At 39.8% G+C, this 144,179-nt stretch overlaps 1 protein-coding gene across 1 annotated transcript; it reads right to left on the minus strand.

Moving 5' to 3' along the window:
* Positions 1–46,144: 46,144 nt before the first annotated feature.
* Positions 46,145–98,730, minus strand: HIF1A (hypoxia inducible factor 1 subunit alpha). The gene is made up of 15 exons (XM_053697293.1): positions 98,576–98,730; positions 71,509–71,699; positions 71,076–71,221; positions 70,914–70,998; positions 69,964–70,076; positions 68,305–68,504; positions 66,752–66,858; positions 63,462–63,609; positions 63,153–63,376; positions 54,855–55,120; positions 54,643–54,765; positions 53,035–53,423; positions 51,437–51,545; positions 48,939–49,065; positions 46,145–47,590 (listed from the first exon to the last, which is right to left on the minus strand). Exons 1-15 carry the CDS (start codon positions 98,599–98,601, stop codon positions 47,439–47,441), a joined length of 2,406 nt encoding a protein of 801 aa, XP_053553268.1. The 5' UTR covers positions 98,602–98,730; the 3' UTR covers positions 46,145–47,438.
* Positions 98,731–144,179: the final 45,449 nt, after the last annotated feature.

The following is a 144,179-nucleotide window of genomic DNA, read 5'->3' on the forward strand; positions in this document are numbered from 1 at the left end:
TGGAAGCGATCGAAATCGCTTCCAGCTGCTCTAACAGTATTGCAGGCTTGCCTTGAGGTCTAGGCATCCTGCAATACTGTTCCCGAGTGCCGGGACCGGATTGATCACTCCCGGTTTTGCTCCACGTGGAGCCCGGCAGTGTTTCAGAGCATTGGAAGCGATCGGACACGCTTCCGATGCTCTGCTTGTGTGCTAAGTGCCTCGGTGGGTCGAGGCACTTAGTTAGTTATAAAATAAAAGTAAAAATGTTTTAAAAAAAAAACGTATAAAATAAAAAAAAAGCCTAAAATAGCCCCCCCCCTCCCCCTTCACTAGGCATCCAAGATGGCGATGCCCAGTGCATCATGGGGCCTCTGGGGGTGTCCCTAGCCTGCCTCATCATAGGGGCAAGCTAGGGTCACCCAATCTGAGCCTCCCACCCAAAAAAAAATAAAATAATAAAATACCCCATTTGTCTGATCATGTCAATATTTGTAAATATTGACACTGATCAGTGTGGATCTCCCTCCCTCTCCTCACTTGCGATTTTGTTGGAGAGAGAGAGAGACCTGTTTTTTTGCAGGGAGAGATTTAATTATTTTATTTGTTAAAAAAAATATAGAACCAAAGGCTCTTTTCAGAGCCATTAACCCCTAGCTTGCCAGTGATCACTATAAATCACTGGCATTAGCATAGCTGCACTTTTTTTTGCTGTCTGTGCATTTTTTTAGGGGTTAATTTTTGTTGTTGTAATTTTTTAAAAATCCAGAGGCTCTTTTCAGAACCATTTAGTTAATTTAATTTAATTTTCAGAGCCATTAACCCCTAGCTTGCCAGTGATCGCTATAAATCACTGGCAGTAGCATAGCTGTACTTTTTTGCTGTCTGTGCATTTTTTTAGGGGTTAATTTTGTTGTTGTAATTTTTTAAAAATCCAGAGGCTCTTTTCAGAACCATTTAGTTAATTTAAATTAAATTTTCAGAGCCATTAACCCCTAGCTTGCCAGTGATCGCTATAAATCACTGGCAGTAGCATAGTTGTACTTTTTTGCTGTCTGTGCATTTTTTTAGGGGTTAATTTTGTTGTTGTAATTTTTTAAAAATCCAGAGGCTCTTTTCAGAACCATTTAGTTAATTTAATTTAATTTTCAGAGCCATTAACCCCTAGCTTGCCAGTGATCGCTATAAATCACTGGCAGTAGCATAGCAGTACTTTTTTGCTAGTTTATTTAGTTAATTAATTTAGTTAATTTAATTTAAAAAAATTTAGTACATTTTTTTCTGTGACAGATACAAAAATGTCACAGAAAATATATAGTGCTGAGGAGGCGTATGCCATCCTTGCGTCAGAGCCAGATGCCTCTATGTCTGACTCAGACCCCAATTTTGACCCTGCCATATGCTCAGATACATCACTAGATGCAGTCTCAACTGATAGTGATGTATCTGTGGCTGCTAGACCCCCCTACCAGCCCCCCTGCTAGCCCCCCTGCCAGAAGGAGGCGTGTTGCTGCCATTGCTGCTGAAGAGTGGGTAACACCTCATCTCCAGAGGCCAGATATCCCACCCTTCACAGCAAATGCTGGCATAAATATAGATGTGGCAGGTTTTAGCCCCCAGCAGTTTCTGGAAGTGTTTCTGGGCGATGATGTATTGGGGAACATTGTCGCCCAAACTAATTTATATGCCCATCAGTTCCATGCTGCAAAGCCTGGAACATATTTGGCAAAGCAGCAATGGGCCCCCATCAATGTGCCAGAATTCAAAAAATTCTGGGCATTGACCATGCTGATGGGCATCATAAAGAAACCCTCCATTCGCTCCTACTGGAGTACTAGCCCCATCTGCTCTACCCCCATTTTCTCCCAGATTATGTCGAGGAAGAGGTATGAAATGATTCTGCATTTCATGCACTTCAGCGACAACAGCCTGTGCCCCCCTAGGGAGCATCCCCAATTTGACAGGCTGTATAAAATCCGCCCCCTGATAACCCACTTTTCTGCCAGGTTTGCAGAGGCTTATACACCTGGAAGGAATATATGCGTTGATGAATCCCTAATGAAGTATAAGGGAAGGCTGGGATTCAAGCAGTTTATTTCCTTCCAAGCGCTCCAGATATGGGGTAAAGGTGTATAAGCTCTGTGACAGCGAGAATGGGTATACTCAGGCCTTCCGGGTGTATGAGGGAAAGGATAGCCAACTTGACCCTCCAGGTTGCCCAGAACATATGGGAACCACTGGCAAGATTGTCTGGGACCTGATATTACCCCTAATGAACAAAGGGTATCACTTGTACTTAGACAATTTTTATACAAGTGTCCTTTAGTTCAAGCTACTGTATTGCTTTGATACAGTAGCTTGCGGTACAATTAAAAAGAACCGCGCAGGTTTCCCAGGACAGCTTGTACGCACCCGGCTACGAAGGGGGGAGACCTCAGCTCTGCGCCAAGAGGAGCTGTTGGCACTTAAGTACAGAGACAAGAAGGATGTATACCTTCTTACCACCATCCACACAGAGAGGACGGTGGCGGTTTCTGTACGTGGCAGAGCTGAGATCATAAGGAAGCCAGTGTGCATCAAGTCTTATAACCGGCATATGGGTGGGGTTGATCTGGCTGATCAGCTGCTGCAGCCCTACCTAATTATGCGGAAGACAAGGGCCTGGTACAAAAAGGTTGCAATTTACCTAATGCAGATTGCAACCCAAAACGCAAAGCAAACCCCAGAGTTAAAAAGACTTTTTTACAGTTTCAGCTCCAGATTATTACGGGGATTTTGTACCATGATGCACCTGCTCCCCGGGCGGGTGATGGGAGAGAGCAGAGTTGGGGCTACCCATTTTATTTTTAAAATCCCCCCTACTGCCGCAAAGCAGAAACCACAAAAAAAATGCAGAGTCTGTACCAAGAGGGGGAAGAGAAGGGACACCATATATCACTGTCCTGATTGCCCTGGACAGCCTGCACTCTGCATTGGGGACTGCTTCAAGCGGTACCATACAATGGTCAATTTTTTAAAAAATAAATACATTTGCTGTTATATATAAATATATTTTTTTTTTGGTTATGTTTACAGTTAGATGTTTTTTTGTTTTTTTTTTACTTTTACTGTGCCAGATTTTTACATTTCACTACTCTATTTTTTTCTAAAATTGGGCCTGTTTTTTTTTTAACCAAAACCCCTGTCAAACCTATGCATGGGGGACATAGGTGTTCTCAGGGTGCCTTGCAGAAAACAACCTGAAGTATGTTTTTGTAATAACTTACAACAGTCTCTCCTAAATCATAGTCAAAAAGCAATGTGTCTGTAAAAATGAAAATTGAAAAATTACCACCATACACTTTCTCCATTTTTTTGGGCTAAAACGGTTGCTTCAAAGGCATCAAAGCACACCATATACAATACCTTGGGGTGTCAACATTTAAAAAATATACACTTTGAATGCAATAAATAAAAGTGGGGTATGCGATAGGCCCCAAACTAAAGATAGGCCTATCAGAAGAAATACTCATTTTTAATAACTAAAATCACAAGTCATAAAATTGTAACATAACCTTCCCAAAATCCTGGCAAACCTATGCATGGGGGGCATAGGTGTACTCAGGGTGCCTTGCAGAAAACAACCTGAAGTATTCTTTTGCAATAACTTACAACAATCTCTCCTAAATCATAGTCAAAAAGCAATGTGTCTGTAAAAATGAAAATTGAAAAATTACCACCATATACTTTCTCCAATTTTTTGGGCTAAAACGGTTGCTTCAAAGGCATCAAAGCACACCATATACAATACCTTGGGGTGTCAACATTTAAAAAATATACACTTTGAATGCAATAAATAAAAGTGGGGTATGCGATAGGCCCCAAACTAAAGATAGGCCTATCAGAAGAAATACTCTCATTTTTAATAACTAAAATCATGTAACATAACCTTCCCAAAATCCTGGCAAACCTATGCATGGGGGGCATAGGTGTACTCAGGGTGCCTTGCAGAAAACAACCTGAAGTATTCTTTTGCAATAACTTACAACAGTCTCTCAAAAATCATAGTAAAAAAGCAATGTGTCTGTAACAATGAAAATTGAAAAATTACCACCATATACTTTCTCCAATTTTTTGGGCTAAAACGGTTGCATCAAAGTCATCAAACCACTCCATGTATAATACCTTGGGGTGTCAACTTTTGAAATATAATCACATTTATGGAAAACAAATAAATTGGGGTATGTTAAAAGACCCCCAAAAAAGACGATAGGCAAAGAAAATATGTTAAATGTGAAAAAAATCACAAACACATGTCAGACATTTGGCATTGCACCGCCCAAACAAGCCACCAAACTTATGCATAGGTGGTATCACTGAACTCAGGAGATGTTGGTGACCACATATTGGTGTCTTCTTTGGTAGTAACACATAACAGGAGCTGTGAATCCATGTCTAAAGTACAATGTATGTGAAAAATAACACAAAAAAATGAATGCCCAATAGTTTGACAAAGACTAGTGGTTGAATTAGTGTATGGAAAGTGTTAAAATACCTGCATTTGAAATACCCTAGGATGTCTACTTTTCAAAAATATATGGTTTTATGGGGGTAAATTACATTGGCCGGCTTCAGAAATGTCCCAAATAGGACATGGGTGCATGATGACCAATGTGAAAATTCCAAGTTGAAAAACTGGAATGCGCTTCCTAAAAATAAGGCCTTCTAGCCCCCAGAGAACCCAACACACCTATACATGGGTGGTATCACTGTACTCAGGAGATGTTGTTGAACACATATTGAGGTGTTTTTTGGCAGTAACACATAACAGGAACTGAGAATCCATGCCTAAAGTATTGCATGTTAACAATAAATAACAGGAACAGTTTTGAGGCAGCCCTTATAGATTAAACTGGCTATACAAATGATAGAAGCTTCAGACTGAATTGGTGAGGGTTGAGTGCAATTGCAAATTGAGCAAACTTTAGTTCACTTACTGCATCTTGATAAGTGTATTAGAGGACAATTTCCAAAAGTCATTGGCTATTATTCACTGTGCTTAAATTCAATGAAGTGTAAGATATTAAAGGATTTACTTGCAAATTCTGGAAGACAATGGGGGAGTGAGGGTAAAGTTGAGGGATTCACGCTATCTGCTGCTGCGTAGTTGGATTTGCCGGGCTTTTGCTGGTCTGATGCTTCTTTGAAATGGAAGTTTGTTCTTCGTAACATTGATGCTAAAAGTAAGCCACATCTATACTGCATTCCAAGACCGGAAAGATGCAGCGTTAAAGTAGTGTGCTTCACGTTGTTTGGCAAGTGCGATTGGGAGGATACATGCATAGATATGTAAAGTACGAGCATCTATCGGGAAAGGCTGTTTCTTCATGGCTGCAGCCATTATTTTTATTTTTCCTTGTCGCTGCAATTCTGACATTTTTTTGTATTATGTCCCTTGGAGGTGCAAATTGTGGTGGCTTTGGTCTGAGAGCCCTATGAGCTCTGTCTAGAGGGACTGTGTGGTCAGTGGTGGCATCTAAACGGCTAACAGTTTTTCTGGGGATTCTTGAATTTGGTTGGGAAGGATTATCATCTTCCCCTGTTATCAAGGTCTTCTACTTGATGTTTTGTTATTAGGACACCTTGGTGTTGCAGTTGGGTTGTTAAAGCATCTTGATCATTAACTAGGGTTTCAGTGTGTTCCTCCAGGTTTAATACCCTTTGTCCCAGAGCATTGAGGGCTTAAAGGGACAGTCTACAACAGAATTATTATTTTTTTATTGTTTTAAAAGATAGATAATCCCTTTATTACCCATTCCCTAGTTTTGCCTAACCAACAATTATATTAATATACTTTTTACCTCTGATTATCTAGTATCTAAGTCTCTGTAAACTGCCCCTTATTTCAGTTCTTTCTACAGACTTGCATTTTAGCCAATCAGTGCTGGCTCCTAAGAACTCCACATGCGTGAGCAGTGTTATCTGTATGAAACACAAACTAACACCCTCTAGTGGTGAAAAACTTTCAAAATACCCTGAGATTAGAGGTGGCCTTCAAGGGCTTAGAAATTAGCCAATAAACCTCCTAGGTTTAGCTTTCAACTAAGAATACCAGAGAACAAAGCAAAATCTTAAATTATGCTTATCTGATCATTTTCTTTTCCTCTGACAGGTAGAGTCCACAGCTGCATTCATTACTTTTAGGAAATAAGAATACGGCCACCAGGAAGAGGCAAAGACACCCCAGCCAAAGGCTTAAATACCTCCCCCACTTCCCTCATCTCCCAGTCATTCTGCCAAGGGAACAAAGGAACAGTAGGTGAAATATCAAGGTGAAAAACTGCCAGAAGAAAAAAAACAAAAAACTAAATACCGCCGCCTCAAGGATAAAAACACAGGCAGGGAGCTGTGGACTCTTCCCGTCAGAAGAAAAGAAAATGATCAGGTAAGCATAATTGAAGTTTTTCTTCTTAAAAAGGAAAAGTCCAAAGCTGCATTCATTACTTTTGGGGGAAAAAAACCCAAGCTATAGAGGACCCTGAAAGCATCAAAATGGCGGGCACAGAAGGCGGGCGCTTCGAAGGGCACCAAAGCCTGAAAAAAAAACAGAACCCTACAAGAAAAAAAAACTGTAACACTTAGAGCAAGGGGTTAAAAATATGAAAGGACCCAGAAACTGGCCATCAGTTAAATAATCTACAAGGCCGGGCTAGAGATCACTCAGATGCCTAGATCTATTGAGCCAAGTCCCGCAGGTGTCCTGACCAACAGAACTAACACCCGACCCGAAGGAAAAGCCTTCATCTACCCCCGAGGGGGGAAAAAACATAATTTATGTAAGAACTTACCTGATAAATTCATTTCTTTCATATTAGCAAGAGTCCATGAGCTAGTGACGTATGGAATATACATTCCTACCAGGAGGGGCAAAGTTTGACAAACCTTAAAATGCCTATAAATACACCCCTCACCACACCCACAATTCAGTTTAACGAATAGCCAAGAAGTGGGGTGATAAAAAAGGAGTAAAAGCATTAAAAAAACAATTTATGCTTACCTGATTATTTCTCTTGTAGTGTATCTTGTCCACAGATCATCCATTACTTGTGGGATATTCTCCTTCCCAACAGGAAGTTGCAAGAGGATCACCCACAGCAGAGCTGCTATATAGCTCCTCCCCTCACTGCCATATCCAGTCATTCGACCGAAACAAGACGAGAAAGGAGAAACCATAGGGTGCAGTGGTGACTGTAGTTTAATTAAAATTTAGACCTGCCTTAAAAGGACAGGGCGGGCCGTGGACTGGATACACTACAAGAGAAATAAATTTATCAGGTAAGCATAAATTATGTTTTCTCTTGTTAAGTGTATCCAGTCCACGGATCATCCATTACTTGTGGGATACCAATACCAAAGCTAAAGTACACGGATGATGGGAGGGACAAGGCAGGAACTTAAACGGAAGGAACCACTGCCTGTAGAACCTTTCTCCCAAAAACAGCCTCCGAAGAAGCAAAAGTGTCAAATTTGTAAAATTTTGAAAAGATGTGAAGCGAAGACCAAGTCGCAGCCTTGCAAATCTGTTCAACAGAGGCCTCATTTTTAAAGGCCCAGGTGGAAGCCACAGCTCTAGTAGAATGAGCTGTAATCCTTTCAGGGGGCTGCTGTCCAGCAGTCTCATAGGCTAAGCGTATTATGCTCCGAAGCCAAAAGGAGAGAGGTTGCCGAAGCTTTTTGACCTCTCCTCTGTCCAGAGTAAACAACAAACAGGGCAGATGTTTGACGAAAATCTTTAGTAGCCTGTAAGTAAAACTTCAAGGCACGGACTACGTCCAGATTATGCAAAAGACGTTCCTTCTTTGAAGGAGGATTAGGACACAATGATGGAACAACAATCTCTTGATAGATATTCCTGTTAGAAACCACCTTAGGTAAAAACCCAGGTTTGGTACGCAGAACTACCTTGTCTGAATGAAAAATCAGATAAGGAGAATCACAATGTAAGGCAGATAACTCAGAGACTCTTCGAGCCGAGGAAATAGCCATCAAAAACAGAACTTTCCAAGATAAAAGTTTAATATCAATGGAATGAAGGGGTTCAAACGGAACTCCCTGAAGAACTTTAAGAACCAAGTTTAAGCTCCACGGGGGAGCAACAGTTTTAAACACAAGCTTAATCCTAACCAAAGCCTGACAAAATGCCTGGACATCTGGAACTTCTGCCAGACGCTTGTGCAAAAGAATAGACAGAGCAGAGATCTGTCCTTTTAAAGAACTAGCTAATAAGCCTTTGTCCAAACCCTCTTGGAGAAAGGACAATATCCTAGGAATCCTAACCTTACTCCATGAGTAACTCTTGGATTCACACCAATAAAGATATTTACGCCATATCTTATGGTAGATTTTCCTGGTGACAGGCTTCCGAGCCTGTATTAAGGTATCAATGACTGACTCGGAGAAGCCACGCCTTGATAGAATCAAGCGTTCAATCTCCATGCAGTCAGTCTCAGAGAAAGTAGATTTGTATGATTGAAAGGACCTTGTATTAGAAGGTCCTGCCTCAGAGGCAGAGTCCATGGTGGAAGAGATGACATGTCCACTAGGTCTGCATACCAGGTCCTGCGTGGCCACGCAGGCGCTATCAGAATCACTGATGCTCTCTCCTGTTTGATTCTGGCAATCAGTCAAGGGAGCAGAGGAAACGGTGGAAACACATAGGCCAGGTTGAAGAACCAAGGAGCTGCTAGAGCATCTATCAGCGTTGCTCCCGGGTCCCTGGACCTGGATCCATAACAAGGAAGCTTGGCGTTCTGGCGAGACGCCATGAGATCCAGTTCTGGTTTGCCCCAACGATGGACCAGTTGAGCAAACACCTCCGGATGGAGTTCCCACTCCCCCGGATGAAAAGTCTGACGACTTAGAAAATCCGCCTCCCAGTTCTCTACGCCTGGGATGTGGATCGCTGACAGGTGGCAAGAGTGAGACTCTGCCCAGCGAATTATCTTTGAGACTTCTAACATCGCTAGGGAACTCCTGGTTCCCCCTTGATGGTTGATGTAAGCCACAGTCGTGATGTTGTCCGACTGAAATCTGATGAACCTCAGGGTTGCTAACTGAGGCCAAGCTAGAAGAGCATTGAATATTGCTCTTAACTCCAGAATATTTATTGGGAGGAGTTTCTCCTCCTGAGTCCACGATCCCTGAGTCTTCAGGGAGTTCCAGACTGCGCCCCAACCTAGAAGGCTGGCATCTGTTGTTACAATCGTCCAATCTGGCCTGCGAAAGGTCATACCCTTGGACAGATGGACCCGAGAAAGCCACCAGAGAAGAGAATCTCTGGTCTCTTGATCCAGATTTAGAAGAGGGGACAAATCTGAGTAATCCCCATTCCACTGACTTAGCATGCATAATTGCAGCGGTCTGAGATGCAGGCGCGCAAATGGCACTATGTCCATTGCCGCTACCATTAAGCCGATTACTTCCATGCACTGAGCCACTGACGGGCGTGGAATGGAATGAAGGACACGGCAAGCATTTAGAAGTTTTGATAACCTGGACTCCGTCAGGTAAATTTTCATCTCTACAGAATCTATAAGAGTCCCTAGGAAGGAGACTCTTGTGAGTGGTGATAGAGAACTCTTTTCCACGTTCACTTTCCACCCATGCGACCTCAGAAATGCCAGAACTATCTCTGTATGAGACTTGGCAATTTGAAAGCTTGACGCCTGTATCAGGATGTCGTCTAGATACGGAGCCACCGCTATGCCTCGCGGTCTTAGAACCGCCAGAAGTGAGCCCAGAACCTTTGTAAAAATTCTCGGGGCAGTGGCCAACCCGAAGGGAAGAGCTACAAATTGATAATGCCTGTCTAGAAAGGCAAACCTTAGGAACCGATGATGATCTTTGTGAATCGGTATGTGATGGTAGGCATCCTTTAAGTCCACTGTGGTCATGTACTGACCCTCTTGGATCATGGGTAGGATGGTCCGAATAGTTTCAATTTTGAATGATGGAACACTGAGGAATTTGTTTAAGATCTTTAGATCCAAGATTGGTCTGAAGGTTCCCTCTTTCTTGGGAACCACAAACAGATTTGAATAAAATCCCTGTCCTTGTTCCGTCCGCGGAACTGGATGGATCACTCCCATTACTAGGAGGTCTTGCACACAGCTTAGGAATGCCTCTTTCTTTATCTGGTTTGATGATAACCTTGAAAGATGAAATCTCCCTTGTGGAGGAGAAGCTTTGAAGTCCAGAAGATATCCCTGAGATATGATCTCCAACGCCCAGGGATCCTGAACATCTCTTGCCCACGCCTGTGTGAAGAGAGAAAATCTGCCCCCCACTAGATCCGTTTCCGGATAGGGCGCCGTTCCTTCATGCTGTCTTGGGGGCAGCAGCAGGCTTCCTGGCCTGCTTGCCCTTGTTCCAGGACTGGTTAGGTTTCCAGGCCTGTCTGGAATGAGCAACAGTTCCCTCTTGTTTTGAAGCGGAGGAAGTTGATGCTGCTCCTGCCTTGAAATTTCAAAAGGCACGAAAATTAGACTGTTTGGCCTTTGATTTGGCCCTGTCCTGAGGAAGGGTATGACCCTTGCCTCCAGTAATGCCAGCAATAATTTCCTTCAAGCCAGGCCCGAATAAGGTCTGCCCCTTGAAAGGAATGTTGAGTAATTTAGACTTTGAAGTCACGTAAGCTGACCAGGATTTAAGCCATAGCGCCCTACGCGCCTGGATGGCGAATCCGGAATTCTTAGCCGTTAGTTTAGTCAAATAAACAATGGCATCAGAAACAAATGAGTTAGCTAGCTTAAGCGTTCTAAGCTTGTCAATAATTTCATTCAATGGAGCTGTCTGGATGGCCTCTTCCAGGGCCTCAAACCAGAATGCCGCCGCAGCAGTGACAGGCGCAATGCATGCAAAGGGCTGTAAAATAAAACCTTGTTGAATAAACATTTTCTTAAGGTAACCCTACAATTTTTTATCCATTGGATCTGAAAAAGCACAACTGTCCTCATCCGGGATAGTGGTACGCTTTGCTAAAGTAGAAACTGCTCCCTCCACCTTAGGGACCGTCTGCCATAAGTCCCGTGTAGTGGCGTCTATTGAAAACATTTTTCTAAATATAGGAGGTGGGGAAAAGGGCACACCGGGTCTATCCCACTCCTTGCTAATAATTTCTGTAAGCCTTTTAGGTATAGGAAAAACGTCAGTACACACCGGCACCGCATAGTATCTATCCAGCCTACACAATTTCTCTGGAATTGCAACTGTGTTATAGTCATTCAGAGCAGCTAATACCTCCCCAAGCAATACACGGAGGTTCTCAAGCTTAAATTTAAAATTAGAAATCTCTGAATCAGGTTTCCCCGAGTCAGAGATGTCACCCACAGACTGAAGCTCTCCGTCCTCATGTTCTGCATACTGTGACGCAGTATCAGACATGGCTCTAACAGCATTTGCGCGCTCTGTATCTCTCCTAACCCCAGAGCTATCGCGCTTGCCTCTTAATTCAGGAAATCTAGATAATACCTCTGACAGGGTATTATTCATGATTGCAGCCATGTCCTGCAAGGCAATCGCTATGGGCGTCCCTGATGTAATTTGCGCCATATTAGCGTGCGTCCCCTGAGCAGGAGGCGAAGGGTCTGACACGTGGGGAGAGTTAGTTGGCATAACTTCCCCCTCGACAGAACCCTCTGGTGATAATTCTTTTATAGATAAAGACTGATCTTTACTGTTTAAGGTGAAATCAATACATTTAGTACACATTCTCCTATGGGGCTCCACCATGGCTTTCAAACATAATGAACAAGTAGGTTCCTCTGTGTCAGACATGTTTAAACAGACTAGCAAGCTTGGAAAACACTTTAAAACAAGTTTACAAGCAATATAAAAAACGTTACTGCGCCTTTAAGAAACACAAATTTTTCCAAATTGTGAAATAACAGTGAAAAAATGCAGTTACACTAACGAAATTTTTACAGTGTATGTAATAAGTTAGCAGAGCATTGCACCCACTTGCAAATGGATGATTAACCCCTTAATACCAAAAACGGAATAACAAATTACAAAAACGTTTTTTAACCCCTTAACGACCGACGACGTATGACATACGACCTCAAAAAAAAAACACTTAACGACCGAGGACGTATGGCATACGTCGTCGGTTAAACAGAGCACTGGAAGCGATCGAAATCGCTTCCAGCTGCTCTAACAGTATTGCAGGCTTGCCTTGAGGTCTAGGCATCCTGCAATACTGTTCCCGAGTGCCGGGACCGGATTGATCACTCCCGGTTTTGCTCCACGTGGAGCCCGGCAGTGTTTCAGAGCATTGGAAGCGATCGGACACGCTTCCGATGCTCTGCTTGTGTGCTAAGTGCCTCGGTGGGTCGAGGCACTTAGTTAGTTATAAAATAAAAGTAAAAATGTTTTAAAAAAAAAAAACGTATAAAATAAAAAAAAAGCCTAAAATAGCCCCCCCCCTCCCCCTTCACTAGGCATCCAAGATGGCGATGCCCAGTGCATCATGGGGCCTCTGGGGGTGTCCCTAGCCTGCCTCATCATAGGGGCAAGCTAGGGTCACCCAATCTGAGCCTCCCACCCAAAAAAAAATAAAATAATAAAATACCCCATTTGTCTGATCATGTCAATATTTGTAAATATTGACACTGATCAGTGTGGATCTCCCTCCCTCTCCTCACTTGCGATTTTGTTGGAGAGAGAGAGAGACCTGTTTTTTTGCAGGGAGAGATTTAATTCTTTTATTTGTTAAAAAAAATATAGAACCAAAGGCTCTTTTCAGAGCCATTAACCCCTAGCTTGCCAGTGATCACTATAAATCACTGGCATTAGCATAGCTGCACTTTTTTTTGCTGTCTGTGCATTTTTTTAGGGGTTAATTTTTGTTGTTGTAATTTTTTAAAAATCCAGAGGCTCTTTTCAGAACCATTTAGTTAATTTAATTTAATTTTCAGAGCCATTAACCCCTAGCTTGCCAGTGATCGCTATAAATCACTGGCAGTAGCATAGCTGTACTTTTTTGCTGTCTGTGCATTTTTTTAGGGGTTAATTTTGTTGTTGTAATTTTTTAAAAATCCAGAGGCTCTTTTCAGAACCATTTAGTTAATTTAAATTAAATTTTCAGAGCCATTAACCCCTAGCTTGCCAGTGATCGCTATAAATCACTGGCAGTAGCATAGTTGTACTTTTTTGCTGTCTGTGCATTTTTTTAGGGGTTAATTTTGTTGTTGTAATTTTTTAAAAATCCAGAGGCTCTTTTCAGAACCATTTAGTTAATTTAATTTAATTTTCAGAGCCATTAACCCCTAGCTTGCCAGTGATCGCTATAAATCACTGGCAGTAGCATAGCAGTACTTTTTTGCTAGTTTATTTAGTTAATTAATTTAGTTAATTTAATTTAAAAAAATTTAGTACATTTTTTCTGTGACAGATACAAAAATGTCACAGAAAATATATAGTGCTGAGGAGGCGTATGCCATCCTTGCGTCAGAGCCAGATGCCTCTATGTCTGACTCAGACCCCAATTTTGACCCTGCCATATGCTCAGATACATCACTAGATGCAGTCTCAACTGATAGTGATGTATCTGTGGCTGCTAGACCCCCTACCAGCCCCCCTGCTAGCCCCCCTGCCAGAAGGAGGCGTGTTGCTGCCATTGCTGCTGAAGAGTGGGTAACACCTCATCTCCAGAGGCCAGATATCCCACCCTTCACAGCAAATGCTGGCATAAATATAGATGTGGCAGGTTTTAGCCCCCAGCAGTTTCTGGAAGTGTTTCTGGGCGATGATGTATTGGGGAACATTGTCGCCCAAACTAATTTATATGCCCATCAGTTCCATGCTGCAAAGCCTGGAACATATTTGGCAAAGCAGCAATGGGCCCCCATCAATGTGCCAGAATTCAAAAAATTCTGGGCATTGACCATGCTGATGGGCATCATAAAGAAACCCTCCATTCGCTCCTACTGGAGTACTAGCCCCATCTGCTCTACCCCCATTTTCTCCCAGATTATGTCGAGGAAGAGGTATGAAATGATTCTGCATTTCATGCACTTCAGCGACAACAGCCTGTGCCCCCCTAGGGAGCATCCCCAATTTGACAGGCTGTATAAAATCCGCCCCCTGATAACCCACTTTTCTGCCAGGTTTGCAGAGGCTTATACACCTGGAAGGAATATATGCGTTGATGAATCCCTAATGAAGTATAAGGGAAGGCTGGGATTCAAGCAGTTTATTCCTTCCAAGCGCTCCAGATATGGGGTAAAGGTGTATAAGCTCTGTGACAGCGAGAATGGGTATACTCAGGCCTTCCGGGTGTATGAGGGAAAGGATAGCCAACTTGACCCTCCAGGTTGCCCAGAACATATGGGAACCACTGGCAAGATTGTCTGGGACCTGATATTACCCCTAATGAACAAAGGGTATCACTTGTACTTAGACAATTTTTATACAAGTGTCCTTTAGTTCAAGCTACTGTATTGCTTTGATACAGTAGCTTGCGGTACAATTAAAAAGAACCGCGCAGGTTTCCCAGGACAGCTTGTACGCACCCGGCTACGAAGGGGGGAGACCTCAGCTCTGCGCCAAGAGGAGCTGTTGGCACTTAAGTACAGAGACAAGAAGGATGTATACCTTCTTACCACCATCCACACAGAGAGGACGGTGGCGGTTTCTGTACGTGGCAGAGCTGAGATCATAAGGAAGCCAGTGTGCATCAAGTCTTATAACCGGCATATGGGTGGGGTTGATCTGGCTGATCAGCTGCTGCAGCCCTACCTAATTATGCGGAAGACAAGGGCCTGGTACAAAAAGGTTGCAATTTACCTAATGCAGATTGCAACCCAAAACGCAAAGCAAACCCCAGAGTTAAAAAGACTTTTTTACAGTTTCAGCTCCAGATTATTACGGGGATTTTGTACCATGATGCACCTGCTCCCCGGGCGGTGATGGGAGAGAGCAGAGTTGGGGCTACCCATTTTATTTTTAAAATCCCCCCTACTGCCGCAAAGCAGAAACCACAAAAAAAATGCAGAGTCTGTACCAAGAGGGGGAAGAGAAGGGACACCATATATCACTGTCCTGATTGCCCTGGACAGCCTGCACTCTGCATTGGGGACTGCTTCAAGCGGTACCATACAATGGTCAATTTTTTAAAAAATAAATACATTTGCTGTTATATATAAATATATTTTTTTTTGGTTATGTTTACAGTTAGATGTTTTTTTGTTTTTTTTTACTTTTACTGTGCCAGATTTTTACATTTCACTACTCTATTTTTTTCTAAAATTGGGCCTGTTTTTTTTTTTTAACCAAAACCCCTGTCAAACCTATGCATGGGGGACATAGGTGTTCTCAGGGTGCCTTGCAGAAAACAACCTGAAGTATGTTTTTGTAATAACTTACAACAGTCTCTCCTAAATCATAGTCAAAAAGCAATGTGTCTGTAAAAATGAAAATTGAAAAATTACCACCATACACTTTCTCCATTTTTTTGGGCTAAAACGGTTGCTTCAAAGGCATCAAAGCACACCATATACAATACCTTGGGGTGTCAACATTTAAAAAATATACACTTTGAATGCAATAAATAAAAGTGGGGTATGCGATAGGCCCCAAACTAAAGATAGGCCTATCAGAAGAAATACTCATTTTTAATAACTAAAATCACAAGTCATAAAATTGTAACATAACCTTCCCAAAATCCTGGCAAACCTATGCATGGGGGGCATAGGTGTACTCAGGGTGCCTTGCAGAAAACAACCTGAAGTATTCTTTTGCAATAACTTACAACAATCTCTCCTAAATCATAGTCAAAAAGCAATGTGTCTGTAAAAATGAAAATTGAAAAATTACCACCATATACTTTCTCCAATTTTTTGGGCTAAAACGGTTGCTTCAAAGGCATCAAAGCACACCATATACAATACCTTGGGGTGTCAACATTTAAAAAATATACACTTTGAATGCAATAAATAAAAGTGGGGTATGCGATAGGCCCCAAACTAAAGATAGGCCTATCAGAAGAAATACTCTCATTTTTAATAACTAAAATCATGTAACATAACCTTCCCAAAATCCTGGCAAACCTATGCATGGGGGGCATAGGTGTACTCAGGGTGCCTTGCAGAAAACAACCTGAAGTATTCTTTTGCAATAACTTACAACAGTCTCTCCTAAATCATAGTAAAAAAGCAATGTGTCTGTAACAATGAAAATTGAAAAATTACCACCATATACTTTCTCCAATTTTTTGGGCTAAAACGGTTGCATCAAAGTCATCAAACCACTCCATGTATAATACCTTGGGGTGTCAACTTTTGAAATATAATCACATTTATGGAAAACAAATAAATTGGGGTATGTTAAAAGACCCCCAAAAAAGACGATAGGCAAAGAAAATATGTTAAATGTGAAAAAAAATCACAAACACATGTCAGACATTTGGCATTGCACCGCCCAAACAAGCCACCAAACTTATGCATAGGTGGTATCACTGAACTCAGGAGATGTTGGTGACCACATATTGGTGTCTTCTTTGGTAGTAACACATAACAGGAGCTGTGAATCCATGTCTAAAGTACAATGTATGTGAAAAATAACACAAAAAAATGAATGCCCAATAGTTTGACAAAGACTAGTGGTTGAATTAGTGTATGGAAAGTGTTAAAATACCTGCATTTGAAATACCCTAGGATGTCTACTTTTCAAAAATATATGGTTTTATGGGGGTAAATTACATTGGCCGGCTTCAGAAATGTCCCAAATAGGACATGGGTGCATGATGACCAATGTGAAAATTCCAAGTTGAAAAACTGGAATGCGCTTCCTAAAAATAAGGCCTTCTAGCCCCCAGAGAACCCAACACACCTATACATGGGTGGTATCACTGTACTCAGGAGATGTTGTTGAACACATATTGAGGTGTTTTTTGGCAGTAACACATAACAGGAACTGAGAATCCATGCCTAAAGTACAATGTGTGTGAAAAATAACACAAAAAAATGACTACCCAAACGTTTGACAAAGACTGGTGGTTAAATAAGTTCATGGAAAGTGTGAAAATACCAGCATTTCAAATACCCTAGGGGGTCTACTTCTCAAAAATATATGGTTTTATGGGGGTAAATTTCATTGGCCGGCTTCAGAAATGTCCCAAATAGGACATGGGTGCATGATGACCGATGTGAAAATTCCAAGTTGAAAAACTGGAATGCGCTTCCTAAAAATAAGGCCTTCTAGCCCCCAGAGAACCCAACACACCTATACATGGGTGGTATCACTGTACTCAGGAGATGTTGTTGAACACATATTGAGGTGTTTTTTGGCAGTAACACATAACAGGAACTGAGAATCCATGCCTAAAGTACAATGTGTGTGAAAAATAACACAAAAAAATGACTACCCAAAAGTTTGACAAAGACTGGTGGTTAAATAAGTTCATGGAAAGTGTGAAAATACCAGCATTTGAAATACCCTAGGGTGTCTACTTTTCAAAAATATATGGTTTGATGGGGTTAAATTCCATTGGCCAGCTTCAGAAATGTCCAAAATAGGACATGGGTGCATGATGACCGATGTGAAAATTCCAAGTTGAAAAACTGGAATGCGCTTCCTAAAATTAAGGCCTTTTGGCCCCCAGAGAACCTGACACACCTATACATGGGTGGTATCACTGTACTCAGGAGATGTTGCTGAACACATATTGAGGTGTTTTTTGGCAGTAACACATAACAGGAACTGAGAATCCATGCCTAAAGTACAATGTGTGTGAAAAATAACACAAAAAAATGACTACCCAAAAGTTTGACAAAGACTGGTGGTTGAATTAGTGCATGGAAAGTGTTAAAATACCAGCATTTGAAATACCCTAGGGTGTCTACTTTTCAAAAATATATGGTTTTATGGGGGTAAATTCCATTGGCCAGCTTCAGAAATGTCCCAAATAGGACATGGGTGCATGATGACCGATGTGAAAATTCCAAGTTGAAAAAATGGAATGCGCTCTCTAAAAATAAGAGCTTTTAGCCCCCCGAGAACCCGACACACCTATACATGGGTGGTATCACTGTACCCAGGAGATGCTGCTGAAGACATATTAGGGTGTTATTTGGCAGTAACCCTTAATATTATCAGTAAATGTATTCTTAAATTGCTATTTTGTCAAAAAATCAAATTATTTTTTTTCCCCCCAAAACTTTGGCATAGATTGGTGGTAAAATGGTTGCATGAAAAAAGTCAAAATACCCCAAGTTTAATACCTTAGGTTGTCTTCTTTTAAAAAATATATACATTTGAAGGGTTATTCAGGGATTCCTGACAGATATTGGTGTTACAATGTAACTATCGCCAATTTTAAAAAAAACATAATTTATGCTTACCTGATAAATTCCTTTCTCCTGTAGTGTAGTCAGTCCACGGGTCATCATTACTTCTGGGATATTAACTCCTCCCCAACAGGAAGTGCAAGAGGATCACCCAAGAAGAGCTGCTATATAGCTCCTCCCCTCTACGTCACACCCAGTCATTCGACCGAAAACCAAACGAGAAAGGAGAAACTATAGGGTGCAGTGGTGACTGGAGTATAATTTAAAAATTTAGACCTGCCATAAAAAACAGGGCGGGCCGTGGACTGACTACACTACAGGAGAAAGGAATTTATCAGGTAAGCATAAATTATGTTTTCTCCTGTTAAGTGTAGTCAGTCCACGGGTCATCATTACTTCTGGGATACCAATACCAAAGCCAAAGTACACGGATGACGGGAGGGACAGGCAGGATCTTTATACGGAAGGAACCACTGCCTGAAGAACCTTTCTCCCAAAAACAGCCTCCGAAGAAGCAAAAGTGTCAAATTTGTAAAATTTGGAAAAAGTATGAAGAGAAGACCAAGTTGCAGCCTTGCAAATCTGTTCAACAGAGGCCTCATTCTTAAAGGCCCAAGTGGAAGCCACAGCTCTAGTAGAATGAGCTGTAATTCTTTCAGGAGGCTGCTGTCCAGCAGTCTCATAGGCTAAACGTATTATGCTACGAAGCCAAAAGGAGAGAGAGGTAGCAGAAGCTTTTTGACCTCTCCTCTGTCCAGAATAAACGACAAACAGGGAAGAAGTTTGGCGAAAATCTTTAGTTGCCTGTAAATAAAATTTCAGGGCACGGACTACATCCAGATTGTGTAGAAGCCGTTCCTTCTTTGAAGAAGGATTAGGACACAATGATGGAACAACAATCTCTTGATTGATATTCCTATTAGTGACTACCTTAGGTAAGAACCCAGGCTTAGTACGCAGAACTACCTTGTCTGAATGAAAAATCAGATAAGGAGAATCACAATGTAAGGCCGATAACTCAAAGACTCTTCGAGCCGAGGAAATAGCCATTAAAAACAGAACTTTCCAAGATAACAATTTGATATCAATGGAATGAAGGGGTTCAAACGGAACACCCTGTAAAACGTTAAGAACTAAATTTAAGCTCCATGGTGGAGCAACAGTTTTAAACACAGGCTTAATCCTGGCCAAAGCCTGACAAAAAGCCTGAACGTCTGGAACTTCTGACAGACGTTTGTGTAAAAGAATGGACAGAGCTGAGATCTGTCCCTTTAAGGAACTCGCAGATAAACCCTTTTCTAAACCTTCTTGTAGAAAAGCCAATATCCTAGGAATCCTAACCTTACTCCATGAGTAACTCTTGGATTCGCACCAATGTAAGTATTTACGCCATATTTTATGGTAAATCTTTCTGGTAACAGGTTTCCTAGCCTGTATTAAGGTATCAATTACTGACTCCGAAAATCCACGCTTTGATAAAATCAAGCGTTCAATTTCCAAGCAGTCAGCTTCAGAGAAGTTAGATTTTGATGTTTGAAAGGACCCTGAATCAGAAGGTCCTGTCTCAGAGGCAGAGACCAAGGTGGACAGGATGACATGTCCACTAGATCTGCATACCAGGTCCTGCGTGGCCACGCAGGCGCTATTAGAATCATCGATGCTCTCTCCTGTTTGATCCTGGCAATCAATCGAGGAAGCATCGGGAAGGGTGGAAACACATAAGCCATCCCGAAGGTCCAAGGTGCTGTCAAGGCATCTACCAGGACCGCTCCCGGGTCTCTGGACCTGGACCCGTAACAAGGAAGCTTGGCGTTCTGGCGAGACGCCATGAGATCTATCTCTGGTTTGCCCCATCGTCGAAGTATTTGGGCAAAGACCTCCGGATGAAGTTCCCACTCCCCCGGATGAAAAGTCTGACGACTTAGGAAATCCGCCTCCCAGTTCTCCACTCCCGGAATGTGGATCGCTGATAGGTGGCAAGAGTGAGACTCTGCCCAGCGAATTATCTTTGATACTTCCATCATCGCTAGGGAGCTTCTTGTCCCTCCTTGATGGTTGATGTAAGCTACAGTCGTGATGTTGTCCGACTGAAACCTGATGAACCTCCGAGTTGTTAACTGAGGCCAAGCCAGAAGGGCATTGAGAACTGCTCTCAATTCCAGAATGTTTATTGGAAGGAGACTCTCCTCCTGAGTCCATGATCCCTGAGCCTTCAGGGAATTCCAGACAGCGCCCCAACCTAGTAGGCTGGCGTCTGTTGTTACAATTGTCCAATCTGGCCTGCTGAAGGGCATCCCCCTGGACAGATGTGGCCGAGAAAGCCACCATAGAAGAGAATTTCTGGTCTCTTGATCCAGATTCAGAGTAGGGGACAAATCTGAGTAATCCCCATTCCACTGACTTAGCATGCACAATTGCAGCGGTCTGAGATGTAGGCGTGCAAAGGGTACTATGTCCATTGCCGCTACCATTAAGCCGATTACCTCCATGCATTGAGCCACTGACGGGTGTTGAATGGAATGAAGGACACGGCAAGCATTTTGAAGCTTTGTTAACCTGTCTTCTGTCAGGTAAATCTTCATTTCTACAGAATCTATAAGAGTCCCCAAGAAGGGAACTCTTGTGAGTGGAAAGAGAGAACTCTTCTCTTCGTTCACCTTCCACCCATGCGACCTTAGAAATGCCAGTACTAACTCTGTATGAGACTTGGCAATTTGAAAGCTTGACGCTTGTATCAGAATGTCATCTAGGTACGGAGCCACCGAAATTCCTTGCGGTCTTAGTACCGCCAGAAGAGAGCCCAGAACCTTTGTGAAGATTCTTGGAGCCGTAGCCAATCCGAATGGAAGAGCTACAAACTGGTAATGCCTGTCTAGGAAGGCAAACCTTAGATACCGGTAATGATCTTTGTGAATCGGTATGTGCAAGTAAGCATCCTTTAAATCCACTGTGGTCATGTACTGACCCTTTTGGATCATGGGTAAGATTGTCCGAATAGTTTCCATTTTGAACGATGGAACTCTTAGGAATTTGTTTAGGATCTTTAAATCCAAGATTGGTCTGAAGGTTCCTTCTTTCTTGGGAACCACAAACAGATTTGAGTAAAACCCTTGTCCGTGTTCCGACCGCGGAACCGGGTGGATCACTCCCATAAGAAAAAGATCTTGTACACAGCGTAGAAACGCCTCTTTCTTTATTTGGTTTGTTGACAACCTTGAAAGATGAAATCTCCCTTTTGGGGGAGAGGTTTTGAAGTCCAGAAGATATCCCTGAGATATGATCTCTAACGCCCAGGGATCCTGGACATCTCTTGCCCAAGCCTGGGCGAAGAGAGAAAGTCTGCCCCCCACTAGATCCGTTCCCGGATCGGGGGCCCTCAATTCATGCTGTCTTAGGGGCAGCAGCAGGTTTTCTGGCCTGCTTGCCCTTGTTCCAGGACTGGTTAGGTTTCCAGCCTTGTCTGTAGCGAGCAGCAGCTCCTTCCTGTTTTGGTGCAGAGGAAGTTGATGCTGCTCCTGCCTTGTAGTTACGAAAGGCACGAAAATTAGACTGTCTAGCCCTAGGTTTGGCTCTGTCTTGAGGCAGGGCATGGCCTTTACCTCCTGTAATGTCAGCGATAATTTCTTTCAAACCGGGCCCGAATAAGGTCTGCCCCTTGAAAGGTATGTTAAGTAATTTAGATTTAGAAGTAACATCAGCTGACCAGGATTTTAGCCACAGAGCTCTACGTGCATGAATGGCGAATCCGGAATTCTTAGCCGTAAGTTTAGTTAAATGTACTACGGCATCTGAGATAAATGAATTAGCTAGCTTAAGGGTTTTAAGCTTAAGTGAAATCTCATCTATAGTTGCTGAGTCAAGAGTCTCTTCCAGAGACTCGGACCAAAATGCGGCCGCAGCCGTGACAGACGCAATACATGCAAGGGGTTGCAATATAAAACCTTGTTGAACAAACATTTTCTTAAGGTAACCCTCTAACTTTTTATCCATTGGATCTGAAAAGGCACAGCTATCCTCCACCGGGATAGTGGTACGCTTAGCCAGAGTAGAAACTGCTCCCTCCACCTTAGGGACCGTCTGCCATAAGTCCCGTGTGGTGGCGTCTATTGGAAACATTTTTCTAAATACAGGAGGGGGGGAAAAGGGTACACCGGGCCTATCCCACTCCTTAGTAATTATCTCTGTAAGCCTCTTAGGTATAGAGAATACGTCAGTACTCGCCGGTACCGCATAGTATCTATCCAGCCTACATAATTTCTCTGGGATTGCAACGGTGTTACAATCATTCAGAGCCGCTAATACCTCCCCTAGCAGTACACGGAGGTTTTCTAGTTTAAACTTAAAATTTTAAATGTCTGAATCCACTCTATTTGGATCAGATCCGTCACCTGCAGATTGAAGCTCTCCGTCCTCATGTTCTGCAAATTGTGACGCAGTATCTGACATGGCCCTATTATTATCAGCGTACTCTGTTCTCACCCCAGAGTGATCTCGCTTACCTCTAAGTTCTGGTAATTTAGACAAAACTTCAGACATAACATTAGCCATGTCCTGTAGTGTGATTTGTAATGGCCGCCCTGAAGTACTCGGCGTTACAATATCACGCACCTCCCGAGCGGGAGATGCAGGTACTGACACGTGAGGCAAGTTAGTCGGCATAACTTCCCCCTCGTTGTTAGGTGAATGATGTTCAATTTGTACAGATTGACTTTTATTTAAAGTAGCATCAATGCAATTGGTACATAAATTTCTATTGGGCTCCACATTGGCTTTTGAACATATAGCACAGAGATATTCCTCTGAGTCAGACATGTTTAACAAACTAGCAATTAAACTAGCAAGCTTGGAAATACTTTTCAACTCAATTTACAAGTAATATGAAAAACGTACTGTGCCTTTAAGAAGCACAGAAAAGAAAATATGACAGTTGAATAACAATGAACCGGAGAAATTATAAAAACCAAATTTTTCCCGGTAAAGGCATAAATTAGCAAAGGATTGCCCCCATTAGCAATGGATAACTAACCCTTAATAGCAGAAAAAAATGTACAAAATATAAACGTTTTTTATCACAGTCAAAGCACAATCTCACAGGTCTGCTGTGAGTGATTACCTCCCTCAAAATAATTTTTGAAGACCCTTGAGCTCTGTAGAGACGATCCGGATCATGCAGGGAGAGAAACAGACTTGTGACTGAATTTCTGATGCGTAGCAAAAGCGCCAAAATAGGCCCCTCCCCCTCACACACAACAGTGAGGGAAGTTCAGTAAACTGTCTTAAATTAAAATAAACGACAGCCAAGTGGAAAAACAGTGCCCAAAACAATTTCTCCAACATTGGTGTGTCCGGTCCACGGCGTCATCCTTACTTGTGGGATATTCTCTTCCCCAACAGGAAATGGCAAAGAGTCCCAGCAAAGCTGGTCACATGATCCCTCCTAGGCTCCGCCCACCCCAGTCATTCTCTTTGCCGTTGCACAGGCAACATCTCCACGGAGATGGTTAAGAGTTTTTTGGTGTTTAAATGTAGTTTTATTCTTCTATCAAGTGTTTGTTATTTTAAAATAGTGCTGGTATGAACTATTTACTCTGAAACAGAAAAGGATGAAGATTTCTGTTTGTAAGAGGAAGATGATTTTAGCAGACAGTAACTGAAATCAATTGCTGTTTCCACACAGGACTGTTGAGATGAAGTAACTTCAGTTGGGGGAAACAGTTAGCAGTCTTTTCTGCTTAAGGTATGACTAGCCATATTTCTAACAAGACCATGTAATACTGGAAGGCTGTCATTTCCCCTCATGGGGACCAGTAAGCCATTTTCTTAGTTAAACATAAAAGAATAAAGGGCTTCAAAAAGGGCTTAAAAACTGGTAGACATTTTTCTGGGCTAAAACAGTTGCTTTACTAGGCATATTATGCAGATTCTAACTAATTATTGGTATTATAATCTTGGGGAACGTTTAGAAAAACGGCAGGCACTGTGTTGGACACCTTTTTCAGATGGGGGCCTTTCTAGTTATAGACAGAGCCTCATTCTGGGACTGTATAGGGGTTAAATGTAAAAACGGCTCCGGTTCCGTTAATTTAAGGGTTAAAGCTCTGAAATTTGGTGTGCAATACTTTTAATGCTTTAAGACACTGTGGTGAAATTTTGGTGAATTTTGAACAATTCCTTCATACTTTTTCACATATTCAGTAATAAAGTGTTTTCAGTTTGAAATTTAAAGTGACAGTAACGGTTTTATTTTAAAACGTTTTTTGTGCTTTGTTGACAAGTTTAAGCCTGTTTAACATGTCTGTACCATCAGATAAGCTATGTTCTATATGTATGAAAGCCAATGTGTCTCCCCATTTAAATTTATGTGATAATTGTGCCATAGTGTCCAAACAAAGTAAGGACAGTATTGCAACAGATAATGATATTGCCCAAGATGATTCCTCAAATGAGGGGAGTAAACATGATACTACATCATCCCCTACTGTGTCTACACCAGTTATGCCCACACAGGAGGCCCCTAGTACATCTAGTGCGCCAATACTTATTACCATGCAACAATTAACGGCTGTAATGGATAACTCCATAGCAAATCTTTTATCCAAAATGCCTACTTATCAGAGAAAGCGCGATTGCTCTGTTTTAAACACTGAAGAGCAAGAGGACGCTGATGATAACTGTTCTGACATACCCTCACACCAATCTCAAGGGGCCATGAGGGAGGTTTTGTCTGATGGAGAAATTTCAGATTCAGGAAAAATTTCTCATCAAGCTGAACCTGATGTTGTGACATTTAAATTTAAATTAGAACATCTCCGCGCACTGCTTAAGGAGGTGTTATCTACTCTGGATGATTGTGACAATTTGGTCATTCCAGAGAAATTATGTAAGATGGACAAGTTCCTAGAGGTTCCTGTGCCCCCCGGCGCTTTTCCTATACCCAAGCGGGTGGCGGACATAGTAAATAAAGAGTGGGAAAGGCCCGGCATACCTTTTGTTCCCCCCCCCCCCCCTATATTTAAGAAATTATTTCCTATAGTCGACCCCAGAAAGGACTTATGGCAGACAGTCCCCAAGGTCGAGGGGGCGGTTTCTACTCTAAACAAACGCACTACTATTCCTATCGAAGATAGTTGTGCTTTCAAAGATCCTATGGATAAGAAATTAGAGGGTTTGCTTAAAAAGATTTTTGTACAGCAAGGTTACCTTCTACAACCAATTTCATACATTGTTCCTGTCACTACGGCAGCGTGTTTCTGGTTCGAGGAACTAGAAAAATCGCTCAGTAAAGAATCTTCGTATGAGGAGGTTATGGACAGAGTTCAAGCACTTAAATTGGCTAACTCTTTTGTTTTAGATGCCGCTTTGCAATTAGCTAGATTAGCGGCGAAAAATTCAGGGTTTGCTGTCGTGGCGCGCAGAGTGCTTTGGATAAAGTCTTGGTCAGCGGATGTGTCTTCCAAGACAAAATTGCTTAACATTCCTTTCAAAGGTAAAACATTATTTGGACCTGATTTGAAAGAGATTATTTCAGACATCACTGGGGGAAAGGGCCACGCCCTCCCACAGGATAGGTCTTTTAAGGCTAATAATAAGCCTAATTTTCGTCCCTTTCGCAGAAACGGACCAGTCTCTAATTCTGTATCCTCTAAGCAAGAGGGTAATACTTCACAACCCAAACCAGCCTGGAAACCAATGCAAGGCTGGAACAAGGGTAAGCAGGCCAAGAAGCCTACCACTGCTACCAAAACAGTATGAAGGGATAGCCCCCGATCCGGGACCGGATCTAGTGGGGGGCAGATTTTCTCTCTTTGCTCAGGCTTGGGCAAGAGATGTTCAGGATCCTTGGGCGCTAGAAATAGTTTCTCAAGGTTATCTCCTGGAATTCAAGGAACTACCCCCAAGGGGAAGGTTCCACAGGTCTCAATTATCTTCAAACCAAATAAAGAGACAGGCATTCTTACATTGTGTAGAAGACCTGTTAAAGATGGGAGTGATACATCCAGTTCCAATAAGAGAACAAGGAATGGGATTTTATTCCAATCTGTTCATAGTTCCCAAAAAAGAGGGAACATTCAGACCAATTTTGGATCTAAAGATCCTAAACAAATTTCTCAGGGTACCATCGTTCAAAATGGAAACTATTCGAACGATCCTACCTACTATCCAGGAAAATCAATTTATGACTACCGTGGATTTAAAGGATGCGTACCTACATATTCCTATCCACAAGGAACATCATCAGTTCCTAAGGTTCGCTTTTCTGGACAAGCATTACCAGTTTGTGGCACTTCCATTTGGATTAGCCACTGCTCCAAGGATTTTCACAAAGGTACTAGGGTCCCTTCTAGCGGTTCTAAGACCAAGGGGCATTGCAGTAGTACCTTACTTGGACGACATCCTGATTCAAGCGTCGTCCCTGTCAAAAGCAAAGGCTCATACGGACATCGTCCTAGCCTTTCTCAGATCTCACGGATGGAAGGTGAACAAAGAAAAAAGTTCTCTGTCCCCGTCAACAAGAGTTCCCTTCTTGGGAACAATAATAGATTCCTTAGAAATGAGGATTTTTCTGACAGAGGTCAGAAAATCAAAACTTCTAAGCTCTTGTCAAGTACTTCATTCTGTTCCTCGTCCTTCCATAGCGCAGTGCATGGAAGTAATAGGATTGATGGTTGCAACAATGGACATAGTTCCTTTTGCACGAATTCATCTAAGACCATTACAACTGTGCATGCTCAGACAGTGGAATGGGGATTATACAGACTTGTCTCCGACGATTCAAGTAGATCAAAAGACCAGAGATTCACTCCGTTGGTGGCTGACCCTGGACAATCTGTCACAGGGAATGAGCTTCCGCAGACCAGAGTGGGTCATTGTCACGACCGACGCCAGCCTAGTGGGCTGGGGCGCGGTCTGGGAATCCCTGAAAGCTCAGGGTCTATGGTCTCGGGAAGAGTCTCTTCTCCCGATAAACATTCTGGAACTGAGAGCGATATTCAATGCTCTCAGAGCTTGGCCTCAACTAGCAAAGGCCAAATTCATAAGGTTTCAGTCAGACAACATGACGACCGTTGCATATATCAATCATCAGGGGGGAACAAGGACTTCCCTGGCGATGAAAGAAGTGACCAAGATAATTCAATGGGCGGAGGATCACTCCTGCCACTTGTCTGCGATCCACATCCCAGGAGTGGAAAATTGGGAAGCGGATTTTCTGAGTCGTCAGACATTCCATCCGGGGGAGTGGGAACTCCATCCGGAAATCTTTGCCCAAATAACTCAATTATGGGGCATTCCAGACATCGATCTGATGGCGTCTCGTCAGAACTTCAAGGTTCCTTGCTACGGGTCCAGATCCAGGGATCCCAAGGCGACCCTAGTAGATGCACTAGTAGCACCTTGGACCTTCAACCTAGCTTATGTATTTCCACCGTTTCCTCTCATCCCCAGGCTGGTAGCCAGGATCAATCAGGAGAGGGCCTCGGTGATCTTGATAGCTCCTGCGTGGCCACGCAGGACTTGGTATGCAGACCTGGTCAATATGTCATCGGCTCCACCATGGAAGCTACCTTTGAGACAGGACCTTCTTGTTCAGGGTCCATTCGAACATCCAAATCTGGTTTCCCTCCAACTGACGGCTTGGAGATTGAACGCTTGATTTTATCAAAGCGTGGGTTTTCAGATTCTGTAATAGATACTCTGATTCAGGCTAGAAAGCCTGTAACTAGAAAAATTTACCATAAAATATGGAAAAAATATATCTGTTGGTGTGAATCTAAAGGATTCCCATGGAACAAGATAAAAATTCCTAAGATTCTATCCTTTCTACAAGAAGGTTTGGAGAAAGGATTATCTGCAAGTTCTCTGAAGGGACAGATCTCTGCTTTATCTGTTTTACTTCACAAAAGACTGGCAGCTGTGCCAGATGTTCAAGCATTTGTTCAGGCTCTGGTTAGGATCAAGCCTGTTTACAGACCTTTGACTCCTCCCTGGAGTCTAAATCTAGTTCTTTCAGTTCTTCAAGGGGTTCCGTTTGAACCCTTACATTCCGTAGATATTAAGTTATTATCTTGGAAAGTTTTGTTTTTGGTTGCAATTTCTTCTGCTAGAAGAGTTTCAGAGTTATCTGCTCTGCAGTGTTCTCCGCCCTATCTGGTGTTCCATGCAGATAAGGTGGTTTTGCGTACTAAGCCTGGTTTTCTTCCGAAAGTTGTTTCCAACAAAAATATTAACCAGGAGATAGTTGTACCTTCTTTGTGTCCGAATCCAGTTTCAAAGAAGGAACGTTTGTTACACAATTTGGACGTAGTCCGTGCTCTAAAATTCTATTTAGAGGCTACTAAAGATTTCAGACAAACATCTTCCTTGTTTGTTGTTTATTCTGGTAAAAGGAGAGGTCAAAAAGCGACTTCTACCTCTCTTTCCTTTTGGCTTAAAAGCATTATCCGATTGGCTTATGAGACTGCCGGACGGCAGCCTCCTGAAAGAATCACAGCTCACTCCACTAGGGCTGTGGCTTCCACATGGGCCTTCAAGAACAAGGCTTCTGTTGACCAGATATGTAAGGCAGCGACTTGGTCTTCACTGCACACTTTTGCCAAATTTTACAAATTTGATACTTTTGCTTCTTCGGAGGCTATTTTTGGGAGAAAGGTTTTGCAAGCCGTGGTGCCTTCCATTTAGGTGACCTGATTTGCTCCCTCCCTTCATCCGTGTCCTAAAGCTTTGGTATTGGTTCCCACAAGTAAGGATGACGCCGTGGATCGGACACACCAATGTTGGAGAAAACAGAATTTATGCTTACCTGATAAATTACTTTCTCCAACGGTGTGTCCGGTCCACGGCCCGCCCTGGTTTTTTAATCAGGTCTGATGAATTATTTTCTCTAACTACAGTCACCACGGTATCATATGGTTTCTCCTATATATATTTTCTCCTGTCCGTCGGTCGAATGACTGGGGTGGGCGGAGCCTAGGAGGGATCATGTGACCAGCTTTGCTGGGACTCTTTGCCATTTCCTGTTGGGGAAGAGAATATCCCACAAGTAAGGATGACGCCGTGGACCGGACACACCGTTGGAGAAAGTAATTTATCAGGTAAGCATAAATTCTGTTTTTTCACCCAGTACCTCAGATAATTAAACGATTTAACATGCTAGCAAAACGTTTAAAATCAAATAATATGAATGTCATAAAACAGCCTGCTGCTAGTCGTTCCCACTGCAAGTTAGGCTAAAAGTTATATGCATATAGTATTATCCCAGTGAAGTGCCATTCCCCAGAATACTGAAGTGTAAACATATATACATAACAGCCTGATACCAGTTGCTACTACTGCATTTAAGGCTGAACTTACATTAAATCGGTATTGGCAGTATTTTCTCAGTCAATTCCATTCCTCAGAAATAATATACTGCAACATACCTCTTTGCAGGTGAACCTGCCCGCTGTCCCCTGATCTGAAGTTTACCTCACTCCTCAGAATGGCCGAGAACAGCAAAATTAATCTTAGCTACGCCGGCTAAAATCATCCAAAAACTCAGGTAGATTCTTCTTCAAATTCTACCTGAGAAGGAACAACACACTCCGGTGCTGTTTTAAAATAACAAACTTTTGATTGAAGATATAAAAACTAAGTATAATCACCACAGTCCTCTCACACATCCTATCTATTAGTTGGGTGCAAGAGAATGACTGGGTGTGACGTAGAGGGGAGGAGCTATATAGCAGCTCTGCTTGGGTGATCCTCTTGCACTTCCTGTTGGGGAGGAGTTAATATCCCAGAAGTAATGATGACCCGTGGACTGACTACACTTAACAGGGGAAACATGGTTTTGAAATAGCAAAGTGCTACTTGTACTTATTGCCCTATAACTTGCAAAAAAAGCAAAGAACATGTAAACATTGGGTATTTATAAACTCAGGACAAAATTTAGAAACTGTTTAGCATTGGTATTTTATGGTGGTTGTAGATGTGTAAGAGATTTTGGGGCTCAGTTAGAAAAAGTGCATTTTTTTTCATTTTTTCCTCATATTTTATATTTTTTTTTATAGTAAATTATAAGATATGATGAAAATAATCATATCTTTAGAAAGTCCATTTAATGGCGAGAAAAACAGTATATAATATGTGTGGGTACAGTAAATGAGTAAGAGGAAAATTACAGTAAAACACAAACATCGCAGAAATGCAAAAATAGCCTTGGTCCCAGATGGTCAACAAATTGAAAAGTGGTCTGGTCACTAAGGGGTTAAACAGTCACAACAACTGCCACAGCTCTACTGTGGCTTTTTACCTCCCTCAATACGACTTTTGAAGCCTTTTGAGCCCTTCAGAGAAGTCCTGGATCATGCAGGAAGAAGCTGGATGTGTCTGTGTCTGTAATTTTTGCTGTGCAAAAAAAACGCCAAAATAGGCCCCTCCCACTCATATTACAACAGTGGGAAGCCTCAGGGAACTGTTTCTAGGTAAAATTCAAGCCAGCCATGTGGAAAAAACTAGACCCCAATAAGTTTTATCACCAAACATATGTAAAAAAAAACGATTAAACATGCCAGCAAACGTTTTAAAATACACTTTTATAAGAGTATGTATCTCTATTAATAAGCCTGATACCAGTCGCTATCACTGAATTTAAGGCTTTACTTACATTACTTCGGTATTAGCAGCATTTTCTAGCAAATTCCATCCCTAGAAAAATATTTTAACTGCACATACCTTATTGCAGGAAAACCTGCACGCTATTCCCCCTCTGAAGTTACCTCACTCCTCAGAATATGAGAGAACAGCAAAGGATCTTAGTTACTTCTGCTAAGATCATAGAAAACGCAGGCAGATTCTTCTTCTAAATACTGCCTGAGATAAACAGTACACTCCGGTACCATTTAAAAATAACAAACTTTTGATTGAAGAAATAAACTAAGTATAAAAACACCACAGTCCTCTTACAACCTCCATCTTAGTTGAGAGTTGAAAGAGAATGACTGGGTATGGCAGTGAGGGGAGGAGCTATATAGCAGCTCTGCTGTGGGTGATCCTCTTGCAACTTCCTGTTGGGAAGGAGAATATCCCACAAGTAATGGATGATCCGTGGACTGGATACACTTAACAAGAGAAATAAGGAATTGGAATAATTGTACTTTATACAAAAAAATCATAACCACCACAAAAAAAGGGTGGGTCTCATGGACTCTTGCTAATATGAAAGAAATGAATTTATCAGGTAAGTTCTTAAATAAATTATGTTTTCTTTCATGTAATTAGCAAGAGTCCATGAGCTAGTGACGTATGGGATAGCAGATACCCAAGATGTGGAACTTCCACGCAAGAGTCACTAGAGAGGGAGGGATAAAAATAAAGACAGCCAATTCCGCTGAAAAAATAATCCACAACCCAAATCAAAAGTTTTAATCTTTATAATGAAAAAAACTGAAATTATAAGCAGACGAATCAAACAGAAACAGCTGCCTGAAGTACTTTTCTAACAAAAACTGCTTCAGAAGAAGAAAACACATCAAAATGGTAGAATTTAGTAAAAGCATGCAAAGAAGACCAAGTCGCTGCTTTGCAAATCTGATCAACAGAAGCTTCATTCCTAAAAGCCCAGGAAGTAGAAACTGACCTAGTAGAATGAGCCGTAATTCTTTGAGGCGGAGACTTACCCGACTCCACATAAGCCTGGTGAATCAAAGACTTTAACCAAGATGCCAAAGAAATGGCAGAAGCTTTCTGACCTTTCCTGGGACCAGAAAAAACAACAAATAGACTAGAAGTCTTTCTAAAATCTTTAGTAGCTTCAACATAGTATTTCAAAGCTCTAACTACATCCAAAGAATGTAACAATCTTTCCTTAGAATTCTTAGGATTAGGACATAATGAAGGGACAACCATTTCAATTTTTACCTAAGGTTACCTAACAACATTAGTGGAGAAATTAAGTCTGCAACACCGCCTTATCCTGATGAAAAATCAGAAAAGGAGATTCACAAGAAAGAGCAGATAACTCAGAAACTCTTCTAGCAGAAGAGATAGCCAAAAGGAACAGTACTTTCCAAGAAAGTAATTTAATGTCCAGAGAATGCATAGGCTCAAACGGAGGAGCCTGTAAAGCTGTCAAAACCAAATTAAGACTCCAAGGAGGAGAGATTGGCTTAATAACAGGTTTGATACGGACTAAAGCCTGTACAAAACAATGAATATCAGGAAGATTAGTAATCTTTCTGTGAAAAAGAACAGAAAGAGCAGATATTTGTCCTTTCAAAGAACTTGCAGACAAACCTTTATCCAAACCATCCTGAAGAAATTGTAAAATTCTAGGAATTCTGAAAGAATGCCAGGAGAATTTATGAGAACACCAAGAGATGTAAGTCTTCCAAACTCGATAATAAATCTTTCTAGAGACAGATTTTCGAGCCTGTAACATAGTATTAATCACTGAAGGTATGGAGATTGAACGCTTAATTCTTAGTCATAAAGGTTTCTCTGACTCAAATTTAATGATTTGAGATCCTGATGGAAAAAAGGACCTTGAGATAGAAGGTCTGGCCTTAACGGAAGTGTCTAAGGTTGGCAACTGGCCATCCGAACGAGATCCGCAAACCAAAACCTGTGAGGCCATGCTGGAGCCACCAGCAGTACAAATGAGCGCTCCATTAGAATTTTGGAAATTACTTTCGGAAGAAGAACTAGAGGCGGAAAGATATAAGCAGGATGATAATTCCAAGGAATTGACAACGCATCCACTGCTTCCGCCTGAGGATCTCGGGATCTGGACAGATACCTGGGAAGTTTCTTGTTCAGATGAGAGGCCATCAGATCTATTTCTGGAAGTCCCCAGATTTGAACAAACTGAAGAAAAACCTCTGGATGAAGAGACCATTCACCCGGATGTAACGTCTGGCGACTGAGATAATCCGCTTCCCAATTGTCTACACCTGGGATGTGAACCGCAGAAATTAGACAGGAGCTGGATTCCGCCCAAACAAGTATCCGAGACACTTCTTTCATAGCTTGAGGACTGTGAGTTCCCCCTTGATGATTGACATATGCCACGGTCGTGACATTGTCTGTCTGAAAACAAATAAACGATTCTCTCTTCAGAAGAGGCCAGAACTGAAGAGCTCTGAAAATCGCACAGAGTTTAAAAAATGTTGATTGGTAATCTCGCCTCCTGAGATTTCCAAACCCCTTGCGCTGTCAGAGATCCCCAAACAGCTCCCCAACCTGATAGACTCGCATCTGTTGAGATCACAGTCCAGGTTGGACGAACGAAAGAGGCCCCTTGAATTAAACGATGGTGATCCATCCACCAAGTTAGAGATGATCGAACATTGTGATTTAAGGATATTATTTGTGATATCCTTGTATAATCCCTGCACCACTGGTTCAGCATACAAAGCTGGAGTGGTCTCGTGTGAAAACGAGCAAAAGGAATCGCGTCCGATGCAGCAGTCATGAGACCTAAAATCTCCATGCATAATGCTACCGAAGGGAACAATTGAGACTGAAGGTTTCGACAGGCTGAAACCAATTTCAGACGTCTCTTTTCTGTCAGAGACAAAGTCATGGACACTGAATCTATTTGGAAACCTAAGAAGGTTACCCTTGTCTGAGGAATCAAGGAACTCTTTGGCAAATTGATCCTCCAACCATGTCTTTGAAGAAACAACACAAGTTGATTCGTATGAGATTCTGCAGAATGTGAAGACTGAGCAAGTACCAAGATATCGTCCAAATAAGGAAATACCGCAATACCCTGTTCTCTGATTACAGAGAGAAGGGCACCGAGAACCTTCGTGAAGATCCTTGGCGCTGTTGCTAGACCAAATGGAAGAGCAATAAACTAGTAATGCTTGTCTAGAAAAGAGAATCTCAGAAACTGATAGTGATCTGGATGAATTGAAATATGCAGGTATGCATCCTGTAAATCTATTGTAGACATATAATGCCCTTGCTGAACAAAAGGCAGAATAGTTCTTATAGTCACCATTTTGAATGTTGGTATCTTAACATAACGATTCAATATTTTTAGATCCAGAACCGGTCTGAAAGAATTCTCTTTCTTTGGTACTATGAATAGATTTGAATAAAACCCCAGACCCTGTTCCAGAACTGGAACTGGTATAATTACCCCAGCTAACTCTAGGTCTGAAACACATTTCAGAAACGCCTGAGCCTTCACTGGATTGACTGGAATGCGTGAGAGAATCTTCTCACAGGCGGTCTTACTTTGAAACCTATTCTGTACCCTTGCGAAACAAGGTTTTGAATCCAAAGATTGTGAACCTAATTGATCCAAACATCTTTGAAAAAACATAACCTGCTCCCTACCAGCTGTGCTGGAATGAGGGCCGCACCTTCATGCGGATTTAGGGGCTGGTTTTGACTTTCTGGAAGGCTTAGATTTATTCCAGACTGGATTAGGTTTCCAACCGGAAACTGTTCCTTTAGGGGAAGGATCGGGCTTCTGCTCCTTCTGACGAAAGGAACGAAAATGATTAGCAGCCCTGAAATTACCTTTATTTTTTTTCCCTGAGGCAAAAAGGCAGCCTTCCCTCCAGTAACAGTTGAAATTATAGAATCCAACTGAGAACCAAACAACTTATTACCTTGGAAAGAGAGAGAAAGCAAAGTTGACTTAGAAGTCATATCTACATTCCAGGATTTAAGCCATAAAGCTCGTCTAGCTAAAATAGCTAAAGACATATACCGGACATCAACTCTGATATCAAAAATGGCATCACAGACAAAGTTATTAGCGTGTTGAAGAAGTTTAACAATGCTATATATATTATGATCTGTCACTTGTTGCGCTAAAGCCTCCAACCAAAACGTTGAAGCTGCAGCAACATCAGCCAAAGAGATAGCAGGTCTAAGATTACCTAAACATAAATAAACTTTTCTCAAAAAAGATTCAATTTTCCTATCTAAAGGATCTTTAAACGAAGTGCTATCTGCCGTGGGAATAGCAGTACGTTTGGCTAGAGTAGAGATATCCCCATCGACTTTAGGGATTTTATCCCAAAATTCCAATCTATCAGATGGCACTGAGTACAATTTCTTAAACCTTGGAGAAGGAGTAAATCAAGTACCCAGACTATCCCATTCCCTAGCAATCACATCTGAGATAGCATCAGGAACTGGAAAAACTTCCGGAATTAACACATGCGGTTTATAAACCGAATTTAAACGTTTAGCAGTTTTAGTATCAAGAGGACTGGACTCCTCCATATCTAAAGCAATTAAAACTTCTTTAAGCAATGAACAAATAAACTCCATCTTAAATAAATAAGATTTATCAGTATCAATATCTGAGGTAGAATCTTCTGAACAACAGGTAAAGAATTATTACTAATGGAAACACAATCGGCATTGGAAAGTTTATCATGACAGCTTTCACAAACTACAGCTGGAGGAACAACTTACTTCACCACCTCCACGGGAGGCAAAGTTTGTAAAACTGAATTGTGGGTGTGGTGAGGGGTGTATTTATAGGCATTTTAAGGTTTGGGAAACTTTGCCCCTCCTGGTAGGAATGTATATCCCATACGTCACTAGCTCATGGACTCTTGCTAATTATATGAAAGAAAACTAAATTTATGCTTACCTGATAAATTTCTCTCTTGCGATGTATCGAGTCCACGGATTCATCCAATACTTGTGGGATATTCTCCTTCCCAACAGGAAGTAGCAGAGAGCACCCACAGCAGAGCTGTCTATATAGCTCCTCCCCTAACTCCACCCACCAGTTATTCAACCAAGGTTAGGAAGAAAAAGGAGAAACTATAGGGTGCAGAGGTGACTGAAGTTTATTAATAAAATATATTACCTGTCTTAAATAGACAGGGTCGGGCCGTGGACTCAATACATCGCAAGAGAAAGAAATTTATCAGGTAAGCATAAATTTTGTTTTCTCTTGCAAGATGTATCGAGTCCACGGATTCATCCAATACTTGTGGGATACCAATACCAAAGCTTTAGGACACGGATGAAGGGAGGGACAAGACAGGTACCTAAACGGAGGGCACCAATGTTTGCAGTACCTTTCTCCCAAAAATACCCTCCGAAGAAGCAAAAGTATCAAATTTGTAAAAAAATATGAAGCGAAGAACAAGTCGCCGCCTTACAAATCTGTTCAGCAGAAGCCTCATTTTTAAAAGCCCATGTGGAAGCCACTGCTCTAGTAGAGAGAGCAGTAATCCTTTCAGGTGGCTGCTGGCCAGCAGTCTCATGGGCCAAACGGATGATGCTTTTCAGCCAAAAAGAAAGAGGTTGCCGTAGCCTTTTGACGTCTCCGCTTTCCAGAATAGACAACAAACAATGAAGATGTTTGACGGAAATCTTTAGTTGCTTGTAGGTAGAACTTTAAAGCACGAACCACATCTAGGTTGTGCAACAGACATTCCTTCTTGGAAGAAGGATTAGGACACAGAGAAGGAACAACAATTTCCCGATTGATATTCCTATTAGAAACAACCTTAGGAAGGAATCCAGGTGTGGTACGCAAAACCACCTTATCCGCATGGAAAACAAGATAAGGTGAGTCACACTGCAAAACAGATAATTCAGAAACCCTTTGAGCCGAAGAGATAGCTACTAAAAACAGAACTTTCCAAGATAGAAGCTTAATATCTACGGAATGCATAGGTTCAAACGGAACCCCTTGAAGAACTTTAAGAACTAAATTTAAACTCCATGGTGGAGCAACAGGTTTAAACACAGGCTTGATTCTAACTAAAGCCTGACTAAACGTCTGGAACATCTGCCAGACGTTTGTGTAAAAGAATAGACAAAGATGATATCTGTCTCTTTAAGGAACTAGCTGATAATCCCTTCTCCAATCCTTCTTGGAGAAAAGACAATATTCTAGGAATCCTAATCCATGAGTAACCCTTGGATTCACACCAATAAAGATATTTACGCCATATCTTATGATAGATTTTTGTCACCACATCACTTTACCCTTCCTATTGCTTTAGAGCCGGCAAAGAGAATGACTGGTAGGTGGAGTTAGGGGAGGAGCTATATAGACAGCTCTGCTGTGGGTGCTCTCTTTGCCACTTCCTGTTGGGAAAGAGAATATCCCACAAGTATTGGATGAATCCGTGGACTCGATACATCTTGCAAGAGAAACGTAGGACCCATAAGATATCTAAAGACCAATGAGGAAGAAAACACGAAAACTACTAAGGCAAGCCCAAGGTTGTTAAAGACAACCGCCCAGGAAAAAAACTCCCTAGAAGGACAAGTACCAGGGATCAACATAACACATATAAGAGTGTGATCACGAGGAACCCTAAGGTTTATCCTCAGATTTCTGACCCAACACCATAGGCCTTATGGTGCTACAAGGAAGCCACAAACTCCCCACTGCACCCTAGTCTAGCAGACACAGTAGCCAACTAGACAAACATAGGTAGAAAACCCATATAAACCGAAAAAAATTCGGAACCTGCAGGGAAGGATAATTATCCCAGCAGAGAAAAGCTCTCTCGTGAAACACATAGCCACCTCTGAACAAGAACTCGCGAACTCCAGCCACAAGACAGCAAAGCTGACCCTAAGCAAACATGGGAGACCATCCCACAGAGAATGCTGAAAAATTCTTGACGACAACTGTAGTCTAGGAAACTTTAGGAAAACATGCAACCAGTGGAGGGATGAACACTGTGACACCCCCCCCCCCCACCAAGGCCAGAACGAGCATAGAGAGCTGCCCCAGCAGGATTCCAACCTCCAGCTACTAGGCAGGGAGATGCCCTTAAACCTGCAGCAACTGGAAGCACACTGTCAAAACTCAGAGAAACCAGATCCCGAACCCCATTCCGAGGTACCAGACCCAGTCCCACAAAATTGGCAACGTCCAAATACAAAATTCTTTGAACCACACCTCAGAGGAAAAAAAGGAAGGGGCCCCAAGGAAGAACTCTGACCAATATTTAAAATTAGCTTGTCAGGATCCAGAACCCCTACACCGCTCCCTTCCCAAGAAGGACCACTCCCAAGCAAAGGAGATAGGGCACTGAACTACAGCGTCCCAATACCAGCCCCATGACCTCTTGCACGCAAGGAGGGCAGAAACCCTACAAAAATGAGAAGAGCGATGAGGCCTCATGGAATGCAACACTGCAAGACCTCCCCAAAGGAGGGTAAACGTAAAAAAACGCATTCCCAGCCAAAGGCTTGGCGAAGAAATGGTAAAAACCATTAATAACATGAAAGCTTAGTTGAAACCAACAACCATGAGCTCACATCAAGGTGCAGTAGCTGTCGCTGACAACAACTGTAAGATCTCGTCAGAGACAGCAAAACTAGCCCTCAGACAGATACAAAATTGTCCTGAATGGGCAAATCGGAGGTTGTAGAACCCAAAGGCTTTAAACCGAATTTAAAACAGCTTGTGCAAATAGCTGCAGCTGGATTCACCTAGGACCAATCCAGACTCTGAAATCCCAGACAAGAGAAATGGCCAAAAGCCAGACCCCCGGAACCTGAGACCAGTCGATGTGCTAACCCCCAGAGGACCATCCAGTGATCTCATACAGGGGAGTGCACTCCCATATCCCTGGACATTGTACTCTTGAAAGAGATACAGAACAAAGAGGCCAAGGAGTCGTCTTAACAGGTCTAGGAAGAGGGCAACCAGCACCCGAAGGTGCAACTTGATTCCGGACACTCTGCTTTCAACCCAAATAAATAGATCTCTTAAAGAGTCAAAAGGGAACACCCCCCTTTAAAGACCACAGGGTTAAAAGAGACAGGCTCCAAACCAATTCGTAGGATTAGATGAAGATATCTCCAAAAGACCCTTACAGGATCAGTCTCCCAGAATCCTGTACCTCACAGGAAAAAAAGACACAGTGGGAGTCTCACAACTCCTGGCAGACCAGTCGACCAGGGGAAAAACAAAAAGGCAAGAGCCCCAAACCCCGGCGCTCCCATAGGAGAACGTGCAACATAGTAAAAGGAGGAAGTAAAAGGACATACCCGAACTTCCAAAAATAGATGACCCGACCCCCAAGAAGGGGACAAATTCAGCAAACTACGAGAGGTGCCTGAGACTAGCCAGAATTAGACATCCAGAAGATACCGAGAGAAAACTAAATCGCTATGCATTTGGTACCCCCGACACCTAGAGGTCATCCAACCTCCAAACCCAATGGGAATGGAGAAACTTCGGTTCCAAGGCCAAAAGGCCTCTCACGATGAGTTTCAGCCGGCTCCGATCCCGGAACCCCCTAAAGTGTAGAACATAGGGGGTGAATTCAAACCCCTAAACTTGAGATTGATAATCAGACATGTTACCACTAGGCTACCGTAAAGGCCCACTCAATAGTAGAAATGGGAGGATAACCAAAGCAGCCCTTAGTCTTCTAAAATGGAGGCAACAAGAGAACATGAACACTTATCAAAGTGAACAACCCAGCACCCAACAGTGTAACCCGTACCCAGCACCCCGTGGGTGACATGAACCGTAAGGAACAGCATCTAGTGCCCGACCAGGACCCGCCTGGCATGAGAACACTCCTAAACTGTCCGAGGTCCAATGAAAATAGAGGCCCCGAAGGGATCAATAAACTATAAACATAATTATGCATTATATAGTACTGCGCAGCTTCCAAGGAATGCCCACGCGACCACAAAATCGCAAGTATCAGTTCCAGAGAAGAAACTATAACAAACATAAGCTTCGTAAAACAAATTAAACACATCCTAAACAAATCAAATAAAATGAAGGCAGCACCTGAGGGTGAACACCCAATTATAATGGGTAAGCCAACGGGACTAGCCGATTAGAGGCCCCAATCTCCTAAACTCAGAACTGGAACAGATGCTTTAAAAGAAAAATGGAGAAGTGAAGGATATTGGCTTCATCCCCATACATCTAACCCAGTTTGCACTCAGGCACAGAAGACCAGTAGGACATAACTTAATAGTACACGAAGGCGTGCCAGTCTATAACGGAAGGCAAAATGTTCCCTCGCCGGATCGATAGACGACCCGGCCCGAGGGAGGGGCCCCTGAAGCCTCAGAGGCCATCGCTTCCCCAGAAGGTCGAACTGAATCAGGCGATCTCTCGCTCGACGGACCCTGGTTAACAGAACACGGACAGTATCTTAGAAATACTTATCTTGGGAGATATAAAATGTGCCAGCGCCATAGATATGGCCATGCAGAACCGTGCCGTAAGCTCTGGAGGAAGCAAGCCGCCTTCTGGAGGAGTAACGGCCCTAGGGACACCTGCTTGCGTAGCGAAAAAAAAATAATTGAGGCACGCGCCTCACTGGACATGGAATCCTCAGGGGCGGATGGCACTCTACGCTCCCAGATTCAGGGAAAGAGTACTCTAGCACGGCAATCAGAACATAACTGATGGGCATGGATAACCCAGGCCATTTCATACTTCTCACAAGACGTATATTCAGAGTCGGATATGTCTCTAGAAAAAAATCAGAATCCTCCATAACTTGAAGATTGCAAATATGGACTTAAACTAAGCGGCACCTTACACCACCAATGGCTGGGGCACTCACCACCTCCTGTGAACCAGACAAACAAAGAACAGACTCTCTCCGTCGTCACTCAAAGTACCGTGTAAGCTTAGCAAAAAAAGTGCACTGTGTAAGCTTAGCAAAAAAAGGTGCACCAGTCCAAAAGGACCACGCGGTCTGATAAAGACGTTATGTTCCGAATAGCCATGAGCCCAAGCATCACTACACATTAGCTGACAGAATCACATAAACATGATTTAAGTCCCCCCTGTTCAATAACCCCCCCCACAGGAGATATTAAAGTGAAGGTCAATTTCAGTCCAATAGACTACTGAAATGTATTAAATGACATACCCCTATTAAAGTCGCTAACTTAATTTATCACAAAACGTACTTTTTATTAAAAATTATTTATTATTATAGCGACGTAGAGAGCGGTCCCACCAGCTCGCTACGTCAGTGAAAAGCTTGTGCACAAGATTCAGACGAAACTGCGCATGCGTATTTGCAACGGAACTGCGCATGAGTGAAAATGTGCGATCGCATAAGTGAAACATTATACAATGAATGCATACATACATTTGAGTCACAGTTACAATTTGTATCAAAATAAGAAGCAGCAAGCACACTACGCAGGCGTCTCATGAACGAGCCCGATAGCTCTATGACGCTATTTAGGGAGTAACGCATGCGCAAAATTTAACAATGATGTTGGGAGAAAGGGCGCTGAACATTGGTGAATCACATTTATGTCAAAGTAGGCAAGATGGCGGGCGGATGAAAATGAGAAACGGAGCGAAAATAAAAAAGTAAACAAATAGAAGGTACGATTAGTATGCAAGATAAAATGATCAATGAACGTCAAACTAATTTTTGATCAACTGTGTGAACGAGTCACCCGGACTTGACCTTCACTTTAACCCTTGATTCCATAAAATAAAATGTCCCACTGGGACCCTTACTTCTTTCGGTAACATTACATTTCCATATTGAAATAAAATGAAATGATCGTACCGGGAAACTACGCCGTGGAATACGGCCCTTCAAGTGTGACCGATAGTAGCATCGCTTCGGACATGGACTTGAGTGAATAAAGGCAGGCAGCGAAACTCGTCAACGCTGATTGCCAAGGTGCTGTTAACATGAGTCGGGATGGTTTCGCAGAGACAACACTCCCTGCATCTCCGGCCTCAAACATTCATCCATGCTCTCACTGAGAGGCTGACAGAATTACTTAAAACGCCAGTCCCATTCCGAAGAGTACTACCCTCCATAAGAGACTATCTTCAAACTTCTGACACTTCTGTCAACCTCCTGTGACGAAAGGCAAAGAATGACTGGGGGATGTATTTAAGCCTTTGGCCAGGTTCCCAAAAGTAATGAATGCAGCTGTGGACTCTTCCCGTTTAAGAAGAAAATAGGTGATAGAAGTAAATTGGAAAATTGTTTAAAATTTCATGCCCTATCTGAATCATGAAAGTTTATCACAAAACATGCCCTATCTGAATCATGAAAGTTTATCACAAAACGTACTTTTTATTAAAAATTATTTATTATTATAGCGACGTAGAGAGCGGTCCCACCAGCTCGCTACGTCAGTGAAAAGCTTGTGCACAAGATTCAGACGAAACTGCGCATGCGTATTTGCAACGGAACTGCGCATGAGTGAAAATGTGCGATCGCATAAGTGAAACATTATACAATGAATGCATACATACATTTGAGTCACAGTTACAATTTGTATCAAAATAAGAAGCAGCAAGCACACTACGCAGGCGTCTCATGAACGAGCCCGATAGCTCTATGACGCTATTTAGGGAGTAACGCATGCGCAAAATTTAACAATGATGTTGGGAGAAAGGGCGCTGAACATTGGTGAATCACATTTATGTCAAAGTAGGCAAGATGGCGGGCGGATGAAAATGAGAAACGGAGCGAAAATAAAAAAGTAAACAAATAGAAGGTACGATTAGTATGCAAGATAAAATGATCAATGAACGTCAAACTAATTTTTGATCAACTGTGTGAACGAGTCACCCGGACTTGACCTTCACTTTAACCCTTGATTCCATAAAATAAAATGTCCCACTGGGACCCTTACTTCTTTCGGTAACATTACATTTCCATATTGAAATAAAATGAAATGATCGTAACGGGAAACTACGCCGTGGAATACGGCCCTTCAAGTGTGACCGATAGTAGCATCGCTTCGGACATGGACTTGAGTGAATAAAGGCAGGCAGCGAAACTCGTCAACGCTGATTGCCAAGGTGCTGTTAACATGAGTCGGGATGGTTTCGCAGAGACAACACTCCCTGCATCTCCGGCCTCAAACATTCATCCATGCTCTCACTGAGAGGCTGACAGAATTACTTAAAACGCCAGTCCCATTCCGAAGAGTACTACCCTCCATAAGAGACTATCTTCAAACTTCTGACACTTCTGTCAACCTCCTGTGACGAAAGGCAAAGAATGACTGGGGGATGTATTTAAGCCTTTGGCCAGGTTCCCAAAAGTAATGAATGCAGCTGTGGACTCTTCCCGTTTAAGAAGAAAATAGGTGATAGAAGTAAATTGGAAAATTGTTTAAAATTTCATGCCCTATCTGAATCATGAAAGTTTGTTTTGGACTAGACTGTCCCTTTAACTTCAGACAAACCTCCCTTTATAATTTGACTGACCTGGGTTAGCAAAATCAGATTTTGAAAGTAAGAAGCCTATATCTGCTTTGGTGATTGGGTAACCATCTTCCAGATGGTTTCTTCTGTTGCCTCCAAAGACAATGGAGATGAACGTTTATCTTTTTCAGATATTGCGGTTTTGAAGGATTTCAAATAATTATCCATCTTTGGAACTGGAGTGCTTCCTGGTTTGTATGTTTTGTCTGAATTAGTCAAACATTTAGAGGCCATGTTAAAATGAAGGAGATTAAAGTATTATTTATAGTTTACAGACTGTATAAACTTAAAAAGAAAGAAATGTTGTAACTTGTGTTGTTTGAAGGTGTCAGATTCCAAGTTAAAGGGACAGTCTACACCAGAATTGTTATTGTTTTAAAAGATAGATAATCCCTTTATTACCCATTCCCCAGTTTTGCATAACCAACACAGTTATAATATACTTTTAACCTCTGTGATTATCTTGTATCTAAGCCTCTGCAAACTGCCCCTTTATTTCAGTTCTTTTGACAGACTTGCAGTTTAGCCAATCAGTGCCTGCTCCCAGATAACTTCACGAGCACAGTATTATCTATATGAAATACGTGAACTAACATCTTCTAGTGGTGAAAAATTGTTAAAATGCATTCTGAAAAGAGGCGGCCTTCAAGGTCTAAGAAATTAGCATATGAACCTCCTAGGTTAAGCTTTCAACTAATACCACCAAGAAAACAAAGCAAAATTGGTGATAAAAGTAAATTGGAAAATTGTTTAAAATGACATGCTCTATCTGAATCATGAAAGTTTATTTTGGCCTAGACTGTCGACTGGCGACAAGACGAAGCCTGGGTCCTTCCCAGGCTATGCGTTATGTTCCGGAGAGGCTAGACAGGTAAACTCTGACTGGAGCCACATGCAATAAGGTTAACTGTGAGAGCTTAGTCTCCTACATACAAGATCAGATTAGTAATATATAAGCAAAGCCAATATATAGGATTTCTTAGAAAAGTCTCATTGGTTTTTGCATCAGTGCAAGTGTAGACTGTGATAATGTAATTAAGCTTCATAGGACTGAGCACTTAAAAGAAACAAAAGGTTCTGAGATGCAGTCAGGATTATTGTCACCAATTTCAGCGTGAATACACATTATAGCTGGATCATATAGTTGTGGGTGCTGAGCATTAAAGTACTGTGTTGTGATTGCAGCTGCACCCACTCTGTTTAACACTCTAGTTATGCAAGCTTACTGCTGACTGCTGTTACATTGCTTCATGACTGCTCTATTTTAGCTGATCAGTTGAACCTGTGCTTTTCTCTTTCAATAGTCTCAGGTGGTCCTGTATGTTATCTGCACACTGGCTTTAGTTCTCAGCCTCTGACGCTGTTCCGATGTGGTGTATTGGCCACGTGTGTATATGCTGCAACCTCCTTACTCCGCTGGCAGTGGTGATGGGTCAAAGGATCCCTCAAACTAACTGCAATGATCTAATCATTTGAACCTGTGCTTTTCCCTTTCAATATTTAGTCTCAGGTGGTCCTGTATGTTATCTGCACACTGGCTTTAGTTCTCAGCCTCTGACGCTGTTCCGATGTGGTGTATTGGCCATGTGTGTATATGCTGCAACCTCCTTACTCCGCTGGCAGTGGTGATGGTCAAAGGATCCCTCAAACTAACGGCAATGATCTAATCAGTTTATGTCCCAGCTGTAATAAAATATTAAAACCCCAATGTTCCCCACATTATATGCAGCTTTGAGGAGAGTCCGCTATGAAGCACAGTCAAAGTGTGGCCATTTCCTTCGCTGGCGAGCTCAGCCTCATCAAAACCCACATTTTTTTTATTCACAATTCAGAGAGAGTTTACAATAATAAATTAAAAAATAAAACACACACATACACCTTACCAATTTACTTTTAATTTCAAATTAACTTTGTTCTCGTAGTATTTTTTGTTAAAAAGCAATTAGGTAGGCTCAGGAAAGTGCACCTGGAGCATTATATGAAAGCAGATTTGCAAAAATACTTTAACAAATATTAGATATGGTAAAAACATTGCTGCATACCTAGGTTTTCTCTTTTACAACTAACAAAATGAAAACAAAGTCAATTTCATAATAGAAGTAAATTGGAATCTTTATGAAGACTGAATGCTCAGTTTGAATTGGGGGGGAGTTCCAAATGACAAACTTGTAAAGACAGACCATAACTATTACTTACGTAAGGGGACATGAAACCCACATTTTTTTCTTTCATGATTCAGATATAGCAAGACATTTTAAATACCTTTCCATTATCTAATTTGTTATGTTCTCTTAGTATCTTTTGTTGAAAAGTATACCTAGATAGGCTTAGAAGCTGTTGATTGGTAGCTAGCTGCACATATATGCCTCTTGCCATTGGCTTTCAGCTAGCTCCAAGTAGTGCATTACTGCTCCTTCAACAAATACCAAGAGAATGAAGTAAAGTAGATAATAGAAGTATATTGAAGAGTTGTTAAATAATGTATAATCGGAGTAATGAAAGAAGAATTTTGGGTTCCATGTTCCTTTAAGGTTAGGGAAGTTATAATCTTTGTTTTTAACTTGAATCCATATACTAAGTTCTAATACAAATGATTACAACAAACTTATAAAGGAATATATATATATATAGGGTCACTCTTTGGTCTTTTTCCGTATGAAAACATAGATAGACAAATTGCTACAACGTGTGGTCTTTCCCCATATATTGTTTATTGATGTTATAAAACAATACATTTAGTGTTCGGGTCCAACCACAAACAGCAAAAAAGAATGGAGAAAAAAAAAAAACACAACAGTCTGCACATTTTGCAAAGTACGATCACACTGAACAGATGTTTGAAGATACAACTATTTTACTCTAAAATAAAATTAAAAAAAGTTTTGTTTTTTTTCAAAAGAGGAATTGAACATTATATGAAAAAATAAAGATGTTAATAGCGGGAAAAAAGTGCATGAAATCAGATACCAAGCAACTCTGTGTACTATGCAAATCTGCTAGCAACAGCTGGATGTCTATATCCCACAGGGTAAACAGAACAGTATTTTACAGATCTGTTACAAAATCAGCATGATGACAACAACCACAAGCAGGGATTTGTTCGCTGTTTTACAGTCTCTACACACTTAACCCTTTGTTACCAGACAGCGACCCTCTCTGGCCACAAAGGGTTAACATTTTCTCTTTCTAAAAAGAGAATTTCATACTAAATTATTCTAGTCATTCCAGTTAAGATCAATCTTAAAACCAACTGTAACTAATTCAGGTTTAAAATCTGCAGTAGCTAGAACTTTGTGTTATCAGTTACATCACAATATATCTAACAATTATATCAATTTAGACCTTACATGATTTGATGCGATAACTAAAAACACAAAAAAAGACAAAAAAACATTTAAACTAGTTTTTAAAAATGCATAATATATTGCATGAAGAACTGCTGGTATTTTTTTGTTTTCTTAAGAAAATATATTGTGCGACTGTGACAATGCAACGTTGACTTAGCATTGTTTATTGTGCGAGAAAAAACAGAATGTAATTACTTTGCGACATTGATGAACTACATAATATCCAATGGAATCACAAAGACCATTTTTCACATGGCGAGACTGGACCTTATGATTAACTCCTTGGTTGCCGGAGGGAGGCCACAACACGTTACTCGACGATGGATTGCAGCAGTCTCTTGCAATCAAGGTGTTAAGTAGCTATACGCTGTGACATACCCTAAACAAAGAAATAGATGCTGCACACTTTGGAGAGGAATTGGCGTATATATAGTTATGGAGAATATGAATTTGGATAGATGCTGCTGGAGCAACTATGTGACAACCGGTGAAATGGGACCGATACTGGGCTTACTGAAGTAGTGCAGTATTGTACACAGGATTCTAATATCAGATCTAAAAAATATAAATACACTGCTTTGGGTGAGGAGGGTCCACCAGTGTCCAAAATATGAACAAATAAAAAGATCAGTTGGCTTGATCGAGGGCCTTTAGGAGTTCTTCGCCCTGTAGCAAATGTCTGCTTCCTTGAATGGGAGCATTCACTTCGCAGTCATACCCAGTCAGCTGAGGAAGTCCGCTGCCCACCAATGACTGCCCAATCAATCGACTCCCCATATCTATAGGCCAGAAGAGAAAACAAAGTGAAAACAAAGAACTGACAAAGTGCAGTTGTGAGTGTATAATATGAAGGCAAGAAAAACAAGCAAATGAACAAACGTTGTGATGCTAAAGGAAAAGATAATTAATATGAAATGATTGTGGCTTAAACTGTACATTACATTTTGCTAAATGAAACAGCGTGAGGAAGAGGTATAGCACAGTGCGCATGTGCAGCTTTCTGCAGGATTGAGAGAGAACAACAGAAAGTGTAAGGGCGAGCGGTAGTCTTCTGGCTGGCTATACCACCTGCTGCGGCCTTGGAGGCTGATGGCTACGGAAAACATCTATTTATGACAAGTTAGCAAAATGTAATTTACAGTAGGCAATATGTACTGCTCATTTAAGTTTTTTTTTTTTAAATATCCTTAATGTCCTTTCAAAGAGGCATTTTAGCAAAAATTGTAATCCACGTGGATGCACTTTAGTTTTCGATAGAAGCATTTCTGCAATATACATGTATTAGCAAAAATGCTTCTAATAAAAGCTAGAGAGGTCTCAAAAGTGTATTTAAGTATGCACCAGCATTTGCTCAGATAGCCTTAGGTTCTTGCACCATCTGGTAATGACTGAATTTGTTAATTGCTGCCATGATACAAGCCCCACTGGTGCACTGAGCAGCCGCAGTATTTAAAATGCTGGTGCACTGGGAATATCTAGCTATGCTTCACATGCACAGAAATATGTTATCACTAAAACAGCGATAAACTTTTACTAGAAGCATTTTTGCCAATACAAGTATATTGTCTATTAAAAGATGTAATTCATCTACGTGCATTTAAATTTTGACCAGTTCCTTTAAGTGGAAAACGGACATAAAATGCTCTAGGTCATATATGGGTTCTTCACGTGATTAAATGTTACATGGAAAAATGAACAACACAACACTAGTTTTACAAGTGTTTCACTCCACACTGGGCAAGAACTATTAGATCACACTGAGTGACAAATCATATGTGCAGCAATTTAAATCAGACAGGGAAAAGTGCACAAATCTGAATTCTGAACGGTCAGAAGAAAATGTGTAAGTTTAATGGGTAAAACATTACAATAGGCCTGCACTTTTATATGACAAATTTACTTCCAAATTCCACAGTGCCCTTTTCGTGCATTATATGTAGATATGTTTCTGGGTCTGTACGTATATTCTGTTGTGTGGCATTTATCTTTCTAAAGTGCTGATATTTAACTTGTGTACAACATACTTTTATACTGATAAATAGAAGACTGGTTCACGACGTTTCCCTTCTAAGATTCCCCTCTACAATGCATAGAGTGACTAACTATATTGAGAAGAGCAATATTTACCTGTTGACAACAATAGAATCGTCCTCTGCTCTGCTAAACTTAGCCTTTCTGACTCGCTTCCCTTTACTCGCTTCCATAGCAGTGAAGAGTTCGGTCCTGGATCCACATTTGTTTGGAATAATGTTCCCTACATTAGAAACATTTTATTTTTAACAGTCCTCTTGAAAAATAACAATTTGGATTTTTAAAAGCTGTTCCAAGTTTGTTTTATTCAGTAAAATGGTCTCAAACCCTTTGTGTTAATAATTGTATCAGCAATGCAATATTAGTTGTGCTTAGACAAAAACATAAATTATGCTTACCAGGTAATTTCCTTTCCATCTGTATGAGGAGAGTCCACGGCTTCATTCCTTACTTGTGGGAAATACTGAACCTGGCCACCAGGAGGAGGCAAAGACACCCCAGCCAAAGGCTTAAATATCTCCCCCACTCCCTTCATCCCCCAGTCATTCTGTCAAGGGAACAAGGAACAGTAGGAGAAATATCAGGGTATAAATGGTGCCAGAAGAACAAAACAAAACATTTTGGTCCACCCAATGGAGAAAATGGGCTAGCACAGAAAAACCTGAGGCCTTGGCATTCAGGCGAATAACCTGCATATTTGCATCACAAATAAATGAATTAGCTACCCTTAAGGCCTTAATTCTTTCCTGGATTCCCATCGAGTGGACCTTCCACCTCGATCAATTCCGATAAGGAGTCGCACCAGCAGGTCGCCGCTCCAGCAACCGCAGCAACAGCCGCTGACGGTTGAAACATCTTTCTTAACAGAGTTTCTAGCTGCTTATCCATGGGCTCCTTAAAACGACAAACTATCCTCAAGAGGGATAGTAGTGCGCTTAGCAAGCGTGGAGATAGTGCCATCCACCATAGGAACGGAACCTTACAACTCTAATTGAGAGTCCGGAACCGGTAATTTTTTAAAAGAAGGGGAAAAAGAAGAACCAAGTCTTTCCCATTCATTCCTTATAATGTTAGTCATCTTTACAGGAACTGGGAAAGTCTGTGGTACAACCCTTTCCTCGTAGACCTTATCTAATTTAGGAATACAGGGTTCCTTAGGTAATTTAGGTTCTGGAACCTCTAAAAGTAGCCAACACTTCCTTTAGCAGAAAGCGTAAGTGTTTAATCCTAAATCTAAAGTCTGGTTCCTGCGCAGCTGGAGGTTCAGAGGCAGCAGATTCCGACCAGATTCGTCTCCGGAAAACCACACTATCAGGAATAATCAGTGTGACCACACCTGGTCACGTGGTGCGCCATGCAGGACCGCCCCAGCTATAGCTAAAAGGGCACCAAGCCTAAAAGGCTGCGCAGCTTAAACCTGTACATTCCAACATCTGCATGAGCCACATCGCACACATGTTGCAGCATAATCTGTAATATGTACATTATGTGAAATTATCCCCCCTGTTCAATAATCCCCTTCCGGATATATTGACCCCGATTCCATACAGACACTGTGACCCTATCTTCTTGCGTTATCATATGTGTATAAATAATGAAACTAATGAAACTATCTTACCAGAATCTATGCCGTGGAACAGGAATACAGCCTCTCAAGTTTGACAGCCAGTAGCATCCCTCCTGACATGGACTTGAGTGAAAAAAAGCAGGCAGTGAAACTTGTCAACACTGATTGATTAGGAGCTGTTAATGAGTCTGCATGGGTTCGCAGAAAGACTCTCCCTGCATCTCCAGACTCTAACATTTGTCAATCCTCTCATTGAGAGGCTGACAAGACTACTTAAAACTCCAGTCCCATTCCGAAGGGTAGATACCCTCCAAAAGGAACTGCTCCGTATCTTCTGACACTTCTCTGCCAACCTCCTGTGACGAAATGCAAAGAATGACTGGGGGATGAGGGGAGTGGGGGAGGTATTTGAGCTTTTGTCTGGGGTGCCTTTGCCTCCTCCTGGTGGCCAGGTTCAGCTTTTCCCACAAGTAAGGAATTAAGCTGTGGACTCTCCACATATTAAGATGGAAAGCCTGAATGCTACAATAGATTTAACGGTTAGCAAATGTGTGCAAATAAATGTGTTGGTGCACCAAGATAAATAATAAAGCTGGCTAATGAAGTTTTCACTGTAGCGCTGTGTGTCTGCATATATTCTAAATAAAATGTTTTAAAAAGGACATGGAACTGAAAAATGTTGATTTTGATTCACATAGAGCATACAACACAGAGATTAAACAACTTCCCAATTTATTTCTATTATCAATTTTGCTTAATTCTCTTGCTATCCTTTCTTGAAGGAGCAACAATGTACTACTGAGAGCTAGATGAACACATTGGTAAGTAAATGACAAGAGGCCTATATGTGCAGCCACCAATCAGCAACTAGTTCCCAGCTCCTGAGCCTACTTATGTAAGCTTTTCAATAAAAGACAAAAAGAACAAAGCAAATTAGAAAGTTGTTTAAAATTAAATGCTCTATCTGAATAAAAAAACAAAGTTTGGGTTTCATGTACCTTTAAATAAAGAAAACATTTGCACTCACAATTCCTACTGCTTGAAACAGCGAGCCATCGTTATCCATCTTGCGCTTTCTTTGGGAGTTGTGTAAAGCTATTAACTTGGGGTTTAATTCTTCATCCACAACTGTAGATCTTCAAAAAAAAAAAAAAAGTAACAAATTTGAAGATTTACAATGCCCTGAAATATAAAGTCAAAGCTTGATCTTTAAATACAATCTGCCGGGAATTAAAAGAAAAAAAAGAAAAACACATTATCAGCTATTTGTAGAGCGCCAACAGCGTGTTATAAACATAGGCACGAGATGCAGGTGACATTTATAGGGATCAAGTTGCACTGTTAGAAGGTGATCTACAAACAGCTGTGCTTATAGGCTTACATGCTAAGAGAGTTCAAGGGGATAGCAAAGAGGGAGAAGATCCGGTCAGAAAAGGTTAGTGTATATTGTATGCTTCCCTGAACAGTCTTTAGGGAGCGCTTGAAACTTTAAAAACTAGAGGAGTCTTGTAGAGCGAGACAGAGAGTTCCACAAGATAAGGGCCAGCCTGGAGAAGTCTTGTAGACGGGAGAGGAGGTCATGAGCACATCGAAGAGGACAGTATCTGGAGACCAGGTCTGAGATATACGGGGGGGGGGGGGGGGGGGGAGAGACAGTACTACTGAGGGCCTTGTATGTCAGAGTGAGTATTGTGTGTTTAATTCTGTAGGTTAGAGGAAGCCAGTGAAGGAATTTGCAGAGAGGTGCAGCAGATGAAGAGCGACGTGTAAGGAAGACGAGCCTGGCAGAGGCATTCATTATGGATTGTAAAGGAGCTAGGCGGCAGCTAGGGAGACCAAAGAGGATGGAATTGCAGTACCAAGGCGGGAAAGGATGAGAGAATGGATTAACACAGTTGTGTCTGGTGAGGAAATGTCAAATTTTGGAGATGTTTTTAACCCTTTGACAGGGTTAATTTATCTACATTGTAAACAAATTGAAATCCTGCGATTTCAATGATGGGATCGGGTCAGAGGGGCGTCCCTGTGACGCTAGGCACGCCCTCCAGACCGCGATCACATCGGAAGCTCAGTTGGCCTTAGGACAGCCAACGATTATGACGTTCTATTTAGTCATAACGGCACTAAAGCCCAGTGTTATGACGGAATAGAACAGCATAATGGCGTTAAAAGGTTAAGGTGGAAGGGGCAGGAATTTTCCAAAGATGGAATGTGAGGACTGAAAGAAAGATCTGAGTCAAGTGTGACCCCAAGACATTGGGCATTAGGGGTTGGGGTAATGATGGAATTATCAAGTTAAAGAAAAATTGGGGGGGGGGGGGGGGGGGGAGATTTTAGGTGTAGGGGCTCAGTTTTGGATAGAAGTTGCTTATGGCAGTGAGAAGACATATAAGATAAGAGAAAGACAGTGACACGAGTAAAGAAAGAAGGGAATAGGTCTGGTTGCCAGAAGTGTTGCTACCACCATGTTGGTTATTATTGTTTTTAACCCTATGTATACCACAAAGGGGTTGCAACACCTCTTGCAGCCAAGAGGTTTAATCTGTTGGGCCCCAGAATGAGATGCCCTCTAGCAGCTTAATAGTGAAGCTTTACAATATATTTTGAATAAGTAACCTTATCTACCTTTTACTTAAAGGAGACGCCAGGTTTGGAGTTCCAGGTCGGGACCTCTCAGGTTTTTCTAATGCAGTCATGCCTGTTCTCACTGGCGAGCTTGTGCGACTTCTGTTGCCATTAAAAGGGGACGCTGGGGCACTGATGACTTCTTTCATCATGTGAAGAGGTGACTGTACAATTATGGATTTTGCATCACTCATGGTTTCTGTAATTAATGGCATAAAGTCACTGGCCGGTGGTGCCTGGGACGGCTGGAACAGATTGCTCATGCTTCCCATAGTCTGGGCGTTTTCAGATTCTGTCTCTAACGATGCAAGCTGATCAAAGGAACGTAGCTGGAAGTCGTCATCCATAGGTATGTATGGCGCCAACATTTCCAAATCCAAGTCCGTTTCCTGAACAGAAATAAAATTATTTTGCTTCTTAATAGGCATCACATACTTTAGTAAGTTCAACTTGATACCTGCGTGCCATATACCTCTCTGAACCCTTCCTCATCTCACCCCATGTGCATGCCACAATCAGCAACACAATTACTTGACTTTTTGTTTTTATCTTCCCTATTCTAAAGCTAGGTAAGTTCCAGGGTGGGGAAGGATAATCATCTTCTGGGTATCTTGTTGAAATGCCATATGATAAATGGTGACAGCAAGGTGTTTATATAGGAAATGTCACTATATCGATACTGTTAAACAGAACCATGTGCCGGAGATTTCCATGAAAGCTTGAGGAGCTGTAATAGCAGTAATTATTGGCTGCAGTAGAAGACCAAACGTTTCTTATTCCTTGGGAGCCTCCAGACGTTCTCATTTCATGGTACGACTCCCCTTTATGTAACTAATATACAGACAAGGACAAACTGCACCACAATATAAGGCAGTGCTAAAGCTTTATTAAGCTCACATGCCAGTTACAACCACAAAATAAAGTCCCACTTCTTAAAGGGACATTATACTCTTTGCATAAATGTTTTGTAGATCTATTTATATAGCCCATGAAGTTTTTTGTTTTTTTTTAGATGTATAATTTTGCTTATTTTTAAATAACATTGCTCTGATTTTCAGTCTCCTAACCAAGCCCCAAAGTTTTCGGAAATTGGCCGCTACCTTACTCCTGTTTGTGTAAAGAGTCTTTTCATATGCAAAAGAAGGAAGAGGGGGGAGTGTCTTATTTCCAACTTGCAGAGTGGGCTTTCCGGCTACCTTTTCAACAGAGCTAAACTGAGAGCTTCTAAGTACGTTTTTAAACTGTTTTATACTGGATTTTTATATCAGTATCTGTGCAATCTTTATAGTAGTGTCTATTACATGCAGTTATATGAAAAGTGGTGTATACTGTCCCTTTAATAAGCAAATAAAACTCAGAGTTGAATCAGGGGAATCGTTTAACAAATCTGGATGGAGAAAGGCAGAATCGTGTCATAAAGACAAACGCCAGACAGCATAATACACTTAATCTATTCAGGACTGTAAATCCCCAGACACAAAATGTTATATATTTTTATCTCACTGTACTGTAAACGTATAACTAATATATCCTACTTGCCGGTCTTCATATTTGTTCCTATTATAATAGAGAGGCACAAGACAGAAACATAACATAGGAGTTTCCTACCTGAGTAGAAAATGGTGCTTTAGCTTCTGTGTCTATTGCAAAAAGTTTTTCCACCAAGTCCATTTTGAATTCCCCTGCGATATCGTGATCAACGTTATAGGAATAGTCGGCGGGAGAACCAGGCTGCAAGGAGCAAGCAGGAAAGACATGAGCAGGCAACAGAATGAGGACGGCACTACCCTAGTGATTTAGAGCTGGCTTTATGGCCTTACCTCTGTAGAACTTTGGCTGGTGCTAATGTCCGATGGGCTATCTGGTTTAGAAAGTTGTGGAATGGTAAAAGCGAGCGCCAGCGGCTCTTTGCTCGACTCCAGTTTAATCACCACTTCCCTGTTGAGGGCAGGATCTGCATCACTGCGCAGAGGTTTTGGCTTCTCAGAGGTGGGAAGGGGGGACACTTCAATGCTTTCCAGCTTCTCGTTTGATGGGTGAAGCATGACATCATTGTACAATTGAACTTCAAACGACTGTTCAGATTCTACACATGAAACATTTACATAAAGTTAATGACGTTGCCTTGAAGCAGCAGAAAATATGTATTTTTTTTTAATTTGTGAAAATAACTCCTTAGCTGCAAGAAAGAACTGCTATCATTGTAAAACAATACATCGTAGCAATCTCTATAAGCAAACCAAGAGCTTAAAGGGGCAGTAAGCACCTTTATATAAATTTTTATATATATATATATATATATATATATATATATATATATATATATATATATATATATATATATATATATATATATATATATATATATATATATATACATACACACATACATACACACATTTATTTTGCCCCCTTTTTCGTGTACTGTAGATTATACAATTCTAAGAGTTGTTAAAGCACAGCGGATTAGTCAGGACCAACCGTGCTACATATATGTACCCAATTGGTTTTATCTGATAACACACTACAAAAACAATGCACTAACATAATGACCATGGCTAGGCTTGTCGGCTGCAGACTGAAGCCCAAATTGCCTTCTCCACATAAGGCAAGTAATGGAGTTTGGCTATTACAGCAAACAAAAACATAATTTATGTAAGAACTTACCTGATAAATTCATTTCTTTCATATTAGCAAGAGTCCATGAGCTAGTGACGTATGGGATATACATTCCTACCAGGAGGGGCAAAGTTTCCCAAACCTCAAAATGCCTATAAATACACCCCTCACCACACCCACAATTCAGTTTAACGAATAGCCAAGAAGTGGGGTGATAAAAAAGTGCGAAAGCATAAAAAATAAGGAATTGGAATAATTGTGCTTTATACAAAAATCATAACCACCACAAAAAAGGGCGGACCTCATGGACTCTTGCTAATATGAAAGAAATGAATTTATCAGGTAAGTTCTTACATAAATTATGTTTTCTTTCATGTAATTAGCAAGAGTCCATGAGCTAGTGACGTATGGGATAATGATTACCCAAGATGTGGATCTTTCCACACAAGAGTCACTAGAGAGGGAGGGATAAAATAAAGACAGCCAATTCCTGCTGAAAATAATCCACACCCAAAATAAAGTTTAATGAAAAGCATAAGCAGAAGATTCAAACTGAAACCGCTGCCTGAAGTACGTTTCTACCAAAAACTGCTTCAGAAGAAGAAAATACATCAAAATGGTAGAATTTAGTAAAAGTATGCAAAGAGGACCAAGTTGCTGCTTTGCAAATCTGATCAACCGAGGCTTCATTCCTAAATGCGCAGGAAGTAGAAACTGACCTAGTAGAATGAGCTGTAATTCTCTGAGGCGGAGTTTTACCCGACTCAACATAGGCAAGATGAATTAAAGATTTCAACCAAGATGCCAAAGAAATGGCAGAAGCTTTCTGGCCTTTTCTAGAACCGGAAAAGATAACAAATAGACTAGAAGTCTTTCTGAAAGATTTAGTAGCTTCAACATAATATTTCAAAGCTCTAACAACATCCAAAGAATGCAACGATTTCTCCTTAGAATTCTTAGGATTAGGACATAATGAAGGAACCACAATTTCTCTACTAATGTTGTTGGAATTCACAACTTTAGGTAAAAATTCAAAAGAAGTTCGCAACACCGCCTTATCCTGATGAAAAATCAGAAAAGGAGACTCACAAGAAAGAGCAGATAATTCAGAAACTCTTCTGGCAGAAGAGATGGACAAAAGGAACAAAACTTTCCAAGAAAGTAATTTAATGTCCAATGAATGCATAGGTTCAAACGGAGGAGCTTGAAGAGCCCCCAGAACCAAATTCAAACTCCAAGGAGGAGAAATTGACTTAATGACAGGTTTTATACGAACCAAAGCTTGTACAAAACAATGAATATCAGGAAGAATAGCAATCTTTCTGTGAAAAAGAACAGAAAGAGCAGAGATTTGTCCTTTCAAGGAACTTGCGGACAAACCTTTATCTAAACCATCCTGAAGAAACTGTAAAATTCTCGGAATTCTAAAAGAATGCCAAGAAAAATGATGAGAAATACACCAAGAAATATAAGTCTTCCAGACTCTATAATATATCTCTCTAGATACAGATTTACGAGCCTGTAACATAGTATTAATCACAGCGTCAGAGAAACCTCTTTGACGAAGAATCAAGCGTTCAATCTCCATACCTTTAAATTTAAGGATTTCAGATCCTGATGGAAAAAAGGACCTTGTGACAGAAGGTCTGGTCTTAACGGAAGAGTCCACGGTTGGCAAGAGGCCATCCGGACAAGATCCGCATACCAAAACCTGTGAGGCCATGCCGGAGCTACCAGCAGAACAAACGAGCATTCCTTCAGAATCTTGGAGATTACTCTTGGAAGAAGAACTAGAGGCGGAAAGATATAGGCAGGATGATACTTCCAAGGAAGTGATAATGCATCCACTGCCTCCGCCTGAGGATCCCGGGATCTGGACAGATACCTGGGAAGTTTCTTGTTTAGATGGGACGCCATCAAATCTATTTCTGGAAGTTCCCACATTTGAACGATCTGAAGAAACACCTCTGGGTGAAGAGACCATTCGCCCGGATGCAACGTTTGGCGACTGAGATAATCCGCTTCCCAATTGTCTACACCTGGGATATGAACCGCAGAGATTAGACAGGAGCTGGATTCCGCCCAAACCAAAATTCGAGATACTTCTTTCATAGCCAGAGGACTGCGAGTTCCTCCTTGATGATGGATGTATGCCACAGTTGTGACATTGTCTGTCTGAAAACAAATGAACGATTCTCTCTTCAGAAGAGGCCAAAACTGAGAGCTCTGAAAATTGCACGGAGTTCCAAAATATTGATCGGTAATCTCACCTCCTGAGATTCCCAAACTCCTTGTGCCGTCAGAGATCCCCACACAGCTCCCCAACCTGTGAGACTTGCATCTGTTGAAATTACAGTCCAGGTCGGAAGCACAAAAGAAGCCCCCTGAATTAAACGATGGTGATCTGTCCACCACGTTAGAGAGTGTCGTACAATCGGTTTTAAAGATATTAATTGAGATATCTTTGTGTAATCCTTGCACCATTGATTCAGCATACAAAGCTGAAGAGGTCGCATGTGAAAACGAGCAAAGGGGATCGCGTCCGATGCAGCAGTCATAAGACCTAGAATTTCCATGCATAAGGCTACTGAAGGGAATGATTGTGACTGAAGGTTTCGACAAGCTGCCATCAGTTTTAGACGCCTCTTGTCTGTTAAAGACAGAGTCATGGACACTGAATCTATTTGGAAACCCAGAAAGGTTACCCTTGTCTGAGGAATCAATGAACTTTTTGGTAAATTGATCCTCCAACCATGATCTTTAAGAAACAACACAAGTCGATTCGTATGAAATTCTGCTAAATGTAAAGACTGAGCAAGTACCAAGATATCGTCCAAATAAGGAAATACCACAATACCCTGTTCTCTGATTACAGACAGAAGGGCACCGAGAACCTTTGTAAAAATTCTTGGAGCTGTAGCAAGGCCAAACGGCAGAGCCACAAACTTGTAATGCTTGTCCAGAAAAGAGAATCTCAGGAACCGATAATGATCCGGATGAATCGGAATATGCAGATATGCATCCTGTAAATCTATTGTGGACATATTATTCCCTTGCTGAACAAAAGGCAAGATAGTCCTTACAGTTACCATTTTGAACGTTGGTATCCTTACATAACGATTCAATATTTTTAGATCCAGAACTGGTCTGAAGGAATTCTCCTTCTTTGGTACAATGAAGAGATTTGAATAAAACCCCATCCCCTGTTCCTGAACTGGAACTGACATAATTACTCCAGTCAACTCTAGATCTGAAACACAATTCAGAAATGCTTGAGCTTTTACTGGATTTACTGGGACACGGGAAAGAAAAAATCTCTTTGCAGGAGGTCTCATCTTGAAACCAATTCTGTACCCTTCTGAAACAATGTTCTGAATCCAAAGATTGTGAACAGAATTGATCCAAATTTCTTTGAAAAAACGTAACCTGCCCCCTACCAGCTGAGCTGGAATGAGGGCCGCACCTTCATGTGGACTTAGAAGCAGGCTTTGCCTTTCTGGCTGGCTTGGATTTATTCCAGATTGGAGATGTTTTCCAAACTGAAACTGCTCCTGAGGATGAAGGATCAGGTTTTTGTTCTTTGTTGAAACGAAAGGAACGAAAACGATTATTAGCTCTGTTTTTACCCTTAGATTTTTTATCCTGTGGTAAAAAGGTTCCTTTCCCACCAGTAACAGTTGAAATAATAGAATCCAACTGAGAACCAAATAATTTGTTACCCTGGAAAGAAATGGAAAGTAGAGTTGATTTAGAAGCCATATCAGCATTCCAAGTCTTAAGCCATAAAGCTCTTCTAGCTAAAATAGCTAGAGACATAAACCTGACATCAACTCTGATAATATCAAAGATGGCATCACAGATAAAATTATTAGCATGCTGAAGAAGAATAATAATATCATGAGAATCATGATGTGTTACTTGTTGCGCTAAGGTTTCCAACCAAAAAGTTGAAGCTGCAGCAACATCAGCCAAAGATATAGCAGGTCTAAGAAGATTACCTGAACACAGATAAGCTTTTCTTAGAAAGGATTCAATTTTCCTATCTAAAGGATCCTTAAACGAAGTACCATCTGACGTAGGAATAGTAGTACGTTTAGCAAGGGTAGAAATAGCCCCATCAACTTTAGGGATTTTGTCCCAAAATTCTAATCTGTCAGACGGCACAGGATATAATTGCTTAAAACGTTTAGAAGGAGTAAATGAATTACCCAATTTATCCTATTCTTTGGAAATTACTGCAGAAATAGCATTAGGAACAGGAAAAACTTCTGGAATAACCACAGGAGATTTAAATACCTTATCCAAACGTTTAGAATTAGTATCAAGAGGACCAGAATCCTCTATTTCTAAAGCAATTAGAACTTCTTTAAGTAAAGAACGAATAAATTCCATTTTAAATAAATATGAAGATTTATCAGCATCAACCTCTGAGACAGAATCCTCTGAACCAGAAGAGTCATCAGAATCAGAATGATGATGTTCATTTAAAAATTCATCTGTAGGGAGAGAAGTTTTAAAAGATTTTTTACGTTTACTAGAAGGAGAAATAACAGACATAGCCTTCTTTATGGATTCAGAAACAAAATCTCTTATGTTATCAGGAACATTCTGCACCTTAGATGTTGAAGGAACTGCAACAGGCAACGGTACTTTACTAAAGGAAATATTATCTGCTTTAACAAGTTTGTCATGACAATCAATACAAACAACAGCTGGAGGAATAGCTACCAAAAGTTTACAGCAGATACACTTAGCTTTGGTAGATCCAGCATTAGACATCGATTTTCCTGTAGTATCTTCTGACTCAGATGCAACGTGAGACATCTTGCAATATGTAAGAGAAAAAACAACAACATATAAAGCAAAATTGATCAAATTCCTTAAATGACAGTTTCAGGAATGGGAAAAAATGCCAAAGAACAAGCTTCTAGCAACCAGAAGCAATGAAAAATGAGACTTAAATAATGTGGAGACAAAAGCGACGCCCATATTTTTTAGCGCCAAATAAGACGCCCACATTATTTGGCGCCTAAATGCTTTTTGGCGCCAAAAATGACGCCACATCCGGAACGCCGACATTTTTGGCGCAAAATAACGTCAACTTCCGGCGACACGTATGACGCCGGAAACGGAAAAGAATTTTTGCGCCAAAAAAGTTTGCGCCAAGAATGACGCAATAAAATGAAGCATTTTCAGCCCACAGGGAAAAAAGTCAAATTTTTGAAGGTAAGAAAAAATGATTAAATCAAATGCATTATCCCAAATATGAAACTGACTGTCTGAAAAATAAGGAAAGTTGAACATTCTGAGTCAAGACAAATAAATGTTTGAATACATATATTTAGAACTTTATAAACAAAGTGCCCAACCATAGCTTAGAGTGTCACAGAAAAGAAGATTTACTTACCCCAGGACACTCATCTACATGTTTGTAGAAAGCCAAACCAGTACTGAAACGAGAATCAGCAGAGGTAATGGTATATATAAGAGTATATCGTCGATCTGAAAAGGGAGGTAAGAGATGAATCTCTACGACCGATAACAGAGAACCTATGAAATAGACCCCGTAGAAGGAGATCACTGCATTCAAATAGGCAATACTCTCCTCACATCCCTCTGACATTCAACTTGCTGCGGAGCGCATATCAACGTAGAATCTAGCACACCTATAGGAGGCAAAGTTTGTAAAACTGATTTGTGGGTGTGGTGAGGGGTGTATTTATAGGCATTTTGAGGTTTGGGAAACTTTGCCCCTCCTGGTAGGAATGTATATCCCATACGTCACTAGCTCATGGACTCTTGCTAATTACATGAAAGAAATGTTAATTTGTTTTAAAAATGTTAAGACTTGGCCAATATGTTGTTCTATAGAAAACAGAAATGTCTTATAATTAAAATTTGCTTACTGTCCCTTTAAAACTGTGAAAGCCTAGTGCTACCATGTAACAAAAAAAAAAAAAATCACTACTAATAATAAAAGGCCGGCTAGTGTCACTTTAACACCTTCAGGACGGGGGCAAATGTTAACGTTCGGTACAAAGTTCTGAGGTTAACATTAAAAGGAAACCAAGTCTTGTGATCATCGCTGCATTGACATTGATTCCAATGCTGGGGTACTCCCTACAATGCTCGGCACGTCCCCCAGTCAGATGTTTCCTTTCGTCAAAGTAGGAGGTTGCAGGACACCAAAAAAAAAAAAAAAGTTAGAACGTTCCATGCCATCTTAAGGGTGTTAAAGCCCAGCACTGTAAGGACTGCATGGAACATCCTAATGGCGTGAAGGGGTTAAATAACTTTCTGGCCTTAAGGACCTTATTGAGATTTTGTATAGATGATCAGATGCTATGAAGGCCACAGATCTTTAGAAGACGTTATGCTGAACACAAACAGAAAATGATTTCTGAACTAGCCTGGTAATTAACCCCTTCAGTGCTGAGCTATTTCACACCAATATGCTTTCAGTTGCTAGCACATCAGTATTTTATTCTGTGAGGCACATAACTACTTTTTCATCAGACTGAGCATTTTAAGAAAATCATTCTAGTTTCGAGAAATAAAACAAACACGGGGAAGCGCCAGCCTTACATTTTTGTGTTATTTTCTATGGTGTAAAGAGCAGCACAAGAATAATTATTGCATTAGAGCCCCCTCGCATTAGGGAAAACCACAATTTAAAGGGACATGAAACCCAATTTTTTTCTTTTAGGATTCAAATAGAGCACACATTTGTAAACATTTTTCCAATTTACTTCTATTAACAATTTTGCTTCATTTGCTTGGTTTCCTTTCTTGAAAAAGCAGCAAGGCACTACTGGGAGCTAGCTGAACACATCAATAAGCCAATCACAAGAGGCATATATGTAAAGCCACCAATCAGCAGCTTGCTCCCAGTTCCTGAGCCTACCTAGGTATTATTTTCAGAAAAGGATCCCAAGAGAATAAAGCAAATTAGACATAAGTAAATTGGAAAGCTGTTTAGAATTTGATGCTCTATCTGAATCATGAAAAAGAAAAAATTGGGTTTCATGTCCCTTTAAATGCTGCTGCAGGGATTGCCTTGCTCTCTGTGACATCATCACACACAGAGTAACATCACGGAGTTCCAACTGGGGAAGGGAAAAAAAAGTTTCTCTTGAGATATAGGGTTGCCACCTCGGCCATGCTTTCCTGGAAACTTATGAGTTACACATGTTGCAGGGTGTGCAGGGTGAAAATAGTAACTCTGGACAGCACTATTCATGTTCCTCCTTGCACATCCTGCAGCATGTGTAACTCATAAGTGTCCAGGAAACATGGCCGAGGTGGCAAACCCTATTGAGATAGCACCACCAGGACAATGACATGAGGTTGTCACACTCAGAAGTTTAGTGGGGCTGACAATGTCGTATCTCCTTCCACACTGAAGGTGTTAAATGGTCAAAACACTTCACAGCAGATTTGGGAATTTCTAACCATTGTAAAAACATCACTAACCAATATCTTGTCTGTAAGACACTCACCACTGGTGCCAAAATCCAATGAAATGATTTCGTCTCCAGCATCTGGTGCAAGTTCCAATAAGGACTCTGGTTCCGTCTTCATCTGTTCAAACAAGCTGCCTGAATCATCTTCTGAATCCAGCTTTGTGAAGAACGTCGGCATCTTCATATCAGAAGACTCGGCTGGTTTCAGGACACTCTCAGTCTGCCCAAGGGATAAGATTATCTGCTTCTCCTCAATGCCGCTGCCAAAGGAGAACAAGAAGCCATATTGCAAGTGTATATGTAAATAAACTGCTATACTGTTGGTCATGTGATAAACCGCCTTACCTGAGAACGTAATTCACACACACAATGCACTGGGGCTGAGAGTTTTTTGTATTGTATATAACTGTGGCTTGTGTTTCAACCCAGACAAAGCCACCTTTCTTGGCAAGCATTCGGTATTGTCCCGTAGTCACCTGACCTTTGGTGAACACTGGAGAAATAAAATACACATTAGCTTAGGGTGAATCAGTTTTTAACACTTTGCCGGCCAGAAATCAAGTCTATAGCAGCTAATGGGTTACAGCTTAAGATTTATATAGCTAGTTTAACCATTATTTTCTGATTTAAACCCAAATTAAACAGAACTAGTTCCTGCAATAGACAGTTTTACATGATTGTAGTTCTCAGCATGAGCAAATCTGTTTAGCCTTTTCACTCAATACTAAACCATCATTTATACAGTAAACCCGACACGTCCCACTGGTATTTCTGTAGGCGTTTGTGTTCACTAAGTTGTCATGTGACCAGATGCTCGAGGGCAAAGTCACAGCTGATGTAGCAGACACAAACATTTCCGGACATAAGCATTTTTTTTATTTAACCCTTTCCTGTCCTATAAATTAAATAAAACCTGCAGCCGGCAGGTTTATTTTAATTTTCGCGCCAAACTTTTGAATTTCTCAGCTAAATAGCAAGTCACCGCTAGATGGCGCTATTTGGCTGTGAAATTCAAAATCCGAAATGTTGGAATATATCGGACGCTTGCCCGCATATGGCAAAACCCTTTGTCGGACATATTCCGACAGAGGACCTGTAAGGGTTAAACAATACACACAAGGGGGCAGTCTTGGAGCATTAAAGTGCACATAAGCTTGAACAGTCTGTTTGTTGCAATAAAAAGCACTGCAATGTATTGTTCATCTATTTCACTGGTTTTCAAACCTGTCCTCAAGCCTCCAACAGGGCAGGTTTTCTGGATTACCTTGGATGAGCGCAGATAAAATATCCATGGTTACTAATCAGCTGATTATTTCACCTGTGCTCCAGTTCAGATGTTAGGGAGGCTGAGGACTGGTTTGGCAGCCAGAGATGTATTTAAATGGTTTTTAGTGTCCATTACCTCCTGTCACAGCCCTACAAGGAGGCTGTGGTCTCTACAGGAAGAGTATCTACCAGCATCGTTTCATACAACTTCCAGAGTAAGGAACATAAAACAGGTTGAGATCTGTTCATATCTTAAAAGGGCTAATTAATTAAAAAATAGTTCTACCAAAACAATAGATATAGATACAGCCATAGAAGGAAATGTGTGGGGGGAGTTAGAGCTTTACAATTCAGAAACTAAAAAAAAAGGGTTAATGGCGAGGAACTGTAGTAAATTTGTAGGTAAAGTACATATTATATTTTGTATCTATCCCAACTTGTTTTATGTCCCTTTAAGTGAATAGACTAGATAGAGTCAGATTTGCTCATGCTCAGAACTGGCAGAATTAAACTTTCAAAAATGTTCCACTCATCTCACTGGGGAGCAAGACCCTACAGTGAGGGCTTACAAGTGCTAATATGTTTAATATGCCTTTTAAAGGGATACAGAACACCTTGAGATTGAAATATGAAAGATTTATTAAAACTAGTAAAATAAATAAATGCTGTATACTTTCACTCTTTTTCCATCATATAATTTAACTCTGGGATTGTGTGCCCCCCCTTCTATGCATTGAAATAGCACTCTGCAGACTTCTTAAGGCTAATACTGCTACATATCCGTCTCTAATTGGCCTCAGCAAGGAGATCAGATTAGGAACCACAAATCAATGCACATTTGTTAACCAAATGACCATATTTGTGTCTACTTCAGTAACAAATCCAGATAAGCTTCCCAATATAGAGCAAGTGGTGAGGGGAGTTTGGCTATTGCAAGACAAGTGTTAATCTGTTCTGCAAATGTTTACACTCAGTTGCTATGCTAATCTTTTGTTAGACAACAGAAGAGCTGTAATTACAATGTGTTTATTTCACTTTAAATCCTTTTTAAGACTCACATTAAAGGGACATTATACACGTTTTTTTCTTTGCATAAATGCTTTGCAGATGATCTATTTATATAGACAAAGCTATTTTTTTTTTTTATATGTATAGTTTTGCTTATTTTTAAATAACATTGCTCTGATTTTCAGACTTCTAACCAAGCCACAAAAAGATTTAGGAGAATACCGACAGATACCGACTCCAGCTTGCTCCTGTTTGTGTAAAGGGTCTTTTCATATGCAAAGGAAGGGCTGTGCATATCATTCTTTATAGTAGTGTCTATTGCATGCAGTTATATGAAAATTGGTGTATACTGTCCCTTTAACTGTTTTTACATTACAGAAAAATCCATTTTAAATGTTATGAGAAGAACTAAAACACGCAAAAACAGCAACTGGAAGGATAAGTAGCTTGTGTTTTGGTGTGTTGTTAAAGGGACATTCTACTCCAAAATTGTTATTTTTTTTTTTAAAGAAGATAGATTATCTCTTTATTACCCATTCCCCAGTTCTGCATAACCAACACTGTTATATTAATACACATTTTACCTCTGATTACCTTGTATCTCAGCCTCTGCAGACTGCCCCCTTATTTTAGTTTTTTTGATAGACTTGATTTTAGCCAATCAGTGCTGACTCCTAGATAACTCCAGTGAGCACAATGTTATCTATATGGCACACAAACTAGCATCATCTAACTATAAAATAGTCCTTTATTTGCTTTTTGTTGTAAATAAAGACCCTTAAACCCCCTTGAACCTTTGTCTCAGTGCACGACATAAGCAGGGCCACATACAGGCAATAGAATGAGAGCAACACAAACCTCTCATGTGAAAAGTACTGCATGTGACTTGCTTGTCCAATCAGGAGTCTGATATAGAACAGGGAAAAAGTGCTCTGGTCACCAGAATATGAACGGAGCTACTGAGTCTGATACTTCTATAATCAGAACCTCACAGACTTGTTTAGTTTGGTCATTTAGATGACTGTAGGCACTTGGCACTCGCACACATTTGACAACAGATATCTCAGCTTGACACCTCAACACTTGTTTTAGCTATAGATGGAAAATTAGAAGCATTTTCAGTTCAGCTTCTTCCCGTTATTGTCACACAGAATTGATTAAATGGTCTTTCAGAACTTCTTGTGGAAAAAGGTTTCAAGTGAGGGGGAGGAGAGCTCTGGCGATTGTGATGACAGTGACAGGAAGACGGCAGTAGGAGCAAGAGGGCCTTTGCTCCTATGAGCTAGAGGGGGAGGTCGTCACCCAAGTGTAATAATATAAAGCTGCTGTATACGGATATAGTCACTGTACCAAGTACTTACTGTCGTGATGAGCTTTGGTCAGGTAATTGGAGTCCAGGGCATGATAATATTCATAAACCGAACGGCCCAAAAGTTCATCTGGCTCATATCCCACTAACTCTGTGACTCTGAACAAGGAAGGAGAGAATTGTACCATGTGATTCTAGAGAAATCTACAGAGATCCTCAGAAAATAAAAAACAGATCATATTAAAAAGGAATTTGAAACCCAAAACATTTCTTTAGAGAGTGAAACAGAACAGACCATTTAAATAAAAAAGTTTCCAATTTACTTCTATTATAAAATCTGTGTCAGAGGTAGTAGGTTGGTGTCTGGAGCACTGCATGACAGGAACTAGTGCTGCCCTCTAGTGCTCTGGCAAATGGGTAACATTCTTACAAAACTGCTGCCTTATAGTGCTCCAGAAATGGGCAGGCGCCTACGCATATGTCCCTGCTTTTCAACAAAAGATAAAGAGAACAAGGAAAAGGATTAGAAGTAAATTAGAAAGTTGTTTAAAATTGCTGCTCTGTCAGAATCATGAAAGAAACATTGTGGGTATTATATTCCTTTAACGCTCCAATGTTTTCACTTGGGCAGCAAAGTGTTAACGAAAAAAAGTTCTAACAGATAAAAGGAAATGATTTCATCTTCGCAAAACGAGATTTTTTTGCAGGAAAATGATGTTAAAGTGAAGGTAAAGTTAGCTTGTGTCGATGCTTGCAAATGTAAATAGCATTAAAAATAATGGTAGTTTAAGTCATCAATTTTCGTATTTCTCAATATTTACCTATTTATCCGCTTTTCTAATTTTGAAAACATTCGTTGTGTAATCTGCCCGTTTTTTTTTCGGAGCCAGGTCACGTTTTTCTAGTACCCAATCATATGTCTGGCCGTTAGGCGGCCGTCATTTGACGTCACTGCATTAGCATAAATTGTGCACATGCGTTAGTTTCACTTACTATGTCTTGTGAACCATGCTCGTTCCAGCTTAGCGCATGCGCAAATCACAGTCAATCAAGCTACTCGCCCGAACGCAGTGTGTTTACACACATTTGGCAACAGTGCGCATGCTCAAACATTCAGAGAAACGAGAACGCGCAAAGACAGTACGTATAGAGCGGGTGGGAACGCTCTATACGTAATACAGAAGAAAAACCAGGAACTAGATGGAGGGAGGCGCTATAAGCGGCTGAACACGGAGAAAAAAAGTATTTATTTTATATTGATATGTATACAAAAATGTGTTAAATTAGCGATCTTGGTATATATCAACTAAATAAACTACTGCTTTCACTTGCGCTAAACTTTACCTTCACTTTAAATGCAGTTTGAGTTCTGTTTCAGCATAAGTTTGGGAGAAACAAAGGGTTAATGTCAGGTGTATTGGTCTGGCATGAAGAGATAAATAAAATCATCACTGCATAACGAGAGCATAAACCATTATTTGTTAAACAGCTTTACAAGGTGCTTTATACAACGGGCACACTAATGATATCTGTTATCCGGTCACATTTAAGCCATTTGATCCTGCAATAGCCGTCAGCACTCCGTTAAATACAAATCCTAAATACCTTTCATCACAGTAGGAGAACCTCATATCAAGGCTATGGCGACTGAGGAAGGTTTTGCTGTCCAGAGGAAACTCGATGTTAGACGGATGAGGAATGGGTTCGCATATCAGCACCATACACGTCATTGGAGGCTTTTTGTACCCAGAATTATTCTGATTATTGCAGTCGTACACCCGCATGTGCCCTGTGCAGTGAAGAACCTGATCATAGACAAATGCTCCATTACAATGATATTAGCAATGGTTATGAGCACACAAAGCCAGGAACACACAACACATTCCACTGGTTGAGACAAAGGAGCCTACACAGATTCATGTGAGTTTGTGGCTTATCAGTTACAATATAAGTTTATCCCAGCTAAATAAAGTTACGCTTCTCTTTTCAAACCAATTCATTGGCCATTAAAGGGACACTGAACCCAATGTTTTTCCTTCATGATTCAGATAGAGCAGCAATTTTAAGCAACATTCTAATTGATCAATTTTTCTTCGTTCTCTTTCTATCTTTATTTGAAAATGGTATCTAAGCTTTTTTGGTTCGGGAACCCTGGACAGAACTTGTTTATTGGTGGATGAATTTATTCAATCAGCAAGAACAACCCAGGTTGTTCACCAAAAAAGGGCCGGCATTTAAACTTACATTCTTGCATTTCAAATAAAGATACCAAGAGAATGAAGAAAATTTGATAATAGGAGTAAATTAGAAAGTTACTTAAAATGTCATGCTCTATCTGAATCACGAAGGAAAAAAAACTAGGTTCAGTGTCCCTTTAAAAAGGCAACAATACGCTGCTGTCTGGCTTATAAGTACCTCTACTAATTGCCAGTGGGCATCAGCCAATCAGCATTAACAGGAAGTGCCCATCAGCTGACTAAACCTAAATACATATAGCTTAGAGTACAGAAGGGAGAGAGTGATGCGATAGTAACTTTCAAGTATATTATGGTCTTTATAAAGCAGAGACTGCCAGAACAAGGGGTCATGATCTCAAGCTTAAAAGGTAGTAGGATCAGGAGTAATCTGAGGAAGCACTTCTTCACCGAAATGGTGGTTGATTCATGGACTAAACTTCCATTAGAAGTGATAAAGAAACACTGGGGGGCGTCAAAAATGCCTGGTATAAGCATAAGGCTATCCTACGTACTAATTAATGCCTGGAATAAGGCTATCCTACGTACTAATTCATTATTATTATTCTTTATTTATAAAGCGCCAACAGATTCCACAGCGCTGCCCATGGGTACAAGGATAAAAGTACAATGGAGAAACAATACAATAAGACACAAAATTTTACAGACAAATACAGGGGGAATTGAGGGCCCTATTCCCATGGGAATTTACAATCTAGATAATTAATGCCTGGTATAAGCATAAGACTATTCTACATACTAATACCAGTGATAAGCATAAGGCTATCCCTACGTACTAATTAATGCTGGGTATAAGCAGAAGGCTAATCTACTTACTAATTAATGCCGGGTATAAGCAAAAGGCTACTCTACATACAAATTAATACCAGTGATAAGCATAAGGCTATCTTCCATACTGATTAATGCAGGAACTAATCTGTGCTAGCACGCCTGCCCCCGGCACATTAGACGAGAGGATCAGATAGCCACCGATATGTATGTAAACTACTCTATACGGATTCATTCATACCTTCCATGTTGCCGACTTAATATTTACGGTCCTTCCTCGACTTGTCAGTGTGCACTTCATACGCAAGAAGAAGCTCCTTTCTGTGATTTGTTCTTTACCCTTTTTTGCTGAGCCTATAAAGAAAAGCAGAAAACCACTATGTTCACAATAAAGAAAAAAACACTCTTAACAGGTTTAATTAATTAAAAAAAAAAAAGTAAAAAAAGAAAATCACTTAAATTTATGTCGCAACCTACAGCTAAACAGAAATCAAAATGAAACATCAGCTCTCCGGCTTGAAACCTTTTTTCTTTTACGTAGTTAGAAAACAGAACAGGTCTCTCAGGCAAAGTTGTAATTTTAATTCACACTTAAAAAGGATACGAAACCCCAAAATTTTCATTTGTGATTCAGACAGGGCATACCATATAAAAAAAATTATTCCAATTTAATATTATTAAATTTGCTTTGTTCCAATGGTATTCTGTGTGTTTTTTTTTTTTAGTAAACAGTGGGGTTGCTGGGAGGAGCATAATGACTGTAAACCCCAAAACGTCAGAGAAACAGTAGCCCCACAAGTGCTGCTCCTCTGGGTTCCCAGCATACCTTGCACCTAGAATAAACATTTCCCCCTCCTACTGGTAGTATACACACATAGGAAGACTGAGGGTCTAGGTGCAGTTAAATACTTATTAGTAGGTCCAGTGTTTGCATAAATCTGTAAGTTTGTACACAACTGTCCTATTTAATCAATTGCAAATCTGCAAGACAGCACTTTGTTTATGAGATATACAATATGTACCGAACAGAGGGGAACACAAACAGGTAAATGCAGGTCTCACTGGGTGACAAGTTAACTCATTGTGAAAGTTCAATAAATTATACAGCAGCTACACTTTTCCTTTTTAGCATAAAGCAACCACGATTGTTTTGACAATAAAGGGCAACATATACAATAAACAAGGACTTGCCGCTTCTGTGCGTCAGCATTTCTCGTAGCTCCTCATGATCACACGGGTGAGTGAAATCAAACACGCTGTGCCCCGTCAGCTCAAACTGTAAATAAAATCTCACAATTAATAGCAATCAAATAGCTGCACAATAGAAGCGATTCATCTTGGTAACTGCCTTACCTGTGTGAGTCCCATGCACTTGTTGACATTTTCCGACAGATAAACCATATCTCCTTCCTCTGTGAGGACCAAAACGAAGCCTTCCAGAGCATTTAAATAGAAGCCGTTTAGCTGGCTATCGAGCTCAGACTCTTCATTTAAGTCACCTGATCGAAACATAACATAATGACACAACGGAAGTGTAACCCTGACCGTGTGTTTTGCACCTAACACTAATAATATGATAGTGCTGAGCTGCGTTCCTTAGTGTTCCTAATTACTGCGCTCGTGGTACATTTACATACGTTGTTTTGAAACAGGAAGAATCATTTGTGTGTTTAGACCTGAAACTGACCCAGGCTGAGAATAGATAATGGGAATGTGGTAACTTGTTTTGTTCTATTTATAATAAAGTCTCGACCTGAAGATGTCAAAGACCCATCTGCAGACTTACCGACTTCAAGAAGCCTCCGCATACGCAGGTAGCTGATGGTCAGCCTCATAATAGAGGCTTTATCAAGGTGGAAGCTCACATTGGGTGGCAGAGGCAGCTCATGAGAGAGTTCATAAAATACCTCCGACTCTTTACTTCTCCGACATCTTGCAGCATCTCGGGATTTCTCCTTCCGCCGCTCCGAACTGATTCTGCAATTACAGTGGGTACAGTACAGTTAACGGAACCTTAATTCATACACATGGCTCCCCCCAATCAGCCTGCGAATTCAAAGCATTATCTTAAGTCATTCTGCAGTGCCCAGTGAGGGACAGTGTCGTATGGCTAGCACAGCTATTGGATAGGAGGTGGGAAAGTCTTGGTGTGGGAAGCTGGAGGGGGTATATTTCAGTACAACTAGCAACAAAATGAAGGTCCGTTTTATCGTATAATCACTTAGTCCATTTTATTTGCTTCCTAGATATAGCCGAGTGTTTAAAAAATGCTTCTGTTTACCATCGCTTTAATTGGCCACAACACGAGAGACGACGAACATAACCAAATGCTTTTATAGAGAGGAAAGGGACAGTTTGTAAGGAAACGTAGCATCTACGGTGCACATTACGCTCCCATTTACTTCTATTTTCACATTTTCTTCGTTTTCCTGTTATCCTTTTTTTGAAAAGCAGGGATGTAAGCTCAGGCGCGTGCACGTGCCTGCAGTACTATATGGCAGCAGTTTTGCAGCTATGTTATACATTAGCAAGAGCACTAGATGGCGGCACTATTTCCGGTCAAGTAGTGCTTCAGGCATGTGCACATGGAGATCTCTTCAACAGAGAACAACAAGAGAACAAACAAAAATTTGATAATAGAAGTAAATTAGAAACTTTCTTTATATTGTATTTTCTATCTGAATCATGGAATAACTATGTTGGGTTTCGTGTCCCTTTAACTTATCCGTCTCATTTACTTTACCTTTAGGAACCAACCAATAGGGTTTTCCGGTTGATATTTAGGGCTCTAATATAGGCCTTGGATAAAGGTTTCTGAGTATCCTCTCTCTAAAAATATTTATAGATCTTTTGCTGCTTTATTAAACCCATTTATTGTAGCGCAATTCTTTCCTAAAGTATAAGATACTTCATGTAGAAAGCGCCTTTGTTTCAACCGATCGCCGCTCTTAGCTGCTACAGCAGCCCATGGCTGAAAAATGTTTTTGCTAAGAGGTGACGTTTTCACCTCTTAGCCAATAGCTGTGCGGTAAATCCGGCTTGGGGCCCATGGGAGCCGGATTTACCACACGGCTATTGGCTGAGAGGTGAAAACGTCCCCACTTAGCAAAAAATGTTTTATGCCTGAGCAGCTAAGAACGGCGACCAATTGAAACAAATAAAGGAGCTTTCTACATCTCTTATACTTAATGAATGAAAGTCCCCTTTTTTAATAGTCAATCCTAGCGTTTGTACAATGCTAGGATTGACTTTCACTTTAAACTCAAACGTTCCCCTGTGGGGATATTTTAAGTAACTAACGGTGCACGAGCACTAGTGGCATGTAAAACATTGTTTGTGGATATAGATTTCCTGTATAATGTTTTCGCAATAGAAATATCAAAAACTCAACTCTGTCTTTGCTCCATTTATGGGTTAAACATTTCATTATTATTCAATTCTTTAATAAATTCATCCAACGTATCAATAGGGCCTTCCCAAAGTATCACAATATCATCAATAGAACGTGCCCATAAAGAAATAAATTGATGATATTTCCGTATACTGTCACTAAAAAACGCACTTGGCCGTCTCTATTGCATCACACAGATTTGTGAGGAGAAAACAAACCCAAAAAAATTTTTGACTGGAAATTTCGTTATTTTAAATGGACAGCACAGCAATGAAATATTTGTTATTTACAAATCGTTTCCAATCATGTGTTTAAATCGCTGATATATACTTTGCATTTATAAGAAATTAATATATTTTGTGCATCTTTAAAAGGCACAAACACATGTTTTAGAAATAGACAACGCATGATGTATTTAAAAAATAAAATAAAAAGCTAAAGAGTTTACAGGAGATGTTGGTCAGTGAATTTGCAGATTCCATCCAAATTGGACTGTAGTAAGCTCCAGATATTTATAGGTTTACTACAAATGAAACACTGCCAGAGTGCAAACTTATCAGAAATCACAGGGAACAAATCCAGAAGCAAACAAAACAATTCTTTAAAAAAAAAAAAAAAAAAAAACTAAACCCAAATTTTTTCTTTCAGAATTCAGATAGAGAAGCAATTTTAAGCAACTAATTTGCGCCTATTATCAATTTTTATTCGTTCTCTTGCTATCTTTATTTTAAAAGCAAGAATGTGAAACCTAAGGAGCCGGTGTTCTAAAAGAAGTTGTATACCGCATAGGAATGTGCGACCTATGTCACTTCCAGTGACATGAATCAGCTGCTGCAGGTGTGTGGCGCTCAATGCGCATGCGCAAGAGGCCCAACCTCCTCCAAACAACTGCTTAAGGCGACTTCTTTGAGAACGGGTCGAGGAATTCTATGGGGTGTGCCACGCATGCGCACACGGCCCTACTCTTTACACATAAGACAAGACACTAGCGGCACACTGGACCCTATTGGTTGTACAGTCACTGACTTCATGGACCAATCCGATAATGCAGCAACACTTTTTTACTATGTATTATCTGATCGGTCCGTAGTCCGTTTGGGGGGGGGGGGGGGGGGTTGTGCTTATAGGGTTTACAGGGGGTGCTGATTGGGCTTACGGAAGTTACACAGGGGGTGCTGATGGGGCTTATGTAGGTTACCCCCTTTGTAACCTACATAAGCCCCATCAGCACCCACTGTAAACCCCATAAGCACAACCCCCCCAGGCACAGCAAGTCGGCGGAATGCAATGGAACAATTTGGAAATTGAATGGAGGTGGGCACAGTGAGCCCCACACCCCTCCAACAGCTGATTACACGTCACACACATTGCATTCCTGCTTTTTAAATAAACATACCAAGAGAATGAGGAGAAATTAATAAATGGCTGCTCTATCTGTATCATTAAAGTGAATGTCAATGTTGATGCTAAAGAGCCCGGTTTTTAAAAATTAGATTAACAGGGGCACTTTAATTCATCAAAATTTACATTTCACTCCAGTTGAGAGAAAAAAAAAAAAAAAAAAAAAACAACACTTAGCTTTTAATCTTCACAGCAGCTCCAGCTTCCTCCGCCCGTGGCAAAGCCTCTTCCTGGGTCTAAAATGAGAAATCCGGCTTCCTCCAATCATGGCGTTGAATCAGACACTGATCCCCGGGGGGGAGCAATGATTGGAGGATGACCTATCTATAATTTCTGACGTCAGAAATGGCTTGCAACGACCGGAGGAGTGAAATGTAAATTTTGATGAATTAAAGTGCCCCTGTTTTTAATCAAACTTTTAAAAACCAGGCACTTTAGCATCAAAATTTACATTCACTTTAAATAAAAAAAATGGGTTTAGTATCCTTTAAAAAAAAAAAAAAAATATCTTGTTCTACTGAAGCAAGGGGAAAGTTTTATATATATATATATATATATATATATATATATATATATATATATATATATATATATATATATATATATATATATATATATATATATATATATATATATATATATATATATATATATATATATATATATATATATATATATATATATATACACATACACACACACAGCAGCTAAGCATCTGATGAGAAATAGGTCTGAACTAGGGACACTAAACATATCCTGGGGGTTGCCATTATGGAACGTAGGTTACACCACAGGTATCTGAGAGTTACCGCACAAATGTGAACACATCAGCGCAGCGTTTTCCTCAGAACCTTTTTAATGGGTTCACCACCCGTTTTTTAAAATTTAAGCCAATATCAAAAAGGGACAGTGAAGTCAAAATTAGACACATGATTTAGATAGAACAGCAATTTTAAACAACTTTCCAATTCACTGACATAATATAAATACACACTTCCTGAGGCACCAGGTCCTACTGAGCATGTGCAAGATTCACAGGATGTACGTATATGCATTTTGGGATTGGTCGATGGCTGTCACATGATGCATTGGGGAAGAAAATGGAACTGACATTTGTCACACAAAAAAAAACCTACTACTCATTTAGAATTAAAACTAAGTGCTTTTGAATTGTCTCTATTATGCATTTATCGATGATGCTACAGTATTCTACAAGTGGTCCTTTTAAAGGGACAGTCTAGTCAAAATTAAACTTTCATGATTCAGATAGGGCATGCAATTTTAAACAACTTTCCAATTGACTTTTATCATTAAATTTGCTTTGTTCTCTTGGTGGTATTTTTGAAAAGTTAAACCTAGGTAGACGCAAGCGGATTTCTAAACTGTTGAAAACCACTTCTTAGCTCAGGAGCATTTTGAACGTTTTCCACAGTTAGACAGTACTAGTTCATGTGTGTCATATAGATAACATTGTGTTCACTCCCGTGGAGTTTAGGAGTCTGTACTGATTGGCTAAACTAGATGTCTGTCAAAAGCACTGAGATAAGGGGGCAGTCTGCAGAGGCTTAGATACAAGGTAATCACAGAGGTAATAAGTATATTAATTTAACTGTGTTGGTTATGCTAAACAGGGGGGTGGGTAATAAAGGGATTATATAATTTTTTTAAACAAAAATGTTGGCGTAGCTCGACCCTTTAAGCTAGGAGCTAAGGGGCAAATAGTAATAAATGTGCACTACAATGTTCAAAAATTACCTGGATATTAAAAATAAAATGTTGCTTATCACTTTGAGAGGGCTGCTAATGTTTAGACCTGTAATATTGAATGGATGACTCTGTGGTAAGGTGGTTGCCCAGCTGGTCACAAACAATAGCTAGGGTGCTACTGTGCCAACACATTCCACAACAATCATTAGGTTTCTGCTACTGAGAGCAGCTGCAGCGAAAACAATTCTCAGAACCAATGTAACTGCTTGAGGCCACGTAGGAAGTAGGTCACAGAGCTGCTGTTCCAAAACAAACTGACGCTGGAGAGGAATCTCACTCACTGCAGGGTAGTCGTAAAATCACATGCTCTAACAGATTAGACAATGTCATTTTTATGTGACACTAAAGTCAAGATTAAACCCATGATTCAGATAGGGCAGGGCATGTCATTTTAAACAATTTTCCAATTTACTGTTTTATCATCAAATTTACTTTGTTCTTTTGTTATTCTTAGTTGAAGGCTAAAACAGGTAGGCTCAAAAACGGATTTCCAAGCCCTTAAAGGCTGCCTCTTATCTCAGTGTATTTTATTAGCTTTTCACAGTTAGACAGCGCTAGTTCATGTGCCATAGAGATAACATGGTACTCACTCCTGTGGAGTCAGCACTGATTGGATGAAATGCAAGATTGTAACAAGCACTGAGATAAGGGGACAGACTTAGCTACAATGTAATCACAGAGGTAAATCTATATTAATATAACTTATGCAAAACTGGGTAATAAAGGGGTTATCTTTTTAAACAATAATTTCAAGTAGCCTGTTCCTTTAAGTCAGTATATAAAATGTTACGTAGTACTCTGATAGGTACTAAGAACCCATACTCCTCTACAGGTTATATGTTCAGCCAGAAGAAGGTTATAGTCCAAACCAGGGTCTTACTAACTGAGCTGCCAGGTAACATAAAAAAAATGGGTCCTAGTGCCCAGTCGCTGCTCCTTAGGAGAATTGTGCAATGTCAGTTTCTGCACCACAGTGTTATATTTGCATAAATCAGGGAGTTAAGGGGATAGAAAGGATAAGAATTAAAATGTTATGTCTAAAATGGGTTGAAAAGTTCCCTCTTTTTTGGAAACCACAAACAGATTTGAATAGAATCCTAGACCCTGTTCCCTTACTGCGACTGGAACAATCACTCCCAGGGAGGAAAGGTCCTGAACGCAGCTTAAGAATGCCTCTCTTTTTACCTGATCCGCAGATAACCTTGAGAGGAGGAATCTGCCCCTGGGAGGACAAGTCTTGAAATCTATTTTGTAACCCTGAGATACTATGTTCAAAGCCCAAGGGTCTGGAACATTGCATATCCATGCTTGTCGATCCAATCCCGGACCGGGGGCAGACCCTTTATGCTGACTTATTCTCAGATGAAGGCTTCTTAGATTGCTTCCCTTTATTCCAAGTCTGGTTGGATCTCCAAGTGGACTTGGACTGCTCCGGCTTGGAGGAAGGAAAGAAAGACTTGACCTTTGAAGTTAGGAAAGGAACGAAAATTAGAATGTTGGCGTCCCTTAGGTCTATTTTTCTTGTCTTGTGGTAGAAATGACCCCTTTCCAACCGTTATTTCAGAAATTATCTCTGCCAGACCAGGACCAAACAGGGTCCTTGGACAGGAGCTTGGAGGTAACATCAGCTGACCAACATTTTAGCCACAGAGCCCTGCGGGCTAGGACAGTGAAGCCAGACAGCTTGGCTCCCAGTCTAATGACTTGCATGTTAGCATCAGAGATAAAAGAATTGGCTAGTTTGAGAGCCTTAATCCTATATTGGATCTCCTCTAAAATTAATTCCGACAAAGCATCACACCAATAAGATGCTGTACTTGTTACTGTGGCAATACAAACTGCAGGTTGCCATTGTAGACCCTGATGAACACACATTTTCTTTAATTAATTCTTCATTTTTTTGTCCATGGCATCCTTAAAAGAACAGCTATCCTCTATAGGAATCGTGGTTCTCTTGGCAAGAGTATAAATAGCCCCTTCTACTTTAGGCACCGTGCGCCATGAGTCACGAATGGAGTCGGCAACAGGAAATATATTTTTATAGAGAGGAGATAGGGGAATAAGGAATCCCTGGCTTATCCCATTCCTGTGCAATGATCTCCGATACACGGTCTGGAACAGGAAACACTTCCACAAAGGAAGAAACATCATAGTATTTGTTAAGCTTACTAGATTTTTTAGGGTTGACAGTGACAGAAGAATCTGAGTTGCCCAAAGTAGCTCGCACCTCCTTTAGAAGTAAACAAAGGTGTTCAAGCTTAAAATCTGAAGTTTACTTCTTCAGAATCAGACAAAGGATTTATACTGTCAGAATCGGAGGATTTCACCCTCAGAAGCTACCGAGGTATCCTCCTCATCAGAATCATGGGGGTCAACCTTCACAGATGAGACATCTTATCAGAAATATGCTTTGATTTCCTCTTGCGCTTCCCCATCATGGGAAAAGCAGATAAAGCTGCAGACACTGCAGAAGATATCTGTGCAGCAAAATCTACAGGCAAATATTCACCTCCAGGAGGCTGAGAGGAACGGCAGGGCACTGTATGTGATGTCATTCAGGCTTGGGACGTTCGAGGAGAAAGCTGTGGCATAACCTGAACAGCATTATCCTGGGAGACAATAGGCTCAGAGGCCAATAATGTATCTTTACTAGCTAAACATGAACAAAATTGCATAGGCAAAACAATTTGGGCCTCTAAACAAAATAAACATCTATAAATAGAAACAGACTCCTGTTCCATGACCATAGCTGAAAGAATTTCCAAAAATTAAAAAAGGAATGACAAATACTTTGAAAATGACAGCCCCTAAAACAAGAGAAACAAAATAAGCGCCTCTACACCTCAGACAGTCTGAGGTGCCCTACCTGAACCTTCAAAGTATCCCAAATTTTAGACTGTCATGAAACTGTCCTGCCGATCGTCAAGCGAGCCGTCACAGGAGAAGCTGACACAGTAATGACGCCACTCGGCTCCAGCGGATGAGTGAGAAGTCACATGAGCAGCAGAAAGAAAAACTGAGTAGCAACCCAAAAGCGTGCATCTCTTGGAAAACTGTAGTGTAAGACCGGAGATGTAAACGTTGAGCCCAACAGCCACAATCCCCAAATAAAAAATAAAGAACATCATAAGTGCCAACACCAGAACTTAAAAGTATATGTTATCAGCCACAGAGTAAACAGTAAGGGAAGATTAACCTCTTAGGCAGTGTGCATTCACTTATCGTATGTGTGGAGACTAAGTAAATCCTGTATAAAGGATTAAACATGTCCCTAAGAAATACTGCAGAAAAAAAAGTCTCCAAGACCTAGAAGACAAAAGCACTTGCCTGCAAATCCAGCTGTCAGACAGAAAGACAGCTTACAAGGCGTGAAAGGACACATGCTCCTTACAGAGACCTGTAGAAAAAGAAGTAACCAACTCTGGCTTTCTATAACTAGGGCAGCAAAAATGTTAGAAAACAAAGCAAGGACCACCTCACCATCTTCTAACTGCTCTTACTCAAGAGATTGACATGGACACAGCTAAACCCAAATCCTTGCTTGCAGGGAAAAGTACCCAAAAAAGTAATAAAATCTTCAGACACCGAACTTCACATCCTCCATTGACAGAGGCGAAGAGAAAAGCTTTGCTGGGTGCCCTTTGCCTCCTCCTGCTGGCCAAGAGAGAATATCCCACTAGTATTTGGAATGACGTCAAGGACTATCCATGTCTTAGGAAAGAAATATAGGTTTCATATCCCTTTAATTCCCCGATTGCCCATGTGTATTAGTGTCTAGCAAATGTTGAATCACTGACAAGTTACCACTGACAGCACGGCTTGTAGCAGTGATTTAATCCCTTGATTGTGATGCATTTCTAGAGAAGAAACATATTGTGGCTCCTAAAACTTGCAAAAATGTGTCAAGCCAAGCCCGGATATAAATATTAATACATAATGCAATCCTGATGTGCACAAAGGTATCCTATTGAAATGTCACAAACAAAATACTGCAATTAAACGTCTCACCTTAGTATTTCACTGGCTTATAATACTGCACTGTCATCATGACACAAACGGGCTACTGACAACACTAAGCAACGTTTTCTACCATAATCCTAACAGCAGCTTGTGATGTGACATTCTAAGCCGGCTGAAGCACCTCAGCTGTTACAGCAAACCCATGTGATGGGGGAATATTTAGTAGGGCTTACACACTGCGCCCACCATCACAAGGGTCACAGAGCCATACCGAAGTATAAATCATGGTCTAAGGGCTGCAATATCAGTAAAAGCACAAATGGAATGGTAGAAAGATACTCGAGGAGTCCTGAAGGTACAATGCCATAAGTATGCAAAAGCATTTGGCATATTAGTTAGCTGCCGAATGGGGAAGACGGCGGCCACTAACAGCACCTGGCTCTTTATTCTGATTTATTCTTGTGAAAGTGCAACTTACTAAGATCTGTTCAAATCCAGATATAAGTGCGTTAAACTTTCATAAGAAGAAATCCGGCTTCCTCTCAAAGCCGAATGCTAGATTTATCAACGCTGAGGCGTACAGGGGCGCGTATACGCCACCTGTACACCTCAGCTCGCCTGTGGCGGGGCGAAATTACCCGCAGGTAATTAACATGGCACACAAGCGCAATTTTGCGCTCACGTGCAATCCTGCCCCCTGCCTGCGCACAGCCAATCACGCGCGGGCAGGAGCTGTCAAACTCCTCGGTCGGACTCGACCGAGGAGATTGAATTTCGCCACAATAGAGGTGGCGTAGATGTTAGGGAAGCAGCGGTCTGGTGACCGCTGCTTGATAAATCCCGGGGAGCAAGTTCTTGAGAGAACTTGCTGCCGTAGGGGCTTAATAAATCTAGCCCTTAGATATCAAAATTTATATACAACTTAACAAAAGCTAATCTGTGTTCTTGAAATAAACCAAGCAAGTTTAGTTTATAAGCTCTGTAAGCAATAGTGAGCAACCTACTATAGGATTGGAAGCAGTGCTGCTCTACTAACGGGTCACAGCTGGTTTCGGGTAATACTTAATACATTAAAATAAAGAGCTACGCAAGCAGCCATTTAAAAATATTTTAAAGTTGTCTGCAAAACAAAAAAAAAACTTTTTTCTTCCTTTTATCGCATCCTGGGGCTATTTGGTAACAGCATAAAGTGTAGAAATAATCATTTAGCTTTATTAAAAAGGTTACAGACAATGTTTCATAAACAAGGAACCTTGTGCTTAGCTTGCGCAAAAGCGGATTTGATCATTTTACAATACTTGTTACGCTTGTGGCGCCTGCCCACCAATAAAGCAGTAGGGAATCTGATTATGAGCCAGTGAGCAAAGAGGACAAAAACTTTAATTGTCCGGATAGAGCATGACATTTTAAGAAACTGTTTAATTAATTTCTATTTTAATATTTACTTCATTATCTATGTATTTAACTAGATAGGCTTAAAGTGATAGCTAGTCGTAGTGTTTGTGCTACAAATAAAAGGGACTTTTGCTGAAAGTTTCATTTGCATGCAGCATGTGCCGCACTGAGCGCATCAGGCTGCCCACGGCAGGACAACGTTTTTATCAATAAAGGTGTTGTTTCCACCTCTTAGCCAACAGCAATGTTTAACCCATTTGCAGGAGTTTGATACAAGTAACAGTGCAATACTTAAAAGCTCTAACACTTTTTGCACTTGCGCCCCTTTAAGACCCACTTGCACTTCCTGTCAGGTCATTTCTGTTTAAAATTGTTTTTAAACCTTTTTTCCATGCAAAAAACACGTTTTAAAAAGCTTGAAGAAATAGAGTGATTGCACAATAAGAAATGGTTTTCTATTTAAAGGAATAGTCTAGTCGAAAATGAACTTTCATGATTCAGAGAGCATGTCATGTTAAGCAACTTTCTAATTTATTTAAAGGACCAGTCAACAGTAGATTAGCATAATCAACAAATGCAAGATAAGACAATGCAATAGCACTTAGTCTGAAATTCAAATGAGTAGTAGATTTTTTTCTGACAATTTTAAAAGTCTTCTTTTTCCACTCCCCCTGTACCATGTGAAAGCCATCAGCCATTCAGAAATGCATACACGTACCATGTGACAGCCATCAGCCATTCACAAATGCATACACACTTATTCTTGCACATGCTCAGTAGGAGCTGGTGACTCAAAAAGTTTAAATATAAAAAGACTGTGCACATTTAGATAATGGAAGTAAATTGGGAAGTTGTTTAAAATGGCATGCTCTGAATAATGAAAGTTTAATTTTGATCGAGTGTCCCTTTAAAAAGGCAATAATGTATGTTTAGGAGCCGGCCCATTTTTGGTTTAGCACCTGGGTAGCACTTGCTGATCAGTGTCTAAATGAAGCTACTAATCAGCAAGCGCTAGCCAGGGTGCTGGACCAAAAATGGTCCGGCTCCTAAGCTTACATTCCTGCTTTTTCAAATAAAGATACCAAGAGAACGAAGAAATTTGATAATAGGACTATCTGAATCATGAAAGTTTAATTTTGACTAGTCTATCCCTTTATTAAAGAGCAATGTATTTCTATACATTGTTTTGGGGCCAAAAAAAAGGGTATTGGCAAAAAGTTAAAGAGCTGGAGCTTGAAAGACGAGTTGTTGTGTGTTTTGCAGTTAAAGGTCAGTAGGACAAAGGTTGTTTCTGCGCCTGTAAAAGCACAAGAGGGAACTAGCAGCTGCTTTTTATGGTTGTGATTTACAGACTGCTCAGAAACAGTCACATAATACATCTCTCGGCTAACTCATACTCGGATCACCTTATCTAGGTACCATATCTATAGGACACAACTTGCCAAGTAAGATAGCACATGGTGCAGAAAACAAAGCGCGTACAGAAAGGCTTCATGGTCTTACTGAATATAACAGAGAGGTCATAGAGTTAGGTTCTACTAGCCAGGCTTGACAAATTCCAGGAGCCAAACTTCTTAAAAATGTCAGATCTGGCTCCTAACATTTTACTCATTCTACATATAGCTAAATACAAAACAACCTTGGTGCGGCTCCTAATAAGGGCGCGTGGCTCCTAACATTTTACTCATTCTACAGATAGCCAACTACAAAACACCCTTGTGTGGCTCCTAACATTTTACTCTGTCTGTAGACTAAAGCCCTGATTGGCTCCTCCAAATAAGGCAAATAGTGGGTGGAGCTTGCATTCGAAAAACCAATTGCAACAAATAGAACAATTGTTTTAAAAACCATTTAGACTTTGCTGATGTTATTGTACAGCAACACAAATGTCTTGTAATTACTGTCCCTTGATATTTTATAATCTTTTATACTACAGGCTTTGACAATAGGCATTTTTTCTTATACATAGAAGCTGACGGGATAGGATACCAAGTCAGATACTAATGCCGCCCTGGCAACTTCATGCCAGTATGCCAATATATCCTCTAAAGAAAGGTTCTCCAAGACCCAGTGCTATGATACCACATACCTTCATGACCCTATTTTTATGCTTGGTCTAAAGTAATTTACAACAAAATAGCTGCAAATTTGTCACTAAAGTAACTAAATGTGTGCGTACCTTATTCCTGATTGTAGTGAAGTGTTGTAAAAGATAACACACACACATTTATAACCCACATATCTCATCGCGACCCAGTAAACATGGCATTTCAACTCTGTAATGGGTCGCAACCAGTGGTTTGAAGAACCCTCTCCTAATAAATAAGATGGTTGGTATAATGACTAATCTGCTTTAACCTTTATCGGCTTGCAGAGAGCCAATCTAATATACAATTTACGTTGTTATGGTGCATGAACTGTAAGCTAACATGGAGTTAGTGGAGCGGATTGCCAAGCAACATGACACACTGGTTAGCTCTAGCAATTCTCAAAGCAAAAAGTCAGTTCTGACAGCATCTAGGGTGGTCTGTGAATAAGTTGTGGATGCTCATTTCAGTATAGTCTCCTCCAAATGTGACTGTTGTATCCAAGTAGTTCCCTCAAGTGGATAGACACTTGTGCAGATAGATGCAAGTCAGTTTTGTGATTAGCAATGAACAATAGCACTGGAAACATTTGCTAGGCCTCATTACTTGCAGCCCAGCTAAAGCAAATAAGGAATCGAGATATTACAAACTGGGAAGTTCTGAGAAGCAGGATACAAAATAAGCACATAAAGGTCTGTTTGTGATACAATAATGGAGCAAAGAGAAAGCAAATAAAATGTTGGTATTGTTTAGCTGGATCTAATAGGGTGCGTACTATTGTGAGTCACGTGCATGCGTGAGATATCTCTACACATACATACATACAGGTGAAGAGCGGATGGAAATAAAATACATATAAAAAATGTCTGGTTCCTTATTAGTCTGAGGGACCTCCCAAAGCATCTATCAAACCATTAGTTCTAGGGACCTCCCTAAGCATCTAACAAACCATTAGCTATAGGGTCTCCCTAAGCATCTATCAAACCACTAGCTATAGGGACCTCTCTAAGCATTTATCAAACCACTAGCTATAGGGACCTCCCTAAGCATCTATCAAACCACTAGCTATAGGGACCTCTCTAAGCATCTATCAAACAATTAGCTATAGGGTCTCCCTAAGCATCTATCAAACCACTTGCTATAGGGACCTCTCTAAGCATCTAACAAACAATTAGCTATAGGGACCTCTCTAAGCATCTATCAAACCATTAACTATAGGGACCTCTCTAAGCATCTATCAAACCATTAGCTATAGGCCCCTCCCTAAGCATTTATCAAGCCATAGCAATAGGGGTCTTTATGAGAAACGTACAGCAACAGGACATTTTAGTAGTTTTTCCCTAGTTCTTAGGATTGGTCCTACCCTTTCACAGATACATATTTTTTCTCTTTCTACGTGTGTGCATTATATATATATATATATATATATATATATATATATATATATATATATATATCCCTTGAAAATAAATGCACTCTCAGGTCTTTTTTCAGCATAATAACAGTGTCAAACTTACAACCTAATATACAGCAATGTGAATTAATTGTATATTAGGTTGTAAGTTTGACACTGTTATGCTGATGACTGGGATGAGTTCCCTGAAAACGTTACATTAAAAGAGAGACTTTTTGTTCTCCACTTTGAAAAAAGACTTGAGAGTGCATTTATTTTCAAGGGATATTGATTGCATTTCTGCACCCAGGCAGATGACAAAAGGAGGGTAAAATCTGTATACAGGACGGGGGGTATATATATATATATATACATACACATACAAACTACTAAATATATAATTTCCTATACCTAAAACCTAGATACTATGCCTGGTTTAGTATTACTTTCCTTAAAGGGACACAAAGTAAAATGTTATTGCTCATAACGTTTAATTACTCTTAGTAAAACATACTCTGCTCAGTTTCCTGGTAATTCAACTGGGAAAATTAGTTTCAAAGTGTTTTAAAATGCTAAAATGACTGAAATGATCCCTTAACACCCAGCTGCAAGTGTGCTACAACAATGTTCCATTCTGGCAGCACAAGTGATAAAACTATCTACCATGTAGAAGAAGAAAATAACTGTCAGAATATCTGTGAAACAATCACAATACAAAATCATAGTACAAAAGGGATGGGGGGGGGGGGGGAGTGTAACCACTAATAAGAGACCTCTTGCAGTCACGTGTTTTGCAATTCGCTGGCTGTTCGCCAAACCGTGTCACTGTAGAGACGTAGCTCAAGCTTTATGACATCTCATCTGCTCTGCTCAATAGGGTAAGAAAAATGAGCTGAAGATCTAGGTAAGAGGGAAAATACAAAGTACAGCCTAAGACAACAATAAAACAGGACACTGCTCTCCGGCAGGAGATGTTGCATAATCTGACAGACGGACGAGGAGCACAGTATCTGGGAATATCCTGAGTAATGAGTTAATGAGACCGCACATATGTACTGATATAGCAGATGAGGTTGGAACAAGTCAGTTGAGTTCAACCTTCACAGAGGTCACGTGATGCCAAATATGGCGCCCAAGGCTACAGGACAACATAAGTGGCGCACACAATACTTTTAACGTTCTGCAGGAAAAAAGGGGGTTTGGTTCCCTTTAAAAAGGAACACAGTGCTAAATTTTATTATTTTACACTGGCACTTGCATAGAACTATTTAACCCCTGCAATTCTGTGACAAGAAGCAAATTAAAGGGACAAATTATGAATAAGAGCAGGATGAGCCAATGACAGGAGTCACTTTTATGTCCCTTTTACTTCAAGATTAAAAGGACACTCAGGTTAAATTAAATTTTCATGATTCAGATACAGCATGTAGTTTTAAACAACTTTCCAATTTGCTTCCATTAAAAAAAAATGTGCACAGTCTTATATTTACAATTTTTGAACCACCAGATGCTACTGAGCATGTGCAAGAATTCACAGACTATACGTATATGCATTTGTGATTGGCTGATGGCTATCACATGGTACAAGGGGAGTGGAAATAGACATCACTTTGAAATTTGTTACAAAAAAAAAAAAATCTACTACTCATTTGAAGCTCTGACTAAGTGCTATTGCATTGTCTTGTTATCTTGCATTTGTTGATTATGCTAATCTAATGTGTTGACTGGTCCTTTAAAGGGATAGAAAAGCCAAAGTTAAAAAGTGCATTTGAGCATTTCAATTGGAAATGGAAGCATTTTTGTAATATACTTCATTAGCAAAAATGCTTCTATTAAACGTTACTGTCTTACAGCAGCATACGCCGACACAAATGATGTCCTCAGAGGGCTGGTGGGGGAGTGTTGGATTGCGTTTTACAAGCCACTGCTGGCACACTGAGAAGGTGCACGTGCCCTCACAGCATATGTGCATATGCCAATGAAAAACATAACTTACTAGCATTTGTGCTAATGGAACAATATTGCAAAATTACTTTAAAACTGAAATCCACCCACTCACATATCTATTTTGACTTTTCAATTCCTTTAAAAAAAAACCCACTAGATTTCCCTTTTACACCACTAACTGACTGAGCAATACAAACAGCTCTGATTCGTCATACAGTATTTTCCCAATGGAACTGTGATGCGTTGGTATTGGGGCGGTGCTAAGAAAAGGGCATTAGATAGTTTGGAAATGCTCCTTTCTAATCTCTCATCTAGATCACTAATAAAAATACTGAAAAGACCAAGGCCCAAGACCTACCCCTGAGGAACCTCACTTAAAGGGACAGCACTTTATTACCCATTCCCCAGTTTTGCGCAACCAACATTGTATAATATACTTTTTACCTCTGTGATCACCTTGTATCTAAGCCTCTGCAGGCGGCCCCTTTATCTCAGTTCTTTTGACAGACTTGAATTTTTAGCCAATCAGTAGCCTCTCATAAGTAACTCCAAGGGTGTAAGCACAATGTTATTTATATGGCACATATAAACTAAAACCCTCTACTGTGAAAAACTGAAATGCATTCAGATAAGAGGCGACCTTCAAGGGCATAGAAATTAGCATATAGGCCTACCTAGGTTTAGCTTTCAACTAAGAATACCAAAAGAAAAAAGCAAATTTGGTGATAAACATAAATTGGAAAGTTGTTTAATATGACATGCTCTGAATCTTGAAAGCTTAATTTTGACTAGACTGTCCCTTTAAGCACCATTTTGTTTTCAGGTGTTCCCTATCCTTCAACCGATTATTGATGAGCTAATATTTTCAGCCTCTTCATTTAGTACAACGATCTCACCCAACACTGTATCTAACGCCTTTACACAATCTAAATATATCACAATTATCTTTACCCAAGTTCCTTCTACCTAAATCAGTTTTGCACAAGCACTTTCTTATTAAATTGTCCGACATCAGTTATGTCACGTGCAACGCTAAGTATTATACAAGGTATAAAACTGAATTAAACATAAAACAACCTTGCAACTAAATGTCAATGTCAGCTGGCAGTGTTGGCTTAGTCACCGAATTGCCATAGCAAATCTCCAAGGATTCAAAATAAACGTGCTTCTCGGAGCAGTGCCACAGTGCAAACATAAAAGGAGCGCAAGAAAATGACATTGGTTTTAGAATGGAGTTTGACAAATCCCAGGAGCTACTAGAATTGTACCCAGGGGCTGCTAGTTTTATTTAATAACTATTCTACATATATTTCTATCAATCCAGGCTCCACAATTTCATAGCTGACTCCTATGTTTAAAATCAGTTTGTCAACTCCTATTCCATATTTGTATGTGTATATTAATGTCTTTATCATCTAGATTAGGTTAAAGGGCCATAATACCCAAATGTTGAAACACTTGAAAGTGATGCTGCATAGCTGTAAAAAGCCGACTAGAAAATATCACCTGAGCACCTCTATGTAAAAAAGAAAGATATTTTACCGCAAAATGTCCTAAGTATTCACGCCCCATTGTAAAGAACTTTAAGCAGCAAATCAGTATGCCTGTCCCGGGACCTGCAAGGGAGCGAGCCTCAAGCACACTCATTTCCCTATTCAGTTTAAGGAAGTTAGCTATGAAATCTCATGAGTTAAAGGGCCATGATACCCAAATGTTGAAACACTTGAAAGTGATGCTGCATAGCTGTAAAAAGCTGACTAGAAAATATCACCTGAACATCTCTATGTAAAAAAGGTAGATATTTTACCTCAAAAGTTCCTCAGTAGCCACATCCCATTGTAAAGGACTTCTAAGCAGCAAATCAGTATGTCTGTCCCGGGACAGCGGAAGGAGCGAGCTTACGTGCACACTCATCTTATTTCCCTATTCAGTTTAAGGAAATTTACTATGAAATCTCATGAGTTAAGTCAAATCTTATGAGATCACAGTAAAAGAGTTCATGAGCTCAGCACTGCTGATGCTGATTGGCTGCTGTTCATTTCTTCATTTTTAATTTTTTTTTTTCCTGCAGCTGAGCAACAGCCGAGTATAACTTTTTACACAGAACTTACTCTGCTGAGCTGAGGAAATTGTGAGGTAAAATATCTTCCTTTTTTACATAGCGATGCTCAGGTGATATTTTCCTGTCAGCTATTTACAGCTATGCTGCATCAGTATCAAGTGGTTTAGCATATGAGTATTATGCCCCTTTAAGTACAAATCAATACACAATGAGATATTAGTAATTTTATATCACTCATATCAAGGAAACAACTATTTAAAGGAACTTCATTAACACAGCATTCTTGTATTACTGACACTGGGGTTAAACACATAGGTAATGTTCCACTGAAGACCCGCAGAGGCTTGCAGCCCCCGAGCAGAATGCAGTCAGGCAGCCAATCGGGAGAGGAAGATGCGGGACCCTAACAATTTAACTTCTTTCTGCTTGAGAACTAAAAATTCTGAAGCTCCTGGGTGGGACATAAGGTTAATTAATAAGTAATATTGGGATTAGAAAGTATTCCCTTGGCATAAGCATGCAACAGTAACATTCCGTGTCAGGGAGGTTAAACACACAGTTAAAGGGAGATGAAACCCACATTTTTTTCTTTCATGATTAAGACAAAGCATACATTTTGAAACAACTTTCCAATTTAAATGATCGATATTGCTTTATTCTCTTGGTATCCTTTGTTGAAGGAGCAGCAATGCACTACTGGGAGCTAACTGAACACATTTGTAAGCCAATGCCAAGAGGTATATATGTGCTGCCACCAATTAGCAGCTAGCTCCCAGCTCCAGTGCATACCTAGGTATGCTTTTCAACAATGAATGCCAAGAAAGCAAAGCAAATTAAATAGAATACACTGGAAAGTTGTTTAACATTTTACTCTGTCTGAATCATGAGGAAAACTTTTGGGTATCATGTCCCTTTAATATCTGCTACATTCTATTGCCATGTCCCTTTAATATCTGCTACATTCCGTTACCATGTCAAATTATACCGCAACTGGAATAAAATGTGTGAACGCTACAGTATTCTGCGCTTATTATACTGAGGCGTGACTTTAGCAGCCGCCTTTAACAATGAGCCTGAGGAACCTTTAAATAGACCACTAAAATAAGCTTTTGTCATTCAGATAGAGCAGCAGTTTTAAACCACTTTCAAATTCACTTCCTTTATTAAAATCTGCAGTCTTTATTTGCACACTTTATGAGGCACCATCTACTACTGAGCATGTGCAAGAATTCACAGTATATATGTATATGCATTTTATTTTTTTTTAATGGCTGACGGCTGTCATGTTGCAAGGGGAAGAAATATTAAATGAACTTTGAAATTTGCCAGAAACAATAAATATAGTGCCCATTAAAAAAAAAAATATATATATATTATAAAGAGTCTACACACCCCTGTTAAAATGTCAGGTTTCTGTGATGTAGAAAAATGAGACAAAGAAATCATTTCAGAACTTTTTCCACCTTTAATGTGACCTATAAACTGTACAACTCAATTGAAAAACAAACTGAAATCTTTTAGGCAAAGGGAAATAAAACTAAAAAACTAAAATAATGTGGTTGCATAAGTGCGAGCACCCTTTTATAACTGGGGGTGTAGCTGTGTTCAGAATTAAGCAATCACATTCAAAATCATGTTAAATAGGAGTCAGTACACACCTGTCATCATTTAAAGTGCCTCTGATTAACCCCAAATAAAGTTCAGCTGCTCTAGTAGGTCTTTCCTGACATTTTGTTAGTCGCATCCTACAGCAAAAGCCATGGTCCGCAGAGAGCTTCTAAAGCATCAGAGGGATCTCATTGTTAAAAGGTATCAGTCAGGAGAAGGGTACAAAAGAATTTCCAAGGCATTAGATATACCATGGAACACAGTGAGGACAGTCATCATCAAGTGAAGAAAATATGGTGCAACAGTGACATTACCAAGAACTGGATGTCCCTCCAAAATTGATGAAAAGACGAGAAGAAAACTGGTCTGGGAGGCAGCCAAGAGGCCTACAGCAACATTAAAGGAGCTGCAGGAATATCTGGCAAGTACTGGCTGTGTGGTACATGTGACAACAATCTCCCGTATTCTTCATATGTCTGGGCTATGGGGTAGAGTGGCAAGACGGAAGCCTTTTCTTACAAAAAAAAAAACATCCAAGCCCGGCTAAATTTTGCAAAAACACACCTGAAGTTTCCCAAAAGCATGTTGCAAAAGGTGTTCTGGTCTGATGAAACCAAAGTTGAACTTTTTGGCCATAATTCCAAAAAAGATGTTTGGCGCAAAAACAACACTGCATATCACCAAAAGAACACCATACCCACAGTGAAGAATGGTGGTGTCAGCATCATGCTTTGGGGTTGTTTTTCTTCAGCTGGAACTGGGGCCTTAGTCAAGGTAGAGGGAATAATGAACAGTTCCAAATACCAGACAATATTGGCACAAAACCTTCAGGCTTCTGCTAGAAAGCTGAACATGAAGAGGAACTTCATCTTTCAGCACGACAACGACCCAAAACATACATCCAAATCAACAAAGGAATGGCTTCACCAGAAGAAGATTAAAGTTTTGGGATGGCCCAGCCAGAGCTAAGACCTGAATCCAATTCAAAATCTGTGGGGTGATCTGAAGAGGGCTGTGCACAGGAGATGCCCTCGCATTCTAACAGATTTAGAGTGTTTTTGCAAATAAGAGTGGGCAAATCTTGCCAAGTCAAGATGTGCCATGCTGAAAAACTCATACCCAAAAAGAATGAGTGCTGTAATAAAATAAAAAGGTGCTTCAATAAAATATTAGTTTAAGGGTGTTCACACTTATGCAACCATATTATTTTAGTTTTTTATTTTTATTTCCCTTTCACCTAAAAGATTTCAGTTTGTTTTTCAATTGAGTTGTACAGTTTATAGGTCACATTACAGGTGGAAAAAGTTCTGAAATGATTTATCTTTGTCTCATTTTTTTACATCACAGAAACCTGACATTTTAACGGGGTGTGTAGACTTTTTATAATATATATATTTATATTATCTAAAAAGAGAGGAAGAATGGCACATGGTAGTGACATAAAAGACAGGGAATACAGCACTCTTTAACAAAATACTAAGATAAAATATCGATTTTTATGTAATAATTGCACACCCACCCATTCAGGGGTCCGAGCTGTCACGCAGCGCAATATAAAGAATTATCTAAATTATACCATAACCTCAAACATAAGATACAAAAATAACCATAATACCTCATGTGAGAACATCCAAACACAAAATTAAACAATAGGACCGGCCCTATGACAATCCACCCTATACGGTGTAGAACAGCAAAGGCTGTTAGCAAATAAGTAACCAGTATATAAGCGTGTAAGTGAGACATTTACATGCTTATATACTGGTTAATTATTTGCTAACTTATGTATGTATGCTGTATCTTATGTTTTCGGTTATGGTATAATTTAGATAATTCTTTATATTGCGCTGTGTGACAGCTCGGACCCCTGAAGGGATGGGTGTGCAATTACTACATAAAAAAAAAATAAAAAAATCGATATTTTATCACATACAAGTGTCTTAGTATTTTGTTAAAGAGTGCTGTATTCCCTGTCTTTTTTATGTCACTACCATGTGCCATTCTTCCTCTCTTTTTAGATAATATATAATATTTGAAGGGTCTGCACCAGGACTTATATAGTCTTTTTTCTCAAGTTTGTTTGAGAGTTGGTAATTGAATATTTTCAATACCATATATTTACACTTGTTATACTTAAATATCGCAATTTTTTCCATCCTCCTGGAAAGTTTACTATCACTAACTAAAACTGAATTCAAAACAATAAGGGATCCAATAAAAAGGCAGTGCTTGACAAACCCTAGAATTTTACCCCGTTCCTAACTTTTTGGGTTATTCTCCGTATATCTATACAGCATAGAAAGCACTGACTGGCTACTAAATGTTAAACTAATTTGTCAACCCCTGCTTAAAGGGACAGTAAAAGGCCAAACAAACTTTTAGGATTCAGATAGCGCATGTCCTTTTAGGCAACTTTCTGTTTTACTTCTATTACCAAATTTGTTTCAGTCTCTTCTATCCTTGGTGCAAAGTACACCTAGGTGGGCTGAGGAGCAGCAATGCCCTAGGGTATAGCTGCTTACTGGTGGCTGCACATATCTTTAAATGTAAAAGTTGTTTACAATTTTATGTTCTGTCTGAATCATTAGAGAAAGTTTTGGGTCACTTTAAAATATTTATTTTCCACAAAAAGGTTTAAAATGGGGCTTCAATCTACAACATATTAACACAATCTTGTCACAGAAATTGTATAAATAAAGTAAATAGGCTGTGTACCACTGGTAGCGCAGAAGGGGGGAAAAAAAAAAAAAGTTGGGTTAAAGAAAATATATTATTTAAAAAAAATCACGTTATCAAATAGGGACTGAAAGAGAACTACTGCCAAACCCAATGTATATTATTAGCTAGTACCAACTGATTGTGAGTGAAACAACGTCCAACAACTCCTAAATGTATTTATCAAACTGCAGCATGATCTAGGTTTAAAGGGACGTTCTAAGGCATATAACTGCAGAGTATGCTAAACCTGTTTGCCTGCAGTCGCCACCGTCCTAGGGCTGCAACTAACAATTATTTTCATAATCGATTAATCGGACGATTATTTTTTCGATTAAATCGGATAAAAACCATTTATTTTATTCCTGTATTTAACCCTTTAAGGACACCGCTTTCAGTTTGCTCAATTGTTTTATGACGGAAAAATTCCGTCATATGTCCTTAAGAGGTTAAAATAGATTCCACAAACACATAGATCACTGCTTATCAAACCTATCTCCCGCCCTCCCTAACAGGCCAGATTTTGAGGATATCTGAACTAGAGAACAGGCGACATCAGCTGATTAGTAAACATGGTTATTGAACCTGCTCTCATCCCACTGTAATCCTGAAAATCTGGCCTGTTAGGGAGGCTTGAAAACCAGTGACATAGACAAAGTCCCTCTACAGCTTGCGAGTATAAAACGGATTGTTAGCCAATTAGGAACAGCATATGCACATAACTGCCAATCACCACACAGTAAGCAACACCAGTTTGCTACATGATGCTATTTTTGCACTAGACTGACCACTTGGTTACTTTTTTTTTTGCAACAATGTGATCCAGTTTACACAACAGATGAACACAGGGGATGAATTCCTGAAGCATGGCAGTGCACCCCAGACAAAAAGTCACCAATATTAAGTATACATAACAATAAAGCACAGCATAAAATATCTATTTAAAAAACACATTTGTTAGCACAATCTTGCAATAAACGGACATACCCTATCAAGTGCGTAAACAACATATTTAGAAGCAAAAACATAAAGCAAATTACATATGGGGGGGGGTGTATGTAATATGTAATACTCAAAAAAAGAAAGCTTAAAAAGCACAAAAGCTAATAAACAAAGCAAAAAGAAAAGTAAAAAAATAATGACCATCAGGGGCTAACACCAAAAAACAGTGAGTTAAACACTTGGCAGCCAGTAACAAGGGCAGCAGTGACTTCGCCAATAGGTTGCCCCTTAAAAGAACATGAATCACATTTTGTCTCATTTTTCAGACAGAGAACACAATTTAAACAAAAAAGAGAAAAGTTTCCAAATGTACTTCTTTTATCAAATTTGGTTTGTTGAAGAGATACCCAAGTAGGTAGTGTGCACATGCCTAAAGAACTACATGGCAGGAAATAGTGCTGTCATCTAGTGCTCTTGCATGGTTGTCTAACACTGCACACTCCTGCGCTTACATCCCCTGCTCTTGAACAAAGGATAACAAGAAAATTTGATAATAGAAGTAAATTAGAAAGTTTTTTTTTTTTTTTTTTAAACTATGTGCTCTTTCTTGAATATACTGTATGCACCCACTGCACATCAATACCAAGCACATAGATTGCTATATGAGCACAGGGTATATACTGTATGCACCCACTGCACAGCAATACCAAGCACATCGATAATGGATTGCTATTTGAGCACAGGGTATATACTGTATGCAGCCACTGCACATCAATACCAAGCACATAGATAATGGATTGCTATATGAGCACAGGGTATATACTGTATGCAGCCACTGCACATCAATACCAAGCACATAGATAATGGATTGCTATATGAGCACAGGGTATATACTGTATGCAGCCACTGCACATCAATACCAAGCACATAGATAATGGATTGCTATATGAGCACAGGGTATATACTGTATGCAGCCACTGCACATCAATACCAAGCACATAGATAATGGATTGCTATATGAGCACAGGGAATATACTGTATGCAGCCACTGCACATCAATACCAAGCACACAGATAATGGATTGCTATATGAGCACAGGGTATATACTGTATGCAGCCACTGCACATCAATACCAAGCACATAGATAATAGATTGCTATATGAGCACAGGGTATATACTGTATGCAGCCACTGCACATCAATACCAAGCACATAGATAATGGATTGCTATATGAGCACAGGGAATATACTGTATGCACCCACTGCACATCAATACCAAGCACATAGATTGCTATATGAGCACAGGGTATATACTGTATGCACCCACTGCACATCAATACCAAGCACATAGATAATGGATTGCTATATGAGCACAGGGTATATACTGTATGCACCCACTGCACATCAATACCAAGCACATAGATAATGGATTGCTATATGAGCACAGGGTATATACTGTATGCAGCCACTGCACATCAATACCAAGCACATAGATAATGGATTGCTATATGAGCACAGGGAATATACTGTATGCAGCCACTGCACATCAATACCAAGCACACAGATAATGGATTGCTATATGAGCACAGGGTATATACTGTATGCAGCCACTGCACATCAATACCAAGCACATAGATAATAGATTGCTATATGAGCACAGGGTATATACTGTATGCAGCCACTGCACATCAATACCAAGCACATAGATAATAGATTGCTATATGAGCACAGGGTATATACTGTATGCAGCCACTGCACATCAATACCAAGCACATAGATAATGGATTGCTATATGAGCACAGGGTATATACTGTATGCAGCCACTGCACATCAATACCAAGCACATAGATAATGGATTGCTATATGAGCACAGGGTATATACTGTATGCAGCCACTGCACATCAATACCAAGCACATAGATAATGGATTGCTATATGAGCACAGGGTATATACTGTATGCAGCCACTGCACATCAATACCAAGCACATAGATAATGGATTGCTATATGAGCACAGGGTATATACTGTATGCAGCCACTGCACATCAATACCAAGCACATAGATAATGGATTGCTATATGAGCACAGGGTATATACTGGCACACATTGAACTGATCACTAGTTGAGCCCAGATTACAATATCCACAAGCACCTGGGTATATAACTGCCACTTATTACACTGGTCACTATTTCTGCCAAGATTCAGTATACACAACGCCTGGGTAAAGCTGGCACACATTACACTGGTCACTAGTTGAGCCTAGATTAGCATATACACACCTGAGAATAGCTAGCAGTAATTAGACTGGTGACTATTTGAGTCCAGATCATAGTATACACAAGCACCTGGGTATAGCTGGCACACATTACACTGGTCACTAGTTGAGCCTAGATTAGCATATACACAACGCCTGGGTATATCTGGCACACATTACACTGGTCACTAGTTGAGCCTAGATCAGCATATACACAACGCCTGGGTATAGCTGGCACACATTACACTGGTCACTAGTTGAGCCTAGATCAGCATATACACAACGCCTGGGTATAGCTGGCACACATTACACTGGTCACTAGTTGAGCCTAGATTAGCCTATACACAACGCCTGGGTATAGCTGGCACACATTACACTGGTCACTAGTTGAGCCTAGATTAGCCTATACACAACGGCCTGGGTATAGCTGGCACACATTACACAGGTCACTAGTTGAGCCTAGATTAGCCTATACACAACGGCCTGGGTATAGCTGGCACACATTACACAGGTCACTAGTTGAGCCTAGATTAGCCTATACACAACGGCCTGGGTATAGCTGGCACACATTACACTGGTCACTAGTTGAGCCTAGATTAGCCTATACACACCTGAGAATAGCTAGCAGTAATTAGACTGGTGACTATTTGAGTCCAGATCATAGTATACACATGCACCTGGGTATAGCTGACAAACATTACACTGGTCACTATTTTAGCCAAGTTTCAGTATAAACAAGGGCCTGGGTATAGCTACCAAACATAACACTGCTCACTATTGAGCCCAGATTAGAGTATACCCAAGTGCCTGGATATAGCTGGCACAGAGCTTAGTGTACAGAAGAATCTGGATATATTATACAAAAGCACCTGGGTACCGCTGACACACATTTATGGGTACGTTATACAGAGGCACCTGGGTACCGCTGGCACACACATCGATTGAGATGATATAAAGGCACCTGGGTACCGCTGGCACACACATCGATTGAGATTATATAAAGGCACCTGGGTACCGCTGGCACACACATCGATTGAGATTATATAAAGGCACCTGGGTACAGCTGGTAGACATCTCAGATTATATAGAGGCACCTGGGGTCAGCAGGTACACATCTCATGTTATATAGAGGCAACAGGGTACAGCTAGTACACATCTCAGATTAAATAGAGGTACCTGGGTACAGCTAGTACACATCTCAGATTAAATAAATAGAGGTACCTGGGTACAGCTAGTACACATCATATCAAATTATATAGAGGCACCTGGGCACAGCTGGTACACATCTCATGTTATATAGAGGTACCTGGGTACAGCTGGTACACATCTCATGTTATATAGAGGCACCTGGGTACAGCTGGTACACATCTCATGTTATATAGAGGCACCTGGGTACATCTGGTACACATCTCATGTTATATAGAGGCACCTGGGTACAGCTGGTACACATCTCAGATTATACAGAGGTACCTGGGTACAACCAGTACGGATAAGATGGTGCCACAGGGAGGACGGGCACGGAGCACATAAAGCCAGGCTGCCCATGGGATCCTTGTGGCAATGGCCCCAGGACGTCGTGTCCTCCGTGGGGGGTAACACATCCTGGCACATGGGAGAGAATTAGACCAAGCTGTAGGAAGCACACACCGGGCAGTACAAGCAAGGCCTCGGCTGGGGATCACTGACATTCCGATAGATCCCAGAAGCAGGGATCACACAGGCCCAGGGCCGCGCGGTATCCGTGTCGGAGGCCGCAGTAAGGGGACACACAGTTGAGCAGGCCGGGGACACACAGCTGAGCAGGCCGGGGGGACACATGGCAGCAGTCCCCCGGTGCAGACTAGAGTCCCAGTGCCAGGCCGCGGAATAACCGGGAAGGGAGAGGTCAGCTACAGGCCGCGATGTCGCCAGGTCACTCAGGCCGCACACCCACCTTTTCTTGTCACTTGGCCCCTCCATGTCAGCGCCCGTGGGGCTCAGTACCGGCGGTGCCAGCAGGGTTCGGTATTACGGTATTGCGATCCCGCAGCTCTTGGTTCTTTCTCCGAGCTCGGACTTTTTTTTTCTACGCAAACAAAACGCAAAAACTGCGCCTACGTCACCAGTGGGAGGGGGAAAGCCAGCTGATGACGTCTAGTCACTAGATCCAATCAGAGGACGAGAAGGCCGAGCCTACCGCTACGTCATAACCACGCCCCTCCCCTCCCCTAGAGGTCAGCGGATGTGGGCGGAGCTTAACGGGAAGCATGAATGTAGCATTTTAACCCTTTCACAGACAGAGAGGTCCAAGTGTCCTGTAGACTGTAGAGCATAGTAGTGTGATGATCGCAATATGTCACGTGTTTGTTAGTAAAGGGCGTCATCATGTATGTTACACAGACAGCTGATGAGGGCAAGTTGGGCAACAGTGACACGTTTGTGACTTGTGGCCCTGGGTGCACAGGGGACACTAGAACAACTACTCTGTGTAGCCTGAGGTGTACATGCACTACAAGTATGTGTGTATTTTCATGGCTGTAAGGGACACTCAAGTTAAAATTAAATGAACACACAATTTTAAACAACTTTCTAACTCACTGCAATTATCTAAAAATGCACAATTTTCTTATATTTACACTTTATGAGGCACCAGCTCCTACTGAGCATGTGCAAGAATTCACAACATATATTATAGGCATTTTTCAATTTGTGCCCATACATTAATGTGTTGTATTATTTTCAGGGCTATTAAAAAAAGCCACACAATACGCGACCCATAATTGACGCAATGCATATTGTTCTGTAGAACACAGACTGGTACAGGAGAAAACGCATATATTTGTGTAAAAACGTACAAAGTGTGTCTGCTTTTCTGTCCTTAACTACACACTTATAGGGCTAGATTACGAGTGGAGTGCTTTTTATGTGCTGGTATGTGTTTGTTTCTCCACCCTGAAAGATCGCGTATTATGTCATCTTTTACTTTGTTGTAATTGTATCTAAATAGGTCCTGCGGGGAGGGGGTTAGGTATATTCCTAGATATTTCAGTTTTTCTTTTGCTATAGGGATGTCGTATTCGTTTCTAAGGTGTTGTATTACTCCCGTGGGGGTCCCTATATTCATTAATTCAGACTTATTGATATTCAGTTTAAAATTTGAGACCTCACCATAGTGATCTAGTTCTGTCAGCAATTCCGGGATAGAAGTTTCAGCATCGGTAACGGAGAAAAGGGCATCGTCCGCGAATAAGGCTTGTTTACATTCCTTGTTTCCCACAGTTATTCCCCTTATTCCCTTATTGTCCCTTACTTTTTGTGCTAGTACCTCCATAGAGATAGCGAAAAGCAATGGGGACAGGGGGCAGCCCTGTCTTGTGCCGTTGCTTATATTAAAAGAATCGGAAAGGTTGCCATTAATTCTAATCCTGGCATTTGGGAAAGAGTAAAGTGCCATCGTCATGTTCAGGTAGGGTTCTGGTATCCCCATCTTAACCATAGCTCGTTGTAGGAAAGAACACTTGACCCTATCGAATGCCTTTTCTGCATCTGTCCCTAAGAGGACCATGGGGGTGTTTGTGGTTTGTGCGTGATTAATTAATTGGAGAACTTTAATGGTATTGTCCCAAGCTTCCCGCCCGAGTACAAAGCCAACCTGATCTTTATCAATGAGTTCGGGTAAGAATTTATTTAACCTAGTGGCCAAAATTTTAGATAGCGGTTTCATGTCATTGTTTATTAGTGAGATAGGTCGGAAATTTTCCGGTTTTGTAGCTGCCTTCCCAGGTTTGGGAATAACTGAAATATGTGCCTCTAAAAGAGATTTAGATAGGAGAGGGATGCTCCTCAATCCATTGAAGATTTTAAGGAGGGGAGGGGAGAGAATGTCTTTAAATTGTTTATAGTATCTAGAGGAGAAGCCATCCGGGCCAGGGCTTTTTCCAGAGGGGGTTTCTTTTATTGCCTGCACTATTCCCTCTATTGTTATGGGGGATGCCAGGTATGCTCTAGCTTCATTATTTAGGGCGCAGAGGTTTAGGTCTTTAAAATAATCGTCATTGTTATCCTTACTCTGGTTAAGCGTTTCCGGGAGATATGGTTGTGGATCTGAATTATCAATGTTATATAGAGCTTTGTAGTACTCTCTGAAGGTAGAGGCTATAAGTTTACTATCGTGAACCGTCTGTCCGTCTTTTGTCAGTAATGAGTGTGTATATGTTGAGAGTTGCTTCCTGCGTAGCCCCCTTGCTAAGATCTTACCGGGCTTATTGCCCCCTTCAAAATAGTATTGTTTGTGGTGAAGGGCGTTTCGCTGATAAGTTTCAGTCAGGTATTGCTTAAGGTCCGCTCTAGCTTGGATAAGGTCTTGTCTAATAGTGTGGTTGTTTAAGTCGGCTTTATGTTGAGTTTCCAGTGTGTTAATCTTTGATAGCAAATTTGCGTATAGTTCTCTTGATTTTTTGTTTATTTTTGCTTTATGTTTAATTAGAAGTCCCCTTATAACCGATTTATGGGCTTCCCACTCTATTATGGGTGAGGAAGTGGACTTTTCGTTTAATGTGAAATATTCAGTTAAATTTGTCCTTAACTCTTCCAGTATTAGGGGATTGTCAAGGAGAGTGTCATCTAGTTTCCAAGTTCTAGATGTTATGGGAAGGTCTGGCCAAGTGATAGAACAAGTAACAGGGGCGTGGTCCGACCATGTGATATTTCCTATTTCGCATTGGTTAATTAAGGAAAGGCCGCTAGAGTCCGAGAATATATAATCTATACTCGTATAACAATCATGGGGTGAAGAGTAAAAAGTGTAATCTTTCTCAGAAGGATTTAAGGATCTCCAGGTGTCGTGTAGTGAGATTGCGGATAAAGAGTTTCTGACCTTTTTGAGAGTAGCCTTGGGAACATTAGTGACGCCTCTAGAGGCATCCATCAATGGGTCAAGTGTGATATTAAAATTGCCCGCCATAAACACTACCCCTTTGGCATGATCTAGGAGTAAGTTTGTGACTTTTTTAAAGAAACTACTTTGATTGGTGTTTGGTGCATAGATATTAAGAAGTGTAATGTGTTGCCCAAAAAGTAAACCAACTAGCAGTATATAACGACCTTCTGGATCTTTGAATGTGTTTTTGATTTGAAGCGGTAAGGATTTGTGCATTAGCATACCCACTCCACCTCTCTTGCTTGAGCCCGAGGCAAAACAAGATAGTGGATAAAGTTGGGGGGTCCACCGAGGTTCCCTCCCTTTTCTGAAGTGAGTTTCTTGTATCATTATTATTTGGCTATTGAGTTTATTCAACTCGTTGAGCACAATAGACTGTTTACCCGGACTGTTAAGTCCTTTTATATTGATTGATGTCAGCCCAAGGGAGTGTTCTTGAAATCTACTAATTCTCACCAGCATTTTGACAGTTATAGGGAGTGCAGGGCAGGGGGGGGGGGGGGAAGGAACTTACTAGAGGTTAAGAGGACACCAAAGAAAGAGAGGAAAAGAGAAAAAATAAAACTTCAGAGTAGAAGAGAGAAAGACGGAGAAAAAAGAGAAGTGGAGAGGAAAAGGGAAAAAAGATTTGTATATTCACAAATCTATTTCTAAGCGAAAAGTATGTATGAGAGAATACAAAGGGGGGAAGTATCTCTCTCACCGGCAGGAAGTATTTATAGATAAAAAAAAAACAGATCAATATAGTTCTCAAGAGCAGGGGGGTATGGGGTTGGGGAGAGGGAGGAAGGGAGGGAGTGTTGGGGGGCATTGGGGAGGCTTGGGGAGGTAGAGGGGGATAAGAAGGGGAAGGGAGAAAAAGGGTAAAGGGGAAGGGACTTTGGGTTTCAAAGAATAGAGGGATCAGTTAAAGTGGTTACATTATTATTCGATTGAGTGAGGAAAATTTCGGCATAACATACTTTTGAGGAGAATGGTAATCAGTCATGGGTCATATATTTGTAGATCCATTGCTGGGTCAATGTTACAGTTATAAGGGGTAGTTTTGGCCTAATTGGCATACGCAAGCTCCAGTTACAGAGACTTTCTCATGGACCTCAGGTTTTTGTTGTTAGTAGATACCCAAAAGGCCAAAACACCCCTGCCCAAGGGGGGAAGACCAGAACAACTATATTGAAAGCACTGTGTTATTATATTAATCTAAAACAATACCAATATATTCATTTGAGTGGCCAACAAAAAGTGAAACAAAACCATACATGTATATTGCTTAATCTTTTGTATTACAAATCATTGGTGTAAGTTCAGTAATACAGTCCCAACATACTAGTCTTTGAATTCTTCTTTGATAAACCCTAGTGAAGAGTGCCACTAGATTTAGGATATATTAAACCTGTTCTGGTAGAGAGAAAATTCTTGTAACCAAACTACACACAACATAAAACAGTTATAACATTTAACTAGACCTTGTAAACCATTTTGTAATTGAAGGAAAAAACTAAAAAGGATACTTTATCTGTGTACTCAGGATCAAGTAGAGTCAGTCCTTTGTCCGAATGGCAGCACAGCTTCTGTCCTTGATGTTCTGTGCTCGGGTAGATCCACTAGGCCTCTCATTAAGGATCTAATCTGGACAAAACAGCCAAAAGAGGAGGGTGGTTCTCTCTGAGTAAAACCAATCTAAGTTCGGTAAAGAAAGCAGATCAGGATCGTGTGTTTCCCTGGGGCAGATTCTCATTGCTGGATGTACCCTCCATAGATTCTTGTAAAGATGAGTCGCTGTCATCTGCATTCGGCAGGGATAGTTCTTTATAGAAGAGATTAGGGTCCGAGTCCGGTCTGAATACTGTTGTTTTGTTATTGCGTGTGGCTATCAAAGAGACTGGAAAGCCCCATCGATATTGCACTTTGTTAATTTTCAGGATATTGGTGATGTGGGATAGATCTCTCCTTTTCTGCAGGGTGATAGGAGACAAATCTGAGAAAAGTTGGATTTCTTCACCAGCATGTAGTATAGGATTTTTCTCTCTTGCACAGCGCAAAAGGTCTTCTCTATACTTAAATCTGTGAAATTTAACAATTATATCGCGTGGAGGAGCCTTTGGAGGCGATTTAGCTCTTATAGCCCTATGCGCTCTTTCTATTTGGATATCTTCTCCTGATGGGCTATTTTTTATCACCCTAAAGAGGGCCTGGAGATAGCCCTCTATTGCAGGAGGGTGAATAGACTCAGAAACCCCTCTTATCCTTAAGTTATTTCGGCAGCACCGATTTTCCAAGTCCTCCATTTTGTCAGATAACTCCTGCATCTTGCTGTCTTGTCTTTGAGTAGTAGAGGAAATGGAGCGAATCTCTGCCACAATGGATTTTTGGTTTATTTCCAGAGAGGAGACTCTCTTATCAATTGCTCCTAAGTCTTTTCTAAGATGTCCGAATAAAGTTCTCATTTCGTGCAATACTACTTTGATGTCATCTTTTGAAGAAAGATGTGAGATGTCCTTCTTGGTTATGAAGGAGGTAGTGTCAGAGGCCTTAGGGTGCACTGTGTCTGGCATCTCTGCATGCATAGAGACTGGTTCTAGCTCACTCGAGTTATTAGGTGTCTTGCGGGGTTTATGGTACTGATTGAGGGTTTTGGAGGGCACGGTCTTTTCACCCTTATTCTGCCTCTTGCAAGGCATCACCCTGTGTACTCAATTTTTATAAGCCCACACAGATCCAATAAATCCAAAACAACTGCAGTAGGTTTCCCTTCCCTCTTTCTTATATTAAGCTCGTATTCAATAATCTGCCGAACGCAGCATATATTTATATTACTGTGGAGTTGCCTCTGTGTTTGTAAAACTCTTCTCAAGTCTCTGTTAACTTCAACTATTCTGTTCCCGTAACCTCTTTACAGCTGCCCCAAGGAGTGATATGTTTATCCTTCACCGGGATTGAGATCAGGCTGTGAGGGGATGGATCAGTGTATGAGAGTTAGATTACAGCCTTCTGCGCCCCAATGATATTTTAAAAGTCTGAGGGGTCAGTGAGTATGGAGAAGTATCTCAGGTGCTATCACCCAGGTTCAGGACAGAGGCGGAGGTAAGGACTGAGTTTATGTGCCTTTACTCGCTGTTCCCATTCAGGCGAAAAGCAGCTGTCAGAGACAGCGAGGACCTGTTTAGCCCCCACGTGGAGTGCGCGTATGTCGTTACCTGTCTGCTTTGTTATATCGTCGTTGGTTTTGAGTCACAGCTGAACTGAAGTGCTCCGCAGCTCTGGTATCAGGTCCGTTGTCTCCAGTCAGGCTGGGAGTGTGGTGGATCTGCGGTGTAGCCGGAGGCCCAATGGTGCGTCACACTTTCTCCTCTGTTAGCTGCCTCCGCCTGGGAGTAGGCTTCTGTCTAATAGGAGGTTTAAAAGTGAGCTGGGCTGCTAGAAAAGTGATCCGATGAGTCAGGTACACGTTAGCATTCTTTTAGGGGGAAAGGTAAGGAAGATAGGGGAAACCTGCTCTCGGAAATTGCTTTTTGCCGGTTTAGGAGATGGGAGCCCTTCTAACTAGCAGCCATTTTCCAGCGTGGCTAGACTCCGCCCCCCTTTTTGTGCAACTTTTTAGTCGAGTTTAAACAGGTTAAACAGTTAACCAGATCTCTAAGGTCACGCTATCCTGATGCTCGTTACATTAAATTGTGCTTAAACTAACACTTTTACTTTCAAATTGTAATACGCGTGCTACTTCCAACATGCGCAAACAGCCACGTTAAACCTGATATCATTTGCACGCAACAGAGTGTGCCACTTGTAATGTAGCCCTTAAAGTATTGAATTATTTTCATGGCTATTTAACCCCTTAAGGACCAGCGACGTACCCTGCATGTCGCTGGCCTTTTTTTGGGACTTGTTTGTTTTATAGTGCGGTCTTGCCACCAGCGTTGAGACTGCTCTATTCCACAAAACCTGCTGGAGGGAGGGCATTAATAGCGTGTTCTTGCTAGACTTGTGCTATTATGCCCTGAAATAACCCTTAAATGACCAGTGACATACAGGGTACATTGTGGTCATTAAGGGGTTAAAAAAGAAATTACACAAAATATGTGCCCCATAGGTGATGCAAACAGGCACGTAATGTACTCTAATTGGTAGGGTTGCCAGGTGTCCGGTATTGTAGCAAGCCGTCCAATAAAATCATCACAATAATACTAGGCAGTGAAATGTCCATTTTTTTTAAAGTCCCTGAGTGTTAGCTAAATACAAAAGGCCTCCTATGCCTAAATGCATTACATAATATGGAGCAGAAAGAAGTGCGGGGCAGCCACGGGGGTCAAATCACTTAGGTTTACAGATATTATTGGCAGCAAAAGAAGCAAAATGATTGATTTGTGTGTTACTGGCAGCCAAGGGGTAAAATTACTGTATACATTGTGGGACCAAGAGTGAGGGCTAAAGTAAAGCTTTTAGGGGGGTCATTGTTAGGGATGGGTGAATTTGGTGAACGTGCAATTTGCTTCTTAGAACGAATAGTCCTGTGGACATTCATTTTGGACAGAAAGAATGAAAATCCATTTAAATTTGGTGATCAATTGTTATTTCCGTTTTTTCAATGTTACTTTTGTTTTCGAATGTTTATGATTAGATTGAATATCCACATTCAAAATTTAAATGTCACATTCGATTTCACAAAAACTATTCAGAAGTTTAGTAGTTCATGTGGTGGGGTGTCATGAATACCTCATGATTGAGACGCTTAGGGGTTCATTTTCTTTAGCCGCCTGTGTGCTAAACACATTTGTTTTTTCAAGAAGAACTGTGTAGCTGTGTTTTAGTGTTAATGAGTTTTCCCTTTGATCAGACACATAGAACACACAATTTTAAACTTTCTAACTCACTGCCATTATCTAAAAATGCACATTTTTTTTATATTTACACTTTATGAGGCACCAGCTCCTACTGAGCATGTGCAAGAATTCACAACATATATTATAGGCATTTTTCAATTTGTGCCCATACATTAATGTGTTATATTATTTTTAGGGCTAGTAAAAAAAGCCACACAATACGCGACCCATAATTGACGCAATGCATATTGTTCTGTAGAACACAGACTGGTACAGGAGAAAACGCATATATTTGTGTAAAAACGTACAAAGTGTGTCTGCTTTTCTGTCCTTAACTACACACTTATAGGCCTAGATTATGAGTGGAGTGCTTTTTATCGCTCACATGCTAGCTGCTCGGCTTTTTGCTCATGCGCTAACCCGACTTGTGCAAAAGGCCGACGTTACAATATTGTGACCACGTTAACGTATTCTCCTATAGACTTCAAAAGAGCAAGAAAAGTGGATAAATCTAACATACTTACTTACGTGCAAACACAATCAGCCATAACCCCTAGTAAATAAGTTTGTAAGATGCACAAGAGAACTTTATTGTCCCAACCTTTCACAGGGATTGACGAAAGAACTAACATGGGGTCATTAACAAGACAAACAGCCTTGCAAATTAGTGCTTTTATAAGTAATAATGCCTCAGAACAGTGGCGTCACTAGGCTTGGTGTCACCCGGTATGGTAACTCATGGTGACACCCCCCAAGTAATTAAAAATAATAATAATCATAATAATATATATATATTTACATACACAAACATATATATGTGTGTGGGGCCAGTACACTATTTGCTTAGCCATACAGTACACTATTTGCTAAGCCATACAGTACACTATTTGCTTAGCCATACAGTACACTATTTGCTTAACCATACAGTACACTATTTGCTTAACCATACAGTACACTATTTGCTTAACCATACAGTACACTATTTGCTAAGCCATACAGTACACTATTTGCTTAACCATACAGTACACTATTTGCTAAGCCATACAGTACACTATTTGCTAAGCCATACAGTACACTATTTGCTAAGCCATACAGTACACTATTTGCTTAGCCATACAGTACACTATTTGTTTAGCCATACAGTACACTATTTGTTTAGCCATACAGTACACTATTTGCTTAGCCATACAGTACACTATTTGCTAAACCATACAGTACACTATTTGCTAAGCCATACAGTACACTATTTGCTAAGCCATACAGTACACTATTTGCTAAGCCATACAGTACACTATTTGCTTAGCCATACAGTACACTATTTGCTAAGCCATACAGTACACTATTTGCTAAGCCATACAGTACACTATTTGCTTAGCCATACAGTACACTATTTGCTTAGCCATACAGTACACTATTTGCTTAACCATACAGTACACTATTTGCTAAGCCATACAGTACACTATTTGCTTAGCCATACAGTACACTATTTGCTTAGCCATACAGTACACTATTTGCTTAACCATACAGTACACTATTTGCTAAACCATACAGTACACTATTTGCTTAGCCATACAGTACACTATTTGCTAAGCCATACAGTACACTATTTGCTTAGTCATACAGTACACTATTTGCTAAGCCACACAGTACACTATTTGCTAAGCCATACAGTACACTATTTGCTTAGCCATACAGTACACTATTTGCTAAGCCATACAGTACACTATTTGCTTAACCATACAGTACACTATTTGCTTAACCATACAGTACACTATTTGCTTAGCCATACAGTACACTATTTGCTTAGTCATACAGTACACTATTTGTTTAGCCATACAGTACACTATTTGCTAAACCATACAGTACACTATTTGCTTAGCCATACAGTACACTATTTGCTTAGCCATACAGTACACTATTTGCTTAGCCATACAGTACACTATTTGCTTAGCCATACAGTACACTATTTGCTTAGCCATACAGTACACTATTTGCTTAGCCATACAGTACACTATTTGCTTAGCCATACAGTACACTATTTGCTTAGCCATACAGTACACTATTTGCTTAGCCATACAGTACACTATTTGCTTATCCATACAGTACACTATTTGCTTAGCCATACAGTACACTATTTGCTTAGCCATACAGTACACTATTTGCTTAGCCATACAGTACACTATTTGCTTAGCCATACAGTACACTATTTGCTTAGTCATACAGTACACTATTTGCTAAGCCATACAGTACACTATTTGCTTAGCCATACAGTAATACAGTACACTATTTGCTTAGCCATACAGTACACTATTTGCTAAGCCATACAGTACACTATTTGCTAAGCCATACAGTACACTATTTGCTTAGCCATACAGTACACTATTTGCTAAGCCATACAGTACACTATTTGCTAAGCCATACAGTACACTATTTGCTAAGCCATACAGTACACTATTTGCTTAGCCATACAGTACACTATTTGCTTAGCCATACAGTACACTATTTGCTAAACCATACAGTACACTATTTGCTTAGCCATACAGTACACTATTTGCTTAGCCATACAGTACACTATTTGCTAAGCCATACAGTACACTATTTGCTAAGCCATACAGTACACTATTTGCTAAGCCATACAGTACACTATGTGCTAAGCCATACAGTACACTATTTGCTTAGCCATACAGTACACTATTTGCTTAGCCATACAGTACACTATTTGTAAGCCATACAGTACACTATTTGCTAAGCCATACAGTACACTATTTGCTAAGCCATACAGTACACTATTTGCTTAGCCATACAGTACACTATTTGCTTAGCCATACAGTACACTATTTGCTAAGCCATACAGTACACTATTTGCTTAGCCATACAGTACACTATTTGCTTAGCCATACAGTACACTATTTGCTTAGCCATACAGTACACTATTTGCTTAGCCATACAGTACACTATTTGCTTAGCCATACAGTACACTATTTGCTTAGCCATACAGTACACTATTTGCTTAGCCATACAGTACACTATTTGCTTAGCCATACAGTACACTATTTGCTAAGCCATACAGTACACTATTTGCTTAGCCATACAGTACACTATTTTGCTTAGCCATACAGTACACTATTTGCTTAGCCATACAGTACACTATTTGCTTAGCCATACAGTACACTATTTGCTAAGCCATACAGTACACTATTTGCTTAGCCATACAGTACACTATTTGCTAAGCCATACAGTACACTATTTGCTTAGCCATACAGTACACTATTTGCTTAGCCATACAGTACACTATTTGCTTAACCATACAGTACACTATTTGCTAAGCCATACAGTACACTATTTGCTAAGCCATACAGTACACTATTTGCTAAGCCATACAGTACACTATTTGCTAAGCCATACAGTACACTATTTGCTTAGCCATACAGTACACTATTTGCTTAAGCCATACAGTACACTATTTGCTTAGCCATACAGTACACTATTTGCTAAGCCATACAGTACACTATTTGCTAAGCCATACAGTACACTATTTGCTTAGCCATACAGTACACTATTTGCTAAGCCATACAGTACACTATTTGCTAAGCCATACAGTACACTATTTGCTTAGCCATACAGTACACTATTTGCTAAGCCATACAGTACACTATTTGCTAAGCCATACAGTACACTATTTGCTAAGCCATACAGTACACTATTTGCTTAGCCATACAGTACACTATTTGCTTAGCCATACAGTACACTATTTGCTAAGCCATACAGTACACTATTTGCTTAGCCATACAGTACACTATTTGCTAGCCATACAGTACACTATTTGCTTAGCCATACAGTACACTATTTGCTAAGCCATACAGTACACTATTTGCTTAGCCATACAGTACACTATTTGCTTAGCCATACAGTAAATTATTTGCTTAGCCATACAGTACACTATTTGCTAACCATACCAGTACACTATCTTGCTAAGCCATCAGTACCTATATGCTTAGCCATACAGTACACTATTGCTTAGCCATACAGCACACTAATTTGCTTAGCCTATATACAGTAAACTATTTGCTAAGCCATACAGTACACTATTTGCTAAGCCATACAGTACACTATTTGCTAACCATACAGTACACTATTTGCTAAGCCATACAGTACACTATTTGCTTAGCATACAGTACATATTTGCTTAGCCCATACAGTACACTATTTGCTTATCCATACAGACACTATTTGCTAAGCCATAACAGTACACTATTTGCTAAGCCATACAGTACACTATTTGCTAAGCCATACAGTACACTATTTGCTAAGCCATACAGTACACTATTTGCTTAGCCATACTGTACACTATTTGCTTAACCATACAGTACACTATTTGCTAAGCCATACAGTACACTATTTGCTTAACCATACAGTACACTATTTGCTTAACCATACTGTAAACTATTTGCTAAACCATACAGTACACTATTTGCTAAGCCATACAGTACACTATTTGCTTAACCATACAGTACACTATTTGCTTAACCATACAGTACACTATTTGCTAAGCCATACAGTACACTATTTGCTTAGCCATACAGTACACTATTTGCTTAACCATACAGTACACTATTTGCTAAGCCATACAGTACACTATTTGCTAAGCCATACAGTACACTATTTGCTAAGCCATACAGTACACTATTTGCTTAGCCATACAGTACACTATTTGCTAAGCCATACAGTACACTATTTGCTAAGCCATACAGTACACTATTTGCTTAGCCATACAGTACACTATTTGCTAAGCCTAGACAGTACACTATTTGCTTAGCCATACAGTACACTATTTGCTTAGCCATACAGTACACTATTTGCTTAGCCATACAGTACACTATTTGCTAAGCCATACAGTACACTATTTGCTTAACCATACAGTACACTATTTGCTAAGCCATACAGTACACTATTTGCTTAACCATACAGTACACTATTTGCTTAGTCATACAGTACACTATTTGCTTAGCCATACAGTACACTATTTGCTAAGCCATACAGTACACTATTTGCTTAGCCATACAGTACACTATTTGCTAGCCATACAGTACACTATTTGCTTAACCATACAGTACACTATTTGCTTAGCCATACAGTACACTATTTGCTTAGCCATACAGTACACTATTTGCTTAGCCATATAGTACACTATTTGCTAAACCATACAGTACACTAAGTGCTTAGCCATACAGTACACTATTTGCTAAGCCATACAGTACACTATTTGCAAACCATACAGTACACTATGTGCTTAGCCTACAGTACACCTATTTGCTTAGCCATACAGTACTCTATTTGCCTCTAAGCCATACAGTACACTATTTGCTAAGCCATACAGTACACTAATTTGCTTAGCCATACAGTACACTATTTGCTAAGCCATACAGTACACTATTTGCTAGCCATACAGTACACTATTTGCTTAAGCCATATAGTACACTATTGCTAAGCCATACAGTACACTATTTGCTTAACCATACAGTACACTATTTGCTTAGTCCATAACATGTACACTATTTGCTAAGCCATACAGTACACTATTTGCTTAGTCATACAGTACACAATTTGCTTAGGCCATACAGTACACTATTTGCTTAGTCATACAGTACACTATTTGCTTAGCCATACAGTACACTATCTTGCTTAGCCATACAGTACACTATTTGCTAAACCATACAGTACACTATTTGCTAAGCCATACAGTACACTATTTGCTTAGCCATACAGTACACTATTTGCTTAGCCATACAGTACACTATTTGCTAAGCCATACAGTACACTATTTGCTAAGCCATACAGTACACTATTTGCTTAAGCCATACAGTACACTATTTGCTTAGCACATACAGTACACTATTTGCTTAGCCATACAGTACACTATTTGCTAGCCATACAGTACACTATTTGCTTAAGCCATACAGTACACTATTTGCTTAGCCATACAGTACACTATTTGCTTAGCCATACAGTAATACAGTACACTATTTGCTTAGCCATACAGTACACTATTTGCTTAGCCATACAGTAATACAGTACACTATTTGCTTAGCCATACAGTACACTATTTGCTTAGCCATACAGTACACTATTTGCTTAGCCATACAGTACACTATTTGCTTAACCATACAGTACAATATTTGTAAGCCATACAGTACACTATGTGTTAAGCCATACAGTACACTATTTGCTTAGCCATACAGTACACTATTTGCTTAACCATACAGTACACTATTTGCTTAGCCATACAGTACACTATTTGCTAAGCCATACAGTACACTATTTGCTTAGCCATACAGTACACTATGTGCTTAGCCATACAGTACACTATTTGCTTAGCCATACAGTACACTATTTGCTAAGCCATACAGTACACTATTTGCTTAGCCATACAGTACACTATTTGCTTAGCCATACAGTACACTATTTGCTTAGCCATACAGTACACTATTTGCTAAGCCATACAGTACACTATTTGCTAAGCCATACAGTACACTATTTGCTAAACCATACAGTACACTATTTGCTAAGCCATACAGTACACTATTTGCTTAACCATACAGTACACTATTTGCTTAACCATACAGTACACTATTTGCTTAGCCATACAGTACACTATTTGCTAAGCCATACAGTACACTATTTGCTAAGCCATACAGTACACTATTTGCTTAGCCATACAGTACACTATTTGCTAACCATACAGTACACTATTATGCTTAAGCCATACAGTACACTATTTGCTTAGCCATACAGTACACTATTTGCTTAACCATACAGTACACTATTTGTAAGCCATACAGTACACTATTTGCTTAGCCATACAGTACACTATTTGCTTAGCCATACAGTACACTATTTGCTTAGCCATACAGTACACTATTTGCTAAGCCATACAGTACACTATTTGCTTAAGCCATACAGTACACTATTTGCTTAGCCATACAGTACACTATTTGCTTAGCCATACAGTACACTATTTGCTAAGCCATACAGTACACTATTTGCTTAGCCATACAGTACACTATTTGCTTAGCCATACAGTACACTATTTGCTAAGCCATACAGTACACTATTTGCTTAGCCATACAGTACACTATTTGCTTAGCCATACAGTACACTATTTGTTTAAGCCATACAGTACACTATTTGCTTAAGCCATACAGTACACTATTGCTAACCATACATTACACTATATTGCTAACCATACAGACACTATTTGCTACTCATACAGTACACTATTTGCTTAGTCATACAGTACACTATTTGCTAACCATACAGTACACATATTTGCTTAGCCATACAGTACACTATTAGCTAAGCATACAGTACACTATTTGCTTAGCCATACAGTACACTATTTGCTAGAGCCATACAGAGTACACTATTTGCTTAGCCATACAGTACACTATTTGCAAAGGCCATACAGTACAGTCCTATTTGCTTAGCCATACAGTACACTATTTGCTTAGCCATATACAGTACACTATTTGCTTAGCATACAAGTACACTATTTTCTAATCCATACAGTAACACTATTTGCTATAGCCATACAGTACATATTTGCTTAGCCATACAGTACACTATTTGCTTAGCCATACATTACACTATTTGCTTAACCATACAGTACACTATTTGCTTAACCATACAGTACACTATTTGCTTAGCCATACAGTACACTATTTGCTAAACCATACAGTACACTATTTGCTAAGCCATACAGTACACTATTTGCTAAACCATACAGTACACTATTTGCTTAGCCATACAGTACACTATTTGCTAAACCATACAGTACACTATTTGCTAAACCATACAGTACACTATTTGCTTAACCATACAGTACACTATTTGCTAAGCCATACAGTACACTATTTGCTTAGCCATACAGTACACTATTTGCTAAGCCATACAGTACACTATTTGCTTAGCCATACAGTACACTATTTGCTAAGCCATACAGTACACTATTTGCTTAGCCATACAGTACACTATTTGCTAAGCCATACAGTACACTATTTGCTTAGCCATACAGTACACTATTTGCTTAACCATACAGTACACTATTTGCTTAGCCATACAGTACACTATTTGCTTAGCCATACAGTACACTATTTGCTTAGCCATACAGTACACTATTTGCTTAGCCATACAGTACACTATTTGCTTAGCCATACAGTACACTATTTGCTAAGCCATACAGTACACTATTTGCTTAGCCATACAGTACACTATTTGCTTAGCCATACAGTACACTATTTGCTTAGCCATACAGTACACTATTTGCTAAGCCATACAGTACACTATTTGCTAAGCCATACAGTACACTATTTGCTTAGCCATACAGTACACTATTTGCTTAGCCATACAGTACACTATTTGCTTAGCCATACAGTACACTATTTGCTAAGCCATACAGTACACTATTTGCTTAGCCATACAGTACACTATTTGCTAAGCCATACAGTACACTATTTGCTTAGCCATACAGTACACTATTTGCTAAGGCCATACAGTACACTATTTGCTTAGCCATACAGTACACTATTTGCTTAGCCATACAGTACACTATTGCTTAGCCATACAGTACACTATTTGCTAAGCCATACAGTACACTATTTGCTTAGCCATACAGTACACTATTTGCTTAGCCATACAGTACACTATTTGCTAAGCCATACAGTACACTATTTGCTTAGCCATACAGTACACTATTTGCTTAACCATACAGTACACTATTTGCTTAGCCATACAGTACACTATTTGCTTAGCCATACAGTACACTATTTGCTTAACCATACAGTACACTATTTGTAAGCCATACAGTACACTATTTGCTTAGCCATACAGTACACTATTTGCTAAGCCATACAGTACACTATTTGCTTAACCATACAGTACACTATTTGCTTAGCCATACAGTACACTATTTGCTTAAGCCATACAGTACACTATTTGCTTAGCCATACAGTACACTATTTGCTAAACCATACAGTACACTATTTGCTAAGCCATACAGTACACTATTTGCTTAGCCATACAGTACACTATTTGCTAAGCCATACAGTACACTATTTGCTTAGCCATACAGTACACTATTTGCTAAGCCATACAGTACACTATTTGCTAAGCCATACAGTACACTATTTGCTTTACCATACAGTACACTATTTGCTTAAGCCATACAGTACACTATTTGCTTAAGCCATACAGTACACTATTTGCTAAGCCATACAGTACACTATTTGCTAAGCCATACAGTACACTATTTGCTAAACCATACAGTACACTATTTGCTTAGCCATACAGTACACTATTTGCTAAGCCATACAGTACACTATTTGCTAAGCCATACAGTACACTATTTGCTAAGCCATACAGTACACTATTTGCTTAGCCATACAGTACACTATTTGCTTAAGCCATACAGTACACTATTTGCTTAAGCCATACAGTACACTATTTGCTTAGCCATACAGTACACTATTTGCTAAGCCATACAGTACACTATTTGCTAAGCCATACAGTACACTATTTGCTAAGCCATACAGTACACTATTTGCTTAGCCATACAGTACACTATTTGCTTAGCCATACAGTACACTATTTGCTTAGCCATACAGTACACTATTTGCTTAGCCATACAGTACACTATTTGTAAGCCATACAGTACACTATTTGCTAAGCCATACAGTACACTATTTGCTTAGCCATACAGTACACTATTTGCTTAGCCATACAGTACACTATTTGCTTAGCCATACAGTACACTATTTGCTTAGCCATACAGTACACTATTTGCTAAGCCATACAGTACACTATTTGCTTAGCCATACAGTACACTATTTGCTTAGCCATACAGTACACTATTTGCTTAGCCATACAGTACACTATTTGCTTAGCCATACAGTACACTATTTGCTAAACCATACAGTACACTATTTGCTAAGCCATACAGTACACTATTTGCTAAGCCATACAGTACACTATTTGCTTAGCCATACAGTACACTATTTGCTTAACCATACAGTACACTATTTGCTAAGCCATACAGTACACTATTTGCTAAGCCATACAGTACACTATTTGCTTAGCCATACAGTACACTATTTGCTTAGCCATACAGTACACTATTTGCTAAGCCATACAGTACACTATTTGCTTAGCCATACAGTACACTATTTGCTTAGCCATACAGTACACTATTTGCTAAGCCATACAGTACACTATTTGCTTAGCAATACAGTACACTATTTGCTTAGCCATACAGTACACTATTTGTTTAGCAATACAGTACACTATTTGCTTAACCATACAGTACACTATTTGCTAAACCATACAGTACACTATTTGCTTAGCCATACAGTACACTATTTGCTAAGCTATACAGTACACTATTTGCTTAACCATATAGTACACTATTTGCTAAGCCATACAGTACACTATTTGCTAAGCCATACAGTACACTATTTGCTTAGCCATACAGTACACTATTTGCTAAACCATGCAGTACACTATTTGCTTAACCATACAGTACACTATTTGCTAAGCCATACAGTACACTATTTGCTTAACCATACAGTACACTATTTGCTAAACCATACAGTACACTATTTGCTTAGCCATACAGTACACTATTTGTTTAGCCATACAGTACACTATTTGCTTAACCATACAGTACACTATTTGTTTAGCCATACAGTACACTATTTGCTTAACCATACAGTACACTATTTGCTAAACCATACAGTACACTATTTGCTAAGCCATAAAGTACACTATTTGCTAAGCCATACAGTACACTATTTGCTAAACCATACAGTACACTATTTGCTTAGCCATACAGTACACTATTTGCTTAACCATACAGTACACTATTTGCTTAGCCATACAGTACACTATTTGCTAAGCCATACAGTACACTATTTGCTTAGCCATACAGTACACTATTTGCTTAACCATACAGTACACTATTTGCTAAGCCATACAGTACACTAAGTGCTTAGCCATACAGTACACTATTTGCTTAACCATACAGTACACTATTTGCTTAGCCATACAGTACACTATTTGCTAAGCCATACAGTACACTATTTGCTTAGCCATACAGTACACTATTTGCTTAACCATACAGTACACTATTTGCTAAGCCATACAGTACACTATTTGCTTAGTCATACAGTACACTATTTGCTTAGCCCTACAGTACACTATTTGCTAAGCCATACAGTACACTATTTGCTAAACCATACAGTACACTATTTGCTAAGCCATACAGTACACTATTTGCTAAGCCATACAGTACACTATTTGCTAAACCATACAGTACACTATTTGCTTAACCATACAGTACACTATTTGCTAAACCATACAGTACACTATTTGCTTAACCATACAGTACACTATTTGCTAAACCATACAGTACACTATTTGCTAAGCCATACAGTACACTATTTGCTAAGCCATACAGTACACTATTTGCTTAACCATACAGTACACTATTTGCTAAACCATACAGTACACTATTTGCTTAACCATACAGTACACTATTTGCTAAGCCATACAGTACACTATTTGCTAAGCCATACAGTACACTATTTGCTAAACCATACAGTACACTATTTGCTAAGCCATACAGTACACTATTTGCTTAGCCATACAGTACACTATTTGCTTAGCCATACAGTACACTATTTGCTAAGCCATACAGTACACTATTTGCTAAACCATACAGTACACTATTTGCTAAGCCATACAGTACACTATTTGCTAAGCCATACAGTATACTATTTGCTTAACCATACAGTACACTATTTGCTTAGCCATACAGTACACTATTTGCTAAACCATACAGTACACTATTTGCTTAGCCATACAGTACACTATTTGCTTAACCATACAGTACACTATTTGCTAAGCCATACAGTACACTATTTGCTAAGCCATACAGTACACTATTTGCTAAGCCATACAGTACACTATTTGCTTAGCCATACAGTACACTATTTGCTAAGCCATACAGTACACTATTTGCTTAGCCATACAGTACACTATTTGCTTAACCATACAGTACACTATTTGCTAAGCCATACAGTACACTATTTGCTTAGCAATACAGTACACTATTTGCTTAGCCATACAGTACACTATTTGCTTAGCAATACAGTACACTATTTGCTTAACCATACAGTACACTATTTGCTAAACCATACAGTACACTATTTGCTAAGCCATACAGTACACTATTTGCTAAGCCATACAGTACACTATTTGCTTAGCCATACAGTACACTATTTGCTAAGCCATACAGTACACTATTTGCTAAGCCATACAGTACACTATTTGCTTAGCCATACAGTACACTATTTGCTTAACCATACAGTACACTATTTGCTAAGCCATACAGTACACTATTTGCTTAACCATACAGTACACTATTTGCTAAGCCATACAGTACACTATTTGCTAAACCATACAGTACACTATTTGCTAAACCATACAGTACACTATTTGCTAAACCATACAGTACACTATTTGCTAAGCCATACAGTACACTATTTGCTAAGCCATACAGTACACTATTTGCTAAACCATACAGTACACTATTTGCTTAGCCATACAGTACACTATTTGTTTAGCCATACAGTGCACTATTTGCTTAACCATACAGTACACTATTTGTTTAGTCATACAGTACACTATTTGCTTAACCATACAGTACACTATTTGCTAAACCATACAGTACACTATTTGCTAAGCCATAAAGTACACTATTTGCTAAGCCATACAGTACACTATTTGCTAAACCATACAGTACACTATTTGCTAAGCCATACAGTACACTATTTGCTAAACCATACAGTACACTATTTGCTTAGCCATACAGTACACTATTTGCTTAACCATACAGTACACTATTTGCTTAGCCATACAGTACACTATTTGCTAAGCCATACAGTACACTATTTGCTTAGCCATACAGTACACTATTTGCTTAAGCCATACAGTACACTATTTGCTAAGCCATACAGTACACTATGTGCTTAGCCATACAGTACACTATTTGCTTAACCATACAGTACACTATTTGCTTAGCCATACAGTACACTATTTGCTAAGCCATACAGTACACTATTTGCTTAGCCATACAGTACACTATTTGCTAAGCCATACAGTACACTATTTGCTAAGCCATACAGTACACTATTTGCTAAGCCATACAGTACACTATTTGCTTAACCATACAGTACACTATTTGCTAAGCCATACAGTACACTATTTCCTTAGCCATACAGTACACTATTTGCTAAACCATACAGTACACTATTTGCTTAGCCATACAGTACACTATTTGCTAAGCCATACAGTACACTATTTGCTTAGCCATACAGTACACTATTTGCTTAGCCATACAGTACACTATTTGCTTAGCCATACAGTACACTATTTGCTAAGCCATACAGTACACTATTTGCTTAGCCATACAGTACACTATTTGCTTAGCCATACAGTACACTATTTGCTTAGCCATACAGTACACTATTTGCTAAGCCATACAGTACACTATTTGCTAAGCCATACAGTACACTATTTGCTTAACCATACAGTACACTATTTGCTAAGCCATACAGTACACTATTTGCTAAGCCATACAGTACACTATTTGCTAAGCCATACAGTACACTATTTGCTTAGCCCTACAGTACACTATTTGCTAAGCCATACAGTACACTATTTGCTAAGCCATACAGTACACTATTTGCTTAACCATACAGTACACTATTTGCTAAGCCATACAGTACACTATTTGCTAAGCCATACAGTACACTATTTGCTTAGCCATACAGTACACTATTTGCTAAACCATACAGTACACTATTTGCTAAGCCATACAGTACACTATTTGCTAAACCATACAGTACACTATTTGCTAAGCCATACAGTACACTATTTGCTAAACCATACAGTACACTATTTGCTAAGCCATACAGTACACTATTTGCTTAGCCATAAGTACATTATTTGCTTAGCCATACAGTACACTATTTGCTTAGCCATACAGTACACTATTTACTAAACCATACAGTACACTATTTGCTAAACCATACAGTACACTATTTGCTAAACCATACAGTACACTATTTGCTTAGCCATACAGTAAACTATTTGCTTAACCATACAGTACACTATTTGCTAGACCATACAGTACACTATTTGCTAAGCCATACAGTAAACTATTTGCTTAACCATACAGTACACTATTTGCTTAGACCATACAGTACACTATTTGCTTAACCATACAGTACACTATTTGCTTAGCCATACAGTACACTATTTGCTTAAGCCATACAGTACACTATTTGCTTAGCCATACAGTACACTATTTGCTAAGCCATACAGTACACTATTTGCTAAGCCCATACAGTACACTATTTGCTTAGCCATACAGTACACTATTTTGCTTAAGCCATACAGTACACTATTGTGCTTAACCATTACAGGTACACTATTTGCTAAGCCATACAGTACACTATTTGCTAGGCCATACAGTACACTATTTGCTAAACCATACAGTACACTATTTGCTTAGCCATACAGTACACTATTTGCTAAGCCATACAGTACACTATTTGCTTATCCATACAGTACACTATTTGCTAAACATACAGTACACTATTTGCTTAGCCATACAGTACACTATTTGCTTAGCCATACAGTACACTATTTGCTTAGCCATACAGTACACTATTTGCTAAACCATACAGTACACTATTTGCTTAGCCATACAGTACACTATTTGCTTAGCCATACAGTACACTATTTGCTAAACCATACAGTACACTATTTGCTTAGTCATACAGTACACTATTTGCTAAACCATACAGTACACTATTTGCTTAGTCATACAGTACACTATTTGCTTAGCCATACAGTACACTATTTGCTTAGCCATACAGTACACTATTTGCTAAACCATACAGTACACTATTTGCTTAGCCATACAGTACACTATTTGCTAAACCATACAGTACACTATTTGCTTAGCCATACAGTATACTATTTGCTAAACCATACAGTACACTATTTGCTTAATCATACAGTACACTATTTGCTTAGGCCATACAGTAACACTATTTGCTTAGCCATAAACAGTACACTATTTGCTAAGCCATACAGTACACTATTTGCTTAACCATACAGTACACTATTTGCTAAAGCCATACAGTACACTATTTGCTAAGCCATACAGTACACTATTTGCTACCAATACAGTACACTATTTGCTTACCATACAGTACACTATTTTGCTTAGCATATACAGTACACTATTTGCTTACCATACAGTAACACTATTTGCTAAACCATACAGTACACTATTTGCTAAGCCATACAGTACACAATTTGCTTGAAGCCTTACAGTACACTATTTGCTAAGCAATACAGTACACTATTTGCTAAGCCATACAGTACACTATTTGCTTAAGCCATACAGTACACTATTTGCTAAGCCATACAGTACACTAGTTGCTTACCATACAGTACACTATTTGCTAAGCCATACAGTACACTATTTGCTAAGCCATACAGTACACTATTTGCTAAACCATACAGTACACTCTTTGCTTAGCCATACAGTACACTATTTGCTTAGCCATACAGTACACTATTTGTTTAGCCATACAGTACACTATTTGCTTAGCCATACAGTACACTATTTGCTAAACCATACAGTACACTATTTGCTAAGCCATACAGTACACTATTTGCTAAGCCATACAGTACACTATTTGCTTAGCCATACAGTACACTATTTGTTTAGCCATACAGTACACTATTTGTTTAGCCATACAGTACACTATTTGCTAAACCATACAGTACACTATTTGCTAAGCCATACAGTACACTATTTGTTTAGCCATACAGTACACTATTTGCTTAGCCATACAGTACACTATTTGCTAAGCCATACAGTACACTATTTGCTTAACCATACAGTACACTATTTGCTAAACCATACAGTACACTATTTGCTTAGTCATACAGTACACTATTTGTTTAGCCATACAGTACACTATTTGCTTAGCCATACAGTACACTATTTGCTTAGCCATACAGTACACTATTTGCTTAGCCATACAGTATACTATTTGTTTAGCCATACAGTACACTATTTGTTTAGCCATACAGTACACTATTTGCTAAACCATACAGTACACTATTTGCTAAGCCATACAGTACACTATTTGTTTAGCCATACAGTACACTATTTGCTTAGCCATACAGTACACTATTTGCTAAACCATACAGTACACTATTTGCTTAGCCATACAGTACACTATTTGCTTAACCATACAGTACACTATTTGCTAAACCATACAGTACACTATTTGCTTAGTCATACAGTACACTATTTGTTTAGCCATACAGTACACTATTTGCTTAGCCATACAGTACACTATTTGCTTAGCCATACAGTACACTATTTGCTTAGCCATACAGTATACTATTTGTTTAGCCATACAGTACACTATTTGTTTAGCCATACAGTACACTATTTGCTAAACCATACAGTACACTATTTGCTAAGCCATACAGTACACTATTTGTTTAGCCATACAGTACACTATTTGCTTAGCCATACAGTACACTATTTGCTTAGCCATACAGTACACTATTTGCTTAGCCATACAGTACACTATTTGCTTAACCATACAGTACACTATTTGCTTAGCCATACAGTACACTATTTGCTTAGCCATACAGTACACTATTTGCTTAACCATACAGTACACTATTTGCTAAACCATACAGTACACTATTTGCTAAGCCATACAGTACACTATTTGCTTAGCCATACAGTATACTATTTGCTTAACCATACAGTACACTATTTGCTAAGCCATACAGTACACTATTTGCTTAGCCATACAGTACACTATTTGCTAAGCCATACAGTACACTATTTGCTTAGCCATACAGTACACTATTTGCTAAACCATACAGTACACTATTTGCTAATCCATACAGTACACTATTTGCTAAGCCATACAGTACACTATTTGCTTAACCATACAGTACACTATTTGCTTAGCCATACAGTACACTATTTGCTAAACCATACAGTACACTATTTGCTTAGCCATACAGTACACTATTTGCTAAGCCATACAGTACACTATTTGCTTAGTCATACAGTACACTATTTGCTAAACCATACAGTACACTATTTGCTAAACCATACAGTACACTATTTGCTAAGCCATACAGTACACTATTTGCTAAGCCATACAGTACACTATTTGCTAAACCATACAGTACACTATTTGCTAAGCCATACAGTACACTATTTGCTTAGCCATACAGTACACTATTTGCTAAGCCATACAGTACACTATTTGCTTAGCCATACAGTACACTATTTGCTTAGCCATACAGTACACTATTTGCTTAGCCATACAGTACACTATTTGCTAAACCATACAGTACACTATTTGCTTAGCCATACAGTACACTATTTGCTTAGCCATACAGTACACTATTTGCTAAACCATACAGTACACTATTTGCTAAACCATACAGTACACTATTTGCTAAACCATAAAGTACACTATTTGCTTAGCCATACAGTACACTATTTGCTTAGCCATACAGTACACTATTTGCTAAACCATACAGTACACTATTTGCTTAGCCATACAGTACACTATTTGCTAAGCCATACAGTACACTATTTGCTTAACCATACAGTACACTATTTGCTAAGCCATACAGTACACTATTTGCTTAGCCATACAGTACACTATTTGCTTAGCCATACAGTACACTATTTGCTTAGCCATACAGTACACTATTTGCTTAGCCATACAGTACACTATTTGCTTAGCCATACAGTACACTATTGCTAAGCCATACAGTACACTATTTGCTAAGCCATACAGTACACTATTTGCTAAGACCATACAGTACACTATTTGCTAAGCCATACAGTACACTATTTGCTTAGCCATACAGTACACTATTTGCTAAGCCATACAGTACACTATTTGCTTAGCCATACAGTACACTATTTGCTAAGCCATACAGTACACTATTTGCTAAGCCATACAGTACACTATTTGCTAAGCCATACAGTACACTATTTGCTAAGCCATACAGTACACTATTTGCTAAGCCATACAGTACACTATTTGCTTAACCATACAGTACACTATTTGCTTAGTCATACAGTACACTATTTGCTTAGCCATACAGTACACTATTTGCTTAACCATACAGTACACTATTAGCTTAGTCATACAGTACACTATTTGCTTAGCCATACAGTACACTATTTGCTTAGCCATACAGTACACTATTTGCTTAGCCATACAGTACACTATTTGCTTAGCCATACAGTACACTATTTGCTTAGTCATACAGTACACTATTTGCTTAACCATACAGTACACTATTTGCTTAGCCATACAGTACACTATTTGCTTAGCCATACAGTACACTATTTGCTTAGCCATACAGTACACTATTTGCTTAGCCATACAGTACACTATTTGTTTAGTCATACAGTTCACTATTTGCTTAACCATACAGTACACTATTTGCTTAACCATACAGTACACTATTTGCTTAGTCATACAGTTCACTATTTGCTTAACCATACAGTACACTATTTGCTAAACCATACAGTACACTATTTGTTTAGCCACACAGTACACTATTTGTTTAGCCATACAGTACACTATTTGCTTAGCCATACAGTACACTATTTGCTAAGCCATACAGTACACTATTTGCTTAGTCATACAGTACACTATTTGCTTAACCATACAGTACACTATTTGCTTAACCATACAGTACACTATTTGCTAAGCCATACAGTACACTATTTGCTTAACCATACAGTACACTATTTGCTTAGCCATACAGTACACTATATGCTAAGCCATACAGTACACTATTTGCTAAACCATACAGTACACTATTTGCTTAGCCATACAGTACACTATTTGCTAAGCCATACAGTACACTATTTGCTAAACCATACAGTACACTATTTGTTTAACCATACAGTACACTATTTGCTTAGCCATACAGTACACTATTTGCTTAGTCATACAGTACACTATTTGCTAAACCATACAGTACACTATTTGCTTAACCATACAGTACACTATTTGCTAAGCCATACAGTACACTATTTGCTAAGCCATACAGTACACTATTTGCTAAGCCATACAGTACACTATTTGTTTAGCCATACAGTACACTATTTGCTAAACCATACAGTACACTATTTGCTTAACCATACAGTACACTATTTGCTAAGCCATACAGTACACTATTTGCTAAGCCATACAGTACACTATTTGTTTAGCCATACAGTACACTATTTGCTAAACCATACAGTACACTATTTGCTTAACCATACAGTACACTATTTGCTAAGCCATACAGTACACTATTTGTTTAGCCATACAGTACACTATTTGGTTAGTCATACAGTACACTATTTGCTAAACCATACAGTACACTATTTGCTTAGCCATACAGTACACTATTTGCTAAGCCATACAGTACACTATTTGCTAAGCCATACAGTACACTATTTGCTTAGCCATACAGTACACTATTTGCTTAGCCATACAGTACACTATTTGCTAAGCCATACAGTACACTATTTGCTAAGCCATACAGTACACTATTTGCTTAGTCATACAGTACACTATTTGCTTAGCCATACAGTACACTATTTGCTAAGCCATACAGTACACTATTTGCTTAGCCATACAGTACACTATTTGCTTAGTCATACAGTACACTATTTGCTTAGTCATACAGTACACTATTTGCTAAGCCATACAGTACACTGTTTGCTAAGCCATACTGTACACTATTTGCTTAGCCATACAGTACACTATTTGCTTAGCCATACAGTACACTATTTGCTAAACCATACAGTACACTATTTGCTTAGCCATACAGTACACTATTTGTTTAACCATACAGTACACTATTTGTTTAGCCATACAGTACACTATTTGCTTATCCATACAGTACACTATTTGTTTAACCATACAGTACACTATTTGTTTAGCCATACAGTACACTATTTGTTTAACCATACAGTACACTATTTGCTTAGCCATACAGTACACTATTTGCTAAGCCATACAGTACACTATTTGCTAAGCCATACAGTACACTATTTGCTTAGTCATACAGTACACTATTTGCTTAGCCATACAGTACACTATTTGCTAAGCCATACAGTACACTATTTGCTTAGCCATACAGTACACTATTTGCTTAGCCATACAGTACACTATTTGCTTAGCCATACAGTACACTATTTGCTTAACCATACAGTACACTATTTGCTTAGCCATACAGTACACTATTTGCTAAGCCATACAGTACACTGTTTGCTAAGCCATACTGTACACTATTTGCTAAGCCATACAGTACACTATTTGCTTAGCCATACAGTACACTATTTGCTAAGCCATACAGTACACTATTTTCTAAGCCATACAGTACACTATTTGCTAAGCCATACAGTACACTATTTGCTAAACCATACAGTACAATATTTGCTTAGCCATACTGTACACTATTTGTTTAACCATACAGTACACTATTTGTTTAGCCATACAGTACACTATTTGCTTATCCATACAGTACACTATTTGTTTAACCATACAGTACACTATTTGCTTAGTCATACAGTACACTATTTGCTTAGCCATACAGTACACTATTTGTTTAACCATACAGTACACTATTTGTTTAGCCATACAGTACACTATTTGCTTAGTCATACAGTACACTATTTGCTTAGCCATACAGTACACTATTTGCTTAGCCATACAGTACACTATTTGTTTAACCATACAGTACACTATTTGTTTAGCCATACAGTACACTATTTGTTTAGCCATACAGTACACTATTTGTTTAGCCATACAGTACACTATTTGTTTAACCATACAGTACACTATTTCTTTAGCCATACAGTACACTATTTGCTTAGCCATACAGTACACTATTTGCTTAGTCATACAGTACACTATTTGCTTAGCCATACAGTACACTATTTGCTTAGCCATACAGTACACTATTTGCTTAGCCATACAGTACACTATTTGCTTAGTCATACAGTACACTATTTGCTTAGCCATACAGTACACTATTTGCTTAACCATACAGTACACTATTTGCTAAGCCATACAGTACACTATTTGCTAAGCCATACAGTACACTATTTGTTTAACCATACAGTACACTATTTGTTTAGCCATACAGTACACTATTTGTTTAACCATACAGTACACTATTTGCTTAACCATACAGTACACTATTTGCTAAGCCATACAGTACACTATTTGCTAAGCCATACAGTACACTATTTGTTTAACCATACAGTACACTATTTGTTTAGCCATACAGTACACTATTTGTTTAACCATACAGTACACTATTTGTTTAGCCATACAGTACACTATTTGCTAAGCCATACAGTACACTATTTGTAAGTCATACAGTATACTATTTGCTAAGTCATACAGTACACTATTTGCTTAGCCATACATTACACTATTTGTTTAGCCATACAGTACACTATTTGCTTATCCATACAGTACACTATTTGCTTAGTCATACAGTACACTATTTGCTAAACCATACAGTACACTATTTGCTAAGCCATACAGTACACTATTTGCTAAGCCATACAGTACACTATTTGCTAAACCATACAGTACACTATTTGCTAAGCCATATAGTACACTATTTGCTAAACCATACAGTACACTATTTGCTAAGCCATACAGTACACTATTTGTTTAGCCATACAGTACACTATTTGCTTATCTATACAGTACACTATTTGTTTAGCCATACAGTACACTATTTGCTTATCCATACAGTACACTATTTGCTAAGCCATACAGTACACTATTTGCTTAGCCATACAGCACACTATTTGCTAAGCCATACAGTACACTATTTGCTTAACCATACAGTACACTATTTGCTTAGCCATACAGCACACTATTTGCTAAGCCATACAGTACACTATTTGCTAAGCCATACAGTACACTATTTGCTTAGCCATACAGTACACTATTTGCTTAACCATACAGTACACTATTTGCTTAGCCATACAGTACACTATTTGCTAAACCATACAGTACACTATTTGCTAAGCCATACAGAGTACACTATTTGCTTAGCCACACAGTACACTATTTTCTTAGCCATACAGTACACTATTTGCTTAGCCATATGGTAGCTGGGTACATCCTGATTGCCAACACTGTGCCAGTAGTGGTTGAATCCAAGAATGATGAACAGAAGTTTTTAATGACTCAGCTGTCAATGCAGCATACAGTGTGTGACCACCAGGACCCAGTGTAACTAGAGAGCCGCCAGGCCAGCCACAACACCGTGCCCGGCGGCTTGGGCCTCCCCCCCTCTGAGTTCCTGCTTGCTGCTGTCCAGTGCCTTCCCTTGCATAACAAGTCACCCCGCCGGTGCTCTCTGTCTCAGTCTGTACTTGGCTGGCTGTATCGCCCGGCATCCGCTGTACCCCCATACACTGTACTAGATCAGCTAGCTTGGTATGATTACATTAGTTACTCACTGACTTACTCCACAGAGATGAAGCAAGAATTCGATTTCCTCCTCACCAGCATCCTGCTTCCTCACTCTGTCACAGACATTGACTCTTGACTTTCTTCACCGAAACGGAGTTGTTCAGCGCCACACTGTCTCACCCAGAGAGTCCACGCTGCCACCACCACCTCACACAGCAGTGTGCCAAAAACTTGTGACTGGAGCCACATGACATACGGTTTGGCTCACACGTCACGTAATGTCCGCCTCCCGTTTTGTGGCATTGATGGTCTGAGGGAGGAGTACCTGATGACTCCAGTGGGTGGCAGACAAGAGATAGCACTGCTTCTCAGTTTCACACAGTGGATAGTGGTAGTAGCTGCAGTGGGGGTGGAGCGCCGGAGATTGCAGAACGACAGGGGAAACTGTCGGGGAAGTGGGAACCATCATTAGGGGAAAAAAAACAGTGTCATCATGATTAATGTTAAATTAATGTGGTGGTGTCACCCCTTGGAGGGTGTCACCGGGTGCGATCCGCACCCCCCCCCCCCACCCCCTAGTGATTTCACTGCCTCAGAAACATAAAGAATGCAATATATATGGTGTTTGGTTTCAAAATACTCCTCACAACATCACTAAAAGTGTGCCTTTCTGTGTATATGAAATAGATGTACATAGCAGAAGTTATAACATGTTCTATAATTTCAGGCAAAGACTCAGGACTTTATTGACTGTCGTAAATGAGAGGGGTTTCCTAGCCCTCTGGAAAGAGGGTGGGTCAAGCAATTTGATATCATGAAAAGTATAAAATTTTGTGTTTAACAATTCAAGTTGTTCATTCTTCATGGGAGTCTGTATACTACAGAGTGAGTGACCATTTTTCCTGCCATCTCCCTAGCACAGATATCGAAAGCTAGTTAAGTATGGGATTATTTTTCTTTTTTTTTCTTTTTCTTTTTAAAACTGTTTGTTTGTGTATAATTCTATTTGTTAACATCTTTTATTAATAATGCACTGTGCATATGTTTTCGCATAATAAATATTAAATTATTAATTTCTTGCCTTTGTCTAATATTTGAACCACATTACTGAAAGAGACTGGTAGGATTAGTACTGTGATTTTAGGTTATTATTTGCTAATTTGTATTCTGGGAGTTAAATTGTCAGTCTTGGTTTTTCCTTAGGATTTCCCATAAATAAATCGTAAGTGGTGGCAGCTTATTTAGTTTGAGTGGCAGTAAAGGGGAGTTTTGGGCATTTTTTCTAAGTCTAGTACAGATTAGAGAGTGTTGTTAACCCTGGCACCCACTGAACTAAGTCACAGGCCTGGAGTGGCTAGACTGTGACAGATTAGTGAAAGTAGAAAGGGTCTGTTAACTCTGTATGTGCCAAACAAGTGACTGGCGCAGCGTTGGTTAACCCTGGACGTCACATGCGGAATTTAGTAAATTGATACATAATAGATACAAATATATTGATTAGTTTTTTTTTCTATATTGAATATTCATAATTTGATTTGAATATAACATTTATAGAGAGCATTATAAATACTATTGCATTAAACAAATGTTAGAATGTTGTACAAACATTCGGAATTTTTAAATGTTGCAAAACATTCACCCATCCCTAGTCATTGTGTGACCCCACCTGCCAATGTGCCCAATGATTGACAGATTGTCCAGTATTTGGCACCTGGCACCCTTACTAATAGGAAACTCAGCGCTACATGTACAAATCAGCTAAAAGTCTTTCGGCTAGATTACGAGTTTTGCGTTATGAGTAAAAAAGCAGCGTTAAGGCTCATAATGCTGCTTTTTTACTACCGCTGCTATTACGAGTCTTGTAGGTACAGCTGTCCCGCACACTTTTTTGGCCTTACCGCAAACCAACCAACCAACTTCAATCCTATTGGCTGATCCAATCAGCCAATAGGATTGAGCTTGCATTCTATTGGCTGTTCCAATCAGCCAATAGAATGCAAGCTCAATACTATTGGCTGATTGGATCAGCCAATAGAATTGAAGCTCAATCCTATTGGCTGATTGTATCAGCCAATATGATTTTTTCAACCTTAATTCCGATTGGCTGATAGAATTCTATCAGCCAATCGGAATCTAAGGGACGCCATCTTGGATGACGTCACTTAAAGGAACCTTCATTCGTCGGGTAGTCGTCGTCAGAAGAGGATGCTCCGCGCCGGATGGCTGAAGATAGAAGATGCCTTCTGGATGAAGACTTCTGCCCGTCTGGAGGACCACTTCTCTCGGCTTGGATTAAGACTTCTCCCGGCTTAGTTGAGGACTTCTTTCAGCTTCGATCAGGACTTCTCCCGGCTTCGTTGAGGATGGATGTCGGCTCTTCAAAACTGTAAGTGGATCTTCAGGGGTTAGTGTTAGGTTTTTTTAAGGGTTTATTGGGTGGGTTTTATTTTTAGGTTAGGGCTTTGGGCTGCAATAGAGCTAAATGCCCTTTTAAGGGCAATGCCCATACAAATGCCCTTTTCAGGGCAATGGGGAGCTTAGGTTTTTTTTAGTTAGGGTTTTATTTGGGGGGTTGGTTGTGTGGGTGGTGAGTTTTTACTGTTGGGGGGGTTGTTTGTATTTATTTGTTTCAGGTAAAAGAGCTGATTTCTTTGGGGCAATGCCCCGCAAAAGGCCCTTTTAAGGGCTATTGGTAGTTTTGTTTAGGCTAGGTTTCTTTTTATTTTGGAGGTCTTTTTATTTTGATAGGGCTATTAGATTAGGTGTAATTAGTTTAAATATCTTGTCATTTGTTTTTTATTTTGTGTAATTTAGTGTTTGTTTTTTTTGTAATTTAGGTAATTGTATTTAATTTAGTTAATTGTGTTTAATTTAGGTAATTTATTTAATTGTAGTGTAAAGTTAGGTGTTAGTGTAACTTAGGTTAGGTTTTATTTTACAGGTAAATTTGTATTTATTTTATCTAGGTAGTTAGTACATAGTTAATAACTATTTAGTAACTATTCTACCTAGTTAAAATAAATACAAACTTAGCTGTAAAATAAAAATAAACCCTAAGATAGATACAATGTAACTATTAGTTATATTGTAGCTAGCTTAAGGTTTATTTTACAGGTAAGTATTTAGTTTTAAATAGGAATTATTTAGTTATTAATAGTAGGTTTTATTTAGATTTATTTTAATTATATTTAAGTTAAGGGGTGTTAGGGTTAGACTTAGGTTTAGGGGTTAATAAATTTAGTATAGTGGCGGCGATGTTGGGGACGGCAGATTAGGGGTTAATAATTGTAGGTAGGTGGCGGCGATGTTAGGGGCAGCAGACTAGGGGTTAATAATATTTAACTAATGTTTGTGATGCGGGAGTGTGGCGGTTTAGGGGTTAATATGTTTATTATAGTGACGGCAATGTCCGAGCGGCAGATTAGGGGTTAATAAGTATAATGTAGGTGTCGGCGATGTCGAGGGCGGGAGATTAAGGGTTAATAAGTGTAAGATTAGGGGTGTTTAGACTCTGGGTTCATGTTAGGGTGTTAGGTGTAAACATAAATTTAGTTTCCCAATAGGAATCAATGGGGCTGCATTACGGAGCTTTACAGTGCTTTTTTACAGGTGTTAGGCTTTTTCTCAGCCGGCTCTCCCCATTGATGTCTATGGGGAAATCGTGCACGAGCACGTACAACCAGCTCACCGCTGACTTAAGCAGCGCTGGTATTGGAGTGCGGTATGGAGCACAATTTTTCTGTACGCTCACTTCTTGCCTGCTAACGCCGGGTTTGTAAAAACCTGTAATAGTAGCGCTGTAGGTAAGTGAGCGGTGACAATAACGTGCAAGTTAGTACTGCACCCCTCATACCGCAAAACTCGTTATCTGGCCGTTTATGTTCAAATGTTTGTATCTTTATTTGTAAAACATATGAACGTTTGTATTTTGTCATTTAATCTGATCAGATGTTAACAAAAATGTGATTTTGCTCCATTTCATGCATCAGATATAAACATTTTCTGTGTCTGAAGCTCTTTTCATTCTTTTTGGACAACTTCTTACAACAGAGGTCACCAGCAAGAAGACGGCTATCTTTTGTAGTGAGTTTTGGCTAAATTTGCCTGTTGTGACCAATTTGCTTATTTTTAAAAAAGCTAATTAACCCCTTAATGACCGGACCATTTTTCAATTTTCTTACCCTTAATGACAATGGCTATTTTTACATTTCTGCAGTGTTTGTGTTTAGCTGTAATTTCCCTCTTACTCATTTACTGTACCCACACATATTATATACCGTTTTTCTCACCATTAAATGGACTTTCTAAAGATACCATTATTTTCATCATGTCTTATAATATACTAAAAAAAAAATAATAAAATATGAGGAAAAAATGGAAAAAAAACACACTTTTTCTAACTTTGACCCCCAAAATCTGTTACACATCTACAACCACCAAAAAACACCCATGCTAAATAGTTTCTAAATTTTGTCCTGAGTTTAGAAATACCCAATGTTTACATGTTCTTTGCTTTTTTTGCAAGTTATGGGGCAATAAATACAAGTAGCACTTTGCTATTTCCAAACCACTTTTTTTCAAAATTAGCGCTAGTTACATTGGAACCCTGATATCTGTCAGGAATACCTGAATATCCCTTGACATGTATATATATATTTTTAGTAGACATCCCAAAGTATTGATCTAGGCCCATTTTGGTATATTTCATGCCACCATTTCACCGCCAAATGCGATCAAAAAAAAAAAAGTTCACTTTTTCACAAAATTTGTCACAAACTTTAGGTTTCCCACTGAAATTATTTACAAACAGCTTCTGCAATTATGGCACAAATGGTTGTAAATGCTTCTCTGGGATCCCCTTTTTTCAGAAATAGCAGACTTAGGCCTCGCTTCCATTGAGTCGTTAAAAATGGAGCCGTAAGCTACCGAAGCGGCCGACAGCTAAAAGTAATTTACGGCTGCATTTTAGTACCAGGTTTCCATTGAAAAGATTAGCGTGTTGCGCGCAGTCGCTCTTTTCGTGTAGCTGTAAGTTAACGTTGTGTTAACGCTTCCATCTAACGTCGGATTTCTTGAAAATCAATTAGTTGCTAAGGTAACCCGACCTTACGCTATAGAATTTACGTTTAACGTCCGTGCTTCTTACCTGTGATCGCCTCTCAAGAAAAATAAAAAACACTTATCCATATTTTTAATAATCAAATACTATTTTCTAATATAATTATATTTAACACTTCATAAATATAAGTAATATTTATTGCTGCCCTAGGCATAGGTCTAGTTTGCATTCTGTATATATGTTCTTGCATATATTATTATATTTAAATATATATTGATATTTCTATTAGAATATAAGTTCAACTATTTCTATACATGAGACAACAATAAATATTACTTATAACAATTTATTTCTACATTAAAACACTTGCATTATTTGCAAGTTTTATAATTTAAATAGAAAATAGGTCTCAGAAAGCACAATTTTCCTCTTTTACACCTAGTTGAGCTGGGGGTAATATTTCTCAATGTATCGACAGCCTCCGACAATGTATTAACGGTTAGCGCTTTCATTGGAAACCTGGTATAATTTATCGATTAACGGCTTCTATTACTTTCTATGGGACGCGAAGATCTTTTCGGCAGCCGAAGTCCGGCTGCCGATATTGAGGTATAACGCGCCATTGGAAACAGTCGATAAACGATATTGCTTCCGACAGCATATTTATCGGTTTGCGAGTGCACGCAAACTGAATTACGACTCAATGGAAGCGAGGCCTTATATGGCTTTGGGGTTGCTTTTTGGTAATTAGAAGGCCGCTAAATGCCGCTGCGCACCACACGTGTTTTATGCCCAGGAGTGAAGGGGTTAATTAGGGAGCTTGTAGGGAGCTTGTAGGGTTAATTTTAGCTTTAGTGTAGTGTAGTAGACAACCCCAAGTATTGATCTAGGCCCATTTTGGTATATTTTATGCCACCATTTCACCGCCAAATGCGAGCAAATAAAAAAAAAAAAAACATTTTTCACAATTTTAGGTTTCTCACTGAAATTATTTACAAACAGCTTGTGCAATTATGGCAGAAATTGTTGTAAAAGCTTCTCTGGGATCCCCTTTGTTCAGAAATAGCAGACTTATATGGCTTTGGCGTTGCTTTTTGGTAATTAGAAGGCCGCTAAATGCTGCTGCGCACCACACGTTAATTATGCCCAGCAGTGAAGGGGTTAAATTAGGTAGCTTGTAGGGAGCTTGCAGGGTTAATTTTAGAGATCAGCCTCCCACCTGACACATCCCACCCCCTGATCCCTCCCAAACAGCTCTCTTCCCTCCCCCACCCCACAATTGTTCCCGCCATCTTAAGTACTGGCAGAAAGTCTGCCAGTACTAAATAAAAGAGGTTTTTAAAAATAAAAATAATAAAGTATTTTAGCTGTGATGGACCCCTGCCTTAGCCCCAACCTCCCTGATCCCCCCTCCAGCTCTCTAACCCTCTCCCCTACCTAATTACCGCCATCTTGGGTACTGGCAGCTGTCTGCCAGTACCCAGTTTGGCCCCAAAAACCCCCCAAAAAGTATTTTTATTTTATTTTTTACTTAAAAAACTATTTCTGTAGTGTAGCAGCCCCCCACAATACCCCCACCCCCTCCCAGATCCTTTTATATTTTTTTTTAAAAAAAATCCCTTTTTTTTCCCCTTTCTGCCCTCATTCATTGGTGTCAGTGTGGCTAATGGGTGCACGTGCGCGCACGTGCACGCGCGCCCCGTGCACACGCACATGCACGCTCACGTGCACACTCGCGCATCGTGCACGCACACGCGCATCGTGCACGCACACGCGCATCGTGCACGCGCACGCGCATCGTGCACCCGGCGGACACTGGCACTATCGCTACCGGTGCAGAGAGGGCCACAGAGTGGCTCTCTCTGCATCGGAGGCTTGTAAAGTGGTATTGCAGGATGCCTCCATATCGAGGCATCACTGCAATACCCTCAGAGCTGCTGGAAGCATTTGTGATCGCTTCCAGCACTCTGTTTGACAACTGACGTACCAGGTACGTCTATTGTCATTAACTGCTTGTTAATGCATGACGTACCTGGTACGTCAGTTGTCATTAAGGGGTTAAAGGGACATGAAACCCATCATTTTTTTTTTTCATAAGTCAGAAAGACCATGCAATTTTAAACAATTTTCCAATTTACTTCTATTATCTATTTTGCTTTATTCTGTTGGTATTTTATGTTGAAGGAACAGCAATGCACTGCTGGGAACCAAATGAAATCCAATGACAAGAGGCAAATTTGTGCAGCCACCAATCAGCAACTTCGGAGCCTACCTAAGGATACTTTTAACAAAGGATACAAAGAACAAAACAAATTAGATAAAATAAATAAATTGGTATATTAGGAAAATGGAAGAAGCGGTTTCCATAAATAGGGGAACTTTGGACCTTTATTCAGATGTTTGGGAACCTTGGAATTCCCTCCCCACACATTCAAAAACCTCACACTAGGATCCCTCAATCAGATGACACCTACCTTTCATGATTCCTCCTTTTTTTTTTCTTCTTCTTCTCCCCCCCCTCCAATTTTTAAATGCCAATGTTGTTGGTGCAAATCTTTGTATAGTGATAACATCGCAATACCTACAATGTATGATATCAGCTAACTGAAAGTCTCAGGTAATAACGGCTTTATCCCACACCGGGATTATGGACTTTTCTTTCTTGTGTTCATGAACAATCTACACTCAGTTACTGAAATATACTAGTTGTGAAATACATATACATCTATACAAGGTAACCCAGGCATATATCTATATAGTTAACTGCATCCTGGGAAAATCTCTTTACTTTGTAATGTGGAAAATGTAACCTAACTTGACTATCTCTACAGTTTGAATTTGTTGACTGTAATATGTAGCCTTAAAAATAAATATTTAAATAGAAATAAATTGGAAAGTTATTTAAAATGACATGCTCTATCTGAATAATGAAAGAAAAGAAGTGGGTTTCATGTCCCTTTAATATGATACACTTACAGTACATCTGGCAGAGGCATATGAGATGCAATCACCTTTTGCTTAATGCAACAATCGAAGCAGCTGTTCTTATTATCTTTATTAATATTATTGTTTATTTATAAAGCGCCAACAGATTACACAGCCCTATACAAAGTTCAAAACATTAGAGGGATGTATTACATATACATACAAGTACAACAAGGGGTATGTTATATGTGTTAGACTGTATAATAATCATTTAGTTATGTTATATAAAAGGAGAGGAATGCCCTGCCCTTCAGCACAACCAATAGGAGATCACTTACATACAATAGGTAGAGCAGATCTCAAGTTTACAATCTAAAGGAGAAGGTATGGGCATGAAGATAAGGTAAAAGGAAATAAGTCTAATATAAATAGTCTAATCTGAGAATGAGTAATGATAGAGAAACTAGAGAAAAGAAAATGTGTTAACCTTTAAAGACCGAGGACGTGCCAGGCAAGTCCTACATGGGGTGTCCTCTGGGTTTTCAAGCAGTGGAAGTGATCGTGATCGCTTCCAGCTGCTTTCAAGGTATTGCCGTGATGCCTTGATATTGAGGCATCATTGCAATACCTTTTTTACCCACCAATGCAGAGAGGGCTACTCTGTGGCCCTCTCTGCATCGGCCAGCGATGGTGCTGATCATTGGTGGGTGGGAGCCATTGCAGGGAGGCGGGTGGGCGGCCCAGCGCTGGGGGAAATACGTCAGAGGGGGGCGGGATCGTGCACAGGGGTGCGGATGGGACCGCTACACTATGGAACATAAAAAGTGTAATTGATGGAGGGAGGGGAGGTGGATAAATATTATCCAAAGGATCTGGGAGGGGGGCAGGTAAACTTGGATTTAAAAAAACAAAAAACTAATTATATGGCAAACTAGGTACTGGCAGACAGCTGCCAGTACCCAAGATGTGTGCAAATAGGTAACAGGGGAGAGAGGGTTAGAGAGCTGTTTGGGAGGGATCAGGGAGGTTGGGGGCTAAGGGGGGATCCATCACTGCTGAATATATATTTTTTAAGCAAAAGAAAGCCTTTAATTTTAGTACTGGCAGACTTACTACCAATACTTAAGATGGTGGGGACAATTGTGGGGTGGGGGAGGGAAAAGCTGTTTGGGAGGGATCAGGGGGTGGGATGTGTCAAGTGGGAGGCTGATCTCTACACTAAAGCTAAAATTAACCCTACAAGCTCCCTACAAGCTACCTAATTAACCCCTTCACTTCTTGGCATAATACAAGTGTGGTGCGCAGCGGCATTTAGCGGCCTTCTAATTACCAAAAACCAATGCCAAAGCCATATATGTCTGCTATTTCTGAACAAAGGGGATCCCAGAGAAGCATTTACAACCATTTGTGCCATGATTGCACATGCTGTTTGTAAATAATTTCAGTTATAAACCTAAAATTGTGAAAAAGTTAAAAATTAATTTTTATTTGATCACTTTTGGCGGTGAAATGGTGCATGAAATATACCAAAATGGGCCTAGATCAATACTTTGGGTTGTCTACTACACTACACTAAAGCTAAAATTAACCCTGCAAGCTCCCTAATTAACCCCTTCACTGCTGGGCATAATACACTAATACACGTGTGGTGCACAGCAGCATTTAGCGGCCTTCTAATTGCCAAAAAGCAATGCCAAAGCCATACATGTCTGCTATTTCTAAACAAAGGGGATCCCAGAGAAGCATTTACACCCATTTGTGACATAATTGCACAAGCTTTTTGTAAATAATTTCAGTGACAAAACTAAAGTTTGTGAAAAAGTTTATGAAAAAGTGAACGTTTTTCTTTTATTTGATTGCATTTGACAGTGAAATGGTGGCATGAAATATACCAAAATGGGCCTAGATCAATACTTTGGGTCATTTCAGGGAATTCCCTACTCTTAGGAACAAGCTGTCATCCCAGACATGTTCCCTTTGCCATTGCCAAAGGAGAATATACCAGGATTAAAAGGAACTGTACCTCCAATGAGGACTTTTGCAAGGAGGCAGAAAGATTGGAGATGAGATTAAAAGAGAGAAAGTATCCCAAAAAAGTGATCAAAAGGGCAAGAGAATCTGTACAGGTAACACCTAGAGAGAGCTTACTGAAAACTAAAGATAAGCACAGTACAACCAAACAGGGAATTACTTTTGTTACAACACACAGTACCCAATATCCTCAGGTATGTGAGATTATTAGGAAACATTTTCCAATATTGAAGGCAGAGGATAAATTGGTTGATACAGTCCGACAAGGGCTCAGATGTGCCTACAGGAAGAGCCCCACATTGGGCTCTATTCTCTCGCCAACCCTGTTAAAAACTGACAAAGATGAGAGGGGATCATGGTTGGTACATACTGGGATGTATAGATGCGGTCACAGGAAGTGCAAGCCCTGTGATTATGCCAAGGTGACAAAGGAATTTGTGAGTGCAAAAACGAGGAAAAGCTACAAAATCAATTCCTGTATGAATTGTAAAACGGAATCGGTAGTCTATATGATTGAATGCACATTGTGCCAGATTCAATATGTGGGACTCACCTCCAGAGACCTGAACTCTAGAATTAGGGAACATCTTTCCTCTTTCTCTACTAAGAGATCCACGACTCCAATAGTACAACACTTTGGAGTCTACCATGATAATAACCTCAAAGGATTTACATGGTGTGCTATTGAGAAAGTTTCTAGACCTGTGAGGGGGGGAAATTTGGACCAATTGCTAGCCAGACGCGAAGCTTTTTGGATTTTTACCTTAGGCACTCGGGTGCCTGATGGTCTAAATTCAAGATATGACGTAATGAACCTGTGGGAATAGTATTATGGTATTTCGTAATACACCTACCAATGATCTCCTAGTTTATTATAATGTAAGACTCATCGGTTGGTCATGTGTGCTTAACCTGTATCAAATCACATTAAATTACTATATGGGGATGTCCTATTTGTTTGCTTGTTGTCTTTATCATATGTTATTATGATGACGATTTGCCAAGACATCTTTATAACATATAGTATTTGACAGGTTACTATTCATTTAAAATTAAAATTTAAAATTAAAATTATTTGCTTATTGCATGTTTTCATTTTTATAGGATTTGTTAATAGATTTATCTATTTTTGACATATGATATCAACTATTGTGGTATTTTATACTGAGGGTACTGTTTGAATTCTGTTGCCCATCAGTGCACTAGAGAGGATAAGAGCAATGATTCAACTCTTAGAGAATGAGGATATATTAATAGAGTCTCCTATGCGCACTATTTGGGCAATAGAATTTCTAGTAATATATAATTGATCACTAACCCTTAATATTTGACATTTTGTCTGTAATGCATAACACTATGTTGGTTATTCACATAATTATCACAGTATGTATATTACGTTTGTATGGGCTCAGACAATGTATTGCAATGTGCGGTTCTTACACTAGTGGGTTAACTTTACATACTGTTAGTATTGGTTAAACTTGAAGGCGTTGTTTTTCATGTGTGCGCCAATCACATTTGTTTTAACTAGTTTTAAACAGGTGTGGAGCACAGCACAGTAGGCTATGACTACGGATTTCATCCGAAACGCGTAAGCCAGACTGTGCTGCGCCTTCTACACCATACCCTATCCTTGCTGTGTTTGCCGATTTTAATCTGAATAAATAAAGGAATTAATTTTAAGGAAACAGCCCACATTTCCTCTTTTCAAGTTAAGCAAAAGAAAGCCTTTAATTTTAGTACTGGCAGACTTACTACCAATACTTAAGATGGTGGGGACAATTGTGGGGTGGGGGAGGGAAAAGCTGTTTGGGAGGGATCAGGGGGTGGGATGTGTCAAGTGGGAGGCTGATCTCTACACTAAAGCTAAAATTAACCCTACAAGCTCCCTACAAGCTACCTAATTAACCCCTTCACTTCTTGGCATAATACAAGTGTGGTGCGCAGCGGCATTTAGCGGCCTTCTAATTACCAAAAACCAATGCCAAAGCCATATATGTCTGCTATTTCTGAACAAAGGGGATCCCAGAGAAGCATTTACAACCATTTGTGCCATGATTGCACATGCTGTTTGTAAATAATTTCAGTTATAAACCTAAAATTGTGAAAAAGTTAAAAATTAATTTTTATTTGATCACTTTTGGCGGTGAAATGGTGCATGAAATATACCAAAATGGGCCTAGATCAATACTTTGGGTTGTCTACTACACTACACTAAAGCTAAAATTAACCCTGCAAGCTCCCTAATTAACCCCTTCACTGCTGGGCATAATACACTAATACACGTGTGGTGCACAGCAGCATTTAGCGGCCTTCTAATTGCCAAAAAGCAATGCCAAAGCCATACATGTCTGCTATTTCTAAACAAAGGGGATCCCAGAGAAGCATTTACACCCATTTGTGACATAATTGCACAAGCTTTTTGTAAATAATTTCAGTGACAAAACTAAAGTTTGTGAAAAAGTTTATGAAAAAGTGAACGTTTTTCTTTTATTTGATTGCATTTGACAGTGAAATGGTGGCATGAAATATACCAAAATGGGCCTAGATCAATACTTTGGGTTGTCTACTTAAAAAAAATATATATACATGTGAAGGGTTATTCAGGGATTGCTGACAGATATCAGTGTTACAATGTAACTATCGCTAATTTTGATTAAAAAATTATTTGGAAACAGCAAAGTGCTACTTGTACTTATTGCCATATAACTTGCAAAAAAATCAAAGAACATGTAAACATTGGATATTTCTAAACTCAGGACAAAATTTAGAAACCATTTGTCCACCATGGTAGTTGTAGATGTGAAATATATTTTGGGGGTCAGAGTTAGAAAAAGTGTTTTTTTTCCATTTTTCCATTATATTTTATAATGTTTTTATAGTAAATTATAAGATATGATAATTTAAAAAAAATAATGGTATCTTTAGAAAGTCTATTTAATGGCGAGAAAAACTGTATATAATATGTGTGGGTTCAGTAAATGAGCACCGCAGAAATGTAAAAATAGCCCTGGTCCCAAACAGCCAACAAATGGAAAAGTGCTCTGGTCACTAAGTGGTTAAAGTGTCATGTATGTAAAAATATATGTCTGTTACTGCTATCCTGCTTTTGGGGATTTGAAATAGCAAATGCTTGTACAGCAAGTGATAAAAAAAAACATAATTTATGTAAAAACTTACCTGATAAATTAATTTCTTTCCTATTGACAAGAGTCCATGAGCTAGTGACGTATGAGATATACAATCCTACCAGGAGGGGCAAAGTTTCCCAAACTTCAAAATGCCTATAAATACACCCCTCACCACACCCACAATTCAGTTTAACGAATAGCCAAGTAGTGGGGTGTTAAAAAAGGAGTAAAAAGCATCAAAAAAGGAACTGGAAATATTATTGTGCTTTATACAAAAAAACATAACCACCATAAAAAGGGTGGGTCTCATGGACTCTATGAAATAAATTAATTTATCAGGTAAGTTCTTACATAAATTATATTTTCTTTCATGTAATTGGCAAGAGTCCATGAGCTAGTGATGTATGGGATAGTAATACCCAAGATGTGGTACTCCACAGAAGAGTCACTAGAGAGGGAGGGCTAAAAATAAAAACAGCCATTTTCCGCTGAAAAAATTAAATCCACATAAAAAAAAAAATAGGTTTTTCTCATAAGCAGAGGAATCAAACTGAAACAGCTGCCTGAAGAACTTTTCTACCAAAAAACTGCTTCTGAAGAGGCAAATACATCAAAGCGATAGAATTTAGTAAATGTATGCAAATAAGACCAAGTTGCTGCTTTGCGAATCTTATCAACTGAAGCTTCATTCTTAAAAGCCCACGAAGTGGAAACTGATCTAGTAGAATGAGCTATGATTCTCTGAGGCAGGGCCTGACCCGACTCCAAATAAGCCTGATGAATCAAAAGCTTTAACCAAGATGCCAAGGAAATGGCAGAAGCTTTCTGACCTTTCCTAGGACCAGAAAAAACAACAAATAAACTAGAAGTCTTCCTGAAATCTTTAGGAAGCTCCAGAGAATGTAAGGATCTCTCCAAAGAATTCTTAGGATAAGGACACAAAGATGTAACAACAATTTCCCTATTAATGTTGTTAGAATTCACAACTTTAGGTAAAAACTTAAATGAAGTTCGCAAAACTGCCTTATCCTGATGGAAAATCAGAAAAGGAGACTCACAAGAAAGAGCAGATAACTCAGAAACTCTTCTAGCAGAAGAGATAGCCAAAAGGAACAATACTTTCCAAGAAAGTAGTCTAATATCCAAAGAATGCATAGGCTCAAAAGGAGGAGCCTGTAAAGCCTTCAAAACTAAATTAAGACTCCAAGGAGGAGAGATTGATTTCATGACAGGCTTGATACGGACCAAAGACTGCACAAAACAGTGAATATCAGGAAGTTTAGCAATCTTTCTGTGAAATAAAACAGAAAGAGCAGAGATGTGTCACTTCAAGGAACTTGCAGACAAACCTTTATCCATACCATCCTGAAGAAACTGTACAATTCTAGGAATTCTAAAAGAATGCCAGGAGAATTTATGAGAAGAACAACATGAAATATAAGTCTTCCAAACTCAATAATAAATCTTCCTAGAAACAGATTTACGAGGTTGTAACATAGTATCAATCGCTGAGTCAGAGAAACCTCTATGACTAAGCACTAAGCATTCAATTTCTATACCTTCAAATTTAACAATTTGAGATCCTGATGGAAAAACGGTCCTTGAGACAGAAGGTCTGGTCTTAACGGAAGTGGCCAAGGTTGGCAACTGGACATCCGGACAAGATCCGCATACCAAAACCTGTGAGGCCATGCTGGTGCTACCAGAAACACAAACGATTGTTCCATGATGATCTTGGAGATCACTCTTGGATGAAGAACTAGAGGCGGAAAGATATAAGCAGGTTGGTAAAACCAAGGAACTGCTAACGCATCCACCGACTCCGCCTGAGGATCCCTGGACCTGGACAAGTACCTGGGAAGTTTCTTGTTTAGATGGGTAGCCATCAGATCTATTTCTGGAAGACCCCACATCTGAACAATCTGAAAAAAACACATTTGGATGGAGACATCACTCCCCTGGATGTATAGTCTGACGGCTGAGATAATCCGCTTCCCAGTTGTCTACACCTGGGATATGTACCGC

This window comes from Bombina bombina, chromosome 1, assembly GCF_027579735.1.
Source record: "Bombina bombina isolate aBomBom1 chromosome 1, aBomBom1.pri, whole genome shotgun sequence".
In the NCBI taxonomy this organism is placed as follows: domain Eukaryota; kingdom Metazoa; phylum Chordata; class Amphibia; order Anura; family Bombinatoridae; genus Bombina; species Bombina bombina.

Bases quoted from the DNA above. Each gene is read 5' to 3' on its own strand.
- HIF1A (XM_053697293.1), bottom strand. From the start codon at position 98,601: ATGGAGGGGCCAAGTGACAAGAAAAG. The intron at 70,077-70,913 runs GCAAGTCCTTGT...TTTTCTTTATAG, and splicing joins AATGCTGACGCACAGAAGCG to GCTCAGCAAAAAAGGGTAAA. The intron at 49,066-51,436 runs GTGAGTGCAAAT...TTTCTAATGTAG, and splicing joins TGTTTCAAGCAGTAGGAATT to GGAACATTATTCCAAACAAA.